The sequence below is a fragment of the Triticum urartu genome, chromosome 1A, assembly GCF_056163025.1.
Source record: "Triticum urartu cultivar PI428250 chromosome 1A, HENAU_Tu73, whole genome shotgun sequence".
In the NCBI taxonomy this organism is placed as follows: domain Eukaryota; kingdom Viridiplantae; phylum Streptophyta; class Magnoliopsida; order Poales; family Poaceae; genus Triticum; species Triticum urartu.
The window spans coordinates 506,334,379-506,456,042 of NC_141873.1; the positions used below are offsets into that span (position 1 = coordinate 506,334,379).

At 46.0% G+C, this 121,664-nt stretch overlaps 4 protein-coding genes and 9 pseudogenes across 4 annotated transcripts; 11 read left to right on the forward strand and 2 right to left on the reverse strand.

Annotated features, from left to right (window-relative positions):
- Positions 1-12,165: 12,165 nt before the first annotated feature.
- MSH5 (MUTS-homolog 5) lies at positions 12,166-32,045 on the forward strand. The gene is made up of 34 exons (XM_048688225.2): positions 12,166-12,596; positions 14,369-14,400; positions 14,705-14,799; positions 14,984-15,064; positions 15,137-15,209; positions 15,790-15,853; positions 17,131-17,282; positions 17,553-17,654; positions 17,733-17,760; positions 17,829-17,860; positions 17,951-18,008; positions 18,107-18,193; positions 18,756-18,812; positions 21,478-21,579; positions 21,676-21,720; positions 22,281-22,358; positions 23,060-23,110; positions 23,199-23,280; positions 27,682-27,755; positions 27,819-27,915; positions 28,379-28,475; positions 28,553-28,642; positions 28,742-28,806; positions 28,893-28,951; positions 29,175-29,251; positions 29,419-29,505; positions 29,574-29,635; positions 29,725-29,786; positions 30,765-30,818; positions 30,928-31,010; positions 31,112-31,143; positions 31,228-31,251; positions 31,520-31,635; positions 31,744-32,045. The coding sequence occupies exons 1-34, from the start codon at positions 12,525-12,527 to the stop codon at positions 31,828-31,830; spliced, it is 2,457 nt and encodes an 818-aa protein (XP_048544182.2). The 5' UTR covers positions 12,166-12,524; the 3' UTR covers positions 31,831-32,045.
- Positions 23,287-27,674, forward strand: LOC147992012 (uncharacterized; annotated as a pseudogene).
- Positions 32,046-36,838: 4,793 nt separating the features above from the next.
- On the forward strand, positions 36,839-37,336 carry LOC147992013 (uclacyanin 1-like; annotated as a pseudogene).
- A 1,958-nt stretch (positions 37,337-39,294) lies between these two features.
- Positions 39,295-39,764, forward strand: LOC125536785 (mavicyanin pseudogene; annotated as a pseudogene).
- Positions 39,765-41,359: 1,595 nt separating this feature from the next.
- On the forward strand, positions 41,360-41,871 carry LOC147992014 (mavicyanin pseudogene; annotated as a pseudogene).
- Positions 41,872-61,489: 19,618 nt separating this feature from the next.
- LOC147992015 (stellacyanin-like) lies at positions 61,490-92,484 on the forward strand (annotated as a pseudogene).
- Positions 61,833-71,956, reverse strand: LOC125532986 (uncharacterized; annotated as a pseudogene).
- LOC147992016 (uncharacterized) lies at positions 79,789-80,841 on the forward strand. The gene is made up of 3 exons (XM_087543009.1): positions 79,789-80,414; positions 80,502-80,582; positions 80,657-80,841. Exons 1-3 carry the CDS (start codon positions 79,820-79,822, stop codon positions 80,839-80,841), a joined length of 861 nt encoding a protein of 286 aa, XP_087399135.1. The 5' UTR covers positions 79,789-79,819.
- LOC125523182 (uncharacterized) lies at positions 83,888-87,883 on the forward strand. Its single transcript, XM_048688236.2, has 9 exons — positions 83,888-84,199; positions 85,436-85,745; positions 85,843-85,927; positions 86,027-86,068; positions 86,177-86,345; positions 86,796-86,848; positions 86,970-87,182; positions 87,408-87,454; positions 87,671-87,883. Exons 2-9 carry the CDS (start codon positions 85,525-85,527, stop codon positions 87,723-87,725), a joined length of 885 nt encoding a protein of 294 aa, XP_048544193.2. The 5' UTR covers positions 83,888-84,199; positions 85,436-85,524; the 3' UTR covers positions 87,726-87,883.
- Positions 89,958-91,768, reverse strand: LOC125523210 (cyclin-D5-2-like). Its single transcript, XM_087527181.1, has 5 exons — positions 91,444-91,768; positions 91,256-91,342; positions 90,839-91,167; positions 90,624-90,753; positions 89,958-90,505 (listed from the first exon to the last, which is right to left on the reverse strand). The coding sequence occupies exons 3-5, from the start codon at positions 91,156-91,158 to the stop codon at positions 89,975-89,977; spliced, it is 981 nt and encodes a 326-aa protein (XP_087383307.1). The 5' UTR covers positions 91,159-91,167; positions 91,256-91,342; positions 91,444-91,768; the 3' UTR covers positions 89,958-89,974.
- A 4,034-nt stretch (positions 92,485-96,518) lies between the features above and the next one.
- Positions 96,519-97,046, forward strand: LOC125523199 (mavicyanin-like; annotated as a pseudogene).
- A 3,587-nt stretch (positions 97,047-100,633) lies between these two features.
- On the forward strand, positions 100,634-101,435 carry LOC125532053 (mavicyanin pseudogene; annotated as a pseudogene).
- Positions 101,436-115,241: 13,806 nt separating this feature from the next.
- LOC147992017 (uncharacterized) lies at positions 115,242-116,493 on the forward strand (annotated as a pseudogene).
- Positions 116,494-121,664: the final 5,171 nt, after the last annotated feature.

Consider the following 121,664-nt stretch of genomic DNA (forward strand, 5'->3'; position numbering starts at 1 on the left):
ATATTCTACAGGAGGTGCCCTTAAATATACAGCTTAGGAGATCTTTAGTTGGTGAGCGTTGGAATTCTTGGTCACACTTGGTGAGGCGGTTGACGGAAGTTCAACTATCCGACAAACCTGATTCCTTTAACTGGAAAGTAACCAGAAACGGTGTGTTTACGGTAAAATCTATGTATGTGGATCTAATTAATTCGGGCCCAATCTCAAAATCACTACATATTTCGAAAGTGAAGGTTCCCTTGCGTATTAAAATTTTCATATGGTTTGTCCACAAGCAAGTGATCCTCACCAAAAATAATTTACTAAAGCGACAGTGGGTAGGTTGTGCACGATGTTGTTTTTGTGATCATGATGAAACAATACAACACCTATTCATAGAATGCCCCCTCGCGAAATTACTTTGGCGAACGATTCATATAGCCTTTAACATTAATCTTCCAACTAGCATTGAAGCGTTATTTGGGACCTGACTAGCTGGAGTTGATCTACTTACCACGTCTCGTATTCGGATTGGAATATGTGCGCTTATTTGAGCTATATGGAAATGATATGATCTTTAACAGACAACATTTTCTAACATTCTTGCAGGTCATCTTCAGAGCTACAACATGGATCCGTACGTGGTCCTTACTCACTCCTATGGACTCTAGGGAGTCTTTGATTACTGGGTGCAACCAGTGGGAGATGGTAACATGGGATATATTCAATTGGTTTGGATGAGGTCTCATAAAAGGATAGGCGTCTAGTGTTCTAATCCTATCATCCTGCAAGTTGTGGCGTTGAGTTCTCTTTTCTGTTTTCGCTCCTCTTGCAAGCTGTAATGGAGCTAAGATCTTGTTATTTTTTGAAGCTTTTATTAATAATATGGCCGCATTTATTTTTCAGATGCATAGGCCGGGGATGAGCCTCCATTTTTTTAAAAGAAAAAAATCACAATCTGGTGACCGTGTAGCTTAACTATAGTCACGGTGCTCGGCAACACCGAAGGGAGGACTGTTCTTTTCATATAGCTAGATAATACCGTCTTGCTGCGGAATATGTTGCAATATTTATTTTTTTTCATTAACATCACAATAACGAAAATTGCATATACATATGATCTATTATATAATTGTAAAATGTTTATTTAATATAAGTAGCATTTTTCATGCATTGTACATATGATTTAGAATTGGCAAACGGTATAATGAGGAAATCACATTATCCATTAAGCTAGCTAACCTATGACTTTTATGAGAACATGTTGTTAGCACTTCAGGTTTAAATACCGGGTTGAAAACTATTTGTTACTTACATCAGTTGGCCTTGGCAGTTCGGGAAGAAACTGAAACAGTGAACACACTCTTGGAAAAATAATTGGAAACCAAATGGACTCTTCGTATTTCGGTAAGATCGGACGGAAGCATGATGATGAGGCGGCATGGGACTTGAGTAATTGGAAGGAAAATTTTAAATATGAATTATATATGGCGTTGCTCCACAGAGTTAGGAAAGCAATCTGCAGTGCTAAAGAATGGCTCGATTAATCTGATGTAAACTTTTTCCTTATTTTCAGCTTGTGCAAACCTTGGTAATGATTTATTTACGTCTATAGTATCTCTTACTGTTTCAAGTCAAAAAAGTTTTGTAACTCCAACCCTTCATGTACCGTAATCATCTATCCTCATTGTAATAAACATGCATCCTTGGGGTGATAGATAATGTGATCTTTCATCCATCTATGAACAACACAAAACTACAGACGACATGGCAAAAATAATAAGGTTGCCTCACGCTAAAGTAGAAACATATATAGTAGAAGGGATTAGAAATGGATCAGTCATTAATAGCCTACTACGTTTCCCTCAAAACAAAAAGGGAATATCCTGCACCATGAGGAGGAGGACCTGCAGGAAATGGAGATCCAAAGTTCGCCATTAATCTGTATGAGCAGAAACTGAGGTCCATGAAGAAAATTGACAGACAGTGAGAGATTAATCCAGGAGATATAATTGAGGATTAACAACAGGGGTTAATTACCTGATCATGGGGAGGTCTTTTTTTTTTTTGAGATCGTCGCCGCCATAGTGGCGAAACGGACTGCTGGCACATGGCCGCGCATGCCACGGTCATGTTGTGCGCACATTGTGTTTTTTTCTTCTCATGAAATCATAATTATATTGCTCGTGCCATTGTCTTTGTTCGGAGTCACAGGTTCACGGCTCGACTCGCCCATGGTGTTGTTCATCAATACAGGATGCAAGACTTTGGCATGCCTCGTCGTCATCAATGTTTGATTTGTAGACATAGGCTCGAAAAGTACCATCTGTCCTTCCAAGCACTGGAACTGCATAATATTCAATATCATTAGCTTAACCTCTTTCAAGATTAATTCTAGAACTTAGTATGATATAATAGTTTGGCCTAGCATCAGACTTCTACAGCATGTAGCTAGCATCACGAAGTAGGCATGCATGGGAGTCCTCCAATTGATCAACCAAGCTAGCGAATGGGTATTCACATACATATTCTATGCGGGCATGCACCTGACGCTCACCCTGGACGGAATAGTCCTCGATGAGGAGTACGACCAGCCACCGGCATCGTCGTCTCGTATCAGCACGCCTGCGGTCTTGGCGCGGACACCGTCGACGGGAAGTTGGTCCGGCCGTCCGCGACGACACCTTGCTACACAGCCGCCGTGAACGGCCTGATCGCCGGGCCAACAACGTGCCGTGTATCCATCATGGATGAGATGCGCTGCCGATTTGGATTGATGTTTGCAGCGACGACGTGTGCTCACTGTTCCTTTTTTTCCCCTTTGCATGTACTGATCCCCATGATTTGATTTTGAAGATGCATGCAATAGAAAGTACGGGCCATGTATCCCTTAAAATTCAGGCGAAGGGATTAGAGCAAAGATTACCATACACACAACCATCCCGCCTTAATTCAGGGATGGAGAGATTAAATAGGAGAAGAGAGAGATTAGAGACCGGGCACAACAGTTAAAATCGGGGGAGGAAACATAGGGATAAACAACACGCATGGGGGAGAAAAAAAATTAGGGATAAACAGCACGCATGGGGGAGAAAAATTAGGAATAAACTTTGCTGTCAAGAAAAAAAATGCGTATAAGCATGAATCAGTTGGGGGCAGGCAGGGTAATAGGAGATTGGTTTTTTTAACAGAAACACTAACGCCCACACGTGTGGGCATTTGCATCTCGCCCACACGCGTAGATCCGCGTCCGTTTGTAGGTGCACGAATCTTGACATGTTTGTGGTGCCACGTAGGACTGGGCTGGTGTGTGGGCATTCACCCGGTCGCCCACACGTTTGTTTCACCACACGGAGGGGCTGGTGTGTGGGCGTTTAGCAGTTCGCCCACACACCAGTTTTCACTCACGCACAAGGGCTGGTGTGCGGGCATTTGTCATCTCGCCCACACGCCCGTCTTCTCTCCCACACCCAAGCTGCCAGTTGCCATGCGTTTTGCAGTGTACATGGCAACTGCCCTAGTGTGCTTGTAAGCAGATGGCAACTCTTTTTTTTTACCCGAACATGTCAGTTGCCATGTGTTTTGCAGGGTACACGGCAACTGCCCCAGTGTGCTTGTAAGCAGATGGCAACTCTCTCTTTTACCCGAACATGTTGTTTTGTCATGTCTCTTTGTAGCGCTACACGGCAACTGCCTAGTGTTAGTAGGTGGCAACTCCTAAGGTTTTCAAATCATGGCAACTGTAGTAAACCAGACCATACATGACATATGCTTAATGTTAGTAGGTGGCAACCTCTAAAGTTTTCAAATCATGGCAACTATAGTAAACCAGACCATACATGGCAATAGCTGCAGTTGTCCAAAATGGCATCTGTCACTTGACCTGAGATGGCAACTGCAGTTGAGCAATCATGGCAACTGTAGTTGTCCGACATGGCAACTGTAGTTCAGCGACATGGCAACTGCAGTTAAACGGACATTGAAGAGGGTCCAGACCATGGCAACTGCGGGGATGCGTGGTTACTGTCACGTGGGGCGTGCAGGACCTTGAGGTAGGTGGCTGAGAGAGGTCATGTGGGTGTTATGCATTTTGCCCACACGTAGGCATGTGAGAGGGACCGCAAGAAAAAAACGAGGCGTGTTGGCGCTAGTTGTTTTGCCCACACGTAGGTGTGTGGGCTGGTCCTCTTAGACACCACACAAAATGTGTGGGCAGATCCCTTAATGCCCACACGTGTGGCAGTTATCGTCGTCCTTTTTTAAGGGATACAATGCTATTGAACCGTAGGATGTAGATACATCATGGTTTAATTCGATGAAAAAACTTTTTGTCCTATCGAAAGATCTACACCGTAATAACTTGGACCCACCAGATTAACGGTCCGTAAATTCTAATTAACGTGGGAATTTCTTGGGAGTCAGTAATTAGTATAGGTAGGTATAGGTATAGGTATAAGAAGGTTTTCACTTAAAGAACACTCCAAAGCTTTAAGCTTGGTGAAAGCATTCACTAGCCTCAGTATGTGCTACCTAACATTCCCATCAACAGTGTACTTTTGAAGAAGCTTAGTAAAAAGCTCATGAGCATACACTTTGTTAGATCCTTTGAATTGCCGCTCCATTTCAAAAAGGAATGCTTTAGCGGTGTCTTTCTTAGGGAGTGCCTCAGCAATGTCTGATGATATTGTTGCATTCATGATAAGAAGCATAATATGTTTGGACTTGTCCCATTTTTTTCAACTTAATATCACATGTCTTTTTGAGCTTTGCATACCGTGTAGCACCAGGTGGCAGGTGCCTCAGATTTTTCTTCCCTCAAGGCAAAGTCAAATTCATTACACCCAAACATAATTGAACTTGTGACTTCCAGCATGGGAAGTTACTCCCCAAAAGTTGTACGATCGTGTCATACTGGAATGGAGCGAAAGCTGAAATTATCATAAAAATTCATAAGTAAGCTCACATGATTATAAATTTACATTGGTAAATATACAAAACATGCCAAGGATGAATTTTAACTCCATATAATGTTATCGTTGGGCAGAAAAGATATGGAATTAAAAGATCATAAGGTGATGACTCATAATAAACAACGTTGGTCTGAATTAAAATTAGAGCCATTTCATTCTCAATTTAAACATCAACATTAAAAAGATTGTATCATCATTTGATGTTTAAAAATATATTCAACAGTCATAAACACATTATAATTTTGGAATTTCGTTGGCTCAATTTTATCCAGTTAATACGCGTGGCATCCTAGTGATGCAAATAGTCCAACAATGAGATGACATGATTGCTTGTTCGCAGACCGCACGGGAGAGGACATGACTCTCCTCTCTCTCATACACACACCTACCATGCAGCTTCCGGTTCCACCATAGGACTCCAAGCTAGTAGGCTCCCATCCGACCAGTGATGTTGGAAATATGAGCAAATTACTATGAGATTTAATCCGAATAATTAGAAGATAAATCATGACTACAGTAGCAGAGATTAAACTAATCATGCGAACTAGCATAGCAGATGAATAGATCACATCAAGGGCACATACTAGAAACATTAATTCTACCACGATCTTGAAAAGGAAGGATAGAATCACATACGGTGCAGCGGGAGCAGCACCGCCGCGTTGACGTTGTCGCCCATGTCGTCGAGGATGAGGTTGCTGAGGTTGGGGAAGAAATCATCGTTCGAGAAGTCGTCGCTGCCAGCAGTCGCGCGAGTGTGCTCCCCAAAAACCCGATCGCCCCTCTACCGTACAGGATCACGAGAGGCAGGGTTCCGGAGGCCTGCTGTCCCTTCTCCCGGTGCACGCCGAAAGGAGGGATGGAGAATACTTTCTTGGCGGCGCAATGATCTGGAACGGTGGTGAGAAACCATACGAAGCGACGGCGGCTAGGGTAGACGTCTGCCTGACTATATAGTGCGGGCCGGGTAGATCGTGGGAGTAAACCCCACGTCCGATTCGTCACGATGCAAAAGAATCGGAAACGGTTCAGTAATTAACGTGTCCGCTAATTATCAATTAATGACTCATTAATTTTTCCTGAGCAGTAAAAATATAGACAACATGCATAGCTCTGTCCTCGGCTCGGCTCAATCCCGCAACCCGCGGCGCGGCGCGTCGTGACGAGGCGTGGCGTGGCGAGGCGAGCGAGAAGGAGGAGCGTGCGTGTAGGTCTTCTCTTCTCATGCTCATATAAGTGGTAGAAGAGCTCACCTTATAAAGAGGTGCAACTCTCTCTCAACTTCCGGGGTGGGACTAAACTTTAGCCTCACTCACTCCACTCACATGTGTGCATGAATGGGCCAAGAGAATTTCAGAATTTTAGTTGGGCTTTGGGCCAAAGGCCTACTAGCAAAATTCCAACAATCCCCCACAAAGTCTCATTGGCACATCTCATCATTTAGTTCCAAAACATTGTTTATATACCGGTGCTTAGTGGAGACTGTGAAGTTGAACTTCCACTTAGAGATTTATGCTACACTAGATCACAACTTGAATAGTGGACTATGCCTTGAACTACAAGTTTTCTGCGATACTAGTTTCACACAAATTCTTGACCGATACTGGGCTACCGCAAGGCTTCCCCGCGGGTGGAGCGTATACGTCATACTCCAGGGCCTTTTCATGAATTTATTAGAGAACACCCAATTCTCACAGACTGCGACGTTAACAGTAAAATTCATATAGGTGTGTTTCTCAGAAGATGTTCTGCAGGACAACATCTCTGCTTACCCGAATAAGCCACTTGGGACACATTAAGATAAGTATCAACCCGCCATGCAGATCAGGAGAGTATTGCATCTTCATGGAGTGGGATTCATTGAAGTGGGATAGGTAATATAGGGATACTCTCCTCCCAGCTGACCAATAGCTTGTCTCCCACTTCTACTTCGCGGGATCTCCAATCACATAGAGTGGGTTACCACTATGGACAACTCATGCGGTGGGTCTCAGACCCATCTCCATTGATGCATTATCTATCACATTATGTGATAGACCCTTTGTGAAGGGATCTGCCAAATTTTTTGACGTTTGGATATAATCCAACGTAATAACTCCGGAGTTCCTCTATTTTCTGACAGATTTCAGTCTCCTCTTCACATGCCTTGAGGACTTCATATTGTCCTTTGAACTGTTTATTTTGATGATCACAGTTTGATTATCACAGTTCATCAGGATAGGGGGTATTGGTTTTTCAACCATAGGTAAGTCCATCAAGAGTTCACGAAGCCACTCTGCTTCAACAGTGGCAGTGTCCAATGCTGTGAGTTCTGCTTCCATAGTTGACCTCGTTAAGATGGTCTGCTTGCAAGACTTCCAGGAAACAGCGCCACCACCAAGTGTGAAAATATAACCACTTGTGGCCTTAATCTCATCAGCATCAGATATCCAGTTTGAGTCACTATAACCCTCCAGTACCCTTGGATACCCGGTGTAGCCCATAGCTCGCGGTGCCTTTCAAATAGCGCATAACTCTCTCAAGCGCATGCCAATGATCATCTCCCGGTTTTGACACAAACCGACTCAACTTGCTCACAGCAAAAGAGATGTCAGGCCTCGTGGCACTCGCCAAATACATAAGCGAGCCAATAATCTGAGAATACCCCAGTTGATCTCTAGCAATCCGTCGGTTCTTTCGAAGCAACACACTAGCATCATATGGAGTTGGAGAAGGCGTGCAGTCGCTATACCCAAAACGACTCAAGACCTTTTCCACATAGTGAGACTGAAGCAGTGTGATCCCACCATTCTCATCTCTCAACAGCTTGATGTTTAAGATAACATCAGCTACTCCTAGATCCTTCATCTCAAAACAGCGAGATAAGAAATCCTTAACCTCCTTGATTAAATCAAGTTTGGTTCCAAAGATCAGTATGTCGTCGACATACAGACAAAGAATAACTCCTTCGCCCCCACCATAGTGATAGTACACGCACTTGTCACCATCGTTTACTACAAATCCGGCAGCAGTTAATGTTATTTCAAACTTCTCATGCCACTCCTTAGGAGCTTGTTTAAGGCCATATAAAGACTTTAATAACTTGCACACCTTTCCTTCCTGACCAGGTACTACAAAACCATCTGGCTGATCCATGTAAATTTCCTCCTTCAACTCTCCATTGAGGAAAGCTGTCTTAACGTCCATTTGATGAACGAGAAGACCATGTGAGGCAGCCAGTGATAGTAGCACCCGAATTGTGGTCAGTCTGGCCACGGGTGAGTAAGTGTCAAAGAAGTTTTCACCTTCTTTCTGGGTATAACCCTTGGCCACAAGCCGTGCCTTGTACTTTTCAATCGTACCATCAGGTCTAAGCTTCTTCTTGAACACCCACTTACATCCTACAGGTTTGCACCCATAAGGACGGTCAGTGATCTCCCAGGTACCATTAGTTAAGATGGAATCCATCTCGCTACGTACAACTTCCTTCTAGTAGTCAGCACCAGGAGATGCACAGGCTTCTGAAATAGTCCTGGGTGTGTCATCCACGAGGTACACAATGAAATCATCACCAAAGGACTTTGCAGTCCTCTGTCTCTTACTCCTCACAGGAGTTCCATTGTCACCCTCAACAGGATTCTCAACGCGTTCCATCGCAATGGTGGGTTCAGGAATTACAGTGAATTCCTCACTAGATGAAGTAGGTATCTCCTGATTTGATGAACTCGACATATCCTTCATAGGAAATATGTCCTCAAAGAAAGTTGCATCATTCGACTCCATAATCATACCAACATGCATGTCGGATACCTCAGATTTTATTATCAAAAATCTATAGCCGATGTTATGAAAAGCATAGCCCAGAAGAACACAATCCATGGTTTTTGGTCCAAGATTACGCTTCTTGGGAATTGGTATATTGATTTTCGCCAAACAACCCCAAGTACGTAGGTAAGAGAGTTTCGATCTTTTCCTTTCCCATTCCTCAAACGGAGTCATGGTCTTATGCTTTGTGGGAACTCGGTTTAGGACATGACACACAGTCATTAGCGCCTCCCCCACCATTCCTTGGAAAGACCCGATGTGTCTAACATGGTGTTAACCATATCAGTTAGAGTTCGGTTCTTTCTTTCGGCTACCCCATTTGACTGAGGTGAGTAGGGAGGCGTCCTCTCATGGATTATACCATGTTCCGCACAAAATAGATCAAATTCATTGGAAAAATACTCTCCATCATGGTCGGACCTAAGCCGTTTAATTTTTTGATCAAGTTGGTTCTCTGCCTCAGCTTTATAGTTTTTGAAGAAAGTTAAAGCCTCATCTTTTGATTTCAGGAGATACATATAACAATATCTAGTGGAGTCATCAATCAACGTCATGAAGTATCTCTTTCCACCTTTTGTCAACACGCCATTCATCTCACAAAGATCAGAATGTATAAGTGAAGGAAATATGCCCTAGAGGCAATAATAAAGTTATTATTTATTTCCTTATATCATGATAAAAGTTTATTATTCATGCTATAATTGTATTAACCGGAAACATAATACATGTGTGAATACATAGACAAACAGAGTGTCACTAGTATGCCTCTACTAGACTAGCTTGTTAATCAAAGATGGTTATGTTTCCTAACCATGGACAAAGAGTTGTCATTTGATTAACAGGATCACATCATTAGTTGAATGATCTGATTGACATGACCCATTCCATTAGCTTAGCACCCGATCATTTAGTATGTTGCTATTACTTTCTTGATGACTTATACATGTTCCTATGACTATGAGATTATGCAACTCCCGTTTGCCAGAGGAACACTTTGTGTGCTACCAAACGTCACAACGTAACTGGGTGATTATAAAGGAGCTCTACAGGTGTCTCCAAAGGTACATGTTGGGTTGGCGTATTTCGAGATTAGGATTTGTCACTCCGATTGTCGGAGAGGTATCTCTGGGCCCTCTCGGTAATGCACATCACTTAAGCCTTGCAAGCATTGCAACTAATGAGTTAGTTGCGGGATGATGTATTACAGAATGAGTAAAGAGACTTGACGGTGACGAGATTGAACTAGGTATGGGATACCGACGATCGAATCTCGGGCAAGTAACATACCGATGACAAAGGGAACAACATATGTTGTTATGCGGTCTGACCGATAAAAGATCTTCGTAGAATATGTAGGAGCCAATATGAGCATCCAGGTTCCGCTATTGGTTATTGACCGGAGACGTGTCTCGGTCATGTCTACATTGTTCTCGAACCCGTAGGGTCCGCACGCTTAAGGTTACGATGACAGTTATATTATGAGTTTATGCATTTTGATGTACCGAAGGTTGTTCGGAGTCCCGGATGTGATCACGGACATGACGAGGAGTCTCGAAATGGTCGAGACATAAAGATTGATATATTGGAAGCCTATGTTTGGATATCGAAAGTGTTCCGGGTGAAATCGGGATTTTACCGGAGTACCGGGAGGTTACCGGAACCCCCCGGGAGGTATATGGGCCTTAGTGGGCCTTAGTGGAAGAAGAGAAGAGGCAGCCAGGGCTGGGCCGCGCGCCCCTCCACCCCTAGTCCGAATAGGACAAGGAGAGAGGGGGCCGGCGCCCCCCTCCTTCTCTCTCTCTCTTTTCCCACTCCACGAATCCTATTCCAACTAGGAAAGGGAGGGAGTCCTACTCCCAGAAGGAGTAGGACTCCTCCTGGCGCGCCACACCTTGGCCGGCCGGCCCCCCTCCCTTGAACCTTTATATACGGAGGCAGGGGCACCCCTAGAGACACAAGTTGATCCACGTGATCATACTCTTAGCCGTGTGCGGTGCCCCTTCCACCATAGTCCTCGATAATATTGTAGTGGTGCTTAGGCGAAGCCCTGCGACAGTAATACATCAAGATCGTCACCACGCCGTCGTGCTGACGGAACTCTTCCCTGACACTTTGCTGGATCGGAGTCCGGGGATCGTCATCGAGCTGAACGTGTGCTAGAACTCGGAGGTGCCGTAGTTTCGGTGCTTGATCGGTCGGGCCGCGGAGACGTACGACTACATCAACCAAACGCTTCCGTTGTCGATCTACAAGGGTACGTAGATCACACTCTCCCCCTCTCGTTGCTATGCATCACTATGATCTTGCGTGAGCGTAGGAAATTTTTTGAAATTACTACGAAACCCATCAGATAGGGCCGATGGATGATCGTCGGGAGGTGCACCAGCGAAGAAGCAGTGGGGGTGGGACGGTGCGAGAGAGGCCAGAAAGTTTACTCCGCGCGGTCGTGGCCGAGTATTCTTAGACGCCCACTAGAAGGCGGGGGTAAATTGTTTACTCCACTATCCTCTTTACTACTTTGGCTAGGTGCTAGTTAGAGGAGTAAAATGAAAATATTACCACTCTATAGCCTTTGAGGGGATCGGCTAGAGATGCTCTAAACTCAACCCCTAATATTTTTCTTTGGCAATTTGTCTCATCCTATTGCACACGTAAATCTCATTTGGACTTCATTACAATAAAATTTTAATAATTCTTTTATGATTCAAATGCATACATTTTAATAACATTTAAATGTTAATGCACATAATGAAATTCAGTCACACATGTTCACGGATTGTACTGAAAGCCACAACATAGTTTAACAGGTGCAAAAAAATAGTTCAACAGGTGCAAAAAAAGTTCAACAGGTGCAAAAAGCGAAAAACATTCATCAAGAAGAAACGTGAGGCAACATTGAGCATAGATCAAGCAACTGCATTGTGACTTCCACTTGCCGGGTACATCGATCTTGGCAACGTGGAGAATGGCGGTTTTGGTGTGACCAAAATCTCACGACAAGCTTGTTCAAAATATTGTTTTGGCATGTCATCCAATCGTGAAACATCCGTGAGCATGGTAAGGTGTTTGCAATATGGTTACCTCACAAGTTATTCACGGAAAACTCAATCAATTAAGTTAAAATAGTGCTATAATTTTTTTTGGTAGGTAGTGTGCTATGGTTTGATACGTCGTGTTTTTTTAATGTTTGATACGTCGCGTTTCTTTTTTGGAGAATGTTTGATTTTTTTAGTAAAGTTTGATTTTTCTTTTGAGGGGTTGGAGAATGTTTGATACGTCGCGTGATATTGCTAGTGTACGGTTGGATCGGACCGGCTACGGGCTGTGCAGCCCATCTTTCTTCTTGGTTGGGCCCAGGCTAGGTCGACGCTGCTTGAGTGACTGGCAAGCCCAAAAAGAAAAGAAAAAAAGACCGAGTGACTGGCCTGTGGGTGTGGGGTCAAGGCGTCGGGTGTCAGAGCAGCCGCAGCCGCAGCCGGAGCGGGTTCGCCGACGCCTCAATCCGCCTCGCCCATTCCCCCACCCGTCGCCGGCGAGACCCCTCCCTCCTCGTTCCCGTCCTCCTCATCGCGGCATCGCGTCCCCGCTGTCCCCACCCCGTTCGCCATCCTTGGCCGCTGGGGTTTGAGGAGTGAGGTTGCTTGCATCCAGCCATTAGTTGAATCCCGCCGACCTTCGCAGTCGCTGGGAGCGCCGGTCCGCCCCCCGCGGGGAGGCGAGCGGGAGGAGCCTCCGTGTAGAGGAGAGGGGGAGGCGAGCGAGCGAGCGTGAATGGACGAGGAGGAGGAGGAGCAGCTGGAGGAGGAGGAGGAGGAGGTGGCCGAGACGGGGATCGACTCCCAGGTGCGTATCGACTCATCATCCGAGTTCCTCGCCCCGACCGCCGCATTATACGCAGTATTTCGTTCTGGATCAAACGCCCCAGTTATCGCTGCGCCCGCTCGAATCGTGCCGTGGCCTTGTGGGAAGTGGAAACCCCCAATTTCGCGCGAAATGCCGTGTCCCCGATCTGGAATGTAGCCGGAGTTATTGTTTATTGCACTTGCCACACTCGTGTGCTTGTTGTGGCGTCGCATAGCTGCTTTTGATCTGATGCACATGCCAGTGCTCTGATTCGGTTCCATGATTATTTTAGTGCTGCTTTTGCTTCGGTTGCTCTCTAGCCTTTGAGCAACTGGTCCTAGAAAATGCGTTTAGAAGAGCACTTCATGCCACTTGAATCCATGTATGCAAGCGTCACATACTTCTTCCCTGCTATTTTAATGAGCATCCCTCTTAGCTTATGAATAGTTTCCAGGACTCGAGGTATGGAGCATATCGATGTTTTAGATGGTTGTGGCTTTGCGGCCTTGCCTTATAGATTTGGCATGCTTCAGTATTGCATGCCTCTTATACACAATTAATGTCCATTTGACGCGCCTTTCAGTAGAATGGTAGATTTTTAATGATGAATTATGATGAAGTTTGCTGCACAACTGTTTCGACTCAAAAATAGTTTCTAAAATTGTGTGCATATCGTGGACACCAAAAAGGAAAGCCGTTCTGATTGAAGATTGCCTACTGCTTTAGCCTAAATGTGGAAGCATAGTATGCAAAGGTCGAGGGATTTTACTTGTGATAGGATGAAGTGTTTATGCTGTTTCGTTACTGGGAAGTCTTGTTCTGCATTCGATTGTGTTAGACGCTGTGTTTGCATTCGTTTGGATAATTGTTTTTGCCTAAAATCTAAATGGGCCTCTAGTATTTGGCAAATATTATTTTAACTTGTAAATTCTGTTGTTGGTTCTTATGTCACCGCATCCACAAACCTGAGACTGATTTGAGACATGTCTAATGTGTCTGACTTGATTGGATCAGTCTATCAAGCAGGTGGAGTTGTGGATTTTTGTAACACAAAATCTCTTATTTAACGTATTATTTGGCAATGTTTCTTCTGGATGTTTAAGTGCTTCTACACATCCCAGCACTGAAGAAAAGCCTAACCACAGAGAAAAAAACAACAACTAATGATTGCCCCATTATACCATTTGTATCTACGTATTTGTATGAGAGGTTAAATATTTTTTTTATCAGAATGTCAAGCAAGGTTATATGTTTATTCATGGCCATGAATAATTCTGAATGGATATCTTGGTTTACTGGAGAGTTAAACAGTACTACTGGCTGAATATATTCCTGAAATGTAAAGCAACTAGGAGGAGCGTGGTGTGTATACCTCTGAAGTTCTTAATAGTGCCTTCTTTGAGCTTCCTTCACATTTTTCAAGGATAAGGCCTCAAGATTTTAGTACAAGTAATGTTGGTATATTAAAACACCATTTTTTTTGAAGAGAATGCCATACTTGCCAGGGGCTTTCCTTTTGTTTTGATATTCATACATTGCAAAGCATGAATGACCTTGGATGGCTCACTTTGGAGTTTCTGTGACTTTGTTCTTCATTTATTAGACTGTTTTATGGCTTTGTGTTTAGGCCAAGTTGTACTTTCTGTTTCACACTCAATGATCTTAAAGATATGATTCTATATGCACGTGATACTTTGGTAACTCCAGAATATCTTATTCACACATTCGTGCTATGCAATGTGCTGACTGATTTTCAACTGATTGTGTTGCAGGTCCATATGGCTTGTGTAATGCAAGGGCGTAGGTAAACTTTAGATGTGTATTTAGTTTATTGAGATTTTTTTCCGTTATTTTACGAGATAAGCTTCTTTACTTGTATTTGTATCCTGCACAATATACTTTCCGAACGACATGGATACTAGTCCTCAGTAAAACAGAGTGCCCCCGCTGATTTGCAGAATAGTTTGTGTTCTAGTCTACCATTACACTGAGATTTCAAAGCTAAAAATTTCTTCTGTCGATTACTAGCACATCAATGTATTTGTTACAGTGGAATATAGAATATGAGTCAACTGCTTATAATACCTGCCACTTTCATGTGATATCAGGGTTGGAGTGTCATACTATGATTCAAATACGCGCCAGCTTTTTGTATTGGAAATCTGGGAAGATAGCGCTGGAGGATTCCCTCTGATTGATCTTGGTATGTTGTTGACTTAATACTACAGAAATCCAAATTTCAGGTTGTATGCTATGGATTTTTTTAAACGAAAAAATTGTTTTGGTAGAAAAATACTTTGACAATTTTTCCAGTGTGAAGTAATTTCAACATTTACAACAGTAAAAACTGCATAGCTGACTCTCTGTGTTGCTTGATTTTGGATCAGTGAAATGTCAAGCAAAACCAAGCACCATATATGCAAGTACAAAGACGGAAGAAGAACTTCTATCGGCTTTACAGAGAAATGGTTTGGACTGCAGCCAGTTCTTCAACTGATATCTTAAGTTCTCATCTGATTGTTTTGCATGGAATCACACAGATAGTAATGTTGACCCCCCTGTTGTGAAGCTCATGAAAAGCTCAACATTCACCTATGAGCAAGCCTGGCACAGGTCAGCAGTTTTGTGTACTCTTTACCTGATCACTAGACCAAGCACTTCCTTGAGTGAATTGAGAACTATGGTTTCTGCACCTTACTTATGCTTTACATGAATATCTTAAGGATTAATCAGATTTGACCATTTGGGTAGCACTAATCTGCTTATTTATTGGATATGTTGTTTCAGTTGCTGTTTTGTACGTTAAATCAACTACATTTACCAAGTGTCAGTCCGAACTTGATTATGATTTTTGCAATAGTATAAGAGGATGGGTGCTTTTCAGTATCATTGTTTTGTCAGTGAAAAACAAATTAGCCTAACAACTGTAATTGAATGTTTTCGGTTTTGGATTTGGAGAAGGCTGAGAAACTCATCCATGTAGGTGTTTGATAACTTATGATATGAATGTTATTCTTGTTGTATATCTGTATTGATCCTGCTATGTGAGGAAGGAAAACACTTGTCAGTAACTAGAAAGTTCATTGCAGTCAATACATTTTGGGCTACTGTATCTCCATCTCGTGCATTTCCTAATTCTTCAACCTGATGAATTGATGATGAATTATCTGTGTATTGCTTGTCCAAATTGCAGATTAATATACTTGAAAGTTGCAGCAATGGATGATGGATTAAGTGTAAAAGAGAGGATTTGCTTTGTAAGTGATCTAAATGAGAATCTTACTGCTACCGTTTTCTACCTATATGTTTCACTTCTCCATAGGTTTCAAAAAGACCATCCCCAGCCATGATAAACTCTTATTCAGCATGGCCTTGAAGAAATCTATTTTATCATTGTTTCATTCAGTTTATAATTATATTTTCCTGATTTCTTCCACCCCACACTTGCTACAGTTGCCAAGAAAATCGGGATTTTGACCTCCTAAGAAATAACATATCTAAACTTTGAGGACATATGATTAGCGAGTAGTCCCTCTTTTGTTTATGGGTTCTTGTTCTCTTCCATTTATACAAATGCACAGGGCCACATGTACTATTGTTTCTGTTTCTCTACTTGATCAATAGCAGTGTTCCTATCCAGTTACTTTCCTTTTAAGAATTTTGGTGAAATTTATATGCTTAGGAATCTGAAGGTGGGAATTGTCAAAAATAACCCACTCTATTTTTATATTTTGTTTTGCGATTGTAGGACCAATTTTCTATACTGAAAATTACTGCCTACTGGTCGAAACAGTTACTTCATTTGCTTAGGGACTTCATACCATAGATCACATGAACTTCACGTCTTATGCATATAATTGCAAATGCAGTTGTATTACTTATACATCTTCAGTATCTGTATGTGAATCTACATCCTACAATCTGAATCTAACAAAACAGCGGTGTAGCTCCTTTTTATCTCTATTTGTAATAAAAAGCTTGTGTTTCTCTTTCTTTTGAGGGCATTGTGTCATTTTCTTGCCCTCAAAGTGGTGCAGGTGCCTTGGATCTCGCAGATCATTTATATAGATAGAGTCAACTTTTGTTTCTCGTAAATAGTTAATATTATCATGTTTGATATTTGAAAGCTCATGTCGCTCACACATTTTTAGAAAAAGTATAGTGTAACATTTGTTTTCATCAAGCTCTTGCATTGCATTTCTGGGTGGGAAGGTGTTACGCTTCTTCTGCTGGATGTACCTGTATACTATTTCTAGTCATTCTATGGAACATGCAATCAGGACATGCTCATTTTCTCACTAAATCTGTAATATATAATTAAAACTATGATCAGGATACTTGTACAATTCTTTTTTATCCCCTTCAAAAGTGATTCCTTTCAATATATCCTTGAAGTTAGGATATTTCCCATATTTGCCTCACATGAATTGCTGATAAACTCTTGCTAGTTGATGTTTCACCATTCATCTCGTTTCTTAGATCTTGTTAACCATTCTGTCCTTGCATAGTGAAATCATTTTGTGCGTACTTGCAGCTTAATTCCATGATGGATCTTGGAAGTGATGTTCAAGTTCGTGCTGCTGGAGGTCTTCTTGCTATATTAGATAGCGAGAGGCTTCTTGATACCCTTGAACAAATGGAAGGAGGAGCATCCATTGCAATTGATTCTGTCACACAGATCTCATTTTATCCTTCGATCTATGATTGTATTAGATGAACACCAACATGCTGATGCAGTCAATTTTAAATTACATCTTCCATCATGATACTTTATTTCAGATGCAACACATTTTTCGTTCATACTTTGGAACCAACTCAAGAAATTTATATAGCTCCACTGCCCTGTTGGAAGCAACTTAACAATTTATGTAGCTCACTGTAGGGTAATGCTATGTCATATATATTAGCAATTTGTTATGGTTAGTTTAGCACTGTATGCCTTGACATGCATCACAGAGACAGATTTTTGAAACTTGATGCAGCTGCTCATGAGGCACTACAGATTTTTCAAGTGGATAAGCACCCCAGTTACATGGGAATAGGAAGAGCTAAAGAAGGGTAAGAACTAAGAATCTTGGATCTACGTGTTGTACCCTTACTCTGGTTCCAGTTTGTAATAGTAATATTAAACTGCAGGTTTTCAGTCTTTGGTATCCTCAATAAGGTAGCAAGCCTTTTTTTTCTTCCCTTTGTTTATTTTCTAGTAAGTTCACTGCTTTGTCTTAAATGTAGTGTGTGACACCTATGGGAAGACGTCTCTTGAGGTCAGTTTTCTATCTCTGCTAGTCAGTATCAGTGAAATAGGAATAAGTAACATTTTCTGAACTCTTATCTATTTCTATGCTTCATCTTAGAGCATGGTTCTTACGTCCCATAATTGATATCGATGTCATAAATAATCGCCTCAACACAGTATCCTTATTTTGAACAGTACAAAATCTTTCATCCCTTCTGACTTTTGATGCCAAAATGCCATTGGTTTGTGGTCCTGTGTTTCCTAGCAATTCTAGATATCTTTCTTCCTTTGCTGTGAAGAAGTAATGTCTGCACTGCGTCAGACTTTGAAGTCTGTGAGAGATGTTCCCCACATGCTCAAGGTTCTATTTAGTTTACTCTGTTCATGTACATTTTAAGGTATTTTATTTACCTCTGCTTGCTGTAATATAGTCAAAATCCCTTTGTCATGACAAGTCAGGTGTGTCTAAACTGAAGTGAAAAAAAAGATAATACGTCTTTGATAATGCTCTCTGGGTAAAACGATGGAGATTAGACTTAAGTGCCAGTTAGTTGCGTTACGTGAAGTTTTAACCTTCATGTACCTCCCTATAGTTCGTTTGGGTCATGGCCTGATGGCTATTGTTTGTCCACCCCGTTCCATCTTGCTACACACAATGTGAATTCGCTAAAACATAAGTTTACATGCTATCTTTGTTTATATCCGATCAATAGTTATTTATTGTAATTCTTAATTAATGAAATCGAGAGCTTGAGACATACTACTTTGGCCTGAAGTAAAAAGGAAACTCAAAAGTATTGTAAACAGTTGAAGCCATAGTGCTGATTAAGAATATCATGGTTATTCCTAGTTTCTTTGAGCATGCTGTATTCAGCTTCAGAGTTTTCAGATATGCCGAACTAACATTTTCCTTTTTTCTGAAGAAATTCAACTCTCCAAGTTCCAGCTGTACAAGCAGTGATTGGCACACATTTCTGAAGGTACCCAAAAAGCTTTATTTCCAAGTTCAAATACATGTTATCCTGGAACAGTATATCTCATGTCTGCCATTCTGGTCAATTAGTTCATTTATGCCTTTCATGCTAGTATCAATCCATTCCATTCCATCCTCAACGGATGGAGCTTCCCTTTACCGAAAAAGGCTTTCGCCCCGCTTTATATATAAAGCAACAACCAACTTACAACGAGTGATACAACACCAGACGCACCCAAGGCAAGGTACAAAGATGCTAAGAAGCAGCTAAGGCCTTGTACAATGCAAGGTGCTTGGAGAAATAAACCAGGCTTTTCTCAAGCACCGGTGCTTATTTGTAAAGGGTAGACGCTTAATTAGGCGTCTCCTCTAGAAATAAGCACCGGTGCTTTAAAAAAACCTGTTTATTTTTCTAAGCACCTCCCTAAGCACCTAGCATTGTACAAGGCCTAACACTCCCACAACAAGTCCAAGTAAACAACAGATAGTCACTAAGCCTCACTAGGAAGTCGAGGGAGCACTCAACCGGGAACAAGCCACCGAGAAGAGACCAACCTACACGCTGTTGTTCTATGAGCCCCAAGGCGATTCGTTCAAGAAGGATACGCCACCGGAGTGCCGCCACCACCCAATCTAGAGGATCATGATTTTCATCCAGGGTATCTTGGAGGATATGGAGTAACCACGACGAAGCCTTCAAGAAGATGATGACCTCCACGGACGACGCCTCCGTCGGCCTAGGAAAGCCAGACAGGGTATTCACCCACGTAAACACACTCCGGCTCTGAATAAGGTTGCGGCTAGTCCCGGGGACAGACGTCGCATCACAGCCACCAATCGACAAGCACCAGCCGCCATGCCGCCCACATGTCCATGAAGACTAGCCCGCACCTGAGCCGCGAGCTCCGCCCACGAGCACGCCGCTCCCGCCACCAAGGCCGCCGCCCTGCATCCCGACGCTCAGAATACCAACGAAGGGACGGACTTGGAACCGACCGGCAAAACCCTAGCATAGCAGAGCCGCCGGTGACTGGACTGCCCCGAACAGCGATCTGGAGTCGGAGTCGCTAGGTAGGGGAAATGGGGAGAAGAGGAGCGGAGCAAGTCCGGACCAGCGCCCCCTGCGCCGGTGACGGGTAGAGACCACCCATCCCTCCTGCAACCTCCCCACACGTCACCCCTGACGCCCCACCACGGCTCCCACAGCTCCATGCAGGGCAATCGCAGCCACACGTCCACCGGCGAGGGCCGCCGGCCCGTCCGCACCCAGCCGCCAAAGAGGGCCTCTAGAGCGCCCATCCACCGAGGGACCACCGCATCACCAGCAGCCGCCGCGCCCCTGTAGCAGCTCGCCACGCGCTATCACGGTCACTCCCAGCACCACGACCACACCGGGTCGAGACCAGCCCCCGCGCCGCCTGTCGAGGGAGAGCCGCCAGATCCAGGTCCGATTTGGGCTCGCGCCGCCACCACCACCATGGGCACATCCCTGCCGGTCACAGCACGTAGCCCACCACACCAGCGCCGCCGCACCCCACTAAGCGCTGCGCCCCCAAACGATGAGGCCGTCCCGCGCCGCCCACCACCACTCGAGGAGAAGAGGCCCCCCTCCCCCCCCCCTCCCCGCCAGTGAGCGCGGCGAGGGGACTGGAGGAGGGGAGGGAACTAGGAGCGGCAGCGGCTAGGGTTTCCCCCCGTTGCTCGCGGGAGCAACGCGCGGGGGGTGGGGCGGGGGGGGGGGGGGGGGTGTGGGGGGTGGGGTGGTGGTGGTGGTGAGGAGCTGGTCTCATCTCAAGAAACCATTTCAACCCTTGATCATGGAGCTTCCCTTTCCAAGTAGCAAAATGATAAATGGAAGGTGTCATTGCGTACAGGTTGTCCATCCCGACCGAAACATATTCTGGAACAAACTTCTGATCAGGTCACGCTATTGTCGGCTGACTGAACTTATTTTGCACTGCTTTCAAGTAAAGAACTCTTGTGCTAATGCTTTCCTCCACACACAAAGATCACTCCTACTCTCTTTTAAAGTTAGCTTCCCATCACATCTTGCTCCTTGCCGATGCGGTATTGTTGTCTGGGATGTTCAGCTGGACAAGCTAGATACAAGACAGACTCTTCTGCGATGTGCCTGCATGCTGTCACCAGGCACTGGGATCAGACAGGTCTAGCTGGACGCGAGCAACAATGTCTATGCCAGCCTACAAGCAACATCTATCCCCTTTTTTCCCTTTTATCTTTTTTACGGTGTGTCTTATGCATATATATCCATTTTATATGAAAGCACAGAACGAAACACCGGAACTCTCTGGTACCAATAATAACGTTCCATTCCAAACACCAAACTGGGAAGCTCGCCAGAATGGAATTAATAAGTATGTCTAGTACAGTACTTGTGGAGAACTCAAATTTGGAACATGCCTCTGCTGTTTCCTAGTTGAACTAAGTAAATGCTCAGGCAAGTCGCCTACTTAAGATTTTGGGCAGGAAATAACAGAACAATTATCATGGTGCATGTTTTGATTATTGCTTTGTACCGTTCTGTAATGAATCTGATATCCAGTGTTGGACACTGAAGGTTACTGATCAATGGCGCACAAATGTGGTGTGTAGGTTATTTATCTCCTCTTGTTTCTCTTGGTAATTTTCTTTGCCCGCTTCTCTTGTTTCAGTGCATTTGCTCTTTGCTTCATATAAACAAGATTTTTGAGGTAGGAATATCAGAGCATCTGGCAAATAAGTTGCAACATATGAGCATTGACTTGGTTGAAAAGGTACTAGTCTCCAAGCCGGTGCTGTTACTTCCACAACTAACTAATGAAAGTTTGAACTTAAGAAGTTCCTTTATTCTTGGATGCATATGTTTTCAGGCAAATTCTTCAATTACAGCAGAGCTGGATTATGTATCGAATCTGGTTAGTACTCGTACCGTTGTCCCTCACTTTGAATGCAGAAGAAAGTCTGTGCATGCGTTTTACCCTTGTCTTTGACTTACATTGATATGCCGTGATATTTTAGATCATTACATACAACAATATGACCATCTCAAATTTTTGAAATAGTATGAGTTAATGCTATACCGTATAGCTTTGTACAAATCTGCCTACTGGTATCTCTAACTAGGCAACTGATCTTAGTGAATTATATGAATTGGTGTGGTCAGCACTCGGGCTTCTAACATCATGTAGCATAGATTTGCATGAAATGATTTACGGATACTCTTGTATGAAAAGTTATTTGTGAAATTTGTTGCTTCAGACCTTGGTAAACATTTTTTTCTTCCTGGGAAGTTAATTCACATTTCTGCTGAATCTGTGGCTCTGTGCAGTGAATGAGTGGTTGTGTTACAATTTTATCCAAATAATATGTCAGTATCTTATAGAGTGAATACATATTTATTTTTCTGGGGATTTTTGAGGCTTGCTGTTGTTGTTTCACCTTTCATAAAATGATGACCTCTATCTATTATTGATAGGTGATTGGTGTCATTGACGTACAACGGAGTAAGGAAAAAGGCTATGAAACATTGGTGAAAGAAAATTTATGTGATGAGGTCAGGCCTTGGGGTGCTTATCCTGGAGCTGTATTCTATTGTCCTATAAATTATACTTTTTAATCGATCCCATACTTTACTTTATATTCAATAATCATTTAGTTGTAATCTATCACTAAAAGCCAATTATCAAACTCCCATCTCTTTGTGCAATAGTTGAAGCAGGCTTATTGCTTTGCCTTGAGCCTAACCAGTACTTGTGGTATTCGTCCTGTTCAGTTGTTGCAGTTGGTGATTGCCATATAACACTATTAAATAGTTTTTTTTTTCATTTTCCTCAAATCATAGTTATGTTCTGCTTTGCTAAATACTCCCTCTGTCCCATAATATAAGATGTTATCACGACCAATATGTGAGTACATCGGTTGTAATAACGTCTTATATTATGTGACGGAGGGAGTACTTCAATGGCTCACAGGGGTCTGGTCGAATTGGGTAATAAGAACAGATCGTTGTGTTGTGTGGACCTTGTCTGCACATTTGGGTGGGTGTGCACATATGTGGGTACTATTTAAAGTTTGAACACCATTCTTTAATGTGATAATAATTCATCATAACATTAAATCTTCTTGGCAACTTCTGTGGTTCTTCAAAATATCTTGATTTTCCTTTTAAGTTTGGTATCTAGTATTGTATGTTTGCTTTTTCTCAACGATATGGCCTTGTTCTTCTAATCAAATGAACCTCCTTGTGAAATATAGTTGGATGAACTGAGGATGGTGTATGAAGGATTACCTGACTTTCTGGAGCAGGTGATGGATCTTCCAAAGTGAATTTAATTTGAAGCGTCAACTTTTTATGCCTTTGTTCGATAAATTGTAACAGTTTAGCTGCTTCTAGGTTTCAGCTAATGAAAATGCCTCCTTCCCTTTCTCGCTCGAATGCAGAAAAGCTCCGCTAATTGTCTATGTACACCAAATAGGTATTTTTGTTGCTGATCCCCAGATAGAACTTTATTCTTTTTATCCTGTTAAATTTGATACTATCGAGCCCTCCATATGATATACATTGCTATTGCATGCGCAAGCTTTGTCCTCTTTCTTTTATTTATGCTATGGAAGGTCTCCGTTTCTACTATACTAACATGAAATATACATAGCAGGGGTTCTTACTAATTTGCTTTCTTTTTTTAGAAATCAACGTATTTTTTTCGGTCATCAAGCATTTTTTTTGGGTCCAAAGTTAATCTTACAGGAGAACACGTTAGTTAAATTCCTTTTACCCTTGGTAGTTCGGCTCAAATTTGTGTGTTAGTACAGCTGGGTACTCTGGTTACACTTTGATGTAGTTGCATGAGAAACATTAATTGAGAACACCAAGAGGGAGTTCTAGGAAGGCTTGGAGGACATGGTTAGGAGTGTACCGTTTGGCGAGAAGCTCTTCATAGGAGGAGACCTCAATGGCCACGTGGGTACATGAAGGGGTGAATGGGGGCTTTGGTTATGGCATCAGGAATCAAGGAGAAGATGTCTTAAGCTTTGCTCTAGCCTACGACATGATCGTGGCTAACACCCTCTTTCAAAAGAGAGAATCACACCTGCTGACTTTTAGTAGTGGTTCAGGCTGCAGATGGGAGTGGAATTAAATGGGAGTAATCAGCCCATCCCACCTAAATTGCATTAGTGGGATCCCATTGGACAAAAGAAAAATTAAGTGGGCTAGCCCTATTAACCCATTGGGAACCCACCTCACCCACCAGCCCCTTCCCTCCCCTCATCGCGAGCGACGGAGGCGGCGCTGAAAGCCATGAGGAGATGCCATCCAACAACTACGTGCCGGCATGCTGCCAACGCTTGGTCACCTGGATGAGCACAAACAGCCGCACTAACACCTGAACTGTGAGTATGGGGATGATCGCCTGCAGCTGGGCAACGAGGCATGATTTTCTCCTCCTGTTCATGCAAGTGCGCCCCGCGAGCAGAAGCTCACCGCCCCCCGCGTTGGGCGACTCCACCGCACCTGAACCTGACGCGCCTGTGCCGTTGCACCTGACGAGTTCATCACTACTCGTACACCAAGACCGCCCGGCCCCTCCTGCACCTACAACCCACAGCAGCTCGTTGGCGCAGTCGCACCCCTGCACGTGTCATGCGCCACTAGAGGCGACCAAGGTACCTTGCAGTTCATCACCTCCGACGGCACTGACCCGTCGGGACCCCGGCATTCCAGCCGCGCCTTTGTCTCCCCCTCTCGATTGAGCGCCGTGCCCTAGAAAGAGACCATCTCGCCGACCGAGCCCTCCGTGGCCAGCTTCGACAGGGCCCAGAACCGGCTCCCGTGAACCGGCGACGATCGTCCCGAGGCTTCCGCCCCGCCCTCACCGACGGCAGTGTAAGGGAGGGTCGCTGTCGCAGTATCCGCCAAGCTGTCGGCGTGTCCCGCTCCAACGGCCATCTCCTCTTCCATCACTATGTCATGCAAGCTACTGGTTCGGTTGCCTGCGGCGATCGTGTTTGTACGCGTTGTGGCTCATCTTCATCGTGAGTGCATTTGCTAGTAAATGTGATCCCACTTGTGCCCACATAGTTTGCGTAAGTTGTGACGGGATGACTGGTGATTCCCACCAAACGTAGTGGGATCAAGTGGGCTAAAGGTGGGAGTCCCATGTATAGTCCCACTTGCAGCCTGAGTAGTGGTCAACACTCTAGCAGGATTGATTTCATCCTCTTGAGAAGAGAAGACAGGCGTGCGTGCCTAGATTGTAAGGTGATATCTGGAGAGTGTTGTCCCTTGACATAGCTGGTGGTGACTGACTTCCGCTTTCGGATTTGTGTCCAGCGGGATAAGCGTGCCAAAGTCGCTAGAACGAAGTGGTGGAAGCTCAAGGGGGAGGGAGCTCAGGCATTCAAGGAGAGGATCATTAAGGAGAGCCCTTGGGAGGAAGGAGGCGATGCAAACAATATGTGGATGAAGATGGCGACTTGCATTCGTAAGGTGGCCTTAGAGGAGTTTGGAGTGTCCAGGGGAAGTAAAAGAGAAGCTAAAGATACTTGGTGGTGGAACGATGATGTCCAAAAGGCTATTAAGGAGAAGAAAGATTGTTTTAGACGCCTCTACCTAGATAGGAGCGCAGACAACATAGAGAAGTACAAGATGGCAAAGAAGGCCGCAAAGCGAGCTATGAGTGAAGCAAGGGGTCGGGCGTATGAGGACCTCTACCAGCGGTTAGACACGAAGGAAGACGAAAGGGACATCTATAAGATGGCCAAGATCCGAGTGAGGAAGGCGAGGGATGTTGACCAAGTCAAATGCATCAAGGACGGAGCAGACCGGTTCCTAGTGAAGGACAAGGAGATTAAGCATAGATGGCGGGAGTACTTTGAGAAGCTGTTCAATGGGGAGAATGAGAGCTCTACCATTGAATTGGACGACTCCTTTGATGATACCAGCAGGCATTTTTGTAGCGAATCCAGGAGTCAAAGGTCAAGGAGGCTTTAAAAAAGATGAAAGGAGGCAAGGTGATGGGCCCTGATCATATCCCCATTGAGGTGTGGAGAGGCCTCAGAGACATAGCTATAGTATGGCTAACTAAGCTTTTCAACCTCATTTTTGGGGTAAACATGATGCCAGAAGAATGGAGACGGAGTATATTAGTACCAATCTTCAAGAACAAGGGGGATGTTCAGAGTTTTTACTAATTACCGTGGAATTAAGCTGATGAGCCACACATGAAGCTATGTTAGAGTCATTGAGCACCGCTTAAGAAGTATGACAAGCGTGACAAAAAATAGTTTGGTTTCATGCCTGGGAGGTCGACGATGGAAGCAATTTTCTTGGTACGACAACTCATGGAGAGATACAGAGCAAAAGAAGGATCTGCATATGGTGTTCATTGACTTAGAGAAGGCCTATGATAAGATACCATGGAATGTCATGTGGTGGGCCTTGGAGAAACACAAAGTCCCAACAAAGTACATTACCCTCATCGAGGACATGTATGCTAATGTTGTGACAAGTCTTTGAACAAGTGATGGTGACACTGATGACTTCCCGATTAAAATAGGACTGCACCAGGGGTCAGCTTTGAGCCCTTATCTTTTCACTCTGGTGATGGATGAGGTCACAAGGGATATACAAGGAGATATCCCATGGTGTATGCTCTTTGCGGATGATGTGGTGCTAGACGATGATAGTCGGACGGGGGTCAATAGGAAGTTAGAGCTATGGAGACAAACCTTGGAATCCAAAGGTTTTAGACTTAGTAGAACTAAAACCGAGTAGCTCTCAGCTGTATATAGCATGAGGTGCGGTTTCAGTACTAGTAGGCACGAGGAGGAGGAGGAGGTTAGCCTTGATGGGCAGGTGGTGCCTCAGAAGGACACCTTTAGATATTTGGGGTCTATGTTGCAGAAGGATGGGGATATCGATGAAGATGTGAATCATCGAATCAAAGCTGGATGGATGAAGTGACGCCAAGCTTCTGGCATTCTCTGTGACAAGAGAGTGCCACAAAAGCTAAAAGGCAAGTTCTATAGGACGGCGATTCGACCCGCAATGTTGTACGGCGTTGAGTGTTGGCCGACTAAAAGGCGACATGTTCAACAGTTAGGTGTGGCGGAGATGCACATGTTGAGATGGATATGTGTCCACACAAGGAAGGACCGAGTCCGGAATGATGATATACGAGATAGAGTTGGGGTAGCGCTGATTGAAGAGAAGCTTGTCCAACATCGTCTAAGATGTTTTGGGCATATTCAGCACAAGCCTCCAGAAGCGCCAGTGCATAGCGGATGGCTAAAGCATGCCTATAATGTCAAGAGAGGTCGGGGTAGACCGAACTTGACATGGGAGGAGTCCGTAAAGAGGGATCTGAAGGACTGGAGTATCGACAGAGAACAAGCCATGGACAGTGGTGCGTGGAAGCTTGCTATCCATGTGCCAGAACCATGAGTTGGTTGCGAGATCTTATGGGTTTCACCTCAACCTACCCCAACTTGTTTGGGACTTAAGGCTTTGTTGTTGTTGTTGTTGTTGTTCATAAGAATGGAGTGAGTATGTGACCATCGACTAAGTAATTAGGTTCATTGTTCAAATATTTGTTTTAGCTCCTTGTTTGACTAGTACAAATTAAAGTTTGAGGCAATATCTGCAAGAAGATAAGGGTTTGAGTCTGGTCTGCATGTGGATTGGAAATATTAGCTATTTGTTTGTAAACTTCTTTCTGGTTGTGATTTACTAGTTTCTTTGTCTAATTTACTATAGTTGGTACTGGAGTGTTACAGGTTGCTGGATAGTGCTTGTAAAATGCAATATGCAATCGTTCATAGGAACTAAAAGTTAATAATGAGAACACTCATGTGTTTACCATTTATGACACTAACAGGATACTTGATGTGTTTTTTTGATGAGAAGATAAGTGAGGCCTTGTTAATAGGACTTCAAGATTTTGAATTTGCGGTAAGCTGTGTGTTGTTTTATTTCGTTTGATTGTTAATGTGTAATAAGTTCTATGCTCATCAGTTTTCAGAGGATGGGGAAGAGAGAAGGTTCTACTACCATACTCAGAAGACAAGAGAGCTGGACAACCTTCTGGGAGATATTTATCATAAAATTCTTGGTAGCTTAAATAATTTATCTACTTATTTAATTCTGCTCCCAATGCTGTGGTTTCTTATCGAATTATGTATACTGTTGGTGCAATAATCATATTTTCCCTGATGAAGATAGAGCTACACTTACAAATGAGTTTATTTTGAACTTGATGTTCGATGGTACTTTACCTTTAAAGTTACAGGCCATGAATAAGCAAACAGTGAGCATTTCACCTTAACAAGTTTATCTTGCCATCTTCTCCAGATATTACATGCCTGTGGATTTCGGAATGTAATTTTATATTCATCTGCCAATTTCTTGCTATTTTATATTTTGTTCCAGAAATTTCTATAGTTCAAGTTTACATGTAACCTTTTTAAAAAAAAACGGGTCTAAATGTGTGTCTTATTGAAGTTTCAATGGATATTCTTCTTGTATTTCCATAAATCTGCAAATGGATAATGACTTTGGCGTTGTTGCGCTGACAGACATGGAAAGAGCAATCATAAGGGATCTAGTATGCCGTGTTCTTCAGTTTCTACCTCAACTGACAAAAGCAGTGAACTTTGCAGCAGAACTTGATTGGTATGCACATATTTGTTACACACATTCAACTTACTGACAATATGGCGATCTAACGAGCTCTTGTTCTGTTACATTAGTATTTTATCATTGGCAATTGTTGCGCGCCAAAACAATTACGTGAGGCCCATCTTAACTGAGGATTCCATACTTAAGATACAGAATGGAAGGTTAGTATTGTTTTTTTTTATTCCCATGTTAAATGTTAGTTGGGTATTACTAACAGTCTTATGGTTGAAGGCAATGAACTTACTTCAACAACAATTTAGACATGCTTTGCAGGAAATGACCGTTGACACATTTGTTCCAAATGATACGAAAATCCGCAGTGCAGGTGGCTAGTTCCCAAGATATTTGATATTCTAAACTTAGTACTTCTCTTATTGTCAAGAATATGATTTATGGCTATTTTTATCTCAGGAAGAATAAACATAATAACTGGACCTAACTATTCAGGGAAAAGCATTTACATTAAGCAGGTAATGTTACCTGAGAAGTGCTTTGTGCACCCCAAACTAAATTGCACAAATGCTTAGGCTGTATCAGTTAGTTCTGGATTAAAACATGGCTGCAGATCAGATCGTTAATGTACTTTAAATTTTGTGTTTTTTTACTTCCTAGGGAGAGCATGTACGAACTCCTACTTTCATGAACTCAAAGTTGCGAAATAAAGTTCAAGTTGCGTTGGATATTTGCTTTCAGGTTGCATTGGTGGTTTTTCTTGCTCATATTGGAAGCTTTGTTCCTGCTGATTCTGCTGTTGTTGGATTGACTGATAGGTTTGTGTTTATATGACATGTTTCAGTATGAAGAATTGAGGGGAAATTATTAGTGTATTAGTGTTGTAGGTCAAATGCTAATATGTATACGGTTCATGACACACAGTTATCGTAGTAATCCTAGATTAAAGTTTTATATATCTGACATGTTTAATAACGTTTTGTAGGATATTCTGTGCAATGGGAAGCAAGTCAATGACAACTGAGCAGTCAACATTTATGATTGATTTACATCAAGTTGGAACAATGCTCAGGTATCATATTTGTATCCACCCTTAAGTTGTCTTGCGATCTTGAACATACAACCAAAGAAATTTTGCAGGCATGCAACATCGAGATCACTGTGCTTATTAGATGAATTCGGTAAGGGTACTCTAACAGAAGGTGAGACCACAGAAAATCTGAAATTCTTCCTCCCATCCTCAACATGACTTAAGAGTAGATGGCTAATTTTCTTTCCTGATTCCTTGCAGATGGTATTGGTTTGCTTGGAGGGACTATCAGTCATTTTGCAAATTATGATTATCCTCCAAAGGTTAGGTAGCTGGATAAATGTTACTGTTGATTATGAATCTGATAGTATTGCTTGTCTGATCTTCCTTACAGCCACACTTGAAGTTAATACCATCATTTCATAGTTTACTAGCTCAGATTGCTACTATCTCCCCCCCCCCCCCCCCCCCCTTTTCACTTTAAATTAGGCATTTTAATGCCACATCGGTTACTGGACATTAGAGTTGTGAATACCGGTACCAGAATGGTTACCCTTGTTTGGCGGCAGATTTATGCATTTTTAAAACTGAATCAAAATTCGATTCATGATAGAAAATGGATATACTATATTTTCTTACTTGAAAAGAAGATATACAGAAAGGTCCAGTATTACTCGAACTCTGTACTTGTGTGAAAACGGGACTGTAGAATAGAACACTGAGTGCAAATAAGGGATGGAAGTAAGGCATAATGTTGCGTTTCTTGAATCATATTGTTTATTTTGTTTGATGCTTTCAAGCATGAGTAACATATTATTGTCAATGTATCGTTCTATACCTAAAACAGGTTCTATATATGGCTCTATATTTTGTCGAAGGGAAAACTTGGTCCGATATTCATTCTGCATTCTATAACATATTTCCTATATAAGAGTTTCTTTTGTACAACAACAACAACAAAGCCTTTTAGTCCCAAACAAGTTGGGGTAGGCTAGAGTTAAAACCCGTAAGATCTTGAAACCAACTCATAGTTCTGGCACGTGGATAGCTAGCTTCGATGCACCCTGTCCATGGCTAGTTCTTGAAACCGTAAGAGTTTCTTTCATAACGGCATATTTTTTCCTGAATGGCATGAGTATCGCGACACATTAGTTTTGCTGATTGATTTGTATATCTCTTAAACAGCTTGATTGAATGTGGGAATGCTGTAAATTTACTCTATGGATAAATGATGGAATTCTTATAGTAATATTTACCACTGTAATGTGTTGCGATATGATCTAACTGCTGCAACCTTGCAGGTCCTTTTGTCAACACATCTGACGGAGATCTTCACCGAAAACTACTTCCCACAGGTTAAGAAAACAACTAGTTTGCTGGTGTATAGAAATTTTGTATGTCCTTTTACATTTGAGGTTTCCTGACCCTGGTTATAACGATTGGTAAATTTGAGAAATTTTGCAGTCTGAACATATAAAATGCTGTACCATGAGTGTTCTGAATCCTGATGGACAGACAAGCAATGAAGACATCATATTCCTTTACAGGTAAGTAGATATGAAAGCTTAGCTGTTATGTGTTTTTCTTGTTCCGAATAATTTCCTTTTGGTACTAATTTGCTATGTAACTTGTGATACCCATGGTGAAGACTTGTACCTGGACAGGCACTCTTGAGCTTTGGTAAGCTTATGTATACAGCATTTATACAATGATAGATACGGATCCTTTTGAGTCAGATAACAAGTAACACATCTTTTCTTGCAGGACTTCATTGTGCACAACTTGCTGGTATGTTCATGGAGTAAAATTCTATTGAGCTGGCAAATTGTGATAGCATGATAAACTAATCTGCTTTCATTTTGATGAAAGGCTAAATTTATTTATTTATTTCACACTGTTAGTTGCCATTGTATTCAGAAATTCATATGCTATGGGAGTACTATTTTACTTGATCTACATCATGACACGTGTGGCTCGAAGAGATCTTGTGAAAAGAAAGAAACCGGACAGCATGACTGCTCATAGAGAAATGATTCTCATGTTTGGCTGCTCGCAGGTGTTCCCAGTGAAGTTATTCAGAGATCTGCTAGTGTTCTGGAGGATATCCATTCCAAGAGACCTGTAAGGCGCATGATCTGCGATAATTTGGCGGCAAAGGACAAGCAATACCAGGTTTATGACTTGCATGCATATTTGTTCTGTCGTTAGCTAGGCTGTTACATGCAGAGTGGGATAGTTATTGTAAGTGAATATATGATGAGTATTTGTTCAAAATTTCAGGATGCAATGGCAAAATTGTTGGCCTTCGATCCGCGAAAAGGTGATCTGAACCACTTCTTTGAGGACGTATTTCCCCCTGAGGCGTAGATTGGGCTGCGTTGGAGTTACAAGAGTGGCTGAATTTCAGAACCAGCAGAGCGTTGTACATAAGCCGTGAACGAAAATTGGAGTGCTGTTGGTGTTGGCTGCAAATACTTAACTCCACCTATTGCATCGTTACAGTTGTACGTATGTTTTTTTTTTTGCTTCCCCAGCATACTCAAATGAGGAATCGATTTTGACCATCCAGTCCTTAGTTTTTCTGAGACGATTCGGCCCGATTTAGTGTTGTCACATATGGGAAGTGCTCGCCTGCACATGGTGGCAGCTGCACTGGACTACCCACGGATTTGCCTACCCCTCAAAAAAAAAACCATGGATTTGCCTGCTTTAAGATTCGAACCCCCTGCTCCAAGATTCGATCCCCTGGCAACCTTCCTTAGTGTATGCTCCCTTTGTCCCAAAATAAGTGTAGTTGATTTAGTACAAAGTTAATACAAAGTTGTACTAGGTAATAACACTCGTGGTTCTTAAACTTGCCGTAGATGTTCACCTTGGTGTCTGAACTTGAAAAATATACTGAACTGGTTATAAAACTTTGCAATATGGTTCAAATACGGTTCAAATCACGTTCAGATATGTATGTATCGTTGACTAGGCATGCCAGCATGGTGTGGGGCCCACCTGCAGTGCCGGAACAGACTGACTTATAGAATATATGTCACAATGACCATCAGGTCCCACCTGTCAGTGTAAAAAAATGGGCAAGTCTGGGATTCGATACAGAAACCTCAGCCCACGCCCCACGCTAACCACCTCGTCAAGACAACATTGCTTCCCATTATGCATCACTAAAAAAATTCTACTGAATGCGACCGTGGAGTTAAATGGGTTGCATCTTCAAATGTTAGTTGTTTTTCCTTCTTTTAGAAATTAGAAAAATATTCATCGAACTATAATCACAATATCAAATAAATGTTCATGTACCCACAAAAAAATTGTTCATGTAGTTTTAAATATTCACGTAATCAAAACAATAATTAAGAAATATTAAAATGATTTCATAATTTTTAAAAGCATTCACATATTTAATGAAGTAATTTTAAAGTGTTAAAACGTTTTATATTTTCAAACTGTTAATCTAACTTTTAAAATCTTCATTTTTCAAATAATATTCACTTGATCCTTTTTAGAATGTTATGTTTTTTCCTTTTACATAGCCCTTCCACATGTGAGTTTTCTTTTATTTTTAGAAAATTTGAAAATTATGTAACTTATTCTAATAGTAATATAAATAAAGTTAGAATATTCTTATCTATAAATAATATGCAGACAAAAATAACTTACTTTTAACACATATTAATGTAATTTTTAAAAATATTTACGTATTATTTCAGAAATCCTGTAGTTACAGTAAAATGTTAACTACAAAAGTATATTTAAAGTTTTAAAAGTGTTCATTTTAGTATCTATAATCCGAGGGGCACACTAGGCTATAAATATTTTTTACCACACATATTTAAATTTATTTTGATTGCAAATATATCTTTTGACAAACACATAAACTTTATTAAAACATGTGATCACTTTTTAAAACCATAAATACATTTCCTAAACGCTGAACACTTTATATGCTAATTGAATATTTTTGCAATTTCTTAAATAAAAACAACTTACATGTGGAAAATGGGCCAAAAAAAGCAAAAAATAATAATTTTACAAGACTTCAGCTCGCCAAGCTTTGAAACCATTGTCATATTTCGTTTTCATCTTGTGTCCCAAAATCTGCTCACCAAGAAACAGAAAATTACAAGAGTTTAGCTCGCCAAGCCCTTGTTCATCCTGTTACCATCAAGCTAAGATCATCAGCTCGGGACACCCTATGCTTGCCAAGAAACAGAAATTACAAGAGTTCAGCTCGCCAATCCCTTGTTCATCCTGTCGTAGCTACTTTGATGACTGCTCACAACTTTTTTGCCAACGGTCCCAGCACCTCGCACTACTAGGGAAAGCTTACCAGTAGCGCGGGATAAAAGGAGGCGCTACTGCTCATTAGCAGCATCGCTTGTATACAAAGGACGCTACTGCTATGTGCATAGCAGTAGCGCGGTAGGAACAAAACGCGCTACCACTATAGATGCCACACGGTTGCCAACAGGCTAGGTATAGTAGTAGCGCCTCTATGGGAACCACGCTACTGCTAACTAGATAGTAGTAGCGCTGAGCCGTGGCCCGCGCTGTTGCTAACCCGGCCTTATCCCCCACCCCGGCCCGCACATTTCCTCACTCTCCCTATCTCACTATCACCGTCGCGGCCGTCCTCCTCCTACCATCGCCGACGTCGCCGCCATCCCCCGGCCTCGGCAAGCCTCCTCCTTCTCCTCTTCCTCCTCCCTCCTCCCTCCTCCCTCCTCTAGCTGCCCCTCCCCCCTCCTCCGCCCCACTCCTCCCTCCTCTAGCCGCCTCTCCTCCTCCCCTCACCCACTGCTACTCCCTCCTCCAGCCGCCCCTCCTCCTCCATCAACAACCCCTCCTTCCTCCACAACCCCTCCTCCCTCCTCCTCCTCCATCCACAACCCATCCTCCCTCCCCTCCTCCATCCACACGGCTAGGGTTTAGTTGATAGCTTATCGTGTTTAGATTTAGTTCATATGTAACACTTTGATTTAGTATGCTTCTAGGGTTTAGTTGATAGCTTATAGTGTTTAGAGTGAATTAGTAAAAAATCAAACATAGTTAATAGATTTAGTTGACATGTAACACTTTGATTGTAGAATGTAGGTTTTCTAAATAGTATAGGTAGGTAGAATTTTTTTGTAGAAGGTAGATATAAATTTTTAGTAATACAAAATTTTAGTAAAAAAATTAGTAATGTAAATTTTTAGGTATAGAACTTTCCGAATTATAGAAATGTATTGGAATGCTATATGACAAATTTTTAGGTATCAAATTTAGTAATAGGAATTTCAGTAATCAAACTCTAAGTTATATTGTGAAATTAGGGCATTTTTCTATGGTTCAAATTGGATATTTACTTGATAGCTTATAGGGTTTCACTAAGTCCTAAAATGAGGATAATAATGTTTTTGTTTATATTGTTTTTTTTGCAGAAATCAAGGAGCCCTGCATCATCCCCGCCGTCCTCCCCATCACCGACCCCCCTCCGACCTCGAGGTTAGACCAGCCAAATCCCCATGTTGATGATGATGTAGATGTTTTGATAGATGTAGTAGAGTAATAGATGAGTAGTTGTGACAATTTCCATGGAATAGAAAATTTTCAGTGTAGGTCTTTCAAATATGATGGGGATTGTTTTTCAAATGTAGGTCTTTCAAATTTTCAAATTTTCAATGTAGGTCTTTCAAATTTTCAATGCAGTTTTTTTGCCGATGGGTCCCAGCACCTCGCCACGCTGCTAGACGCATGCCGCCATTCAGCGTCGATCGGCGCCGCCGTAGCTCGCGGGAACATTGTTGCATGGTCGCTGAGGTTTTGCAGCTTTTCTCCTACCCCATTCCAGCATCCACACATGTCAATTCCAGCAAAAAAGATGACCAGATGCAACATCTATTGTCGTTCTGTTCCCAGGATGCACCACGGCTGGTTCCAGTGTCCTCACCAACTGGTTCCAGCAAAAACCATGGCCGGAGGCAGCATCGCGGTGTCCTGTTGTAGCTTTTCTCTTTGACGAGCGTATCTTTCCTCCGTCGTTTTTCTCTTAAGATGGTAGATTTATGATTTTATCTTAGCATCTATAAAGAACATTTACTTTTACACTATCATATTAGATAAAAGGGCTAAGAGATGAGTAACAAAAAGGATAATATTTAGTGTAAATATTTTTTCATTTAGCTTTGAATTGTCATTTACCTCGCAAATGTTATAACCTCTCCAGGGCGGACCTTGTGAGCCTGCTTCAAATTGTTCTCTTATGAGAGTTTTCCTCTATATTTAAGGTGTACTTAGTGGTAGTGTTTGGACGTAAGTTGCAGGTTGAAGCCAATGTGCCCAAGGTATAGTTCCCCACTCAGGACCGCAGAGATTACCCCTTGTTATTTGGGCGCACTGCAAAATTTTGTGGTTTTATTGCTTGAAATGGAACAGGGGAACTCATACTAAAAAAAAAGAAACAAGAGCATCTCGAGGAGAAATGGTGGTGACAAAAAATTCTCCCTCCGATTCATAATAAGTGTCGTGGTTTAGCTCAAATGTATAGTACATATATGACAAATAATTATTAGTGGAATTACCTTTCACTAACAAAAACTAGGGCCGACTATGAATCCTCTTCGCCAAATATGATTTTAGCTATATGACAACGGCGAGGCTCGACTATGCAACATTTGAATTTGGTCAACACAACATATTATGAATAGTGAATTTTCATGAATTTTGACAGTGGCATACATCTTAATTATTATTTTAGAAGAACCTTAATTAATTATATAATTATTTGACGTACCGATGTAGTACATGTGCACATCAACACGTTCGGAATGTTTAACTAGAGAATATGTTGGATTAATTTATGTTTAGTACGCTCGTGCGGGCATCCGGATCTATCGAGGACAAGGTCCACTCATGACTACTGATGATCTTCTAACTAATTGTTTGGACATGGTATACTGACAATTTGGTTACTAAACGTTTTCTCCCAGACCCGGTCTACTGACGGCTACCCATCTTATCTTCTCCATAGTTAGTTTTCTATTAAAGCTATGGAGCCAAGCATATATAATAATATCAATTTCAGGACATAACATGTACGATGCTATTTTCATGCATTTTAGACGACCTACTCTATGCCACCTTGTCAACGCGCTTACACCCGACAATCCTTTAACACAGCCATCGCCTATATATGTCGACACACTAGTATCAATGAGCTCACAACACCATCCATCCTGCAGCCATTTCTCTCATTAGCTTCCTTGGAGCTTGTGATCATTAGTTGATCAGGCAACATAACCAATTTTCTCTCTAGCGTTAACTTCCATCCCTCATCATATTTTCAGTTACTACTAAGTCAGCTAGCTAGTAAATCCATATTTAATCCATGGAGACCAAAGCACTTATTCTGATGACCGTGGCCATGACCATGCTTGGGACAGCGCTCGGTGCCAGCAACACCGTAGGCGCGCCGGATGGGTCGTGGGACCTTTAGACCAACTACTCCCGGTGGGTTTTGGGAATCAGGTTCACCACCGGCAATGAGCTCAAGTTCCAGTACTCCGCCGCCGTGCACAACATGGTCGAGGTGAGCAAGACGGGTTCTGACTCCTGCAACAGCTCCAACCCCATAGCAACTTTCCCGACTGGTAACGATGTTGTTCCGCTAGCCATCGTCGGGACCCGGTATTTCATCTGCGGGTTGAGGTCAACGTCAAGTCAAAAGAAGTGCGGACTGTGCAACGGTGCCGACGGACAGGAACCGGCATTGCTGCCAGTCCGAGACAGTATTAAGCTCAGCTGCGGCGGTTGGCGTTGATCAGTCTAGGGTGGCCCGACTTGGTCTGATAGTTGTTGCGCGGCTGGTCTTACGTTGTTATTTTAGAGTGAACGATGATTGTGGTCCTTTTTTCCTTGTTTGGTCGTAGAATGGTCCCTTTGTGTATTAAATTCAATTCTTTTGTTAAATGTAATTGCATTCATTATAATTGGATTCAACATATCTTCTTGCAAAACCCAAATAATAACCAAGTGTGTAACCATGAAATAAATTTATCAAAGATGTGTTGAGTGCAATGCCATTGCATCCATCCATTATATACAACAGAAATTCAGGCAAAGCTAAATTTGTCTAGATAAGTAACATGATTTTTAAGGCGAAATAGTGGGGGTAAACACCCACTGCAATATTTTATATTATTGAAGTGTATGTACACACTGGTTTGAGATTAGCCTGAAAAGAAGATAAATGAAGAAAACAAACCCTAACAGACTGAGCCAAAAAAAGAAGAAACACAAATTACAAGACTTCAGCTCGTGAAGCTTTGAAAGCATTGCCATATTTTGTTTTCATCTTGTGTCTCAAAATCTGATCGCCAAGAAACAGAAATTACAAGAGTTCAGCTCGCCAAGCCTTTGTTCATCCTGTTACCATGAAGTTAACATCATCAGCTCGGGACCCCTTATCCGAGATCCGCCAGATTTAACCCTGACACGGGCTACGTGGCTTAGCTCTCCAGCGAGCGACATGGTGGCGGGTGTTGACGGTTTACCTTGGCCCTGTGGGTGGCGAGGTGCACGGTGATGGGTGATCTTGGCGTAGCAGACGACTTCGATGGAAGCTTTGCCCTGATCTGGATCTGGTGCTCCCATTCCGTCGTGGTGGGGTCCCCGTTAGAGCTTCCTCGATGTGGAGGGAGCTGTGGTCGAACGAAAGCTTTGCGCTCCGGCGCCGGCGGCAACAAGGCATGCGGGTGTTGTATTCCTCTTGGGGCATCGCCTTGGACCTCTCCTTGGCGTCCAACTCTCAGGGTGAAACCTTTCTTAGCTTCGGCTGATGTGGCGGCGGTGACGCTTTGTGTCATTACCCTCCTGGGGGCATCGCCGGTGAGGGTGTTTGTCTTCCTCTTGCACGGTGGTGGGTTTCATGTGCTTCTTCTCGGCTGCTAGCTCGAGGCGTTTAGGTGCACTTAGTGTGTTTTTAGCGTTCTTGGCTAGTATTACCGATTTTCGTTAGATCAGCTTATGAGGTTCTCCTCAATGCCTTGTATCGGGTCATTTTGTATCGGCTTGGTTGTTTATGCCTTTATCTATAAAGGGAGCGAAAGCTTATTTCGAGAGAGAGAACGATTCGTGAATCAACTGTCCTTGATGGCCTATTACAATGGCGCGCACGGTGACCGATCTTGACCAAATTCAGTCGACCAACACCTATTACTACCCTTCTTGTATCTGTTATCCTGCCGTCTATATAATAAAGCTATGGTACGTAATTTGTTTACACTTGAGAATAGATGATTACGTTTTATTTTGCAATTTTTACAGTGACATACATCTTAATAAATCAATTATCGTGCGGTACGAATATGCACACGCGCACCAATACATTCATAACGTTAATCAAATATTAGGTTCAAATAATTAATGTTTAGCATGCTCGGGCACCGGATCGATAGCAGCCTGAGGGTTTGCCGCCAGACCCAATCTACTCTCGGCTACGAATTCCATCGCATCATTATTAGATTATCATAGTAGAATAGGTGAGCCAAGCATGCACGCACCAACATGTATTTAAATTCATCTGGGAGTACTACTACTCATATTCATGCGTCTTACCTGATGATCCTAGTTTGAACGAATCCATCGCCTATATATTTTGACATAGTGGCATCAATGATCTTACGGCACATTCCATTGTGTAGCCATTTCTGTGTGCAACTTCCTTGGATGCTATCAAATTTCTGTCTAGTGCTAACTTCTAGCTCCGATCTTTTCAGTTAGCTAGTCGGTAGACATTTAATCAATGGGGGCTAAAGTTCTTATCCTGATCATTGTGCCGTGGCCATGCTCGGGGTGGTGCTCGGCACCGGTCATGGGCGCGCCGGCCGGATCATGGGACGTGCAGACCAACTACACCCTGTGGCCTTCGAGAACTAGGTGATGAGCTCCAGTTTCAGTACTCCACCACCGTGCACAATGTGGTGGAGGTGAGAAAGGCTGGGTACGACGCCTGCAATAGCTCCAGCCCCATCACGATGTTCCTGACCGGCATTGATGTCGTCCCACTTGCGGCCATAGGGACGCGGTACTTCATTTGCGGCGTTCCAGGGCATTGCATTGCCGATATGAAGTTTCAAGTCAACGTGAAATCGAAGGCAGTGCGGACAGTACAACGGTGCCGAGGGACGGGGAAGCGGCTCCGGTGCCGGTACAAGACTGTATTAAGCTCGGCCACGACGGCTGGCATTGACCAGTCTGCGGTGGCGCGGCTAGGTCTAGCCATTGTCGCGGTTGGTCTCGTGTTGTTCTTTTAGTGACCGACGATTGTGGTGCTTTTTTCTTCTTGACGAGCTGTGCATGCTTATTTGTGTATTGTAAATCAGTTCTTTTGTTAAATGTAATTTTTTCATTATAATTGGATTTAACATATCTTCTTGCAAAATCGAACTAGGACAAGGTCTACGGATGGCTACTGATGATTTCCTAACTAATTGTTTGGACATGGTCTACTGACGATTTCGTTACTTTGTCCTCAGACTCGGTCTACTGAAGGCTACCGATCTCATCTTCTCCATTGTTAGTTTTCTACTCCCTCCATTTTTGTATACAAGGCCACAAACACATATTACAGGTACCAAGGTAAAAATCAATGCTATGTTTAAGTCAATGTTGCAAAGCTAGCTTGTCACCTTGTTTGTCGTGTTAATTAATGTGGCTTTTCTCTCTCACGCACAACAAGCCAACCCTCTTACTCCTCATTGGTTGATTAATGTTGGAAATGCAAGCTAACCTTCTCACTCCCGCATGCACACAAGGGACATTAATGTCCTCGGGTGCTAGTACTCCCTCCTTTTCGATTTATAGGGCTCAATTTAAAAATCTCACCAACCAAGGTAGATGATGAATGGTGGAATACTTTTTGTAGTTTGCAAAAGCACCTAATTAATGCACTTGTTTTCCTTAAAAAATTATGTTTATCAATGCATAAATTGCAATGCATGCATGCATAAAGTACATGCATTGGTCAAATTTCTCTTAACACTTGCATGCAATGATTTAATGCACCTTGGAATCTGAACATGTGATGAAAAACAACCAAATTGAGCCTTATAAAATGAAAAAACTAAAATTTTGAGATAAGCCCTATAAACCGAAAAGGAGGGAGTACGAGGCAAACGTCATCAATTTTGCCTCGATTAATGTTAGCGGCCTTGTATAGTTGCAAATTGTAATTTTGATAGTGGCCTTGTAAACAAAAATGGAGGGAGTATTAAAGCTATATGGAGTCAAGCATATATAATAACTAGATGATACCCCGCACGTTGTTGCGGGAATATTTTGCAGTATTTTAGTGAGATTTTGGTTATATGAAACATGAATATTTGAAATAATAGTTTTTAAAATTATATATGAATTAAATTTAATATCATAATACAATGGAATTTTACATGAATGCATATTTGCATGTTGAAGTGGATTTTTAATATGCATAGTTGCATGTTGGGGTGGGCCTTTTCTATGCATGTTGAATGATGAGGTGGCATGCTTGCATGTTGAGAGAAATATGTTAGTGGGGGCTAGCTATTTAGATATAGAAGATATCAGTTTCAGGAGCTAACGTGTATGATGTCATTTTCATGTATTTTTGAGGACCTACTCTATGTCACCTGGTCAACGCGCTTACACCCGATGATCCTTAACACATCCATCGATGTCAAACGACACACTAGTATCAATGATCTCACAACACCATCCATCCTGCAGCCATTTCACTCTTTAGCTTCCTTGGAGCTTGTGATCATTAGTTGACCAGACAACATAACCAATTTTCTGTCTAGCGCAAACTTCCACCCCCAACATATTTTCAGTTACTACAAAGTCAGCTAGCTAGTAGATCCATATTTAATCCATGGGGACCAAAGCTCTTATTCTGATCACCGTGACCGTGACCATCCTTGGGACGGCGCTCGGCGCCAGCCACACAGTGGGCGCGCCGGACGGGTCGTGGGACCTTCAGACCAACTACTCCTAGTGGGTTTCGAGAATCAGGTTCACCCCTAGCGATGAGCTCAAGTTCCAGTACTCCGCCACCGTGCACAACGTGGTGGAGGTGAGCAAGACGGGGTATGACTCCTGTAGTGGCTCCAACCCCATAGCGATTTTCCCGACCGGTAACGATGTTGTTCCGCTTGCCATCGTTGGGACCCGGTATTTCATCTACGGCGTCTCCGGGCACTGCGACGCCGGCATGAAGGTCGAGGTAAACGTCAAGTTGAAAGTAGTGCGGACTGTGCAGCGGTGCCGACGGAAAGGGAACCGACGTCGCTGCCAGTGACAGTATGAAGCTCAGCTGTGGCCACTGGGGTTGATCAGTCTACGGTAGCCCGGCTCGGTCCGATAGTTGTTGCGGCTTGTTTTTGAAGGAAATATGCCCTAAAGGCAATAATAAAGTTGTTATTTATATTTCCTTATATCATGATAAATGTTTATTATTCATACTAGAATTGCAATTAACCGGAAACTTAGTACATGTGTGAATACATAGACAAACAGAGTGTCCCTAGTATGCCTCTATTAGACTAGCTCGTTAATCAAAGATGGTTAAGTTTCCTGACCATAGACATGTGTTGTCATTTGATGAACGGGATCACATCATTAGAATGATGTGATGGACAAGACCCATCCGTTAGCTTAGCATAATGACCATTTATTTTTATTGATATTGCTTTCTTCATGACTTATACATGTTCCTCTGACTATGAGATTATGCAACTCCCGAATACCGGAGGAACACCTTGTGTGCTATCAAACGTCACAACATAACTGGGTGATTATAAAGATGTTCTATAGGTGTCTCCGATGGTGTTTGTTAAGTTGGTATAGATCGAGATTAGGATTTGTCACTCCGTGTATCAGAGAGGTATCTCTGGGCCCTCTCGGTAATGCACATCACTATGAGCCTTGCAAGCAATGTGACTAATGAGTTAGTTACGGGATGATGAATTACGGAACGAGTAAAGAGACTTGCTGGTGACGAGATTGAACTAGGTATGATGATACCGACGATCAAATCTCGGGCAAGTAACATACCGATGACAAAGGGAACAACGCATGTTGTTATGCAGTTTGACCGATAAGGATCTTCATAGAATATGTAGGAGCCAATATGAGTATCCAGGTTCCGCTATTGGTTATTGACCGGAGATGTGTCTCGGTCATTGAGGGAGTCCTGGGTTAGGGGGTGTCTCCGATGGTGTTTGTTAAGTTGGTATAGATCGAGATTAGGATTTGTCACTCCGTGTATCAGAGAGGTATCTCTGGGCCCTCTCGGTAATGCACATCACTATGAGCCTTGCAAGCAATGTGACTAATGAGTTAGTTACGGGATGATGAATTACGGAACGAGTAAAGAGACTTGCCGGTGACGAGATTGAACTAGGTATGATGATACCGACGATCGAATCTCGGGCAAGTAACATACCGATGACAAAGGGAACAACGCATGTTGTTATGCAGTTTGACCGATAAGGATCTTCATAGAATATGTAGGAGCCAATATGAGCATCCAGGTTCCGCTATTGGTTATTGACCGGAGATTTGTCTCGGTCATTGAGGGAGTCCTGGGTTAGGGGGTGTCCGGATGGCCGGACTATACCTTCAGTCGGACTCCTGGACTATGAAGATACAAGATTGAAGACTTCGTCCCGTGTCCGGAAGGGACTTTCCTTGGCGTGGAAGGCAAGCTTGGCGATACGGATATACAGATCTCCTACCATTGTAACCGACTTTGTGTAACCCTAACCCTCTCCGGTGTCTATATAAACCGGAGGGTTTTAGTCCGTAGGACAACATAGACAACAACAATCATACCATAGGGTAGCTTCTAGGGTTTAGCCTCTCCGATCTCGTGGTAGATCTACTCTTGTACTACCCGTATGATCAATATTAATCAAGCAGGACGTAGGGTTTTACCTCCATCGAGAGGGCCCGAACCTGGGTAAAACTTCGTGTCCCTTGCCTCCTGTTACCATCCGGTCTAGACGCACAGTTCGGGACCCCCTACCCGAGATCCGCCGGTTTTGACACCGACATTAGTGCTTTCATTGAGAGTTCCTCTGTGTCGTCGCCGTCAGGCTTGATGGCTCCTACGATCATCGATAGCCATGTGATCCAGGGTGAAACTTGTCTTCCCGGACAGATCTCTATCTTCGGCGGCTTTGCACTGCGGGCCAATTCACTTGGCCATCTGGAGCAGATCGAAAGCTATGCCCCTGGCCGTCAGGTCAGATTTGGAAGTTTAAACTACACGGCTGACATCCGCGGGGACTTGATCTTCAACGGATTCGAGCCACTGCCGAGCGCGCTGCACTGCCACGACGAGCATGATCTAGCTCTGCCGTCTAATAGTGCCCTGAAGGCCGCACCCGCATCGGCTTCGACCCTTAATTCGGAGCCAACCGCGCCGATCGAGGATGGGTGGTTGGACGCCGCCTCGGGGGCTGCGATCCTAACGGCGATCGAGCCAAACACCAGCCCCGCACTCCGCGAGACTCATGATTCCAAGGAGCCGGACTCCTCTCCGGACTCCGAACCATTCGCGCCTCTGCCGATCGAATCCGATTGGGCGCCGATCATGGAGTTTACTGCCGCAGACATCTTTCAGCACTCGCCCTTTGGCGATATTATAAAATCACTAAAGTCTCTCTCTTTATCAGGAGAGCTCTGGCCGGACTACGGTCAGCGAGATTGAGATGCGAACGATGAAGAAATTCAAAGCCCACCCACCACCCACTTTGTAGCCACTTTCGACGATTTAACCGACATGCTCGACTTCGACTCCGAAGACATCGACGGTATGGACGCCGATGAAGGAGAAGATGAAGAACCAGCGCCTATTGGACCCTGGAACGCCACCTCGTCATATGACGTATACATGGTGGACGCACCAAAAGATGACGACGAGGAGCAGAAGGACGCACCGAAGGCTTGTTCCCTCGAAAAGCAGTCAAAGCGGCGACGCAAGCGCCGCCCCAAATCCCGCCTCGACAGAAATAGCGATCACACAGACCCAGCGCTGGAGCAGGGCGAACCGCTGCCGGACAACGGCAATCCGGGTAATCAAACCGAACAAACAAATCCTATCAAGGATAATGGTCCGGACGACATAACGCCGGACAGACACCCGGAGCAGCAAACTACCCATAAAAGGCTTGTTGCCACCGCGAGGAGTCTGAAAAAGCAAAAGCAAAGGCTCAAGGCCGTGCAAGACACACTCCAAATTAGATGGAGTAAAATACTTAACACTGCAGCAAGGTACGGCGACAATCGCCCCTCCAAGAGCTACCCAAAGCGGAAGCTGCTACCCGAATTCGATGAGGAGGCCTCAGAACCCCCACAACCAAATATCAAAGTAGCCACCTGGTCGGATAGACGACCCCTCTACCAACACAGAGCGGCATACAACGCCGCTCACAATACAATACGCGACCCATGCGAGGGCTCGCACCCAAAGGACGGCGCAACAAGATCCATCTATGGACCACGCAATTGCGCCCCAGCATACAATGCAACACAACAAACATCCGAACAACGTGGTACACCCAGCTACAGGGGTGCCGCACACCCCCTATGTTTCACCGATGAGGTGCTGGACCACGAATTTCCAGAGGGATTCAAGCCCGTAAACATAGAGGCATACGACGGAACAACAGACCCTGGGGTCTGGATTGAGGACTACATCCTTCATATCCATATGGCTCGAGGAGATGATCTCCACGCCATCAAGTACTTACCCCTCAAGCTCAAAGGGCCAGCTCATCACTGGCTCAAAGGCCTCCCCGAAAGCTCCATTGGAAGTTGGGAAGATCTCGAAGATGCCTTTCGGGCAAATTTTCAAGGGACTTATGTCCGGCCTCCGGATGCAGACGATTTGAGTCATATAACTCAACAGCCCGGAGAGTCAGCCCGAAAGCTTTGGAACAGGTTTCTTACTAAAAAGAACCAGATTGTCGACTGTCCGGACGCCGAAGCCTTGGCAGCTTTCAAGCATAGCGTCCGTGACGAATGGTTCGCCAGACACCTCGGCCAAAATAAGCCGAGAACGATGGCCGCATTAACAAACCTCATGACCCGCTTTTGCACGGGTGAGGACAGCTGGCTAGCCAGATGCAGCACCAGCGACCCCAGTACATCTGAAGTTAGAGATGGAAACGGGAAATCATGGCGCAACAGCAATAAAAAACGCCGGAATAAAGAAGACAGCACGAAGGGCACGACAGTAAATGCCGGATTCAAAAGCTCTCGGCCAGGTCAAAAGCCGCCCCCTAAAGGCACCGGGGATGAACTGTCCAGCCTCAACAAAATTCTGGACCAAGTATGTCAGATCCATAGTACCCCTGGTAAACCTGCTAATCATACCCATAGAGAATGTTGGGTCTTCAAGCAGTCCGGCAAGCTCACCGCCGTACACAAGGGGGAGGATACACCAAGTGAAGACGAGGACGAGCTCCCCAAGCAAGACACGGGGGAACAAAAAAAATTTCCACCAGAAGTCAAAACAGTAAACGTGTTACACGTGATCAAGGGAAAAAACAATGCGGTACTCCCAGGAAAATATACCCAAGTGCCTGTCACCGCGAAGTCCTGCCACTGGTCGTCTCAACCGATCACTTTCGACCATCGCGATTACTTAGCAAGTATCCGACACGCAGGATGGGCTGCCCTGGTATTAGACCCAGTAATTGGCGGATATCACTTCACACGAGTCTTGATGGACGGCGGCAGTAGCCTAAACCTAATATATCAGGATACAATCCGCGGGATGGGGTTAGACCCAACACAAATTCGCCATAGCAATACTACCTTCAAAGGAGTAACGCCAGGCCCAGGGGCTCGTTGTACGGGCTCCCTCCTACTACAAGTTATATTCGGCTCCCCCGATAACTTCCGTCGCGAGCGTTTAACTTTCCACATCGCTCCGTTTCAAAGTGGCTATCAAGCACTGCTCGGACGCGAAGCTTTCGCTCGCTTTAATGCAATACCACACTACGCCTCCCTCACACTCAAGATGCCCGGTCCACATGGCATCATTACAGTGCACGGAAATATCAAGCGATCTCTGCGCGCCGAAGAGAGTGAGGCTGCCTCGGCAGCCGCACACTAAAGACGCCCGGACCAGAAAGCGTTCAATAGGCCGTCAAGACCTCAGACACAACTAATCGAGTCCGGCGCCGCTACTCATACCGAATAAATGGTCACACCCCTATTTGTCAATACAAGGGGCTCAACACGCGCAGACAAGTGGCAATTTCTTCTCATCTTGAATTATACATGGTTTCTTTAACAAACTATCTTTTTGCACGACAACTTTTTCACCTAAATTCCTCTCTTTTACAGACGATCATCGTGCTACACCCGTCCAGGATACGGCACAACGGAGACACAGACGCAGACGTGCAGCAGGGACCCGCTCCAAGGATTCTTTTCAGATTAAGACCCTGCGTAAACCTTTTTTACTGTCTCTTGTTGATACATATCCATCGTTGAGAAGGATGCTGACGTCTTGGCATGTGGCCACGCCAGAACAATGCACGTACCTGGACACAAGGGGCTTCTTACAAAGGTCCATTATTTAGGCCCGGTTTATACCACAAAGACCGAATACCTTAGGGAGCGTTCGGCGTCACGAGTTTGGCCCTATATGCATCAGCTCCGAATCATTGTCTTTGGTCAAATGTTGGGTTTGCCCGGCTCTTGTGTTTTGGTGCCTTACGTTCCGCTTTACCGGCTAAGGTAGCACCAGGAGAACTACTGCGATTGTGTCCTGGTTCATCCGGACGAGCACCTCAGTAGAGAAAGCCGAAAACTGACTGTCATGATATAGCGTGAGACTGGTCAACCACTCGATGACCTGTGGGAATGATAGAATTCCTCCGACTTAACGAAGGGCCGTTTTCCGGCCAGGCATGTACGCACCCCGAGATCAGGAGAGTGCGCAGCCACCAGGGGCTATCTAGTAGCCCCACTGTCAAACTCCTATGGCTAAGTGAAAGTGCTAAAGCATTATAGTCCGCTTGCCTCGCTCGCTCCGCTATCACCTCCTTAATAGGACCAAGACGTTGGGTTAAGTGTGAATGCGTGTTTTTGCAAGCACCTCCGCATTATATGCGTGAGGGTTGAAGCCGACGGCTGCAATCTTTCAGGTTATACACGTGTATACATAAACGGCCACCCAGGAGGCATCATATTACTTTCAGGCAAAAATATAAAAATAGCCTTATAAATATTTATAAAAGCATTTCGCTTACAATGAGATTACATATCACTCAAACATAATATTTTTTGAGCACTGGGTCTCTATTAAACGAGCACCCTCGAGAACTTCTTCAAAGTAGTGCTCAGCAGCCCTTCGACCTATGGCCGAATCCCGCGCTGCAACAGTGGTAGCATCCATCTCCGCCCAGTATGCTTTAACACGGGCAAAGGCCATCCGTGCGCCCTCTATGCACGCCGACCTCTTCATCGCATTAATGCGCGGCACCACGTCAAGGAACTGCTGCACCAAGCTGAAATGGCTGTTCGGTTTTGACCTTTCCGGCCATAGCTGGTCCACAACAGACCTCATGGAAAGTCCGGACAACCTATTTAGTTCAGCCCATTCGGCTAATTGGTCAGTCAATGAAAGCGGACGCTCGGGAGAATGGAATTGTCTCCAAAACAGCTGGTCTACTTCACGGTCCGTCTGACCCTGGAAATACTTGGCCGCATCGGCAGCGCTCGCCGCCAAATCCATATATACATCCTCCGAACTCCACAACCAATCCAGAGGGGCATACTGTGGATCTCCGAACTTCCTCCGCAACATAAAGGATTTCCCAGCTACAATATCCCCGGCTTCCCGCAGCTCCTCCTTCTTTGCCCTCATAGCAGAGCGGATGTCCTTTTTCGTCGCAGCAGCCTTCTCAAGGTCCGATGCCCTCGCTTGGTTTTCCTTTTCAAGAACCCAGCAACGGTCGGCGGTGGCTTTTAATTCTATGGCCATCTTGGCCATCTTGTCTCGGCTCTCGCCATGCGCGGCCTTCTCGGCTTGCAACTCTTCGGCCGCCTTCAAAGCAGCCACGTTACCCAACCTTGCTTGTTCCTTGGCTCGGGCAAGTTCTGCCCGCAAGGCTTCAACAGTGGCAGCACCATCTGCAGTCACAACATATTAAAGATACTGGCACCATGCTGCTATTCCTATGTGGCCTTTACCAGATAATGACACTTACCCTGTGCCTCGTCAAGCCTTTTGTTAACAAGCTCGATGTCGGCGTCTGCCGCATCCAACTGCCGTTCTAAATGGGCAAATTTGCTAGTCCGGCTAGCCACCGGAGCTTCCATCACCTGCACATAGAGGCAGTATGGTTATTACCTGGGAATATGATCCTCTGTTCGCCATCGTTTCCGACGACAACCAGAGTCTCAGGGGCTACTATCTACACAGGGCACACCTAGCATGTGCAGGACTATCATACATTCTTTTACGTACCTCAAAGCCTGTCAGTAGACTCATAAAAGCTTCATGCAATCCGCTTTTGGCGGACGATATTCTCTCCATCACCGTATTCATCAGCACACGGTGTTCATCTGAGATGGCCGCTCGCCCCACCAACTCCCTCAGAACATCCGATCGCACACTATACGGTGCCGGACTCTTTTGTTTGCTCTCTTCGGGAGCCGGACACTGGGAGCTTCGAGGGTCAATGGGATTATCTTCCGGTCTCACCGGACTCTGAGAGGCCCTCTGCGACGACACTTCAGGGTCGCCCGCTTCCGGAGTGGAGGAGTCCGGAGGAGGCGTTTCGCTCTCCATCATCTCTGGAAGAAGATCCCTCGAAGACGAGCTCATTTGAGAGGGGCTAAGGCCCGAATTGCAAAAATATATGCGGTGGTTATTTTCTCAGAAGAAAAAGAGGGCATATCTGTACTATTAAAGTATTTCGGGTCACTTACGACTCGTGGGAGAATTGACCCCCCCCCCCCCCCCGCGGACTTTGTGCGGCAACAGCGCCCCCCAAGGTAGGACCCTCTGTGGGAGACTTCTTCTCCCGTTTGGAAGCTTCGGCTTCCAAATCCCCGGGCGCGGTCCTTTTACTCTTCTGGTCGTCTTCCTTCATGGAGACGCTCGCTCCCTCGGCTAGAATGGGCAGTGTTGGGGGCCCGCGTCCGCCCGCATTATCCTCCACAGTATCTTCCTTCAAGGGCTCCGGGCAAGGTGCGGTCTGGAGCGTCTTTTCCAATACCAGATTTTCCAAACCCTCAGGGAGGGGGGCCGAACACCGAATCAACTTCGCCTTTGTTAGCCAGTCCTGGTCAAAAAACTAACTCTCAGAAATAACTTCGTAATAAAGGAGAGATAGTATGTTCGGCCGGAAGATGCCTTACCTGTTCAGCGGCGCGGTTACTACTCAGGCCCACGTCCTCGGTGATTTCCGGACACTCCACCTGACGTCCGAAGAATGACTTGTACATCTCCTCATGCGCCAGGCTGAGAAAATTTTGAATAGCACGCGGTCCCTCGGGATTGAACTCCCACAGGCGAAGAGACCGGCGTTTGCAAGGCTGGACTTGACGAACCAGCATAACCTGTATTACCGCAACCAAACTGAAATCTCCATTGAAGAGATCTCGAATGCGGCTTTACAGTATAGGTACGTCCTTGGCTGGGCCCCAGCTCAGACCTCTGCTGATCCATGACATCAGCTGTGGTGGAGGGCCCGAGCGGAAAACTGGGGGGCCGCCCACTTGGCACTTCTAGGAGCCGTGATGTAGAACCACTCCTGTTGCCACAATTCAGACACCTCTGGGATGGAACCATTGGGCCACGGAGCTCCCGTCATCTTGCGTATTGAGGCACCTCCACACGCTGCATGTTGCCCCTCGATCATCTTCGGCTTCACTTCAAAGGTCTTGAGCCATAGGCCAAAGTGAGGGGTGACCCGGAGGAAGGCCTCGCACACGACAATAAATGTCGTGATATGAATAAAGGAGTCCGGAGCTAGATCATGGAAGTCTAGCCCGTAGTAAAACATCAAACCCCTGAGGAAAGGATCCAGAGCAAGGCCTAGACCTCGGAGGAAGTGGGAGACGAACACGACGTTCTCGTTGGGTTCGGGGGTGGGCACGGCCTGCCCTCGGGGAGGCAGCCGATGCAAAATCTCGGTGGTCAGATATCTGGCCTCCCTCAACTTTTTGATGTCTTCTTCCGTGATGGAGGAAGGCACCCATCGGCCTTGAAGGCTAGATCCGGACATGACTGAAGGTTCGGACCACCTGAGCTGAACTTTGGGCGCTTGAGCTTGAGGTGGGGGAAGGATTCGATTGAGCACGAGAGGGAAAAATAAAAGCCTTGTCCCTTTATAAAGAGGGTGAATATCAAGCGTCCTCTCCGTGTCCGTTTGGACTTGCCTATAATCTAGGAGTCCTAGAAGTGGTTGGGTTACCCACGCCCGTATTGATGAGAATCCCGGAATAAGGGGACACGATCTCTACTTTAACAAGACGTGCCAAGGAAACTGCCTCGCATGACGCGCTGAGGTGGGATAATGAAGCGACTCGGATAAAGGCTTGACCGTGGTGTGTCACACTACGGAATACGTCAGCAGATTAGATTTGTGTAAATGTTATTCTCTCTATGGCAATATGTGGAAACTTATTTTGCAGAGCCGGACACTATTTTTGTGTTCAAAATCTTCTATGAAGTAATTGGAGGAGGAACCCGCCTTGCAATGCCAAAGACAATCTGCGCGCTGGACTCGTCGTCATTGAAGCCAGGTTCAGGGGCTACTGAGGGAGTCCTGGGTTAGGGGGTGTCCGGATGGCTGGACTATACCTTCAGCCGGACTCCTGGACTATGAAGATACAAGATTGAAGACTTCATCTCGTGTCCGGAAGGGACTTTCCTTGGCGTGGAAGGCAAGCTTGGCGATACGGATATACAGATCTCCTACCATTGTAACCGACTTTGTGTAACCCTAACCCTCTCCGATGTCTATATAAACCGGAGGGTTTTAGTCCGTAGGACAACATAGACAACAACAATCATACCATAGGCTAGCTCCTAGGGTTTAGCCTCTCCGATCTCGTGGTAGATCTACTCTTGTACTACTTGTATGATCAATATTAATCAAGCAGGACGTAGGGTTTTACCTCCATTGAGAGGGCCCGAACCTGGGTAAAACTTCATGTCCCTTGCCTCATGTTACCATCCGGCCTAGACACACAGTTCGGGACCCCCTACCCGAGATCCGCCGGTTTTGACACCGACAGTCATGTCTACATAGTTCTCGAACCCGTAGGGTCCGCACACTTAACGTTCGATGACGATTTGTGTTATGAGTTATGTGATTTGATGACCGAAGTTTGTTCGGAGTCCCGGATGAGATCACGGACATGACGAGGAGTCTCGAAATGGTCGAGGGGTAAAGATTCATATATTGGAAGGCTATATTCGGACATCGGAAAGATTCTGAGTGATTCAGGTATTTTTCAGAGTACCGGGGAGTTACGGAAATTCACCGGGAGAAGCAATGGGCCTTATTGGGCCATATGGGAAAAGAGGAGGCAGGCCAAGGGGAGGTGGCACGCGCCCCCCCATGAGTCCTAATTGGACTAGGGGAAGGGGGCGGCACCCCCCTTGCCTTTTCCTACTCCCTCTCTCTTCCCCTCTTTCCTTCTCTCCTACTCCGAAAAGATAAGGGATTCTTATTAGGACTTGGAAGTCCTAGTAGGACTCCATACTCTTGGTGCGCCCCTAGGGGGCAAGCCTCTCTCCCTCCCTCCTTTATATATGTGGGCAGGGGGCACCCCAAAGACACAACAAGTCTTCTCTTAGCCATGTGCGATGCCCCCTCCACAGTTACACACCTCGGCCATATCGTCGTAGTGCTTAGGCGAAGCCCTGCGACGGAAACTTCATCATCACTGTCGCCACGCCGTCGTGCGGACGGAACTCTCCTTCGTCCTCAATTGGATCAAGAGTTCGAGGGACGTCATCGAGCTGAACGTGTGTTGAACACGAAGGTGCCGTACGTTTGGTGCTAGAATCGGTTGGATCATGAAGACGTTCGATTACATCAACCGCATTACTAAACACTTCCACTTTCGGGCTACGAGGGTACGTGGACACACTCTCTTGTCTCGTTGCTATGCATCTCCTAGATAGATCTTGCGTGATCGTAGGTAATTTTTTTGAAATACTGCATTCCCCAACAGTGGCATCCGAGCTAGGTCTATGCGTAGATGTTATATGCACGAGTAGAACACAATGAGTTGTGGGCGATAATAGTCATACTGCTTACCATCAACGTCTTACTTTAATTCGGCGGTATTGTTGGATGAAGCGGCCCGGGCCGACATTACATGACCACATTCGTGAGACTGGTTCTACTGACGTGCTTTGCACACATGTGCCTGGCGGGTGTCTGTTTCTCCAACTTTAGTTGAATCAAGTTTGACTATGCCCGGTCCTTGTTGAAGGTTAAAACAACACACTTGATGAAAAATCGTTGTGGTTTTGATGCGTAGGTAAGAACGGTTCTTGCTAGAAGCCCGTAGTAGCCATGTAAAACTTGCAACAGCAAAGTAGAGGCCGTCTAACTTGTTTTTGTAGAGCATGTTGTGATGTGAGATGGTCAAGACGTGATGAGATATAAATTGTTGTATGAGATGATCATGTTTTGTAAAAGTTATTGGCAACTAGCAGGAGCCTTATGGTTGTTGCTTTATTGTATGAAATACAATCGCCATGTAATTTCTTTACTTTATCACTAAGTGGTAGCGATAGTCGTAGAAGCAATAGTTGGCGAGACGACAATGACGCTACGATGGAGATCAAGGTGTCAAGCCGGTGACGATGGAGATCATGACGGTGTTTTGGATATAGAGATCAAAGGCACAAGATGATGATGGCCATATCATGTCACATATTTTGATTGCATGTGATGTTTATCCTTTGTGCATCTTATTTTGCTTAGTACGACGGTAGCATTATAACATGACCCCTCACTAAATTTCAAGGTATAAGTGTTCTCCTTGAGTATGCACCGTTGCTACAGTTCGTCGTGTCGAGACATCACATGATGATCGGGTGTGATAAGCTCTATGTTCACATACAACGGGTGCAAGCCAGTTTTGCACATGCAGAATACTCGGGTTAAACTTGACGAGCCTAGCATATGTAGATATGGCCTCAGAACACTAAGACCAAAAGGTCGAACGTGAATCATATAGTAGATATGATCAACATAGAGATGTTCACCATTGAAAACTACTACATCTCACGTGATGACCGGACATGGTTTAGTTGATATGGATCACGTGATCATTTAGATGACTCGAGGGATGTCTATCTAAGTGGGAGTTCTTAAGTAATATGATTAATTGAACTTAAATTTATCATGAACTTAGTCCTGATAATATTTCCATATCTATGTTGTAGATCAATAGCTCACATATAGCTCCCCTGTTTTATTTTTGATATGTTCCTAGAGAAAAACTAAGTTGAAAGATGATAGTAGCAATGATGCGGACTGGATCCGTGATCTGAGGATTATCCTCGTTGCTGCACAGAAGAATTATGTCCTTGATGCACCGCTATGTGACAGACATATTGCAGAAGCAGATGCAGACGTTATGAATGTTTGATAAGCTCGGTATGATGACTACTTGATAGTTTAGTGAACCATACTTTACGGCTTAGAACCGGGACTTCAAAAACATTTTTGAACACCATGGAGCATATGAGATGTTCCAAGATTTGAAATTGGTATTTCAGACCCATGCCCATGTCGAGAGGTATGAGACCTCTGACAAGTACTTTGTCTACAAGATGGAGGAGAATAGCTCAACTAGTGATCATGTGCTCAGAATGTCTGGGTACTACAATCGCTTGAATCAAGTGGGAGTTAATCTTCCAGATAAGATAGTGATTGACATAGTTCTCTAGTCACTATCACCAAGTTACAAGAACTTCGTGATGAACTATAATATGCAAGGGATGAAAAAAAACATTTCCCGAGCTTTTCGCAATGCTAAAGGCTGTCGAGGTAGAAATCAAAAAGAAGCATCAAGTGTTGGTGGTTAACAAGACTACTAGTTTCAAGAAAAATGACAAAGTGAAGAAGGGGAACTTCAAGAAGAATAGCAAGCAAGTTGCCACTCCCATGAAGAAACCCAAAGCTAGACCTAAGCCTGAAACTGAGTGCTTCTACTACAAAGGAAATGGTCACTGGAAGCGGAACTACCCCAAAAACTTGGCGGATAAGAAGGATGGCAAAGTGAAAGGTACATTTGATATACATGTTATTGATGTATACTTTACTACTGTTCATAGTAACCCCAGGGTATTTGATACCGGTTCAGTTGCTAAGATTAGTAACTCGAAACAGGAGTTGCAAAATGGACAGAGACTAGTTAAGGGCGAGGTGACGATGTGTTTTGGAAATGATTCCAAGGTTGATAAGATCACCATCGCACACTCCTTTTACCTTCAGGATTAGTGTTGAACCTAAAATAAATGTTATTTGGTGTTTTGCGTTGAGCATGAATATGATTGGATCATGTTTATTGCAATATGCTTATTCATTTAAGTCAAAGAATAATTGTTGTTCTGTTTACATGAAAAAAACCTTCTATGGTCATACACTTAATATAAATGGTTTATTGAATCTTGATCGTATGATACACATATTCATAATATTGATGCCAAAAGATACAAACTTGATAATGATAGTGCAACATACTTGTGGCACTGCCATTTAGGTCATATTGGTGTAAAGCGCATGAAGAAACTTCATGCGATGGACTTTTGGGATCACTTGATGCTTGCGAACCTTGCCTCATGGGCAAGATGACTAAGACTCCGTTCTCCGGAAGAATGGAGCGAGCCACTGACTTATTGGAAACAATACATACTGATGTATGCGGTCCGATGAGTGTTGAGGCTCGCGGCGGGTATCATTATTTTCTAACCTTCATAGATGATTTGAGAAGATATGGGTATATCTACTTAATGAAACATAAGTCTGAAACATTTGAAAAAGTTCAAAGAATTTTCAGAGTGAAGTGGAAAATCATTGTAACAAGAAAACAAAGTTTCTACGATCTGATTGTGGAGGCGAATAATTGAGTTACGAGTTTGGTCTTCATTTGAAACAATATGGAATAGTTTCATAACTCATGCTACCTGGAACACCACATCATAATGGTGTGTCCGAACGTCGTAACCATACTTTATTAGATATGGTACGATCTATGATGTCTCTTACCGATTTACCACTATCGTTTTGGGGTTATGCATTAGAGACAGTTGCATTCACATTAAATAGGGCACCATCTAAATCCGTTGAGACGACACCGTATGAACTATGGTTTGGCAAGAAACATAAACTGTCGTTTCTTAAAGTTTGTGGCTGCGATGCTTATGTGAAAAAGCTTCAACCTGATAAGCTCGAACCCAAATCGGAGAAATGCATCTTCATAGGATACCCAAAGAAATTTTTGGGTACACCTTCTATCACAGATCCGAAGGCAAGATATTGATTTCTAAGAATGGATCCTTTCTAGAGAAGGAGTTTCTCTCGAAATAAGTGAGTGGGAGGAAAGTAGAACTTGATGAGGTAGTTGTACCTTCTCTCGAATTGGAAAATGGTTCATCACAGAAATCAGTTCCAGTGATGCCTACACCAATTAGTGAGGAAGTTAATGATGATGATCATGAAACTTCACATCAAGTTACTACCGAACCTCGTAGGTCAATCAGAGTACGACCCGCACCAGAGTGGTACGGTAATCCTGTTCTGGAAGTCATGTTACTAGACTATGATAAACCTACGAACTATGAGGAAGCGATGATGAGCCTAGATTCCGCGAAATGGCTTGAGGCCATGATATCTGAGATGGGATCCATGTATGACAACAAAGTGTGGACTTTGGTGGACTTGCCCGATGATCGGCAAGCCATTGAGAATAAATGGATCTTCAAGAGGAAGACGGACGCTGATAGTAGTGTTACTATCTACAAAGCTCGACTTGTCGAAAAGGGTTTTCGACAAGTTCAAGGTGTTGAGTACAATGAGATTTTCTCACTGGTATCGATGCTTAAAGTCTGTCCAAATCATGTTAGCAATTGCCACATTTCATGAAATCTGACAAATGAATGTCAAAACTGCATTCCTTAATGGATTTATTAAAGAAGAGTTGTATATGATACAACCAGAAAGTTTTGTCAATCCTAAAGGTGCTAACAAAATGTGCAAGCTCCAGCGATCCATCTATGGACTAGTGCAAGCATCTCGGAGTTGGAATATACGCTTTGATGAGTTTATCAAAGAATATAGTTCTACACAGACTTGCGATGAAGCCTGTATTTACAAGAAAGTGAGTGGGAGCACTACAGCCTTTCTCATAAGTATATGTGAATGACATATTGTTGATCGGAAATGACGTAGAATTTTCTAGAAGTCATAAAGGAGTATTTGAAAGGAGTTTTGCAAAGAAAGACCTCGGTGAAGCTTCTTACATATTGGGCATCAAGATCTATAGAGATAGATCAAGACACTTGATAAGATTTTTCAATGAGTACATACCTTAACAAGATTTTGAAGTAGTTCAAAATGGAACAGTCAAAGAAGGATTTCTTCCCTGTATTGCAAGGTGTAAAAGTTGAGTAAGACTCAAAACACGACCACGACAGAAAATAGAAAGAGAATGAAAGTCATTCCCTATGCCTCAACCATAGGTTCTATAAAGTATGCTATGCTGTGTACCAAACCTATTGTGTACCTTGCCATGAGTTTGGCAAGGGGGTACGATATTGATCCAGGAGTGGATCACTTGACAACGGTCAAAATTATCCTTAGTGGAGTACGCTAAGATATTTTTCGGTTATGGAGGTGATAAAAGAGTTCGTCGTAAAGAGTTACGTCGATGCAAGCTTTTACACCGATCCGGATGACTCTGAGTCTCAATCTGAATACATATTGAAAGTGGGAGCAATTAACTAAAGTAGCTCTATGCAGAGCATTGTAGACATAGAAAATTTGCAAAATACATATGACTCTGAATGTGACAGACCCATTGACTAAGCTTCTCTCACAAGCAAAACATGATCACACCTTAGTACTCTTTGGGTGTTAATCCCATAGAGATGTGAACTAGATTATTGACTCTAGTAAAACCCTTTCGGTATTAGTCACATGACGATGTGAATTAATCACATAAAGATGTGAACTATTGGTGTTAAATCACATGAGATGTGAACTAGATTATTGACTCTAGTACAAGTGGGAGACTGAAGGAAATATGCCCTAGAGGCAACCATAAAGTTGTTATTTATATTTCCTTATATCATGATAAATGTTTATTATTCATGCTAGAATTGTATTAACCGGAATCTTAGTACATGTGTGAATACATAGACAAATAGAGTGTCCCTAGTATGCCTCTACTAGACTAGCTCGTTAGTCAAAGATGGTTAAGTTTCCTAGCCATAGACATGTGTTGTCATTTGATGAACAGGATCACATCATTAGAGAATGATGTGATGGACAAGACCCATCTGTTAGCTTAGCATAATGATCGTTTAGTTTTATTGCAATTGCTTTCTTCATGACTTATACATGTTCCTCTGACTACGAGATTATGCAACTCCCAAATACCGGAGGAACACCTTGTGTGCTATCAAACGTCACAATGTAACTGGGTGATTATAAAGATGCTATATAGGTGTCTCCGATGGTGTTTGTTGAGTTGGCATAGATCAAGATTAGGATTTGTCACTCCGTGTATCAGAGAGGTATCTATGGGCCCTCTCGGTAATGCACATCACTATGAGCCTTGCAAGCAATGTGACTAATGAGTTAGTTACGGGATGATGCATTACAGAACGACTAAAGAGACTTGCCAGTGATGAGATTGAACTAGGTATGATGATACCGACGATCGAATCTCGGGCAAGTAACATACCGATGACAAAGGGAACAACGTATGTTGTTATGCGGTTTGACCGATAAAGATCTTCATAGAATATGTAGGAGCCAATATGAGCATCCAGGTTCCACTATTGGTTATTGACCGGAGATGTGTCTCAGTCATGTCTACATAGTTCTCGAACCCGTAGGGTCCGCACGCTTAACATTCCATGACGATTTGTATTATGAGTTATGTGATTTGATGACCGAAGTTTGTTCGGAGTCCCGAATGAGATCATGGACATGACGAGGAGTCTCGAAATGGTCGAGAGGTAAAGATTCATATATTGGAAGGCTATATTGCGACATCGGAAAGGTTCCGAGTGATTCGGGTATTTTTCGGAGTATCGGGGAGTTACGGGAATTCACCGGGAGAGTAATGGGCCTTATTGGGCCATACGGAAAAAGAGGAGGCAGGCCAAGGGGAGATGGCGCGCGCCCCGCCATGGGTCCGAATTGGACTAGGGGAAGGGAGCGGCGCCCCCCTTGCCTTTTCCTACTCCCTCTCTCTTTCCCTCTTTCCTTCTCTCCTACCCCGAAAAGGAAAGGGATTCCTACTAGGACTTGGAAGTCCTAGTAGGACTTCATACTCTTGGCGCGCCCCTAGGGGGCCGGCCTCTCTCCCTTCCTCCTTTATATACGTGGGCAGTGGGCACCCCAAAGACACAACAAGTCTTCTCTTAGCCGTGTGCGGTGCCCCCCTCCACAATTACACACCTCGGTCATATCGTTGTAGTGCTTAGGCGAAGCCCTGCGCCGGTAACTTCATCATCACCGTCGCCATGCCGTCGTGCTAACGGAACTCTCCTTCGTCCTCAACTGGATCAAGAGTTCGAGGGACGTCATCGAGCTGAACGTGTGCTGAACACAGAGGTGCCGTACGTTCGGTGCTAGGATCGGTTGGATCGTGAAGAAGTTCGACTACATCAACCGCGTTACTAAATGCTTCCACTTTCGATCTACGAGGGTACGTGGACAAACTCTCTCGTCTCGTTGCTATGCATCTCCTAGATAGATCTTGCGTGATCGTAGGTAAATTTTTTGAAATACTGCGTTCCCCAACAGTTTTACGTTGTTCTTTTAGTGTGAACGATAATTGTGGTCCTTTTTTTCCTTCATAGGTCGTAGCATGGTCCCTTTGTGTATTAAATTCAATTCTTTTGTTAAATGTAATAGCATTCATTATAATTGGATTCAACATATCTTCTTGCAAAAACCCAAATAATTACCAAGCGTGTAACCACGAAATAAATTTATCAAAGTTGTGTTGACTGCAATGACATTACATCCATCCATTATATACAACAGAAGTTTAGGCAGAGCTAAATTCGTCTAGATAAGTAACTTGATTTTTAATGCGAAACTGTGGGGTAAACACCCACTGCCAAATTTTATATTATTGGGAGGTGTATGTATACACTAGTTTGAGATGAGCCTACAAAGAAGATAAATGAAGAAAACAAACCCTAATAAACTGAGCCAAAAAAAGAAACAAAAATTACAAGACTTCAGCTCGTCAAGCTTTGAAAGCATTGCCATATTTCGGTTTCTTCTTGTGTCCCAAAATCTGCTCGCCAAGAAACAAAAATTACAAGAATTCAGCTCGCCAAGCCCTTGTTCATCCTGTTACCATCAAGCACATCATCAGCTCGGGATCCCTTACCCGAGATCCGCCGGATTTAACCTAACACGGGCTACGTGGCTTAGCTGTCCAGCGAGCGACGTGGTGGCGGGTGTTGACGGTGTACCTTGGCCCTGTGGGTGGCGAGGTGCACGGTGATGGGTGATCTTGGCGTAGCAGACGACTTCGATGGAAGCTTTGCCCTGATTTGGATCTGGTGCTCCCAGTCCGTCATGCTGGGTCCCCGTTAGAGTTTCCTCGATGTGGTGGGAGCTGTGGTCGAACGAAAGCTTTGCGCTCCGGCGTCGGTGGCGACAAGGCCTGCGGGTGTTGTATTCCTCTTGGGGCGTCACCTTGGACCTCTCCTTGCCGTCCAACTCTCTGTGTGAAACCTTTCGTAGCTTCTGCTGATGCAGTGGTGGTGACGCTTTGTGTAGTTACCCTCCTGGGGGCGTTGCCGGTGAGGGTTGGTCTTCCTCTTGCACGGTGGCTGGTTTCATGTGCTTCTTCTCGGCTGCTAGCTCGAGGCGTTTAGGTGCACTTAGTGCGTTTTTAGGGTTCTTGGCTAGTATTATAAATTTTCTTTAGATCAGCTTATGAGGTTCTCCACAATGCCTTGTATCAGGTCATTTTGTATCGGTTTGGTTGTTTATGCCTTTATCTATAAAGGGGGCGAAAACTTGTTTCGAGAGAGAGAGAACAATTCGTGAAATCAACTGACCTTGATGGCCTATTACAATGGTGTGCCTGGTGACCGATCTTGACCAAATTCAGTCGACCAACACCTATTATTGCCCTTCTTGTATGTGTTATCCTGCCTTCTATATAATAAAGCTATGGTACGTAATTTGTGTACTCTTGAGAAAAGATGATTGCGTTTTCTTTTTGCCATTTTTTACAATGACATACATCTTAATAAATCAATTATCATGTGGTAGGAATATGCACGCTCGCACCAATATGTTCATAATGTTAATCAAAGTTTTATGTTCAAATAATTAATGTTTAGCAAGCTCGGGCACCGCATCGATAGCAGCCTAAGGGTTTGCCGCCAGACCCAATCTACTCTCGGCTACGAATTCCGTCGTCACCATTATTAGATTACCAAAGTATAATAGGCGAGCCAAGCATGCACGCACCAACATGTATTTAAATTCATCTGGGAGTACTATTACTCATATTCATGCATTTTAGACCTACCATACCTCACCTGGTCGACACGCTCTCACCTGATGATCCTAGCTTGAACCAATCCATCGCCTATATATTTTGACATAGCGACATCAATGATCTTACAACAGATTCCATCGTGCAGCCATTTCTCTAACTTCCTTGGATCCTATCAAATTTCTCTCTAGTGCTAACTCTAGCTCCAATCTTTTCAGTTAGCTAGTCAATCTACATTTAATCTATGGGGGCTAAAGTTCTTATCATGATCATTGTGGTCGTGGCCATGCTCGGGATGGTGCTCGGCACCAATCGCACGGTGGGCGCGCCGGCCGGATCATGGGACCTGCAAACCAACTACACCCTATGGGCTTCGAGAAGAGGTAATAGCACCCCAGGTCCTTATACTTGCATGTCAGGTGATGGTTTAGTCCTTGTAGTTGCAAAAGTAGATTATTTCATCCCTAAACTTGCAATGGAGGTGCAAATTTAGTCCTAGACCAATCACAGCTCGCCAACTGGATGTCGAGTGGCCTGGCTGGTCAGCGCGCGGCATTTTGCACTTAGCCCCCTGCCTTCTTACCTTATCAACCCGCAGTACCCTGTGGGCATGCTGTGTTGAAATAATCTACGCCACCGCCCCCGCCAGACCTCTGTGCCACTGCCATGATCAGGCCCGTGATCCGCTTCCTCAGCCTCCGGTACACCGCGGAGAGCGCGCGCTGCGCGAACGGCGGCGGCGCGATGGCACCGCCTCCGCCGCCCAGATGCGCCACCATGCTGCTGAACTTGGACGTCGTGGTCTGGATATCGTCGAAGCACCGGTTGCACCTCTGGTCCATCTGCATCCATCCAACAGGCTCTGCCATAAGTTTTTTTTACCATGGTAATAACAGTCTGAAGTTGAGATGAAATTCAGCAGCTCGCTCACCAGCTGCAGCAGTTTCAGGAGATCGTTCCTCACCCTCTGAGCCTCCATCCACCTCCCGCCGTCAGCTGAGTGCTCCTCGGAGGGCAGCATCAGGTGGTTGGAGCTCACCGACGACGGCGTCCTTGCGGAGCAGCTCGACGAGGGCAGTAGGCTCGCATCGCTGCCAATGTCGCTGGTTGAATCATCAGTCATCTCGGCCATGTCTTTCAGCAGGCAGCCGGCGAACCCATTCAACAGCTCCTGGGCAATGTGCGCGTATCCCTACCGCGACAGCACCTGCGAGAAGTGCGGAGGCCTCGAGTACATCTGTGGGTACACGTGCCGCAGCTCGTAGTCGCCGGCACCGACATCGCCGTAAGGAGGCAGATGGAACTGGCCGGCGCCGGCGTGAGCCCTGACGGCCTAAGGCTGCTGGTAGCCAAAGCCTTCGCTGTTCACATGTGTCAGGCCGGAGCAGCTCACCTCCGAGGACTGCTCCGGCATGCTCGCCATGGTGACCGAGGAAGACTGGGCACCTAGCCTGAGCGACAGGCCCCTCGCCGCGCCGGCGACCGCATCCGGAAGGTCGCCGCCGCCGGAGAACGCCGTCAGGTAATACGTGTTGGGTTTCGTAGTAATTTCAAAAAATTTCCTACGCTCACGCAAGATCATGTGATGCATAGCAACGAGGGGGAGAGTGTTGTCTACGTACCCAACGCAGACCGACTGCGGAAGCGATGACACGACGTAGAGGAAGTAGTCGTACGTCTTCACGATCCAACCGATCAAGCACCGAAACTACGGCACCTCCGAGTTCGAGCACACGTTCAGCTCGATGACGATCCCCGGACTCCGATCCAGCAAAGTGTCGGGGAAGAGTTCCGTCAGCACAACGGCGTGGTGACGATCTTGATGAACTACAGCAGCAGGGCTTCGCCTAAACTCCGCTACAGTATTATCGAGGTATATGGTGGCAGGGGGCACCGCACACGGCTAAGGAATAGATCACGTGGATCAACTTGTGTGTCTAGAGGTGTCCCCTGCCTCCGTATATAAAGGAGGAGAGGAGGGGAGGCTGGCCGGCCATAGAGGGAGGCGCAGGAGAGTCCTACTCCCTCTGGGAGTAGGATTCCTCCCCCCAATCCTAGTCCAACTAGGATTCCTCGGAGGGGAAGGGAGAGAGGGGGGCCGGCCACCTTCTCCTAGTACTAATAGGACTAGGGGAGGGGGAAGAGGCGCAGCCACCTTGGGCTGCCCCTTTCTCCTTTCCACTAAGGCCCATGAAGGCCCATATGGCTCCCGGGGGGTTCCGGTAACCCTCCCGGTAACCCGGTAAAATCCCGATTTCACCCGGAACACTTCCGATGTCCAAACATAGGCTTCCAATATATCAATCTTTACGTCTCGACCATTTCGAGACTCCTCGTCATGTCCGTGATCACATCCGGGACTCCGAACAACCTTCGGTACATCAAAATGCATAAACTCATAATGTAACTGTCATCGTAACCTTAAGCGTGCGGACCCTACGGGTTCGAGAACAATGTAGACATGACCGAGACATGTCTCCGGTCAATAACCAATAGCGGGACCTGGATGCCCATATTGGCTCCTACATATTCTACGAAGATCTTTATCGGTCAGACCGCATAACAACATATGTTGTTCCCTTTGTCATCGGTATGTTACTTGTCCGAGATTCGATCGTCGGTATCCAATACCTAGTTCAATCCCGTTACTGGCAAGTCTCTTTACTCGTTCCGTAATACATCATCTCACAACTACCATATTAGTTGTAATGCTTGCAAGGATTTATGTGATGTGTATTACCGAGAGGGCCCAGAGATACCTCTCCGACAATCGGAGTGACAAATCCTAATCTCGAAATACGCCAACCCAACATCTACCTTTGGAGACACCTGTAATGCTCCTTTATAATCACTCAGTTACGTTGTGACGTTTGGTAGCACCCAAAGTGTTCCTCAGGCAAATGGGAGTTGCATAATCTCATAGTCATAGGAACATGTATAAGTCATGAAGAAAGCAGTAGCAACATACTAAACGATCGTGTGCTAAGCTAATGGAATGGGTCATGTCAATCAGATCATTCAACTAATGATGTGACCTCGTTAATCAAATAACAACTCATTGTTCATGGTTAGGAAACATAACCATCTTTGATTAACGAGCTAGTCAAGTAGAGGCATACTAGTGACACTTTGTTTGTCTATGTATTCACACATGTATTATGTTTCCGGTTAATACAATTCTAGCATGAATAATAAACATTTATCATGATTATAAGGAAATAAATAATAACTTTATTATTGCCTCTAGGGCATATTTCCTTCAGTCTCCCACTTGCACTAGAGTCAATAATCTAGATTACACTGTAATGATTCTAACACCCATGGAGCTTTGGTGCTGATCATGTTTTGCTCGTGGAAGAGGCTTAGTCAACGGGTCTGCAACATTCAGATCCGTATGTATCTTGCAAATCTCTATGTCTCCCACCTGGACTAGATCCCGGATGTAGTTGAAGCGTCTCTTAATGTGTTTGGTCCTTTTGTGAAATCTGGATTCCTTTGCCAAGGCAATTGCACCAGTATTGTCACAAAAGTTTTTCATTGGACCCGATGCATTAGGTATGACACCTAGATCGGATATGAACTCCTTCATCCAGACTCCTTCGTTTGCTGCTTCCGAAGCAGCTATGTACTCCGCTTCACATGTAGATCCCGCTACGATGCTTTGTTTAGAACTGCACCAACTGACAGCTCCACCGTTTAATGTAAACACGTATCCGGTTTGCGATTTAGAATCGTCCGGATCAGTGTCAAAGCTTGCATCAACGTAACCTTTTACGGTGAGCTCTTTGTCACCTCCATATACGAGAAACATATCCTTAGTCCTTTTCAGGTATCTAAGGATGTTCTTGACCGCTGTCCAGTGATCCACTCCTGGATTACTTTGGTACCTCCCTGCTAAACTTATAGCAAGGCACACATCAGGTCTGGTACACAGCATCGCATACATGATAGATCCTATGGCTGATGCATAGGGAACATCTTTCATATTCTCTCTATCTTCTGCAGTGGTCGGGCATTGAGTCTTACTCAACTTCACACCTTGTAACACAGGCAAGAACCCTTTCTTTGCTTGATCCATTTTGAACTTCTTCAAAATTTTGTCAAGGTATGTGCTTTGTGAAAGTCCAATTAAGCGTCTTGGTCTATCTCTATAGATCTTAATGCCTAATATGTAAGCAGCTTCACCGAGGTCTTTCATTGAAAAACTTTTATTCAAGTATCCCTTTATGCTATCCAGAAATTCTATATCATTTCCAATCAGCAATATGTCATCCACATATAATATCAGAAATGCTACATAGCTCCCACTCACTTTCTTGTAAATACAGGCTTCTGCGAAAGTCTATATAAAACCAAATGCTTTGATCACACTATCAAAGCGTTTATTCCAACTCCGAGAGGCTTGCACCAGTCCATAAATGGATCGCTGGAGCTTGCACACTTTGTTAGCTCCCTTTGGATCGACAAAACCTTCCGGTTGCATCATATACAACTCTTCTTCCAGAAATCCATTCAGGAATGCAGTTTTGACATCCATCTGCCAAATTTCATAATCATAAAATGCGGCAATTGCTAACATGATTCGGACGGACTTAAGCATCGCTACGGGTGAGAAAGTCTCATCGTAGTCAATCCCTTGAACTTGCCGAAAACCTTTTGCGACAAGTCGAGCTTTGTAGACAGTAACATTACCATCAGCGTCAGTCTTCTTCTTAAAGATCCATTTATTTTCAATTGCTTGCCGATCATCGGGCAAGTCAACCAAAGTCCATACTTTGTTCTCATACATGGATCCCATCTCAGATTTCATGGCTTCAAGCCACTTTGCGGAATCTGGGCTCACCATCGCTTCTTCATAGTTCGTAGGTTCATCATGATCTAGTAGCATGACTTCCAGAACAGGATTACCGTACCACTCTGGTGCGGATCTTACTCTGGTTGATCTACGAGGTTCAGTAGTTTCTTGATCTGAAGTTTCATGATCATTATCATTGGCTTCCTCACTAACTGGTGTAGGTGTCACTGAAACAGTTTTCTGTGATGAACTACTTTCCAGTAAGGGAGCAGGTACAGTTACCTCGTCAAGTTCTACTTTCCTCCCACTCACTTCTTTCGAGAGAAACTCCTTCTCTAGAAAGGATCCATTCTTAGCAACGAATGTCTTACCTTCGGATCTGTGATAGAAGGTGTACCCAACAGTTTCCTTTGGGTATCCTATGAAGACACATTTCTCCGATTTGGGTTCGAGCTTATCAGGTTGAAGCTTTTTCACATAAGCATCGCAGCCCCAAATTTTAAGAAACGACAACTTTGGTTTCTTGCCAAACCACAGTTCATAAGGCGTCGTCTCAACGGATTTTGATGGTGCCCTATTTAACGTGAATGCGGCCGTCTCTAGAGCATAACCCCAAAACGATAGCGGTAAATCAGTAAGAGACATCATAGATCGCACCATATCTAGTAAAGTACGATTACGACGTTCGGACACACCATTACGCTGTGGTGTTCCGGGTGGCGTGAGTTGCGGAACTATTCCACAGTTTTTCAAATGTACACCAAACTCGTAACTCAAATATTCTCCTCCACGATCAGATCGTAGAAACTTTATTTTCTTGTTACGATGATTTTCAACTTCACTCTGAAATTCTTTGAACTTTTCAAATGTTTCAGACTTATGTTTCATTAAGTAGACATACCCATATCTGCTTAAATCATCTGTGAAGGTGAGAAAATAACGATATCTGCCACGAGCGTCAATATTCATCGGACCGCACACATCGGTGTGTATGATTTCCAACAAATCTGTTGCTCTCTCCATAGTACCGGAGAACGGTGTTTTGGTCATCTTGCCCATGAGACATGGTTCGCAAGTACCAAGCGATTCATAATCAAGTGGTTCCAAAAGTCCATCAGTATGGAGTTTCTTCATGCGCTTTACACCGATATGACCTAAACGACAGTGCCACAAATAAGTTGCACTTTCATTATCAACTCTGCATCTTTTGGTTTCAACATTATGAATATGTGTATAACTACTATCGAGATCTAATAAGAATAGACCACTCTTCAAGGGTGCATGACCATAAAAGATATTACTCATATAAATAGAACAACCATTATTCTCTGATTTAAATGAATAACCGTCTCGCATTAAACAAGATCCAGATATAATGTTCATGCTCAACGCTGGCACCAAATAACAATTATTTAGGTCTAATATTAATCCCGAAGGTAGATGTAGAGGTAGCGTGCCGACCGCGATCACATCGACTTTGGAACCGTTTCCCACGCGCATCGTCACCTCATCTTTTGCCAGTGCCCGCTTATTCCGTAGTCCCTGTTTCGAGTTGCAAATATTAGCAACAGAACCAGTATCAAATACCCAGGTGCTACCGCGAGCTCTAGTAAGGTACACATCAATAACATGTATATCACATATACCTTTGTTCACCTTGCCATCCTTCTTATCCGCCAAATACTTGGGGCAGTTCCGCTTCCAGTGACCAGTCTGCTTGCAGTAGAAGCACTCAGTTTCAGGCTTAGGTCCAGACTTGGGTTTCTTCTCTTGAGCAGCAACTTGCTTGCCGTTCTTCTTGAAGTTCCCCTTCTTCTTCCCTTTGCCCTTTTTCTTGAAACTAGTGGTTTTGTTAACCATCAACACTTGATGCTCCTTCTTAATTTCTACCTCCACAGCTTTCAGCATTGCGAAGAGCTCGGGAATAGTCTTGTTCATCCCTTGCATATTATAGTTCATCACGAAGCTCTTGTAGCTTGGTGGCAGTGATTGGAGAATTCTGTCGATGACGCAATCATCCGGAAGATTAACTCCCAATTGAATCAAGTGATTATTATACCCAGACATTTTGAGTATATGCTCACTGACAGAACTGTTCTCCTCCATCTTGCAGCTATAGAACTTATTGGAGACTTCATATCTCTCAATCCGGGCATTTGCTTGAAATATTAACTTCAACTCCTGGAACATCTCATATGCTCCATGACGTTCAAAACGTCGTTGAAGTCCCGATTCTAAGCCGTAAAGCATGGCACACTGAACTATTGAGTAGTCATCAGCTTTGCTCTGCCAGACGTTCATAACATCTGGCGTTGCTCCAGCAGCAGGCCTGGCACCCAGCGGTGCTTCCAGGACGTAATTCTTCTGAGCAGCAATGAGGATAATCCTCAAGTTACGGACCCAGTCCGTGTAATTGCTACCATCATCTTTCAACTTTGCTTTCTCAAGGAACGTATTAAAATTCAACGGAACAACAGCACGAGCCATCTATCTACAATCAACATAAACAAGCAAGATACTATCAGGTACTAAGTTCATGATAAATTTAAGTTCAATTAATCATATTACTTAAGAACTCCCACTTAGATAGACGTCCCTCTAATCTTCTAAGTGATTACGTGATCCAAATCAACTAAACCATGACCGATCATCACGTGAGATGGAGTAGTTTTCAATGGTGAACATCGTTTATGTTGATCATATCTACTATATGATTCACGCTCGACCTTTCGGTCTCTGTGTTCCGAGGCCATATCTGCATATGCTAGGCTCGTCAAGTTTAACCTGAGTATTCTGCGTGTGCAAAAACTGGCTTGCACCCGTTGTAGATGGACGTAGAGCTTATCACACCCGATCATCACGTGGTGTCTGGGCACGACGAACTTTGGCAACGGTGCATACTCAGGGAGAACACTTCTTGATAATTTAGTGAGAGATCATCTTATAATGCTACCGTCAATCAAAGCAAGATAAGATGCATAAAAAGATAAACATCACATGCAATCAATATAAGTGATATGATATGGCCATCATCATCTTGTGCTTGTGATCTCCATCTCCGAAGCACCGTCATGATCACCATCGTCACCGGCGCGACACCTTGATCTCCATCGTAGCATCGTTGTCGTCCTGCCAATCTTATGCTTCCACGACTATCACTACCGTTTAGTAATATTACATCGCGATTGCATTGCATACAATAAAACGACAACCATATGGCTCCTGCCAGTTGCCGATAACTTGGTTACAAAACATGATCATCTCATACAATAAAATTCAGCATCATGCCTTGACCATATCACATCACAACATGCCCTGCAAAAACAAGTTAGACGTCCTCTACTTTGTTGTTGCATGTTTTACGTGGCTGCTACGGGCTTAAGTAAGAACCAATCTCACCTACGCATCAAAACCACAACGATAGTTTGTCAAATAGACTCCGTTTTAACCTTCTCAAGGACCGGGCGTAGCCATACTTGGTTCAACTAAAGTTGGAGAGACAGTCGCCCGCAAGCCATCTGTGTGCAAAGCACGTCGAGGGAACCGGTCTCGCGTAAGCGTACGCGTAAGGTTGGTCCGGGTCGTCTCGTCCAACAATACCGCCGAACCAAAGTATGACATGCTGGTAGGCAGTATGACTTGTATCGTCCACAACTCACTTGTGTTCTACTCGTGCATATAACATCAACATAAATAACCTAGGCTCGGATGCCACTGTTGGGTTTCGTAGTAATTTCAAAAAATTTCCTACGCTCAGCAAGATCATGTGATGCATAGCAACGAGGGGGAGAGTGTTGTCTACGTACCCAACGCAGACCGACTGCGGAAGCGATGACACGACGTAGAGGAAGTAGTCGTACGTCTTCACGATCCAACCGATCAAGCACCGAAACTACGGCACCTCCGAGTTCGAGCACACGTTCAGCTCGATGACGATCCCCGGACTCCGATCCAGCAAAGTGTCGGGGAAGAGTTCCGTCAGCACAACGGCGTGGTGACGATCTTGATGAACTACAGCAGCAGGGCTTCGCCTAAACTCCGCTACAGTATTATCGAGGTATATGGTGGCAGGGGGCACCGCACACGGCTAAGGAATAGATCACGTGGATCAACTTGTGTGTCTAGAGGTGTCCCCTGCCTCCGTATATAAAGGAGGAGAGGAGGGGAGGCTGGCCGGCCATAGAGGGAGGCGCAGGAGAGTCCTACTCCCTCTGGGAGTAGGATTCCTCCCCCCAATCCTAGTCCAACTAGGATTCCTCGGAGGGGAAGGGAGAGAGGGGGGCCGGCCACCTTCTCCTAGTACTAATAGGACTAGGGGAGGGGGAAGAGGCGCAGCCACCTTGGGCTGCCCCTTTCTCCTTTCCACTAAGGCCCATGAAGGCCCATATGGCTCCCGGGGGGTTCCAGTAACCCTCCCGGTAACCCGGTAAAATCCTGATTTCACCCGGAACACTTCCGATGTCCAAACATAGGCTTCCAATATATCAATCTTTACGTCTCGACCATTTCGAGACTCCTCGTCATGTCCGTGATCACATCCGGGACTCCGAACAACCTTCGGTACATCAAAATGCATAAACTCATAATGTAACTGTCATCGTAACCTTAAGCGTGCGGACCCTACGGGTTCGAGAACAATGTAGACATGACCGAGACATGTCTCCGGTCAATAACCAATAGCGGGACCTGGATGCCCATATTGGCTCCTACATATTCTACGAAGATCTTTATCGGTCAGACCGCATAACAACATACGTTGTTCCCTTTGTCATCGGTATGTTACTTGTCCGAGATTCGATCGTCGGTATCCAATACCTAGTTCAATCCCGTTACTGGCAAGTCTCTTTACTCGTTCCGTAATACATCATCTCACAACTACCATATTAGTTGTAATGCTTGCAAGGATTTATGTGATGTGTATTACCGAGAGGGCCCAGAGATACCTCTCCGACAATCGGAGTGACAAATCCTAATCTCGAAATACGCCAACCCAACATCTACCTTTGGAGACACCTGTAATGCTCCTTTATAATCACTCAGTTACGTTGTGACGTTTGGTAGCACCCAAAGTGTTCCTCAGGCAAACGGGAGTTGCATAATCTCATAGTCATAGGAACATGTATAAGTCATGAAGAAAGCAGTAGCAACATACTAAACGATCGTGTGCTAAGCTAATGGAATGGGTCATGTCAATCAGATCATTCAACTAATGATGTGACCTCGTTAATCAAATAACAACTCATTGTTCATGGTTAGGAAACATAACCATCTTTGATTAACGAGCTAGTCAAGTAGAGGCATACTAGTGACACTTTGTTTGTCTATGTATTCACACATGTATTATGTTTCCGGTTAATACAATTCTAGCATGAATAATAAACATTTATCATGATTATAAGGAAATAAATAATAACTTTATTATTGCCTCTAGGGCATATTTCCTTCAATACGGCTGGTGGGTGGAGGCAACGCTTGGTCCGTCGTAGAGCTAGCTGCAGTGTGGCTCTCCAGTAATGAGCTTGGCCATCTTTGACGGCTGGGAGATGGTGACCTCCGCCAGCCCGTACTGAAAGAAGTCCCCCGAGCCGGAGGCGGAAGGGAGCATGGAGTGCACGGTACTACAGCTCTCGCCGGCGACGGCGTACGCGTGGTCGTTCATCTCGTCCGTGGACATGCTCGCTTGGCGGCAGACCACACGAGCTGGTTCGCCGGCGAAGTGACCATCACGGTCACGGCGCTGCTGGCCATGAAATGCGCGGCCACCTCTGCGCCGCTGGAGCCGAAGCCCGCATCGTGCGGCATGCTTGGGTAGAAGAATGGCGCTTCGGAAGAACCGATCATGCTGCTGCCTCCGAAGAAACAAGTGTTCATGGCATCCAGCCCCAGATGCTGCTGATAGGATGGATTGCTAGACATCTTGAGGCCTAGCTCCGTAGTCGCCAAAGGCCAAATCTTGCACACTAGTACTAATTTTAAAAGACCTGAAGCAAAGCAGCAGTAGGATACATGAGCCAAATAATCGGTGACATCAATGCCGCTGCTGAGGACACAGTTAACAGATTGTTCCTTCACTAAGTTGAAGATGCAAGGTGAGCTACTGTGCGCATTGTAGCAAGCAGCAATGCACACGAAATTGCACAACACTGACCATAGAAGGAGGAAAAGGTTCACCTAATTTGCGGCAAGAACAGAAAAACATCACCTACTTGCTAGCCTTGGCGCAAAAATGCAGCCATCTAAAGCATAGCTGATCTAGAAAAAAGCCACCTAAAGCACACAGTAAAACATGTTGTTTGTCCTGAAATTTCAAAATGGGGCAGCGCAAGAAAAGCGCCGGAATGAATGGAGAAAGGCTAGGGACATCAGTTAGTTACAATAGCCAATCTCATAAGAAATTGTGCTTATCCAACTGCTCATTCAACATTCCTTCGAGGAACCCTTTTCTTTTTCAACATTCAATATTCAACATGAGAACCAACAGCGCAAGCATTAGAGATCTTCCATTCCAAGCCGTACCACACAAAGAGACAATAATTGCAAAAACAAGAAGGAAATCATGTCGAAGAACCAAAGTGGGAACAACCGAGGAAGCCCTCCGGAGCTAGGGATCAGTAGCCGAACATTAAACAATCATGGAGAGAGAAAGCACGGCGACGGCCTATGAACCGCCAACCACCCTTCCGTCTCTACCTCAACTGGCTACTCCCCTATAGAGGTTTCAACCTGGGATATGGCTAGCTAGCGAGGGCGAGTGGGGCAGCAGAGCTTCCCAAGCACCGCAGGAGAGGAGATGATCAGCGAGAGGAGGAAGAAGATGAAGCGGAGGTAGCATACGGACCCTGTGTTGAACTGCGGGTTGATAAGGCAAGAAGGCAGGGGGGCTAAGTGCAAAATGCCGCGCGCTGACCAGCCAGGCCACTTGGCATCCAGTTGGCGAGCTGTGATTAGTTTAGGACTAAATTTGCACCTCCATTGCAAGTTCAGGGATGAAATAATCTACTTTTGCAACTACAAGGACTAAACCATCACCTGACATGCAAGTATAAGGACCTGGGGTGCTATTACCTCTATTTATAAGCAGGAGTAGTATGACAACTTGGTCTCCCTCGAAAAGAACATCGGAAAGGGCCAGGAGAGGAGCCCGACAGATCCCCAAGTGGAGACGACAAGGAACGACATTCTCTTTCTTTCTCACGGGGCATTGATTGATTAGTACTCCTACTCACGCGGCTGGATTGGATTGGATTGACGGCTCGTGACACGGATCGCACGCCGCTGCTGGCCGCCGCGTCCGGAGTGGCATCATTCTCCCAACGGCCACGGAAAAGAATAATGTGTCCCCCCCTGCCGGGCCGGACTGGATGCCGTGCCACGGCCGTCTGTCCATTCGCCTGACGTGGGCGGTCATGTGATCCCAGGAGAAAAGAAACGGAGGAAACCAGCAGCCTGTCGCAAGCAGGAGCCAAAAGGTCCTGTGGTTTTAATTCGAGGTAATAGCATCTCAGGTACCCTAACTTGCATGAAATGTGATGATTTAGTTCCAAACTACATTCAATATATCGATCTTTATGTCTCGACCATTTCGAGACTCCTCGTCATGTCCGTGATCATATCCGAGACTCCGAACTACATTCGGTACATCAAAACACATAAACTTATAATACCGATCGTCACCGAACGTTAAGCGTGCAGACCCTACGGGTTCGAGAACTATATAGACATGACCGAGACTCATCTCCGGTCGATAGCCAATAGCGGAACCTGGATGCTCATATTGGTTCCTACATATTCTATGAAGATCTTTATCGGTCAAACCGCATAACAATATACGTTGTTCCCTTTGTCATCGGTATGTTACTTGCTCGAGATTCGATTGTCGATATCATCATACCTAGTTCAATATCGTTACTGCCAAGTCTCTTTACTCGTTCCGTAATGCTACATCCTGTAACTAAATCATTAGTTACATTGCTTGCAAGGCTTATAGTGATGTACATTATCGAGAGGGCCCAGAGATACCTCTCCGATACTCGGAGTGACAAATCCTAATCTCAATCAATGCCAATTCAACAAACACCATCGGAGACACCTGTAGAGCATCTTTATAGTCACCCAGTTACGTTGTGACATTTTATAGCACACTAAGTGTTCCTCCGGTGTTCGGAAGTTGCATGATCTCATAGTCAGAGGAACATGTATAAGTTATGGAGAAAGCAATAGCAGTAAACTAAACGATCATTGTGTTAAGCTAACGGATGGGTCAAGTCAATCATATCATTCTCTAATGATGTGATCCCGTTTATCAAATGACAACTCTTTGTCTATGGATAGGAAACTTAATCATCTTTGATCAATGAGCTAGTTAAGTAGAGGCATACTAGTGACACTCTGTTTGTCTATGTATTCACACATGTACTAAGTTTCCGGTTAATACAATTCTAGCATGAATAATAAACATTTATCATGATATAAGGAAATATAAATAACAACTTTATTATTGCCTCTAGGGCATATTTCCTTCTATATGACCAAACTAGAGCACACTTGTAGTTCAAATTTGAATTACTCGATGTAAATCACTAGAAAATTCAATGGATCAAGGAAATATAGACAAAAAAACTCCCAAATTCATTAAAATTGGGCAGTTAGAATTCCGTGTAGTCTACTTTAGGTGAAAACTAAAAGGGCAAAATTTATAATCTTATTTCTCGCACTTGCTTAACAAATAAAGTCATCTTGGGCACTCGAAAAAGGAAAAATAAATTATTGTTGTGGTATTGACAGTTTATCATTTCCCCCCACAAGCTAGTGCACCTAAAAGGCTCCCATGCAAAAGGATTTCAACTTTTTGAGGCTTTTTCATTTTCTATAATTTCTTCAGATTATTGTCAAAATTACATGGATGACTAATAATATAAAGTGGTTTGGAATTTGACATTTCTTTGTGGCTACTGCCAACATTCCTAATGTGCAAGCTAAAAATTATTTTTCAGAATTTATAGGACCAAAACTAGAGCACGCTTGTAGTTCAAATTTGAATTACTCGTTGTAAATCACTAGAAATTCAATAAATTAATGAAATATAGACAAAAATACTCTCAGATGGAATTCCATGTGGTCTGCTTTAGGTGAAAATTGAAAGGGCGGAATTTATAATCTTATTTCTCGCACTTGCTTCACAAATAAAGTCATCTTGGGCACTAGAAAAGGAAAAATAAATTATTATTGTGGTATTAACAATTTATCATTTTTTTCCACAAGCTAGTGCACATAAAAGGCTCCCATGCAACAGGATTTCAATTTTCTGAGGCTTTTTCATTTTCTATCATTTCTTTCAGATTGTTATCAACATTGCATGGATGACTAATCATATAAAGTGGTTTGGAATTTGACCTTTCTTTGTGGCTACTGCCAACATTCCTAATGTGCAAGCTAAAAATTATTTTCCAGAATTTATAGGACCAAAACTAGAGCACACTTGTAGTTCAAATTTGAATTACTTGATGTAAATTGCTAGGAATTCAATAAATCAATGATATATACAAAAAAACTGAAATTCATGAAAATTTGGCAGCTGGAATCCCATGTGATCTGCTTTAGGTGAAAACTGAAATGGCACAATTTATAATCTTATTTCTGGCTCTTGTTGACAAAAAAGTCATCTTGGGCACTAGAAAAGGAAATTTTACTTTTTATTTGTGGTATTGCTAGTTTATCAATTTTTCCCCACAAAGTAGTGCACATAAAAGGCTCCCATGCAATTTTGAAGCTCTTTTCAATTTCTATAGTTTCTTTTAGTTTGTTGTCAAAATTGCATGGATGACTAATCATATAAAGTGTTTTGGAATTTGACCTTTCTTTTGTGGATATTGCCTACATTCCTAATTTTCAAGCTAAAAATTGCATGGATGACTAATTTTACATGTGCTTGCATATTTGCTTTGCGTGAAATCATAGTTGTTCTGCTAGAAAAAAAATATGCTTTCATGAGAAGCACATATTTGCTTATCGTAGAAGCACGGATCTGTTCTGAGTTTTTCAGAAAAAATAGTGTGCTTCCATAGGAAGCACATATTTGCTTCTCTGAGCTTCTCGGGGAAAAAAGTGTTCCCACAAAAAGCACAAATTTGCTTTGCGTGGGAGCATAGATTTGCTTCCGCGAGAACTTATCCAAAAAGGGGAAAACACAGCCTGTGCTTCTAAAAAAATGGAAAATCGCAATTGTACTTTCGGCTCTAGTTTTTTCTTTCGTTTTTTGCATTCGTTCTTTTTTGCACAAACCAATTGTTTTTTGTTTTATGTATTTGTTTTATATTTTTGTTTTTTTGTTAAAAAAAGTATGTTGAAATCTATTAACATGAGATCTAGTTTTGAAGACCTCGACACGAGAAATCAAACGCTAAAAAGGGTTCGGCATTTGGATGTGCGATTCAAAAGATGAAATATTTTGGAAAAACAAATTGTGAAAGAAAAACTCTTACGCTATGTTTGGATGTAAGGATTGAGAGGTAATATTGGGATTTGGCATTTGTAACTCCCGAATGCCAGCGTTTGGATGCACTGGGTATTCGGTCGTGGCATCGTAGCCTGATATTGGACACAGCGCGCCAAGACTAGCGAGTGCCCGCGCGAATACCTTGCCTCCCCGCTCTGTTTTCGGCTGAAATTGCCCGGTCTGGCTCGCTTACCTCTTCAACCCTCCCCGTTCCTGCCCCGAAAACAGAGAAGACAGGCCGCAGGAGAAGCGGTGCGGGAGAACAGCGGCGACGCAGGTGGGTGCTCATCTCCCGCCGCCGTCCTCCTCCTTTCCCATATCCGGCAGGTCTCCTCCATCTCCCGCTCCTCCTCCTTCTCCCCTTGCTCCGGTAGGCCTTCTCGTGCTTCATCTCCCCCTGCCCTCCCCAATCTCCCCAGCCCTTTCAGGTCCGATGGCCGCTGGCGACCCGTCCCTTGGATTGTCCCTCTCCCACTACAAGAAATCTGTTAATCCATGACGGATTTGTGGTGACGTTCTTGAAAACCATCACAGATACAGCGCCGGTCCTTCCGGGTCGTCACAGAAATCGTCATGGATCAACAGGATGCGAATGGCCACTGAAATGATGCCCCATCATGACGGACAATGAAAGACTGTCATGGAAACTGTCATGGACAGACCATGTGGACCTAAGCCGGACCGTCACCGATGGCTCATGCTGATGTGGCATGTATCCGGTGTGATGCGTATGCTGAATCCTGATTGGTCAATCCGCCCTTCTCGCGGATCGCGTATCAGAACCGTCCACTCCCTCAGATCGCACGGTAGGCACATGGCCCAACGGTGGTTGAGCGGCTCCACCACCGCTGCTCCCCCCATCTTCTTCTCCATCCTCCGTCCCCCAATTCAATCCTATCCATCTCCCTCTCCCTCGTCCGCCGCCACCACCGGCAACCTCGGTGCCCCTCTCCCTAACCGCCACCGCCCCCACCTCTCCCCCATCCCCCGCTCTCACCTTCTCTCCTTAAACTAGGCGGCCCCCAGAACGAGCAGGCTGAGGTGCTTCCCGATTTGCGGCGCTGCTTCCGGATCCGCCAAGCAGCGCCAGAGGTCGGCTCCTTCTCCGCGTTGTTCTGCGCCAAGGTTGGCCTCCCCTTCCTTTTCCGCGTGGTCCATGGCGCTAACCCCGGACGGTACCGCCTCTCCGGTTCCCAATCCCACCCCTAAATCGATGGATGGATCTCCATGGCTGATGTGTTTTCCTACTACTTTGGTTGGTCGCAGGTGAGGCACTCAATACCATGGCCGGATGGAGGTTGGGCGATTTCCTTCCCTTTCCTCGTGGCCTAGCCACTCCACCGCGAGCTTCTCGCCCCCAGGTTGTTATTCCCCTGCTCGCTCCCTCCCTCTTCCTCTCTATGGATTGGTTGCTGCTGCATGCTTGCTGCTCAAGTACCAGTCATCTCTTGCGTTGGTGCTTCTGCTGTGTGGATTTGTTGATATTATTGATATTGCTTAGCTAGTGTGGATGACTGGATGTGGGTGCGTGACTGTGCTCAACATATTAGAATATTTTTCAAATAAAAATAACAATTAGTGCTCAAGTAATAATTTATGGGTTGAGTTCTGCGCATAGTTAAATGTAGTAGCAGCATACAGTTTTCACTGTGCACACTGCCGAGCATGCATTTTTGTATGTAGAAATCTCAAATCTTTGTAACACAACACTTGCTGGCATTGGGTAAATGACTTGCCTTCCATTAACTACAGTCTTGCATTTTTATAAAAAGAAAAAAGATTATCTCTTGCGTGCAAGTGTACTCTGTGAGATAGTAATACATTCCCGTGTATGTGTAGTTCATTGGGCCTGTAGCTCACTAGTTTGTGTTTCCGCTGTAATATTTACCTCTGCTATCATGATGATACTTCTCGTTCGAAGAATTAGTATTTTAAAATTTTAGTGTCCACCTAACATCAGTACCTTGGAATATACTGCCTGTTGGAAGGATCATTTTATATCCTGAACATTTGCTATTGCAGCTGCTCTTTAGCTACATAGCTACATAATATCAAATTTGACTTGAACTTTATATGTTTATATTACATGGCAAGTTGATTGTGTAGCCTATGTATAGAAGCTCAGGTGTAGATAAGTTCAGAAAGATGTCTCGTTTGGCAAGAGTGTGATGAAGTAATGTGGAATTGCTCTGAACCTTTAATACATTTATGTGTGGAATCTGTTATTAATCTGTACAACATCAGCACTAACACTTTAATGGTATCGATTCAGTATCTTAACTACTGGGCCACCAGTCAGCCATTAATCTTTGTCCGTACAACATCAACAGTGAAACTTTTATATTATTGATTCAATATCTCTACAACATCAGTACTGCCGAGCATGTATATTTTTCCTGTAGAAACGACTTCTTCCAATAACTACAATCTTGCACTTTTCTAGAAAAATAATCTGATCTCTTGTGTGCACATGTTCTCTGCGATACTAATACATCCATGTGTATGGGTACTACTGGGGCCTGTAGATTACTAATTTGTGGTTCCCTGTAATTATTTACCTCTGCTATCATGCTGGTTTCGGCTTTGTAGTAAGGTCCTCGACATATACTTCTCGTTCAAAGAATTAGCACTTCAATTTTTTGTTCGCCTACATAACATCAGTACCAGCGGTAGCTCCGTCCATCTACCACCCCCCATCCGCCCTTCTCCCTCTCCTACTCAACCCTAATCCCATGTCCTCCCCTCCCTCCCATTCAGATCTGATGGCCGCTCCCCCTCTTCCCCATCACAGTTTGTCCCTCCTCCCCAATATGTTTGCATAGTAAGATACTAATCTGTCTTAAATTAACTCTGCTGCAGGTTATTTGTCTTGGATTGGCACATCCATGTAGACCAACTGAAGGTATGTTCAGAGATAATTTCTGCTATCAGTAAGGAAAAAATAAGTTTTGTTTGGCCATGCATTCATGTGGTGAAGAGAACTAGAATCAGTATTTGACTATATAGTGAATGCTTGTTGTGCCCTGTCTTAAATGACTGAATGCTTGCTGAAATTTTGATATCTTGTTGTAGCATAAATTAGTACAACAATTTTTGATAGCTTGTCTTATATGCCTGATTGGTATCTTGCTTGCTTATGTCGTATGGCTGATTGATGACTTGTCCTTAATAGCTAGCCGTAGCATAATTTTTGAAATGCTTGTTGTACCATGTCTTTGTATATTTACTTGTGTGATTGAATGAGGCATGAATGTCTAATTTGTGAAATGTAATGTAGCTGCACCATGTCTGACATGGACTTGGTTGCTTACATAAACGAGGAGAACAAAAGAAGAAAGAGGAGACGGATAGTTTTGACCAAACTGTACTTTGAATCGTTTCTTCTTGGGATAGCATATCTTAGTACGAGGAGGGCACCAAGGGACTTAGGGAGTTTTAGTGACGATGAGGAAAAGAACATTCATCGGAAGTATTTGCTAAAAGGAATGTATGATGGGGCAGAAGTAACATGCTATGATCAGTTGCGTTTAACTAAAAGAAACTTCCATGACTTATGCACCATGTTGCATGAGAGGGCTGGTCTTCATGACAGTGTCTATGTTTCCGTGGAGGAAAAGGTGGCAATGTTCTTGTTGGTAGTTGGCCATGGTATCAAAATGAGGATTCTGCGTGGCACTTACAAGCGCTCCTTATGGACCATTAGTACCCACTTTGACGATGTATTAACAGCGATTCTATCTCTAACCGGGGAGTTCATTAAGCTTCCTGATCCTTCTACTCAGCCACCTGATGATTACAAATGGAAGTGGTTTGGCAATGCACTTGGAGCACTAGATGGGTGTCATGTTGATGTTTGTGTGCCCGTGTGTGACCAAGGGAGATATAGGAACAGGAAGCAAGCTATCAGCACTAACATGCTTGGTGTGGTTGATTGGAATATGAAATTTATGTATGTCTTGCCTGGCTGGGAGGGTTCAGCTTCTGACTCAAGAGTCTTGCGTGATGCAATGAGGTTGAGCCGCCAAGATGCATTTGTCGTACCACAGGGTATGACACTTCCTCTTAGTAATTCATTTCTCCTCTGTATAATTGTTAGCTAACTCACTTGCTTGACACACTAGGGAAATATTATTTAGTTGATGCTGGTTACACCAACGGTCCGGGATTTCTTGCTCCATTCAGATCGACTTGGTATCACTTAAAAGAGTGGGTATCAAGTCAACAACAGCCCCAAACTCCCAAAGAGCTGTATAACTTGCGTCATTCTCGAGCTAGAAATGTAGTCGAGAGAACATTTGGGTCCTAAACTATTCTGACACAGTGGCTGAGCTAGAAACAAATAATCCAGTGGGCCACCTACAAAAAAACCGACATAACACAGTAATAAGAAATTGACCAGAAGAGCAATATGAATAGCTTAATCAAGTCTCACAACATTAGAGTTAACTAAAAATGTTTGAAATTTCCAAATATTACAACACAACTAGGGCTGGACAGAAAGCTCACGGCTCGAAGATACAACAAGCCTGATTTTTAGTTAACTCTAATGTTGTGAGACTTGATTAAGCTATTCATATTGCTCTTCTGGTCAATTTCTTATTACTGTGTTATGTCGGTTTTTTTGTAGGTGGCCCACTGGATTATTTGTTTCTAGCTCAGCAAGGTCAACAAGGGGGAAGAACACGAGCTAAAAGGATGAGGTTCATTGGGGAAGAAGACCCCCTTTTATAGGTGGGGAAAAATCCAACCGTTACCCACCAACCAGCCCGCGGCCAGCGGTACTACCGCGCCTGGCCAGCGGTACTACCACAAAGCCGCGTGGTACTACTGCTTGCATCCAAGCGGTACTACCGCACAGCGGTGCGGTACTACCGTACCGACCCACGGTACTGCCGCAACCCCATCACAGAACCGATAAACAAATGCACAGGAGCTGGGGGCGGAACTTCCGCACGCGCGGTACTACCGCGCCCCCCATGCGGTACTACCGCGAGGCAAAAGTCCCAGCCAGGGGAAAAGGGAAACTTCCGTGCCTACTTCCTCAAAGAAACGGAAGTAGCAAAAACCCGACACAGTAGTACTGCCGAGGGGCGGTACTACTGCCTGACCGCATAGCGCGGTACTACCGCACGGCGAAAGCGGTACTACCGCGGTAGGTGTGGATGTAAAAAATTACATCCGCTCCTACTACCGCAAAGGGGCGGCACTAGCCTGGTGGGCAGTGGTAGTGCGGCTCTAGGGGAGCGGTACTACCGTGGGCACCTGCGATACTACCGTGCCACTGCACGGTACTACCGCTGATGCCTACGGTACTACCGCTTTCCTGGGAGCAGTACTACCGCAACCAACAACGGCAGCCACACAAGGGAGGCAAGAAAACGGAGGAAGCTCCAAGGAAGAAGGAGGGGGAAAGAAGGAGACGTATACGTGAAGAAACCACCCAAACCTTTCCAACGTGGACCCTGACAAAACCACACTCAAGAGAACAGGAACTGCCATAACTTCTGCATACGAGCTCCGAATTGAGCAAACTCAAGCTTGTTGGAAACAAGACGACGAGCAGCATCAAAACAACGACTGGTTATAGAAAGAAGAGGCAGGGGAGGTATGCCAACAAATAGAGGAGTGAAACCTCCAACCGAGATGAACCGGCAAAACCTCCAACAACGAAAACATCATAGAGTATGCAAGCGAACTCTGTTTTCGATGAACTCAAGCTTGTCATCAAGATGACCAAAAGCTCTAAGACTCTCAAAGAGAACCAAACAAGAACCAAGAAAGATGATGCAAGGATGCAATGGTTTGAGCTCTCAGCGAACGATACGATCAAGCTACTCATCGAGAGCCCCCCTTGATAGTACGGCAATCGATCCTATAACCCAGTCTCCCAACTACCATCATGAGACCGGTAAAATAGAAAACCTATCAAGGGCAAACCTTTGCCTTGCACATGGTCCACTTGAGCTAGATGAAGACGATCTTGACTCCCTCAAGTTGGACCACCTTTCTTGATTGGGTTGACTTGATGAAGACTAGTTGATTGCTCCCCCATACTCCACTATGGGTGAGCCACTCTTCCGCACATCTTCACAAGTCCATTGTCACCACAAAGGACGGCAAGCTTCAAGCATTTGATCTCTTCGTGATGCTCCACTTGAACTTGCACACCGCAACCTAACCCCACAAAGAACCCTCATGAAGACCATGGGTTAGTACACGAAGCGTAATTAACAATGCTTACCATACCATGGGATCACTTGATCCCTCTCGGTACATCTTCTACGCTTTGTGGGTTGGTCAACTTGATTCACTCTTTGACTTAGTCTTGATCAACCTCTCACAAGACCAATCTTTAGGTAATTCCTTGAATAGCACCTTGGTCGACACAAACTCTCCTTGAAACCAACACATGTACTTCAAGAAAAGCCTATGGACAAAAACCTTCAAATATAACTCAAGGCAACCATTAGTCCATAGAGATTGTCATCAATTACCAAAACCAAACATGGGGGCACCGCATGTTCTTTCAACCATCTATATGCTCTAATCTTCACCGTCCATCTACTCTCTTTTACCTCTTTCTCTCACCCGCTCCCTTCCAGGTCCAGCCTCCAGGCACAAATCAACAGCCACAATGGCCTTGCTGCAGCTCCTCCTTCATGGCTTCTCTGCCTCCGCCCCTCCCTCTCTGCCTCCCCCCTCCTTCCCTAGAACCGCCCTTCCTTCCCTGCTCCAATTCCTCTACCAGTCTCCTCTTACATGACAGATCAATCGAGTCGCTCGACTCACAAACCGCGACTAGTCGAGACTAGTCATGACTAGTCGACCGAGTCATTCAACTCATCCAATGATTCGAGTCGACAGGTTGAGTCGACCTTCATGTAACGACTCATCGACTAGTCGACGACTAGTCGCGACTAGTCGTTCGACTCGAAATCCATGGTGATGCTATGTGCCTCCAAATTCGATGCTCTTCCTTCAAAAAGGAAAGAGCATTCTTGGAATTCCTATGCCATAATCTTTATCTCCCGGATAATATGACCATGTTTTTTGCCCGTCCCATCCTTTATGTTCGACACGACACCTTTACAGTTTGATGCAACAATGGTGCTTGTTTGTAACAGGTCAGATGGCAGGGCCATGGCCTCTCGGCAGGCTAAAGCTTCAACCGTAGTGACACATTTGCAAGTGGATCTGCAAGGTCGATAGGGTGGGCTGTGGGATTTTAGACCGGCCATATACGACAGGAAATTACAGATGGGACTAAGAAAGAAAAGCCCAGCAAAACTCGTCCCGACCCGTCTAGCCCAACAAACAATGCACCTGATTCTCAAGATTGTCTCAAAAAAAAAACCTATTCTCAAGGGGGGAAAACGCACCTAGGGGACACTGGGACAGACGCGCCGAGCCCCTGCGCGTCCCCGACCTCGGCGGCTCGGCTCTCGATCTCGCTGGCTGTCTCGCCGGACGCCGTCAGCCGTCGCTGTCTGCCTCGTCATCGCTAGACGCCCAGGAGCCGCCCCTGCCCGCCCCGCCCGCCCAGCGCTCGGCGCTACTGCGCTTCCCTAGCGCCCCTGCAAGCCGGCGCCGGCCGCCCAGTCCGCCCTCCACCGATTCCGGCACTCGGCCGACAGTAAGCCTTGAGCTCGATTTGAGGACTGAAGGTAAGTTGTCCACTGTGGCACTGCCCATTCCCCAATTTCTGATTTAGGGTTTGCTCTTTGCTGTCTATTGCATCAATCAGGTGGAAGAGTCAAGTCTATTGTTGCGTTAACTGAACAACAGGACTTGCTATCCAGTACATGCACACATAGTCCTGTGAATACATACACATAATTTTGCTACCCAGTACATGAACACCTGATTAGTGACAAATTAATGACTTGTCTGATTGTTTGCCACTCTAACATGTTACTCTAACAATGCCACTCTTTACAAATTAACAATGCCACACAGTCTTTCTTGAACTTCTCAAGGTATGTATTATGTAGGCTTCTCTTAGGCAATTGAGAATTTTAGTACTCCCTCCGTCCGGAATTACTTGTCCACAAATGGATAAAAGTAAATGTATCCAGAACTAAAATATGTCTAGATACATCCATTTCTATGACAAGTATTTCCGGACGGAGGGAGTATGTCTGTAAGACCATATTGATCTATTTCTATCTGCTATTGGTAAATTAATTAGAACGTTGGCATGTCATATTCGTTGTCAAAAGAAAAAGTTGGACCACCCTGCTCGTTAGGGCCCCTTTATTGTTTATGTGACAATGTACGAGACTTGACTTATGTGATTAATTTAGTAGGATAGCAAAATTTGATTATTGGCTAGCACACAGGTTTGATTTTGACCTGCAAAAACTGAGATGCAGAGTAAATCACATTCATTGAGATTTACCGACCCGATACAAGAAATGGGTGGAAAGATAATACAAAGAATGAGAATTAGGAGAAGACAATACAGTAATGGTCCTTCTGAATCGTCCTTGTTGAGAGAGACTTGAGACAATTTGATGGACCAAATGCATATGTGAATGGTATCGTTGATGTTGGACCTTGCTGGACTTTCTTCTTTCGATTTGTGAATTGTTGATCAGTGCATGCCTATATTATCTTGTAGTATATGGTAATGTATTGCTAGTTCTTTAGCAAAGGTCATGTCATATGTTTCTTGCACCGAGCCTTGACCAGCTTGCGTGCTTCACGAGCTTGGCCGGAGGCTTGGGCCTGGCTTGTTGTATCTTCGAGCCCTGAGCTTTCTGTCCAGCCCTAGTTGTGTTGTAATATTTGGAAATTTCAAACATTTTTAGTTAATTCTAATGTTGTGAGACTTGATTAAGCTGTTCATATTGCTCTTCTGGTCAATTTCTTATTACTGTGTTATGTCGGTTTTTTTGTAGGTGGCCCACTGGATTATTTGTTTCTAGCTCAGCCACTGCCTCAGAATAGTTTAGGACCTGAGAAGTCCTTTACTCCATTAGGCAAAACAATGGAGGACTGTGCAGCCACCCCTGTTCGCCGCCCTGCCGACCCCTCTTCCCCATCCCCAACCCCATCTCCCTTATCTCTGCGCCAGTGGCGCCCAGCGGCGCAGCGCAACCTGCGCAACCAGTGGTCGCGCCTGCTTGCCGCCAAGACCCGGTGGCTGGACGCCGCCGCCAGCGGCCGCTCCCATGCCGCCACGCTCGTCAACGCCTACCTCTCCCGCAGGTTGCCCCCTCTCTGGCTCTGTGTTTCGGCGACGCTTGAGTTTTTGAGATTTTATTAACTAGTTACTGACTGCGCCTTGTGCTTGTCATTTTGTCAGTTACATGCCAGGGATGGATTTGGGGGTGCTCAAGGACATGCCCAGGATCCGCGACAGGGCGAGCGCCAAATTGACCCACAAGGAGGTAGCTACGCTGTCGCCAGGAACTCAGCCAATCCTCCTCAGCAGCATGGTTTAATTTTCTTGTTCATCCCCTCATTTTCATGTCCCTTGCTTGGTTCAGGTGCAATGCCGCGAGATGCTTCTATCAGCCTACAAGGAGATGGTAATGCTTCATACAAAGCCCATGCTTGTTCATGTCATTTTAGCCGGGACCCTGTAAGCCATTAATGGTTGTTTGACTTTTGGTGCTCTTCCTATTTCCTGGTAATAGGTCTGTGCCATGTCCGACTTGGTTAAAGCTTCTCATGCCATGCGGTGTTTCTCCAAAGTATCTTCTGGTAGCCCACTAGTCCGATTTACTGATCGGCAGGATGATTTGAATGATTTAGGGGATGGTGGAGGAGCTCCAGTATACAGATGGATCTCCATGTTAGAATTTGGTGGGTTACTCGCATTTTTTTATGCAAAACTGGATTAAGTTCCGTAATCTTCATTTCCCCTTCCCACGTGACATTACTTGCTTTTAAGAGATTCAGAAATTTTTATTCTGAAAGACGTACTAGGATTCGGATAGACAGATGAACTTTCTTTTCATTTGTGTTTGGCATGACAGAAATGCATTCTTGGAATCAATTTTGTGTAGTTTGGGAAATAGCTCCAACTTAGTCAGAAAATCAAGTGAATTTTATATAGTTAGTAAATAATTTGCAAGTTATTCAGTGTAGCACTGCCACATTAGATCAAGTTGACTGAATAAATATCTGGTTTCTTATATCCAAAGTGATTTGTCCGTAATTTCTTTCTAAAATAGCTACTCAAGATCAGATCTTTCTGATCCAGCAAGATACGGCTAATATATTGATTTGTTGTTATTCGTGACTTGATCTCAGAAAACCTCGCCAAAGAGCTTGTTGAGATGTTTGTTTCAGAGCTACGATTGAAGGTATGCCATCACACAATTCTGCTATGTTTAGCTTGTGCACTTAGAAATCGCATTTTTTTACATCCCTGTTTCTCCTGAACTTTTGGAAAAATCCTGACAGTGGAAATCATTTTTAATGTAGAGACTGATTGTCTTGGACCTCCTGTCAATTAACTTAAAAGAAGGTGCAGATCCTTCATTAGAATGGTCAGATGAGTTATATGACGGGGAATTCAACGAATTTCAGAGGATTGGCCTGGGGTCTGGAGACAGCTTCCCACTACCTGAGAATTGGAAGGCTGATGTCTTACAGGCATGGCGACCTGGACATACCCCATCCCATGAGGTTTTACAGGTGTTGATCCAATTTTTGCAATAGCTTTGCATTTATTCCCTTAGAAATCAACTGTCTCCGTCCTGATGTTTAGATCTTTAATTGTTTGTTTGGTAGACATAGCATTGTGTTGGCTCATTGTAAATAAAGGATGAGAGCACCATCTTTGGATTAGATCAAATGTGTTGTGCTCATTGCAGCATGCTTTCTAACAAGGGTTGTGTCTTTTCAATTATTATTTTACAGGTTTATTTAACCTCTTGGCTTGCTAATGTGAACATCAAGACGAGTAGGTAATTGCTCCATCTGCTTTAGCTTTCGATTTTACAAACTAGTATAAGGATACCTGAATTTCGAAATTAAGCTGTATCATATACTCCCTCCGTTCCAAATTATTCGTCGTGGTTTTAGTTCAAATTGAACTAAAACCACGACGAGTAATTTGGAACGGAGGGAGTACTAGTTTTGTTGATAGTGTGATAGTATTGATCTCTTGATTTTATTTTCAGAATTGACGAAATATTTGAGCTTGTTGAGGAAGAGACGCAGATCAAATTGCGTTGAAGATTTCGATTCATAGAATTTAAGTGGGAACCATTCGGGAATGTTCAGGGGTTCTTTTTCATTAACGGAAGTGATTTAGGCTATTTAGCCAGTGTGATCTGCCCTAAGAAAGAGGGCTCATATATAATACTTCTCAAATGCATTACTGTTAGCTTGAATACAGTTTGTGTGACAAGGCTGAGCCACGAGCCCACCGGCTCCTGAAAATCCAGAATGTCTTGCCTTGCCCCTGTGGTTGGCGTTCCATGGAGTACGTAGTAGCTGAAAACAGCCTGACACTGGACTCTGCTTCTAGTGCTGATTTCAGGATCTGCTGGGAAGACGGGAGAGAAATCAAGCACAGTGTGGGCGAGTATCCGAGTTTCTCCATGTTCTCGTGGAAGTTATATATGACAGGGAATCTCCCTGGCCTTGTTTTGGGTGGTGCCGCCTCGCCCGTTTCCAGCAGCACTCTTCTTCTCCGGCCACAAATTCGAAGCTAAAGAAAATGCCATTGCCATGGAGGAGCAATTCACTAGTGCTCGCCCAAGGTTCGATGCTAGTAGTAGACAGGAGGAGCCCAGCTTATTATTGGCAGTAGCATATATCATGATTGGCTGGAAGGAAGAGAGCAGAGGAGTCAGGAGGAGGACCCCAGAGCTCTGTTGAACGTGCCCATGCATGCTGCCCCGGACAAACGAAACGATCCAGGAGCTTTGTCTGCCGCATGCCCTTGCCCTTGCCCTGTTCCATTCCACTCCATTTAAAGAGGGAGATGGAAAAAGAAACTGAACGTCCACATGAGATATCACGTCCCTGTTCCCGGGCGGGACATTGGTCAACCATGTGGCTCCTGCAGTGCCTCTCTGAATTAAAAGAGGTAATAGCATCCCAGGTACCCTAACTTGCATAAGATGTGATATTTTAGTACCAAACTTGCAAAACTCAATCCCATTATATCCTAACTTACACCTTATGTGATGTTTTAGTCCCAGACCAATCAGAGGACGACAATTGGTAGCCAGGTGGCTGGTTCGGTCAGTACACACTTTTGCAAAAAAAACTCTGCCTTTTCCCCTAATTAACCCGTACTTTTGTGCAGTCAGTGCGAGTTACCCCAAGAAAGCCATCAGCCAAGGCTTTTTCCCGGTTTTCTGTGTCACCGCGCCCCCCGGCGCGCGCAGCTCCGGCGCCAGGTACGATAGCGCCGACAGGGCGCCGCTGCGGAGCGCGCACGCCACGCTGCTGCCGAGCTTCCTCGACTGCGCCGTCTTGTGCGCGCCGGCAACGAGGCGGGTCAGGCCGAAGCCGGAGACGTGCGGACGAAGCTCGTCGTCGAGCAGGATCTTGGATGACTTGATGCAGCCATGCACGTACCGGCGAGAGCTGCACTCGTGCAGGTATGCCAGTCCCCTCGCCGCGCCCTGAACGATGGACAGCCTCACCGACAACGGTAATGGAGTTGGCGAAGCTAGTCCACATGCAATTAGTGCTACGTGCATGAGTCCGGCTGCTAGCCGTTACCTAGTAGCTAGTACATGTACGAGTACTAGTTCAAGTCGTGTCAAAGTCTGAGTCATAAATTAGGCTAGTGTTGTAGTCCAAGTCGTGTCAAAGTCCGAGTCATAAACTAGGCTAGTGTTGTATCCGTGCAACACTAGGGCCTTGTTTGGATAAGTAGTTTTCGCAGAACTAGTTTTCCGTGAACCTATATAACCGTCTAACAGACTTAAACCATGTTTGGGCCCCGCAGTAAAAACGTGAATTAGCAAAATTCAGTTTCCACAAAGCCAGGAATATGCGTTTTATGAAAAACTACTAATACATGTTTTTATGAAAACACGATTATACGGATACTCATCGCAACTGATATTCGCCGACTCGACGAACGAAAGCAGCAGCGGAAGCGAGCTGAGTCGGCAAGTTGAAACCGCCACCGTCTATGCGTGCCAAGTCGCCGAGGGAAGCGGCCACCGCCGTCCATGCGTGCCAAGTCGCCGAGGGAAGTGGCCACCGCCGAGCGCACACGCCGAGTTGTCGACTGGAAGCCGCCGTCGCCGTCTTCACGCCGAGTTGTGGAGTCGCCGAGGGAGGCCACATGGCCGCGGCCATCGCACCGAGTCGTCAAGTAGAAGCCGCATGGCCGCTATCAGTATTTTCTCAGTTCCACCGGCGACGATGTCGCGTCGCTGAGACTGGTTTTCTACGCACCGACGATGTCGCCGAGCTGCGCATTCGAGCGCCTCCACTCCATGGCCTCATCAGTGTTCTCATGGTCTCTCGTTCATTGTTGTGCCACCCGTCGAGCTGCAGCGGGCGGCGCTACTCTGTCCCGAGCCTCCACCAAATGATGAACACCAGCCACGGAATACGACGAGGAATCCCGCTGGACGCAACCATCTCTTCTGCGGATGCAAGGCTGTGGCCGCGTCTCCGTGCTCGGTAGTGGCAACATAGGCAATGGGTGCAGCCTCGGCCTCAAAGGCACGGCGCCGGCGCCACCCGGACTCAGTGCCATCGCCGTCGTTGGGCTCACTGAGACGGCGGCGGCTACGTCGGTGCCACGGCCGGGGACGACCCTGTACACGATGCCGCCATCCAGCTGCCAGTCTGATCTGCTTGTTCATCTCCGACACAGCTGCGATGAAGGCGACGGTGTCGGCAACATCATCAACAAGAACAGAATCATATGTACTGGTGGCAACTTCATTGGAGTCTGGACATGGCAATGATCTCTTGCCATGGCTCATTCTGCTTTTCAAGTCGCCAACCATCATGCTGTAGCAGGCATGTACATGCTCCTGATCAATGTAACAGACAAAGGTTGTTCAAACCCAATGCTCATTTCATCATCCAAATGAAACATTACTATGATCAAAGTGATGCAAAAGGGTTATTTATTTAGTTTGTGCAAGAAACCTTCTCAATGGGGCATGATGGAGATAGATTGTCCATCTTGGACTCCAGTGCTTCTTTGGTCAGTAGAGCTTCATAGGATGCAGCCAAGATTGCAGCTGCAGCCACAGTAGATGGCCTGTAATCCAGCACACTGCCGGTTGCATGAACACAGCGCAAATCAATCAGACAAAATGCAAGAAAGTTCGCAAGATTTCTTTTTAGAAGGTGTGCAGGACGAAGATGAACCTTCGGCTGTGGCAAAGATGGAGCCGATGGACTTGAGGGCGACGCGGGCGGGGTCATGCCCGCCGCCGCCGCGGCCGTCGTGCCGGTCGAGCCGGGAGGAGAAGCAAGGGAGGTAGTCGAACGGCGTAACGGCGGCCATGCGCCAACCGAGCGTGGACAGCACGAGCAGCTCCATCCGGCGGACGGAGGCGGAGCAGAACTCGTAGCCGCCGCCGGCGTCGAGCTCCGACAGCGCCGGCGCGCAGTACTCCTCCATCTTGGCCGCCACGGAGACGCAGGCCACGGACAGGAGGCGCGCCGCCCACGGCATGGCCGCCCTCTGCACGCACACAACCACATCATCCTCCCGTTCCTAAGAAGCAGAGAGGCTAAATTTGTTTTACGGTGGCGGTGCGGTGATTGATTACATTGACACGTCGCCGGAGGAAGAAGCGGTCGAAGTAGGCGATGGCCAGGTACGCCGTGCGGTGGCCGAACCCGAAGCGGCCCCGAGTCTGCAGATGCAAATTAGATGCCGGTTCCAAAGGCGTCAGTGACTGATCGATCGATGCTCGCACCAATAATCGTGAGAGCGAGGAGCTGAGTGAGTGCTCACTTCAAGGATCCATTTGACGGCGGCGAGGCGCGCCTGCCGGAACCAGTCCTCGGAAGCGGCCGACGAGCAGTCCTCCGGCACTGCCACTGCAGCACTAGCCCGGCAACGATGGCCGCCACCACAATGACGGCCAGAATCGGCACCGTGGGCGACGACTGACGCTTCGGCGGCCTTCCAACCTGCGCCGCTGCACCAGGGTTCATTCCACGGTTCGTCTGCGGGATTCTTCCCTCTCTCCGGCGCACTCGATCTTGAGCGGAAACCCGCAGAGCCTCGGGTTGTCGTCGAAGGCGGTGGGCCTGGTTGACGAGCGAGCCCACCTGCGGGATCACGCCGGCGAGGTCGTTCCCCCGGAGGTCAAGGCTGACAGCCACGGGAATGCCGCCGAACTCCGGCGGGATCCCGCAGACGAAATGGTTGATTAAAGAAAACGGCGGGGGGGGGGGGGGGGGGGGGGTCTGCAAAAGTGTGTGCGCTGACCGGGCCAGCCACCTGGCTGCCAATTGTGGAGCTGTGATTGGTCTGGGACTAAAACGTCACATGAAGTGCAAGTTGGGGTATGATAGGGTTACATTTTACATGTTTGGAACTAAATCATCACATTTCGTGCAAGTTAGGGTACCTGAGATGCTATTACCTCCTTCGAGAGCTAGGTTTACCATCGGGGATGAGCTCCAGTTTCAGTACCCCACCACCGTGCACAATGTGGTGGAGGTAAGAAAGGCTGGGTACTACGCCTACAACAGCTCCAGCCCCATCGCGACGTTCTTGACTGGCAACGATGTCATCCCACTTGCAACCATTGGGACACGGTACTTCATCTATGGCGTCCCAGGGCATTGCATCATCGGTATGAAGGTTCAAGTCAACGTGAAGTCGAAGGCATTGCGGCCAGTATAACGGTGCCGAGGGACGGGGAAGCGGCTCCGGTGCCGGTCCGAGACTGTATTAAGCTCGGCCACGATGGCTGGCATTGATCAGTCTACGGTGGCGTGGCTAGGTCTGGCTGTTGTCACGACTGGTGTCGTGTTGTTATTTTAGTGACCGACAATTGGGGTGCTTTTTTCTTCTTGACGCATAGCACATGCTTATTTGTGTATTATAAATCATTTCTTTTGTTAAATGAAATTTCTTTCATTATAATTCGATTTCACTTATCTTCTTGCAAAACCAAACTATAATCATGGAATAAATAAAGGACAGTGCTTGGTGCCGGTCGGCCGGCCCAAATTTCGGTCGGCTGCGCACTAGCCGTCAGATGCAAGCTGCGTAGGCCGTCTGATTTGACTGCTCGGCTCCTCCCTCCCCACACCTCGCGCAGCCTCGCCCAACACCCTTCCCCTCGTGCAGCTTTCCTGTGGCCTAGCATCGCACCTCCAGTCGCCCCGGTACCTAGCACCACACCACGCCGGTGAGATGCAGTATCAATAGCTTCCGCCGCACTAATGCTCACAATTTACACTCGCACTAGTTCCAGCAAAAACTCTCTCTGGTTCCAACATTTGCATGCGCTGGTTCTAACATCTTGCCGGCAAACCGGTGCTCACCATCGCTGATTCCAACATCTACAGTCTCTGGTTCTAGCAAATGTGCAAGCCGGTTCCAACAAATGCACTTCGCCTGTGGCTCGTCGGTTCCAGAAAAAATTCGCAGCTCGCGGTCACCACCGTCGTAGCTACTCTGATGACTGCTTGCAACTTTTATGCCAATGGGTCCCAGCACCTCACCACGCTGCTAGAAGCATTCCTCCATTCAGCACCGTCGTAGCTCGTGGGAACCATGGTTGGATGGTCGCTGAGGTTTTGCAGCTTTTCTCCTGCCCTATTCTAACACATGTCAATTCCATAAAAAAAAGACTGGATGCAGTATCTATTGCCATCGGGTTCCTAGGATGCACCACAGCTGGTTCTAGTTTCCTCACTGACTAGTTCCAGCAAAAGCCATGGCCGGATGCAGCATCGCGGTGTCCCGTTGTAGCTTTTCTCTTTGGCGAGCGTAACTTTCCTCTGTCGTTTTTCTTTTAAGATGGCAGATTTATGATTTTATCTTAGCAGCTATAAAGGGCATTTACTTTTACGTTATCATATTACAGAAAAGGGCTAAGAGATGAGTAACAAAAAGGATAATATTAGTATAAATACTTAAGGTGTACTTAGTGGTAGTGTTTGGACGTAAGTACCAAGTTGAAGCCAATGTGCCCAAGGTATAATTCCTCACTCAGGACCGCACAGATTACCCCTTGATATTTGGGCGCACTGCAAAATGTTGTGATTTTATTGTATAAAATGAAACAGGGGAACTCATACTAAAAAAACAAGAGCATCTCGAGGAGAAATGGTGGTGATAAAAAATTCTCCTTTCGATCCACAGTGTTGTGGTTTAGCCCAAATGTATAGTACATATATGACAACTCATTATTAGTGGAATTACCTTTCACTACCAAAAACTAGGACCAACAATAAATCCTCTTTGCCAAATATGATTTTAGCTATATACCCCTTCTTCGAAGTACCAGTGGGGGTTCAGAAAAGATTGGACTTCTATAGATCATGTTTTTCCTGGCAGAGTGATGAGTTAAAACAAAAACACAGACTTACTAAATGGGATATTATCTGTAGCCAAAAGACCAATGCGGTCTTTGCATTGAAAATTTAGAGGTGAAGAACAAATGTCTTCTCAGCAAGTGGCTGTACAAGCTATCTGGAGAGACCGATGCCACATGGGCCCAGATCCTACGTAATAAGCACCTCCAGTCTAGAACCTTATCTCAGGTGATGATCAGACCGACCGATTCGCCGTTTTGGAAAGGACTGATGAGAGTGAAATCAACCTTCTTCCAAAGGACAAAATTCACTGTTGGTAATGGTACTTCTACGAGATTCTGGGATGATACGTGGTTAGGCGAGACACCTCTAGCTCTCCAGCATCCTTCTCTCTATAATACTGTTTAGCGTAGAGATGCTTATGTTGCAACAGTATTACAGTCCAACCCTCTAAATATTCAATTCAAGAGGACGTTAGCGGGAAACCGTTGGGAAGCCTGGCTCCATCTTATGAGAAGATTTATGGACGTTCACCTCTCTCAATAGCCACACAAGTTGCACTGGAAACAAACTCAGAATGGAGTGTTTTCAATGAAATCCATGTATTTGGATACTATCAATTCTGGCACTATCCCTCGTTCTATGCACATTTGGAAAGTCAAAATGGCCTTAAAAATTAAAGTGTTTATGTGGTTTGTTCACAAGCAAGTTATTCTAACTAAGCACAATTTGGCAAAACGTGACTGGACATGATCGCGAAGATGTAGTTTTTGCGAACATGATGAGTCTGTCAAACACCTCTTTCTTGATTGCCCAATGGCGAAAATTTTATGGCGGTCTATTCACAAGGCATTTAACATTACTCCTCTCAATACCATCCACACGTTATTCGGGACGTGGCTGGATGGAGTTGAGTCAGAAACCGAGAAACATATCCGTGTAGGAGTATGTGCTTTATTATGGGCTATATGGAACTACAGGAATGATTTGGTTTTTAACAGAACAACACATATTCATTTCTTGCAGGTTATTTTTCGGGCCGCTACACTTATCTGTATGTGGTCGCTACTCACTCCGACGGATGCCAGGGAGCGTATGGTTATCGGGTCTATCCATTGAGAGATGATAGCACGGGCTATCTTCAACCGTTTGGATGGCGGTCATATAATAAGATAGGTGTTTAGTTTTCTATCTATCTTATTTCCGCTGATTGTTGCTATCTCGTTTTCATGCTTTTGCTCTTTGTGAGCCTTTTTGTTATTCAAGACTTGGAAACGTAGTTGAACTTTTTGCTTATTATTAAGATGGCCGCATGCATCACTCCGATGCAGAGCCCGGGGGATAACCTCCTTTTCGGAAAAAAATAACGGCGAGGCACCCTTACCCTGCCGATTATGCAACTTTTGAATCTGGTCAACACAATTATCAATAGTGAATTTCCGTAAATTTTGACAGTGGCATACATCTTAATTATTATTTTAGAAGAACCTTTATTAATTATATAATTATTTGACGTACCAATGTAGTACATGTGCGCACCAACACGTTCGCAATGTTTAATTAGAGAATATGTTGGATTAATTTATGTTCAGTACGCTCGTGCGGGCATCCGGATCGATCGAGGACAAGGTCTACTGATGGCTACTGATGATTTCCTAACTAAATGTTTGGACATGGTCTTTTGACAATGTCGTTACTAATCGTTTTCTCCCCACACCCGGTCTACTGACGGCTACCTATCTCATCTTCTCCATGGTTAGTGTTCTATTAAAGCTATGAAGCCAAGCATATATAATAATATCAGTTTCAGGAGCTAACGTGTACGATATCATTTTCATGTATTTTTGACGACCTACTCTATGTCACCTCGTCAACGTGCTTACACCCGATGATCCTTTAACACATCCATTGCCTATATATGTCGACACACTACAGACGTGGAGTTTCTACACCTGAGCTCATATGCTCCTACTATGAACAGTAACATAAATAAAATACAAAAACATTTCAAAAAATTCTGAATTGTTTTTGTGGCATACTTTAAGAAATGTTTGTTGTGCATGCAAAATTTCATCATGAAATGACATTGGTGGAAGGCATGGTAAAAAACAAAATCGATACTTTGAAAATGTTACTTTCAAACGCATTTTGGAGTTTTGATTTTGTTTTTTTGCGATGACCTCCACCAATGTGATTTCGTGATAAAATTTTGCATGCACAACAAACATTTCTTAAAGTATGCCACAAAAAAATTTCAGATTTTTTTGAAATGTTTTTCTATTTTATTTATTTTACTGTTCATAGCAGAAGCATATGAGCTCAGGTGTAGAAAGGTACTTTCGGACACACTAGTATCAATGATCTCACAACACCAATCATCATGCAGCCATTTCTCTCTTTAGCTTCCTTGGAGCTTGTGATCATTAGTTGATCACACAGCATAACCAATTTTCTCTCTAGCACAAACTTCCATCCCCCAACATATTTTGAATTACTACTAAGTCAGCTAGCTAGTAGATCCATATTTAATCCATGGGGACCAAAGCTCTTATTCTAATCACCGTGACCGTGACCATGCTTGGGACGGCCCTCAGCGCCAGCCACACCGTGGGCGCGCTGGACGGGTCGTGGGACCTTCAGACCAACTACTCCTAGTGGGTTTCGAGAATCAGGTTCATCAAGGGCGATGAGCTCAAGTTCCAGTACTCCGCCGTCGTGCACAACGTGGTGGAGGTGAGCAAGATGGGGTATGACTCCTGCAACGGCTCCAACCCCATAGAGACTTTCCTGACCGGTAACAATGTTGTTCCGCTTGCCACCGTCGGGACCCGGTATTTCATCTGCGGCGTCTCCAGGCACTACGACGCCGGCATGAAGGTCGAGGTCAATGTCAAGTCGAAAGAAGTGCGGACTGTGCAGCGGTGCCAACGGACAGGGAATCGACGTCGCTGCCAGTCCGAGATAGTATTAAGCTCAGCTGCGGCGGCTGGCGTTGATCAGTCTACTATGGCCCGGCTCGGTCTGATAGTTGTTGCGGCCGGTCTTACGTTGTTCTTTTAGAGTGAACGATGATTGTGGTCCTTTTTTTCCTTGATAGGTTGTAGCATGGTCCCTTTGTGTATTAAATTCAATTCCTTTGTTAAATGTAATTGCATTCATTATAATTGGATTCAACATATCTTGTTGCAAAAACCCAAATAATAACCAAGCGTGTAACCATGGAATAAATTTATCAAAGATATGTTGAGTGCAATGACATTACATCCATCCATTTGTTGGGGAACGTAGTATTTCAAAAGAATTCCTACGATCATGCAAGATCTATCTAGGAGATGCATAACAACAAGAGGGGATAGTTTGTCTACGTACCCTCGTAGACCGAAAGCGGAAGCGTTTAATAACGCGATTGATGTAGTCGAACGTCTCCGCGATCCAACCAATCCAAGTACCGAACGCACGGCACCTCCACGATCAGCACACGTTCAGCTCGATGATGTCCCTCGATCTCTTGATCCAGTTGAGGCCGAGGGAGAGTTTCGTCAGCACGACGGCGTAGTGATGGTGATGATGTAGTTACCGACGCAGGGCTTCACGTAAGCACTACAACGATATGACCGAGGTGTGTAACTGTGGAGGAGGGCACCGCACACAGCTAAAATATCAACTTATGTGTTCTAGGGTGCCCCCTCCCCACGTATATAAAGGAGGGAGGAGGGGAGGGCTGGCCGGCCCCTAGGGCGCGCCCAAGAGGGGAGTCCTACTAGGACTCCTAGTCCTAGTAGGATTCCACCAAAAGGGAGAGAGGGGGAAGGAAGGAGAGGGAGAGGGAGTAGGAAAGGGGGCGCCGCCTCCCCCTCCCTTGTCCAATTCGGACTGCTAAGGGGAGGGGGGTGGAGGGGGCGCCGCCTGCCCTGGCGGCCCTCCTCTCTCTCCAATAAGGCCCATGGTGGCCCATTAGTTCCCCCGGGGGGTTTCGGTAACCCCTCCGGCACTTTGTTTTTACCTGAAACTATCCAGAACACTTCCGTTGTCCGAATAACATGGTCCAATATATCAATCTTTATGTCTCGACCATTTTGAGACTCCTCGTCATGTCTGTGATCTCATTCGAGACTCTGAACAAACTTCGGTACATCAAATCACATAACTCATAATACAAATCGTCATCGAACGTTAAGCGTGCGGACCCTATGGGTTTGAGAACTATGTAGACAAGACCGGGACACATCTCCGGTCAATAACCAATAGCGGAACCTGGATGCTCATATTGGCTCCTACATATTCTACGAAGATCTTTATCGGTCAAACCGCATAACAACATACGTTGTTCCCTTTGTCAAGGTATGTTACTTGCCCGAGATTCGATCGTCAGTATCAACCTAGTTTAATCTCGTTACCGGCAAGTCTCTTTACTCGTTCCGTAATGCATCATCCCGTGGCTAACTCATTAGACACATTGCTTGCAAGGCTCATAGTGATGTGCATTACCGAGAGGGCCCAGAGATACCTCTCCGATACACGGAGTGAAAAATCCTAATCTCGATCTATGCCAACTCAACAAACACCATTGGAGACACCCGTAGAGCATCTTTATAATCACCCAGTTACGTTGTGATGTTTGATAGCACACAAGGTGTTCCTCCGGTATTCGGGAGTTGCATAATCTCATAGTCAGAGGAACATGTATAAGTTATGAAGAAAGCAATAGCAGAAAAACTAAACGATCATTATGCTAAGCTAACAGATGGGTCTTGTCCATCACATCATTCTCTAATGATGTGATCCCGTTCATCAAATGACAACACATGTCTATGGCTAGGAAACTTAACCATCTTTGATTAACGAGCTAGTTAAGTAGAGGCATACTAGGGATACTCTATTTGTCCATGTATTCACACATGTACTAAGTTTCCGGTTAATACAATTCTAGCATGAATAATAAACATTTATCATAATATAAGGAAATATAAATAACAACTTTATTATTGCCTCTAGGGCATATATCCTTCACCATTATATACAACAGAAGTTCATGCAAAGCTAAATTCGGCTAGTTAAGTAACATGATTTTTAAGGCGAACCAGTGGGGTAAACACCCACTGCAACATTTTACATTATTGGGCAGTGTATGTATACACTAGTTTGAGATGAGCCTAAAAAGAAGATAAATGAAGAAAACAAAGCCTAACTAACTTAGCCAAAAAAAGCAGAAACGGAAATTACAAGACTTCAGCTCGCCAAGCTTTGAAAGTGTTGCCATATTTTGTTTTCATCTTGTGTCCCCAAATCTGCTCGGCAAGAAACATAAATTACAAGAGTTCAGCTCGCCAAGCCCTTGTTCATCATGTTACCATCAAGCTAAAATCATTAGCTCATGACCCCATACCCAAGATCCGCCGGATTTAACCCCAACACGGGCTACATGGCTTAGCTCTCCGGCGAGCGACATCGTGGCAGGTGTTGATGGTGTACCTTGGCCATGTGGGTGGCGAGGTGCACGGTGATGGGTGATCTTGGCATAGCAGACGACTTCGATGAAGCTTTGCCCTGATCTGGATCTGGTGCTGACATTCCGTCATGGTGGGGTCCCCATTAGAGTTTCCTTGATGTGGTAGGAGCTGTGGTCGAGCGAAAGCTTTGTGCTCCGGCGCCGGCTGCGACAAGGCTTGCCGGTATTGTATTCATCTTGGGGCGTCGCCTTGGACCTCTTCTTGCCGTCCAACTCTCAGGGTGAAACCTTTCTTAGCTTCGGCTGATGCGGCGGCGGCGACGCTTTGTGACGTTACCCTCTTGGGGCGTCGCCGGTGAAGGTGGTCTTCCTCTTGCACGGTGGTCGGTTTCATGTGCTTCTTCTTGACTGCTAGCTCGAAGCGTTTAGGTGCACTTAGTGCGCTTTTAGCGTTCTTGGCTAGTATTACCGATTTTCTTTAGACCAGCTATGATGTTCTCCGCAATGTCTTGTATCGGGTCACTTTGTATCGGTTTGCTTGTTTATGTCCGAAAGCCTGTTTTGAGAGAACGATTCGTGAAATCAACTGTCCTTGATGGCTTATTACAACGGCGTGCATGGTGACCGATCTTGACCAAATCAGTCGACCAACGCCTATGACAGCCCTTCTTGTATCTGTTATCCTGCCTTCTATACAACAAAGCTATGATACTTAATTTTTATTAAAGCTATGGTACTTAACTTGTGTGCTCTTGAGAAAAGAAGATTACGTTTTATTTTTGAATTTTTACAGTGACATACATCTTAATAAATCAATTATCGTGCGGCAGGAATATGCACGCGCCCACGAATAGGCTCATAACTTTAATCAAAGATTGTATTCTAATAATTAATGTTTAGCACGCTTGTGCACCGGATCGCTAGCAGCCTGAGGGTTTGCCGCCAGACCAAGTCTACTCTCGGCTACGAATCCCATCGTCATCATTATTAGATTATCATTGTATAATGGGTGAGCGAAGCATGCATGCACCAACATGTTTTAAATTCATCTGGGAGTACTAATATTCGTGCATCATAGACCTACCATACCTCACCTGCTCAACGCGCTTACACCTGATGATCCTATCTTGAATCAATCCATCGCCTATATATTTCGACACAGTGGCATCAACAATCTTACAACACATTCCTTCGTGCGGCCAATTCTCTTTGCAACTTCCTTGGATCCTATCAAATTTCTCTCTAGTGCTAACTTCTAGCTCTGATCTTTTCAGTTAGCTAGCTAGTCGATCAACATTTAATCATGGGGGCTAGAGTTCTTATCCTGATCACCGTGGCCGTGGCCATCCCCGGGAAGGTGCTCGGCGCCAGTCATATGGTGGGCGCGCCGGCCGGATCATGGGACCTGCAGACCAACTACACCATGTGGGCTTCGAGAACCAGGTTCACCATCGGCGATGAGCTGTAGTTTCAGTACTCCACCACCATGCACAATGTGGTGGAGGTGAGAAAGACTGGTACGACGCGTGCAATAGCTCCAGCCCCATCGTGACGTTCCTAACCGGCAATGATGTCGTCCCACTCGCATCCATTGGGACGCGGTGCTTCATATGCAGCGTGCCAGGGCATTGCATCGCCGGTATGAAGGTTCAAGTCAACGTGAAGTCGAAGGCAGTGCGGACAGTACAACGGTGCCAAGGGACGGGGAAGCGACTCCGGTGCCGGTACGAGACTGTATTAAGCTCGGCCACGGCGGCTGGTATTGATCAGTCTGCGGTGGTGCGGCTAGGTCTGGCCATTGTCGCGGCTGGTCTCTTATTGTTCTTTTACTGACCGACGATTGTGGTGCTTTTTTCTTCTTGGCGTCTTGACGCGCCGCGCATGCTTATTTGTGTATTGTAAATCAGTTCTTTTGTTAAATGTAATTTTTTTCCATTATAATTAGATTTAACATATCTTCTTGCAAAATCGAACTATAATCAAGTGTTTATAACCATGGAATAAATAAAGGGCAGTGCTAGGTGCCGTTCACCCGGTCCAATTTTTGGTAGGCGATGCACTAGTTGTCAGATGCAAGCTGTGTAGGCCGGCTGATTTGGCTGCTCAGCTCCTTCCTTCCCACACCTTGCGCAGCCTTGCCCAACACCCTTCCCCTCGCGTAGCTTGCCAGTGCCCCCCCCCCCCCCCCCCCCGAGATCATCGCACCTCCTGTCGCCCAGGTCCCTAGCACCACGCCACGCCGGAGAGATGCAGTATCAATGGCTTCTGCCGCTCTGATGCTCGCAATAGGCACTCGCACTAGTTCCAGCAAAAAACTCTCTCTGGTTCTAGCATTTGCATGCCCTGGTTGTAACATCTCGCCGGCAAGCCTGTGCTCACCGTCGCTGATTCCAGCATCTACATTCTCTGATTCCAGCAAATGTGCGAGCCAGTTCTAGGAAAAGGACTTTGCCCGTGGCCCGTCGGTTCCAGCAAAAATGCACAGCTCGCGGTCACCACTATCGTAGCTACTCTGATGACTGCTTGCAGCTTTTTTGCCGACGGTCCCAGAACCTCGCCACGCTGCTAGAAGCATGTCGCCATTCGGCGTCGTCGTAGCTCACGGGAGGTCGCACGATCGTTGAGGTTTCACAGCTTTTCTCCTGCCCCATTCTAGCATCCACACGTGTCAACTACAACAAAAAAGATGACCGGATGCAGCATCTATTGCCATTGCGTTCCTGGGATGCACCACGACAGGTTGCAGTGTCCTCACCAACTAGTTCCAGCAAAAACCATGGCCGCATGCAGCATCACGGTGTCCCGTTGTAGCTTTTCTCTTCGGCGAGTATAGCTTTCCTCCGTCATTTTTCATGCAGCATCATGATAAATGAAGAAAACAAACCCTAACAAACTGTGCCAAAAAAAGAAGAAACATAAATTACAAGACTTTAGCTCGTCAAGCTTTGAAAGCATTGTCATGTTTCCTTTTCATCTTGTGTCCCAAAATCTGCTTGCCAAGAAACAGAAGTCACAAGAGTTCAGCTCGTCAAGCCCTTGTTCATCCTGTTACCATCAAGCACATCATTAGCTCGGGACCCCTTACCCAAGATCCGCTGGATTTAACCCCGACACGGGCTACATGGCTTAGCTGTCCAGCGAGCGCCATGGTGGCGGGTGTTGACCGTGTACCTTGGCCCTGTGGGTGGCGAGGTGCACGGTGATGGGTGATCTTGGCATAGCAGACGACTTCGATGGAAGCTTTGCCCTGAACTAGATCTGGTTGTCATGGTGGGTGCACGACAGATGCCGAAGGATGGATAAAAAGAGGAGGAGGCTCGAGGTCACCGGTGAGCTCTAGAGGCGAGGTTGGTATGAGCGAGCGAGGGACGCAAGACATACCCAGGTTCGGGGCTCTCCGGAGAGATAATACCCCTAGTCCTGCCGAGTTTGGTTTATATGTATCTGTACAGAGTTGCTCCTAGAGCTGTTTGGAGGAGGAAGGAAGGTGAGCCAAGGCTTAGGCTGCTCCTTCTCCTTGTGTATGTGTGTGTGTTCTACTGATCTGATCTGGTTTGGTTCGGTCTGGTCTGGTCGCACGTATGCATGAGAGCTCCTAGGGGGTTTTATAGGTCAACCCCCCAGGGACATAATGGTAATGTTACAAGGCTGTGGGGACGGGTCATCTTTAGGGAAGCCGGTGCTGGGACCCGTTGGGTACCAGGGCTCACCGGGTTCTCCGGGCATGGGCACTGTGCGCCAGGAGGCACTGTTCTCTGTCTTGTCAATCGTCACAGAGTGGCCGGTCGAGTCCGCTACAGTGGCGCACCGCCAGGTCGCGTCTGCTAGCGTCAGCAGTGACGATGGGCGCGCTGTAGCCACGCCGGCCTTGGTCAGCGAGCAGGTGGGGCACTGTTGCCACGCCTTCGCCGGTTAGAGGAGTTGGTGGGTGTCGGTGTCAAAACCGGCGGATCCCGAACTGTGCGTCTAGGCCGGATGGTAACAGGAGGCAAGGGACACAAAGTTTTACCCAGGTTCGGGCCCTCTCGATGGAGGTAAAACCCTACGTCCCGCTTGATTAATATTGATGATATGGGTAGTACAGGAGTAGATCTACCACGAGATCGGAGAGGCTAAACCCTAGAAGCTAGCCTATGGTATGACTGTTGATGTGTATGTTGTCCTACGGACTAAAACCCACCGGTTTATATAGACACCGGAGAGGGTTAGGGTTACACAAAGTCAGTTACAATGGTAGGAGCTCTTCATATCCATATCGCCAAGCTTGCCTTCCACGCCAAGGAAAGTCCCTTCCGAACACGGGACGGAGTCTTCAATCTTGTATCTTCACAGTCCAGGAGTCCGGCTGAAGGTATAGTCCGGCCATCCGGACACCCCCTAATCCAGGACTCCCTCAGTAGCCCCTGAACTAGGCTTCAATGACGACGAGTCCGGCGCGCAGATTGTCTTCGGCATTGCAAGGTGGGTTCCCCCTCCAAGTACTTCATAGAAGATTTTGAACACAAAGATAGTGTCCGGCTCTGCAAAATAAGTTTCCACATATTGCCATAGAGAGAATAATATTTACACAAATCTAATCTGCTGACGTATTCCGTAGCGTGATACACCACGGCCAAGCCTTTATCCGAGTCGTTTCATTATCCCACCTCAGCGCGTCATGCAAGGCGGTTTCCTTGGCATGTCTTATTAAAGCAGAGATCGTGTCCCCTTATTACGGGATTCTCATCAATACGGGCATGGGTAACCCAACCGCGCCATTGATTACAGCGCTTGGAGATAAGCGAGTTTTACCAGGCTGGTGGGGACATGTAGTTGCGTCCACCCATATAAGGGGATAAGGATCCACCCTTTCACCTACGCCTTCTTCCTCCTTCGCCTATCCATTCTTGCGCACTCGAGCTCTAGCGCCCAAGTCCGCACTCCCCACCTCAACCTCCTCCAGCCATGTCCGGAGCGGGAGGCAAGTGGATGGTCTCCTCCGTCACGGAGGGACACATAAAAAAGCTGAGGAAGGCCGGATACCTGTCTAACGACATCGCGTACCGGCTTCCCGAAAAGGGGCAGCTCATCCCCACCCCTAGGCCCCATGAGAGGGTGGTGTTCCTTCCCCATTTCCTCCGCGGACTGGGCTTCCCTCTCCACCCATTTGTCCCGGGGCTCATGTTCTACTATGGCCTGGATTTCCACGATCTGGCCCCGAACTTCGTCCTCAACATCTCGGTGTTTATCGTCGTGTGCGAGGCCTTCCTCCGCATCCGCCCCCATTTCGGCCTATGGATCAAGACTTTCAACGTCAAGCCGAAGGTGGTGCGCGACAACCAGGCGGAGTGCGGAGGCGCCATGGTGGGCAAGATGGCCAACGTCCTATGGCTCGAGGGCTCATTTGTGGAGACCCTGAAGGGGTGGCAATCGGGGTGGTTTTACATCACCGAGCCGCGCGACGCCGAATGGGTCGCACCCCCTGTGTTTCGATCCGGACCCCCTACGCGGCTCACCTCCTGGAAGGAGACGGGCCTGTCGTGGGGCAAGAAGGGAGAGCTGACCGGACTCCAAACATGCGTCCAAACCCTGGTGGACAAGAAGCTCAAACTTGTCAACGTAGTCCAGGTTATGCTCATCCGCTTGATCCTCCCGTGTCAACAACGGGCTTTCAACCTGTGGGAGTTCGACCCGGCGCGGCACCAAACTCTGAGCAGGCTCTTCGACACGGCGTACAAAGATGCCTGGAAGGTGCTTTTCAAGGGCGCCGAGGCTCCCGCATCCGCTACCGAGGATCGCGGATTCAGTGCGCAGCGTCATGCTCTCGCGGTAAGCTGTTTTTTTCCTTTTACAGGGTATCAGTTTTTCATAGTTTGACTCCATGCGGGATCTAAGCTCCCTTTCCTTTGACAGGATTGGCAGGTGACATCCGGATAGATCAACTGTCCGGCTCCTTTGCCCGAAGGCCCAGCGGACGCTCGCTTGGCGAAGCTGCTGGTTCCGGCACCCTATGTGGTGCCGGAGAAGAAGGCCACAAAAAAGGCAGCGGGGACTCGAAAGAGTGCCCGGTGCCAGGAGGTGTCGGACCCATCATCCGATGGTTCCGGGGCGCATTCCTCCCGTGAAGATGAGGAGGAAGAAGAAGAAACCTCTCCCCCTCCAGCGGGAGGAGAGAAGAAAAGGAAGGCCGCCCTCTCTGGGGAGGCCGGAGGGTCCAAGAAGGGGAAAACCCTTCCTCCGGACTACTCCACCGACGCCGACGACGGCGGAGAGGAGTGGCAGCCCAGGGCCAAGCCCCTGGCAAAATCGTAAGTATCCGGATACCAGAGTAATTCATAGTATTCTTTTATTGCACAGCTTTCCCTTACGTCGAATATGTTTATGCAGCCCACCCAAAGACTGGCTCGACGCGTCGTCGAGCAGCTCACTAGACTCGTCGGATGTGAACTCGCTTCCGATGGCTTCCTCCCCCCTCCCTACGGACGACACCGAAGTGTTGTCCCAACAGGTTCCAAGCCGGGAGGAGGTGGTCCTGGAGGCGCCGCAAGGCGACCTCCCGGACTCCAGGAGTAAAGGGGATGAAACCCCCCAGGGCTCCAAGTCTGGCTCTAGGCCGGACACCACTCCGGAACCTTCAAAGGTTCCAGAGTCCGGCGGGGGACCTCCTTCCGAGAGGAGTAAGTCCACCGTGCCGATGGCCCCCGTCCAACCGGAGGCGCCGGACAATATGTTGGAGGCGCTCCAAGGCGCCTCCATCGACGAGGGGCACTGCACTATTATGAGTGCGGTGGTCCAGAAGGTTCAGTCCGCCAAGAGTGGACTGACTGAAGCTTGTACTAGCCTTTTAACAGGCTTTGAGGTAAGTAAAGAATGTGTAAATAATATTACCGCATAGACAGTAACCCCTGATGCTCTGTTTGGTGTTCGGGAAGAAAATCCGAATACAGGATCAAATAAAATTCGCAGGAGTCTAACAAAAATGAGTCAATATGCATATGCAGGCTTCTCTGCTTGCGTCCGCCGCACTGACTGCGGAAGTGGACACGCTGAAGCAGAACCTCGAGTGGTCCGAGCAAGAGCTCGGGCGTGCCAAGAAGCAGCTCGAGGACAATGAAGGTAAGAAATACCTTGTTTTTAAATATATATAAAAAGGTGCAATTGCAAAGAATGACAGGATTATCGTGGCTATTGTAGGGCACGTCTGAAGTGGCGACCCTTAAGCAAGCGCTGGTCGAGGACGAGAAGAGGGCGGCCTCGGAGCGCACCGAGCGGGAGAAGTATGAGGCCGAGGTTGGCAAGGTGCGGCAAGAGCTCCAGGATCTCATGGAGAAACATGAGAGTTTGGAGCTTGACTCAAAGACGCGAGCGTCCGAGCTCGCGGTGGCTATTGAAAATGCCAAGTCTACCAAGGCCGAATCCCAGAAGACCCTCCAGGAGTTGGATGAGGTGAAGAAGATAGCGGCGGGTAAGGCATTCTTTATGCAAAGCAAACACATAAACGTGAGTTACTTGTTACTTACCCGAATCCGGAGCTCTCCAGGAGCGTTCGCAGATCTTCCCCGGAGTGTGTCCGATGCCGCCGCATTCTATCGAGCCGAGGAGGGCAGCTCGACGGAGAAGGTGTTCTGGTCTCAGTATGCTAAGGCCGGACACCTCGTGCCCCTGAGCGACCAGCTGAAGCAACTGGTCGAGCTCCACAATGCGGCCGAACAGGCCATGAAGGGCCTCATTGTTCGGCTGTGACCTGGAGGGGCTCTGCCTGGGAGCTATTTCGGGCTGGTGCAGCGGCTGGTGGAGGCCTGTCCAAGGCTCGAAGTCATCAAGCGCTCCGTCTGCATTGAAGGTGCCCGTAGGGCCCTTGCCCGTGCTAAGGTGCACTGGGCAAGCTGGATTCTAAGAAGCTTGTGAAGGACGGGCCACCGCCGGGGAAAGAGCATCGCAAGCCCGAGAATTACTATAAGGATGTTCTGAAGGGTGCCTGCCTTGTGGTAGATGAATGTTCTAGGGATGTAATTTTTGAGTGAAACTTGCTCATTTTGTCCTGTGCGCTGAAAACTTGTTCATATGCGCTAAGCAATTATATTGGAATTTAAAAATATTACCTTCTGTGCGGCTGTTTATCAATTCTGAGAGATGGCGAGTCGTCGGCTTCTGCCCCCGTGCCGCTAGTGCTGGGGTATTCGGGGATAAACCTGAGCGCTCTTTTTCCCATGTTTGGGTCCTTCGAGGGAGGCGCTCAACCCAACAAACAAGGCAATCGGACTATAATGCGTGAACACTCTCACTTAGCCATAGAATTCTATAATTTTAAATTTCGGCGAAGCCCCTGGTATTCGGCAGACTGAGTTCGGGGCGCTATCCACGCCTTGGCCGGACAGAGCCGGCTCCTCGCCCTAAGCGGCATAAGTCTTTAGGGACTCGAAAAACCTCTCGAACAGCGACCAGCTCTCGCTTCATCATGACAGTCAGTTTTAGCTTTCTCCACTGAGGTGCTCGACCCAGCTCAACTGGGGCACAATCGCAGTGGTTCTCCTAGTGCTACCTTAGCCGATATAGCGGAACGTAAGGCACCAAAACATAGGAGCCGGGCAAACCCAACTATTGACCCAAGACATGATTCGGAGCCGATGCATATAATGCTATAAGTTCGGGGTGCCGCACTTGTTAAAGTGTTCGGACTTCTCACACCATATTGAGGGGTACTAAAGCCCCTGGCGTATTTTGGTCGTACCAACGTGTACGGGTGCAACATGTTGTTAAGGAATATATATAATAGAAAAAAAGGTAATGCAAAAATAGACGAAAGCTATGCATTGTTTATTAAAAAGGGCTGCGATCAAAGCAGAACGATACAAATAATGCAATAAGTGGAAGGTTGGACTAGTTAACATGTCCGTTCCAGGGGCAAGCTGCGGAATAGTATGCGGAGTAGGTATACTGCTCATGATAGAGACCACCTGGGAGTTCCGTAATGCAGCGTGGCTTGTCTGCTTCCCTGGTTCTTGCATCATTTGTGCGGTAATTGAACTGCCGAACAGGCCTTCTGAAGGATGGAGTCCTGAAAGTAAGAGAAAATTAAAAAATCGGCAGCCCCTGGTACGGTTTAAGCCGTGTTTTGGGCGTGCCGTGATGGTGCCCCTCCCCCTGTACCCATGGTATCTCTAGAGCGTAGTTATGTACATGAAGTACTGGTGTCGCCTTTTTGCGAGGGTTGGGGTTGGGGCCGCATTTCTACGCCTGCTCGGATCGTGCCAGGCGGTCTTGTTGTAGGTTACTCCGGGCGCGCTTGACGGTGTCCGGTCGTTTAGTGGCCAGACTGGAGAACTGCCTGGAGAGGCTGCTTTGTACTTCCGCTGCAAGGGCTGCCGTGTGCTCCTCCGTTCGGAGGGAGCGTTCGGTGTTTCCATTGACCGTAATTAATCCTCGAGGACCTGTCATCTTGAGCTTAAGGTATGCGTAGTGTGGTACCGCATTGAACTTAGCGAATGCGGTTCGCCCGAGCAGTGCGTGATAGCCATTGCGAAACGGGACTATGTCGAAGATTAGCTCCTCGCTTCGGAAATTATCCGGAGATCCGAAGACCTTCAAGTGTGACTGAGCCTATACAGTTGACCTCTACACCTGGTATTACGCCCTTAAAGGTCGTTTTGGTGGGCTTAATGCTCGAGGGATCTATGCCCATTTTCTGCACTGTATCCTGGTAAAGCAGGTTCAGGCTGCTGCCGCCGTCCATAAGGACTCTAGTGAGATGAAATCCGTCAATAATTGGGTCTAAAACCAATGCGGCGAATCCGCCATGACGGATGCTAGTGGGATGGTCCCTTCGATCAAAGGTGATCGGGCAGGAGGACCATGGGTTGAACTTTGGGGCGACTGGATCTACCGCGTATACGTCCCTTAACGCGCGCTTCCGCTCCCTTTTGGGGACGTGGGTTGCGTATATCATGTTCACTGTCCACACTTGTGGGGGAATACCCTTCTGTCCACTGTTGTTCGGCGGCCGGGGCTCCTCATCATCGTCGCTACGCAGCCCCTTGTCTTCATTTTCGGCGTTTAACTTGCCTGCCTGCTTGAACACCCAACAATCCCTATTGGTGTGATTGGCCGGCTTTTCGGGGGTGCCATGTATCTGGCACAAGCGGTCAAGTATTCGGTCCAAACTGGACGGGCCCCTAGGATTCCTTTTGAATGGCTTTTTCCGCTGACCGGATTTAGAGCCTCTGAATCCGGCATTAACTGGCGTATCCTCAGCGTTGTCGCCGTTAATGCGATGCTTCTGCTTGTTGCGACGCGACCTGCCACTACTGTCTCTGGTGTCCGAATTACCAGGGTTCTTGGTTATATTGTTGCTATGAGCAAGCCAGCTGTCTTCTCCCGCGCAAAAGCGGGTCATGAGTGTCGTGAGTGCTGCCATAGATTTCAGCTTTTCCTGTCCAAGGTGCCGGGCCAGCCACTCGTCACAGATATTGTGCTTGAAGGATGCTAGGGCCTCAGTGTCCGGACAGTCAACTATTTGATTTTTCTTTGTTAGGAACCGTGTCCAGAATTGCCTGGCCAATTCCTCTGGCTGCTGAATTACGTGACTTAGGTCATCGGCGTCTGGGGGTCGCACATAAGTGCCCTGGAAATTGTCGAGGAATGCGGCTTCCAGGTCCTCCCAACAACTGATTGATCCTTTAAGCTTGAGTGGGAGGTATTTGATGGCGTGGAAATCATCGCCGCGGGCCATGTGGATATGAAGGAGATAATCCTCGATCCATACCGCCAGATCTGTTGTGGCATCATATGATTCGATGTTTACGGGTTTGAAACCCTCGGGGATTTGATGATCCATTATTTCGTCTGTAAAGCATAGTGGGTGTGCGGCGCCTCTGTACTGGGCTATATCATGACGTAGTTCCAATGAGCCTTGTCTACTGTCTTCGGCCCTGCCGAATTTGTGGCCGGCGTGACGGTTACTGTCTCGAGCCGTGGGGCGCCCACGCGATCCGTAGATCGATCTTGTTTGCCTTGCCTTGTCCTCCAACATGTCTCGTAAGTCCGGCGCATATTCCCGTGCCTTGGTACGGGGTGCGGCTTGAGTGGAGGGCCGAGAGGCCTCTCTGTCATGGCCACGAGGTGGCCGGTCGGCCGCATCAAATGCTTCCTCCTCTAATCGGGGTAGCAACCTGTGCTTTGGGTAGCTCTTGGAGGGGCGTTCGAGTTTATGCTCTTCGGCCGCAAGGACTTCAGTCCATCTGTCGACTAGCAAATCTTGATCAGCTCTAAGTTGTTGCTGTTTTTTCTTGAGGCTTCTTGCCGTGGCCATAAGCCTGCGTTGAAAACGCTCTTGCTCGACGGGATCCTCTGGCACGACGAATTCGTCATCGTCGAGGCTTGCCTCATCTTTGGAGGGAGGCATATAATTATCGTCCTCGACCTCTCTGTCTGCCGCTCTCTCATGAGGGCTGGTTTCTCCATCCTCCTGTGCTAAATCTTGCTGGAGGGGGTTTTCTTCGGTGCTTTCCGGAGTATTATTATCTCCCGTGCTGGAATCACCGTATTTGTTTTGGCGGGATTTTGAGCGGCGCCACTGACGCTGGCACTTAGGCTGTTTCTTGGAGGGGTCATCCTCCGCTGTTCCATCGCCATCTCCCTCTTTTGGGGTGTCCACCATGTATATGTCATATGACGAGGTGGCTTTCCAGGGCCTAGTAGGCTCTAGTTCTTCATCATCTCCTTCATTGGCGTCCATACCATCGATGTCTTTGGAGTCGAAGTCGAGCATGTCGGTTAAGTCATCGACAGTGGCTACAAAGTGGGTGGTGGGTGGGCGTTGAATTTCTTCATCGTCCGTACCCCAACCTTGCTGACCGTAGTCCCGCCAGGGCTCTCCTGATAAAGAGAGAGACTTCAGTGACTTCAGGATATCGCCGAAAGGCGAGTGCTGAAAGATGTCCGCGACAGTGAACTCCATGATCGGCGCCCAATTGGATTCGGTCGGCAGGGGCGCCGAGGGTTCGGAGTCCAGAGAGGAGTCCGTCTCCTCGGAGTCACGAGTCTCGCAGAGTACGGGGCTGGTGTTCGGCTCAATCGCCGTTGGGGTCGCAGCCCCCGAGGTGGCGTCTAACCGCCCATCCTCGATCGGCGCAGTTGGCTCCGAATTGAGGGTCGAAGCCGATGCGGGTGCGGCCTCCAGGGCACTGTTCGGCGGCAGAGCTAGATCATGCTCGTCGTGACAGTGCAGCGCGCTCGGCAGTGGCTCGAATCCGTCGAAGATCAAGTCCCCGCGGATGTCAGCCGTGTAGTTTAAACTTCCAAATCTGACCTGACGGCCAGGGGCGTAGCTTTCGATCTGCTCCAGACGGCCGAGCGAATCGGCCCGCGGTGCGAAGCCGCCGAAGACGAAGATCTGTCCGGGGAGGAAGGTCTCACCCTGGACTGCATCGCTATTGATGATCGTAGGAGCCATCGAGCCTGACGGCGACGACACAGAGGAACTCTCAATGAAAGCACCAATGTCGGTGTCAAAACCGGCGGATCTCGGGTAGGGGGTCCCGAACTGTGCGTCTAGGCCGGATGGTAACAGGAGGCAAGGGACACAAAGTTTTACCCAGGTTCGGGCCCTCTCGATGGAGGTAAAACCCCACGTCCTGCTTGATTAATATTGATGATATGGGTAGTACAGGAGTAGATCTACCACGAGATCGGAGAGGCTAAACCCTAGAAGCTAGCCTATGGTATGATTGTTGATGTGTATGTTGTCCTACGGACTAAAACCCCCCGGTTTATATAGACACCGGAGAGGGTTAGGGTTACACAAAGTCGGTTACAATGGTAGGAGATCTTCATATCCGTATCGCCAAGCTTGCCTTCCACGCCAAGGAAAGTCCCTTCCGGACACGGGAAGGAGTCTTCAATCTTGTATCTTCACAGTCCAGGAGTCCGGCTGAAGGTATAGTCCGGACATCCGGACACCCCCTAATCCAGGACTCCCTTAGTGGGGCACTGTTGCCACGCTCATCCCTTTAGTGGAGACCCGTCCCATCGTACCTTGGATGGGACATGAGCTGATCCGTGGCCGGGTTGAGGAACAGGCCACAGGAGAGCTAGCTTGCTAGAGAAGTCTTGGTTCGCCGAGTTTGGCCGGCTTGCGCCAACCAGTAGGGCCGGCTTGCCGTCTTGGTTGGGTCGAGGAGTTCGGCCACGTTGAGGGGCTCGGCCGGGTTGAGGAACCCGACCGAGTGTGAGCCATATTGAGGGGCGATGCTGGCCCCGATGTTTTTGAAAAGGATCCGGGTTCTGTTGCCTACCCGAGGTTCATCCCCCCGACACTGGTGCTCCCATTTCGTCATGGCGGGGTCCCCGTTAGTATTTCCTCAATGTGGTGGGAGCTATGGTCGAACGAAAGCTTTGCGCTCCGGCATCGGTGGCGACAAGGCCTGCGGGTGTTGTATTCCTCTTGGGGCGTCGCCTTGGACCTCTCCTTGCCGTCCAACTCTCAGGGTGAAACCTTTCTTAGCTACGGCTGATGCGGTAGCGGTGACGCTTTGTGTCATTACCCTCCTGGGGGCGTCGCGGGTGAGGGTGGGTCTTCCTCTTGCATGGTAGTGGGTTTCATGTGCTTCTTCTCGGCAGCTAGCTCGACGCGTTTAGGTGCACTTAGTGCGTTTTTAGCGTTCTTGGCTAGTATTACGGATTTTCTTTAGATCAGCTTATGAGGTTCTCCTCAATGCCTAGTATCAGGTCATTTTGTATCGGTTTGGTTTTTTATGCCTTTATCTATAAAAGGGGCGAAAGCTTGTTTCGAGAGAGAGAATGATTCGTGAAATCAACTGTCCTAGATGGCCTATTACAATGGTTCGCCTGGTGACCGATCTTGACCAAATTCAGTCGACCAACACATATTACTGCCCTTCTTGTATGTGTTATCCTGCCTTGAAGCTATGGTACATAATTTGTGTACTCTTGATAAAAGATGATTAAGTTTTATTTTTCCATTTTTTACAAAGACATACATCTTAATAAATCAATTATCGTGTGGTAGGAATATGCACGCTCGCACCAATATGTTCATAATGTTAATCAAAGATTTATGCTCAAATAATTAATGTTTAGCACACTCGTGCAGGCATCCGGGTCTATCAAGGACAAGGTCCACTGATGGCTACTGATGATCTTCTAACTAATTGTTTGGACATGGTCTCCTGACAATTTGGTTACTAATCATTTTCTCCCCAGACCCGGTCTACTGATGGCTACCGATCTCATCTTCTCCATTGTTAGCTTTCTATTAAAGCTATGGAGCCAAGAAAAATCTCCCTTCCCTCCCATCCTCTCCCCCTCGGGCGGAGCAACTAAGGCGCCATTAAAGCAAGCCAACCCCCAGCTTCCCACCCACCCCTGCATCTCGCCGAGCTCTCCCTGCCCCAAATCCCCATCTGAGATTCTGCATGGCTGGAGCGTGTCGCCGCAGCGTGCGAGTTCGCCGGCTTGCGCCGGTGGCGCGGGTAGCGGAACCATGGGCACTTCCACCCCCTGCAGCGGTGTCGCTGCCCGAGATCGACCCGTACTCGCCGGAGGCTCGCCGCGAGATGCGTCGGGTGGTGATGGAGCGCTTCCCCAACCGAGACAAGTGGGGGAGATCCACCTCCACATCCTCCGCCACGCGAACTTCGTCGAGCGCGCGCGCTTCATCGGAGACGAAGGCTGCGAGGATCTGGAGCTCCTCTTCTGGGCGATCGAGAAGGTGGAGTCGTCGGATCCGCGACAGGCCGTGCAGTGGGAGAACTTCAGGACGAATCCCTCAAGGATCAACATCCGCCCGCCATCATGGGAGGGCATCGCCAACATCCCTCCGGGGATCGTCTGGCCCCAACGCCGTCAGTAGATCGGCCACCCCAACCGATTCAAACACAGCAACGACCCATCGACCCCCCCTTGGCCTGGTGAGTTAGGCATACATATTCGTGCTGAGTTAACTCTTAAGGCTCGATTGAGGGATTTTCGTTTGCTCCAATTAGGGATGTTAGATCGAGTTGGGTAGAATATTCACCCGTTTGATAAGGATTCAATAGTAGAGTCGGGGGTTTTCCCTCTTGTTCCTATGAACAGTAAGGATTGTGTGGCTGTTTCTGCAGTCGGGGAGACCTCGTCGGAGTTGGTTTCCAGCGACGGGCTCGGTCATGTTTTAAATTCTAGCCCCAAACCAGGGGCCGACTCCTTGCCGTTCTTCCCCTTCAAATCCAGCGTTGCCTGGCCCCACACTCAAGTTACGTGTGCTTGGGGAGAAAACGGGTAGGGTGAGGCGATTACGTAAAGAGGAATCCCTAGAAAACGTGGAGGAGCACTTTGGCCAGCTTTGGCTTATTCCTTCCCCCCTCGCCGCTGCTATCCCAAAAACCCTACCCCGCAGCCGCAAACCAACCCTAAGCCGGTTCCTTTGTTTGATCCGGAGAGACCTGGTCGAGAGCAACTCCTTCTCGGCCACTGATTGTTATCCTGCATCAAGTCGACCATTCGACCCACCACCAAAATAAATCAAGGTTGCTCGTGAAGGGATCGGGACTGGTTCACTCTCCTTTGCAGAGGTTGTGAAGCGTGGGTTGAAGATGGCCAATCACCATGCAGGAGGGAGCAGCAATCTTGCTGCCGGTCAGTCCAAGGGAACGAGGTAGAAATCCACCTCCTTCGCTGGGAGGAAGCCATCCGCGCCTGTAGCGAAGGAACAAGCCCCTGCCCCCAAGCCTACCAGATCCACAGCCTCGATTGCTGGCTCTGCTCAGGTACAATCTTCCTAATCTGCAGAGGTTGAAGTGGAACAAGTCCTTGATCCTAGGTATAAGGATATGATTTGCTTCAATTATGGTGGGCCTGGACATTATGTTGGGAACTGCGTGAAGCCAAAAGCTTGTTTTATCTGTCAACAGAATCACAATGTAAACAACTGTGCAGCGTGGTCTAAGATACAACCTACTGCTGCCTTCTTTGGCGGTGGAGCTCAAGGTCTTGGTTTCTACCATGTGGACATCCCTGTTGCTAATGAGTCAAAGTGGTTAAACTTTCAGAACTGTGTGGTGGTGAATATTTAAAAGGAGAAGTGGATTGTTCTAAACTGATGGAACTGCTATCTGCTAGTTTCTGCAAGACCAAACACTGGCCATGGCAAATTAGAGGGCTCTCCAGCAAGACCTTTTTGGTCAGATTTCCCCCTGAAAGAAAGTGGAAGACCTCATTGAACTGCCTGGGTTCTCCCTGCCACAGGATGTGAATGTTACTTTGACTGAATGGAAAGGAGGGTGTGAACCTTTTGGGGAGCTGGTTGAAGCCTGGGTGTTAATTGAGAGTATTCCCCCAAAATGGTGTACTTGGAAAGTTTTTGCTCAAATTTCTTTGCTATTTGGGGTGCTTACAGATGTGGACTGGAATGGAATGTTTAGGACCTTTTTTGAGAATGTCAGAATTAAAATAGCCTGCAGGGATCCAACTAAGATTCCTTTTGAGAGACTGATTGAGATGAAGAAAAAGTTGTTCCTGCTTGGTTTCACTATAGAAGGCTTTGAGCAGATAGGTGGAGTTGACTCTGTCATTGATGTGGATGATGATGAAGATGGTGATGAGGAAGATGAGAGAGTAGAGGAAGAGCAAGTTGATAAGGACAGTGGGACTCATGGAGAGCATGCATCTGATGGATCAGGTGATAGTGGTCTGGCCACTGATGAATTGGACAAAGCTAACTTCTCAACCAAACATGGGTCCTCAAACAAAAATGTTGCTCAAAGTTTGGTGGTTACACCTATGGAACATGACCATGATGCTGACCAGGAGGATTTCATTATGAAATGTGCTTTGGCTAATGTTGACCTTGGTGGTACATCTTTTGATGTACATGAGCCTAAGTCTGGTTGTGTTGGCAATCTTCTAGAACAACACAAAACTGCTGATGGGGAGGAAAGAGAGGAGGAAGGAATGGTGACTAAAAAAAAACCCTCTCCATCTGAGAATAATGACACACACATGACACCTGAGAAGAGTGCTGGTAGTATGGAATACTGTGAGGATCTGCTAAGATCAGTGGATATATCTGATTCTGAAAAATGAGGAGACAAAAGAAGAGGAGTTGGGGGTTCTCCCCCTTGAGGCTGTTCAAATCCTACAAATGAGACTTGGAAGAGATCCCTGCTGGAATCACTTAACCAAACCCAAAATGATGATGCCATTCATGAGAAGAAGCCAAGGTGGGGGCATGTGCTAGCTCAAAGGCCTGCTACCAGAGGACATGGAAATGTTAACATCATGGAGAAAGCCGCTGCATATAATAGGAGGAAGAACTTGGAGATGCCACAAACATTTAAAGGTAAATCCTTTTCCACTGTTGATAATTCTATTATTGCTGATCAAATGAGTCAAATGAATTTCACTGTTGGGGGGATGAAACACAAAAGAACCTCACCATTGATGAGATGATAGCTGTGGAGAAAGAGAGATGTTTGGTTTTTGCCAATAATAATCCTGAAGTAGTTCTTCCTGATAATCCTGACATTGATTCTAATGAGTTAGTTAGTACACCTTGGGGTGCCTTTTCCTTGGAGCCAGTTGGCACTGCTGATGCTGCTAGGGGAACACCTGATGTTCTAACTAAAGCCAAGCCTTGTGGCTTATCCCACCCTTTTAAAATTAATTAGATATGATAGGTCTTGTTTGGAATATTAGGGGTCTTGGGAAACATGGGAAGATACAGTGCCTGTGTGATACTATTGCTAAGTCTAATCCTGACTTTATTGCATTTCAAGAAACAAAGAAAGAAATCATTTCTTAGGCTTTCCTCAAAGATATTGATAGATTTGATAACTTTGTGTGGCATTTCTTGCGAGCTGACAACACTGCTGGGGGTATCCTTTTAGGATTTAAGAAAATGAATTTTCAGGTAGTTGGTTTTATCAACCAAAGACTCTCTATTGTTGCTACTGTGAAAAATAAGTCTGATGGCTTTGTCTGGCAGATGGTGTTAGTATATGGGTCTGCCTATCCTGAATTTAAAATGGATTTTGTGGCTGAATTACATGATACTTTATCAAATGCTTCATATCCTATCATGATTTGTGGGGATTTCAATCTGGTTAGGAATGAGAATGAGAAAAGTAGTGGTTTAATTAATCAACAGACTACATTTTTATTTAATGATTGGATCAATAGATGGGCCCTCATGGAGATTTCTATCTCTAATAGAGTGTTTACTTGGTCTAACAATCAGATTTCCCCTGTGTTTACTGTGTTGGATAGAGTGTTCATTTCTGTGGACTGGGATGCACATTTTCCTTTCTCTACTTTGTCAGCCCTTCCCAGGGTGGGGAGTGATCACACTCCTCTAGTCCTAGATATTGGTGCTAGAGCCCCACCCAACCCCAAACCTTTTAGGTTTGAGAAATGGTGGCTCTCTCAACTAGGTTTCCATCAAATGGTCACATAAACCTGGAATTCTGTGTCCTCATCCAAATCCTCAGCTGATAATTGGATGATTAAGACTAGAGTCCTTAGAAAGAAAACTAAAGGGTGGAGTATTAATAGAGAGGCAGCTTTGAAAAACAAGAAAAAGGCACTCCTTCTGGAGTTTGACACCCTTGATGTCATGTCTGAAACTCAGCAGATGTTTGTTTCTGACTATGACAGAATGAAAGAGATTAAGAAAGAACTGGATGAAGTGTGGAAGAAAGAGGAGACTGCTCTTTGGCAGAGATCTAGGGATAGAAAATTTTTAGAGGGAGATAGGAATAATGGTTATTTCCAGGCCCTTGCTAATCACAGACATAGGAAGAATCATCTTATTGAATTAAATAGTCCTAATGGTGTGGTCACTTCGACCAAGGAGATGCTTGAGGTTGCTACCTCTTTTACAAAGATTTGTTTGGTCTTGAACCTAAACCTGACATCCATTTGGATGATGACTTTTGGTCTAATGATGAAATGGTTAATAATGAGGAGAGAGAACAACTAGAGAAACCTTTTTCTGAAGAGGAAGTCAAACATGCTGTTATGAGTTCTTATGCTAGTGGTGCACCTGGCCCTGATGGCCTGTCCTTTTTATTCTATCAAACCTTTTGGGATCTGATTAAAAAAGATTTTATGTGGATGGTTAGAGATTTTTAAAATGGTAACCTTGATATATATAAGTTGAATTATGCCATTATTACTCTCATTCCTAAAGTTCCTATGGCTAGAGATATGAAGAACTTTAGGCCTATCAGTATTAGCAATTGTGTCAGTTTTTTTCTAAAGCTATGACCACTAGGGTTTCCCCCTTACGTGACAAGATTATTTCTTCCAACCAGACTGCATTTATTAAGGGCAGATTTATTTTGGAAAGTGTGGTGATGGCTCATGAGGTCATTCATGAAATTCATAGGTCTGGGTCTACTGGTTTAATTCTTAAACTTGATTATGAGAAAGCATATGATAGAGTTAGTTGGGACTTTTTGAAGGAAATGCTTCTTTCTAGAGGTTTTGACAGTAAATGGGTGGGGTGGGTTATGTCTTCTATTTATCAAGGGACTTTTCAGGTTAGAATTAATGATTCCAATGGTCCCCAGTTCACTTGGGGAAAGGCTTGCAACAGGGTGACCCTCACTCATCCTTACTATTTAATCTGGTGGCTGATGTTTTTTCTAAAATGCTTTATAAGGCTGCTAGTAGAGGTTTAATTTGTGGGGTGCTGCCTAATGCCTTCCCAGGTGGGGTAGTTAGCCTACAGTATGCTGATGATATATACCATTTTATTCTTGGATAGCTCTCTAGATTGTGCCAAGAACTCGAAATGGATCATCTCCTATTTTGAAAATCTCTCTAGCTTGAAGATTAATTTTCATTAAAGTGATCTTCATGCCATTAATATCTCTGAGCAGCTACCTAAAGATTTTGCCCATGTTTTCTGCTGCCAGCTTGGGGGATTTCCCCTTTAAATATCTAGGTGTTCCTCTTCATTTTAAAAAAACTTAGAAGGGAATATCTTCAACCCATCATTGATAGAATTATCAAGAACATCTCTGGATGGTTGGGGAGATTTCTCTCATATAGGGGCAAACTGATCCTGCTTACTACTTGCATTGCCAGCATTCCTGCTTATCTAATGTCTATTGTTAAATTTCCCAAATGGGCTATTGATATGATCACCTCTCAAATGTCTCACTTCTTCTGGGGTAATGTGGGTGATAATCATAAATATCACCTGGCTAATTGGGGGTTGATCTTCAGGAGAAAAGAGTTTGGTGGTATGGGGGTTCCGAACCTTAGAGATTTTAACATGGCCCTTTTGGCTTCTTGGGGGAGGACATTTTATGATAATAGGGATAGTGATTGTCGGCGTCCTGGGAACGGGGGTCCCTAGACTTGCCTGCCTGTGGCCCATGGTGTGGCTCCACCAGCGGCCCTGTACGGCCCGTCTTCACTGGCGAACACTCAAGACCCTCGCGAGGGGCCAAGCCTCGCGAGGCGGACGATGTAAGACCTCCTCGGGGGCGACCTCACTAGGTTGGCTCGCGAGGGGCGGAGAGATCAAGGCGGGGGGGGGGGACCTCGCGAGGTCCCTGTGACGCAAGCCATGATGACCAAGGCCAGGCGGGCGCCAGCACGCACAGCGTACTCGTTTCCTCTTTGGTGCTAAAGAGGCAAGCGCAAGAGAGGAGTCCCGAGGCATCGGGCAAAGGTTTCCATATCGGTCCAACAAGACCAAGACCAGCAGGATGGCAGGACAGAGGTCACCATGGAGCCCAGGACGGTGCCACCACCAGAGCCTTTGGCAGGAGAACACCACCTTTTGTCAGGATAACTTGTACTAGTTGTCTCCCTTCAAATTTGGCCGTTGTTGGATCCCTTCCCGCCTACGTTTGGGAAGAGGACCAGGGCCTCTATAAATAGGACTAGCCACCACAGTAGGAGAGGGAACTGATCTTGGACCATTCAGATCATCCTCAACCACACAAGCTCACCGAGCTCAAGGACACCTCTCCTCAGGAGGCTGTTCTTCCCTTGTACTCATTCATCCTCAGCCCCAGAGGCAATCCACCACACCACACTGGAGTAGGGTATTACACCACATCGGTGGCCCGAACCAGTATAAACCTTGTGTCCTTTGTTCTGTGAGTTCGACGAGCTGAGCTCTGAGATTGTGGTGAGAGCATGAGCTAGGGGGAGGAGAGATCTTTGTGCACACCCCAGAGTTCGAACCTCAAGGGTTTTGCCAGAACCCGAAATCCGACATTTGGTGCGCCAGGTAGGGGTGCGCCAAAGCCTCTCTCCCATCAGCAGACCCGCCAATGCTCTGCAGCGCCGATGTCCGGCGACCCGAGGGCCGACGCCGACCACTGGGCAGCTTGGACAGCCCGGGCGGCATCGTCCTCCCAAGAAGACCTCAACTCCGCGCTCCAGGAGGCACGCGCACCGCCAAACGCTGCGGGGCGCGGGCGGCGTGGTCCGACGCCTTCCACCCTTACCCCGTGGCGCGCGCGGGTTGCCGCAAGGGCCTCGAGCTATTCCGCAGCGACGGTGGCACACACCCGACGGAAGTAAGCAAACATGAGGGCCGCACTCATAGTGGCACGGGAGCTGCTGCGGTGCCGACTAATGGAGAGCGGTTGCGATGCGTTGTTGGAACGTGTCGCTGAGCTGCTGAACGCCGCGACCAAGGGTATGCCGCCTTTCTTCTCCCTACCTACGCCTCAAGTCGTGGACGGGTCACATGGTGGGCCTCGCCGCGCCTGCACGCTCCTAGGCGCATCAGGAGGGTTCATCAGCAGCGACACATCCAGTAGAGCCGGGCGCCCAGCCGCACCTGTGCCTCCCCCGGTGGGCGCGGTCGTGGGTATTGACCCCTACGGCCCCGGCAGGATGCCGCCCTTCCATCTTCGAGGCGGTGTGCTGGGCCCGATGGCGTGGAGCGCGGGGCACTTCGGCGAAGTTTCTGGGGCAACGGCTCCGGAGGCCTATGTGCCCGGCATGATGGACCAGGAGAACACGCCGGAAGGTGACCCTGGCTTGTTCCTCGAGTCGGGTTGGGAAGAGGAGACGCTGGAAGTTGAGGCCTTCCAGGAGCCACCCGGGAGCCTCGCCGACCCCGCCGGCGACAGCAGCTGCAGGGTACCACTAAACTCTCAGGAGCAGGCATACGCTAACCATGGGTCGCAGGTGAATCAGGTCACAGCGGTGGACGACGGCCCCAGCACGGCCTCCCCCTTCCACCAGGAGAAGCGCACTGGGGGCTGCGTGGGAGGAGCCGGGAG

Excerpts from the sequence above, each read along its gene's own strand:
- MSH5 (XM_048688225.2), top strand. The coding sequence starts at position 12,525 with ATGGACGAGGAGGAGGAGGAGCAGCTGGAGGAGGAGGAGGAGGAGGTG. Across the intron at positions 28,952-29,174 it reads AAAGCATTTACATTAAGCAG|GTTGCATTGGTGGTTTTTCT; the intron begins GTAATGTTACCT and ends ATTTGCTTTCAG. Across the intron at positions 30,819-30,927 it reads CCGAAAACTACTTCCCACAG|TCTGAACATATAAAATGCTG; the intron begins GTTAAGAAAACA and ends GAAATTTTGCAG.
- LOC147992016 (XM_087543009.1), top strand. The coding sequence starts at position 79,820 with ATGTCTGACATGGACTTGGTTGCTTACATAAACGAGGAGAACAAAAGA. Across the intron at positions 80,415-80,501 it reads GCCCGTGTGTGACCAAGGGA|GGGAGGGTTCAGCTTCTGAC; the intron begins GATATAGGAACA and ends TCTTGCCTGGCT. Across the intron at positions 80,583-80,656 it reads TGCATTTGTCGTACCACAGG|GGAAATATTATTTAGTTGAT; the intron begins GTATGACACTTC and ends TTGACACACTAG.
- LOC125523182 (XM_048688236.2), top strand. The coding sequence starts at position 85,525 with ATGGAGGACTGTGCAGCCACCCCTGTTCGCCGCCCTGCCGACCCCTCT. Across the intron at positions 86,346-86,795 it reads GATCTCCATGTTAGAATTTG|AAAACCTCGCCAAAGAGCTT; the intron begins GTGGGTTACTCG and ends ACTTGATCTCAG. Across the intron at positions 86,849-86,969 it reads TTTCAGAGCTACGATTGAAG|AGACTGATTGTCTTGGACCT; the intron begins GTATGCCATCAC and ends TTTTTAATGTAG.
- LOC125523210 (XM_087527181.1), bottom strand. The coding sequence starts at position 91,158 with ATGCCGTGGGCGGCGCGCCTCCTGTCCGTGGCCTGCGTCTCCGTGGCG. Across the intron at positions 90,754-90,838 it reads ACAGCCGAAGGTTCATCTTC|TGTGCTGGATTACAGGCCAT; the intron begins GTCCTGCACACC and ends TGCAACCGGCAG. Across the intron at positions 90,506-90,623 it reads CATCATGCCCCATTGAGAAG|GAGCATGTACATGCCTGCTA; the intron begins GTTTCTTGCACA and ends TACATTGATCAG.